This window comes from Hyla sarda, chromosome 3 (assembly GCF_029499605.1).
Source record: "Hyla sarda isolate aHylSar1 chromosome 3, aHylSar1.hap1, whole genome shotgun sequence".
NCBI classification, from domain to species: Eukaryota; Metazoa; Chordata; class Amphibia; order Anura; family Hylidae; genus Hyla; species Hyla sarda.
In genome coordinates, this window is record NC_079191.1 from 92,884,244 (window position 1) to 93,028,422 (window position 144,179).

Genomic DNA, 144,179 nt, shown 5'->3' on the forward strand with positions numbered 1-144,179 from the left:
CTACGATCTGATTCACCCTCTCAACCTGTCCATTAGACTAAGGGTGGTAGGCCGAGGAAAAATCCAGCTTAACTTGTAAGCATGAGTAGAGGGCCCACCAGAACTAAGACACGCATTGGACACCATGGTCTGAGACTATATGGGAAGGAAGTCCATGTAAACAAAAGATATGCTGAAGAAATACCTTAGCAAGCTGTGGTAAAGGTACAAAATGCGCCATCTTTGAAAATCGATCTACAACCACCCAGATGACTGTATTGCCTTGGGAAGGTGGAAGGTCGGTAATGAAGCCCATAGAAATATTTGTCCAGGGAAGCTCAGGAACTGGCAAGGGCTGAAGAAGTCCCGCTGGCTTGGAACGAGGTGTCTTGTCGCGAGCACATACTGAGCAGGACCGGACAAAATCAACGACATCCCATTTTAAGGTAGGCCACCAGTATTGCCTGGAGATGAGCTGTATGGATTTACGAATACCGGGATGGCCAGCCAGAAGAGAAGAATGTCCCCATTTCAAGACTCGAAGTTTCGTACGGGGAGATACGTAAGTCTTTCAGGGAGGCACATGCTGAAGACTTGCAGGAGCCACAGAGATGAGATGTTCAGGAGAAATAATATGCTGTGGAGGAGATTCATTGTCATGCACATCAGAGGACCTGGAAAGGGCATCGGCTCGTACATTCTTTTCTGTAGGACGGAAGTGGATATAGAAGTCGAACCTGGAGAAAAATAGCGACCACCGGGCCTGCCGTGGGTTGAGTCGATGAGTGGTCTGCAGATAGAGCAAGTTTTTGTGGTCAGAATAAATCGTAACAGGATGTACAGAGCCCTCCAGAAGGTGACGCCATTCCTCCAACACCAACTTAATGGCCAGGAGCTCACGATGGTATAGTTCTTTTCCGCAGGGGAGAAAGTTTTGGAGAAAAATCTGCAGGTTAAAGTTTTCCTCTTATCAGACTTTTGCGTTAACACTGCACCTGCATTAACTGAAGAAGCATCCACTTCCAGGATGAATGGCTTCTTAGGTTCGGGTCTAGAGAGAACAGGAGCAGATGCGAAAGCCAACTTTAACTGTTTAAATGCTTCTTCTGCCTCAGGTGTCCAGACTTTAGAGTTAGCTGTCTTCTTGGTGAGTGCAACGATGGGGGCTACCAGAGTAGAGTAGTGGGGAATGAATTGCCGATAGTAATTGGCAAAGCCGAGGAAGCGCTGAATCGCTTTCAGACCAGTGGGTTGTGGCCAGTCCAGAACTGCGGATAATTTATTGGGATCCATTTGAAGACCTTGACTGGTAACAATGTAGCCCAGAAAAGGAAGGCAAGTCTTTTCAAAGGTGCACTTCTCTAGATTTGCATAGAGGTGGTTTTCCCGGAGACGCTGTAACACTTGGCGGAGGTGGGAGCAATGAGACTGGACATTGGGCGAATAAATGAGTATGTCGTCCAGATAGACAACGACACAGGAGTACAGAAGGTCACGGAAAATATCGTTGACAAATTCCTGGAAGACTGCCGGAGCAATACAGAGTCCAAATGGCATCACAAGATATTCAAAGTGTCCGTCATGAGTATTGAACGCAGCCTTCCATTCGTCCCCTTCACGTATACAAATCAGATTATAAGCCCCACGAAGGTCCAGTTTAGAGAAAATCTTAGCTCCTCGCAGACGGTCAAACAATTCCGAGATTAAAGGAAGTGGGTAGTGATTCTTTACAGTAATTTTATTCAAACCTCGGTAGTCTATGCATGGTCGCTGAAAGGTTCTCTCTCTACTCAGTACCCCTGGTACTGGTTCTCTGTCTTTTCTGTACCCCTGGTCCTAGGTCCAATTTGGCTTAAGGCTTGTACTGGCCAGGAGAGCGTCTTGTCAGGTGTGGAAAAAATACATGCACACAAGGTGCCCTCTAAGTACACTCTGTTTTACTATTTGCCAACGTTCATATATATATATACCATGTTGCTTAATAGTTACAAGTCAGCAGAACACAAATACAGGATGTACGTGCACAACAGTTAGGAATCAGCAGTTGAGAAAACGAGAAGTACGGTACGAGCCTTGCGGTTACAAAAGGCAGAATTAAGATATATATCATACAAGATTACAGATCTGTATTATTTTATCAAGACCCTTGTATCCTTCAATCCCCTCTTAAAACCAGTTGTCACGTTAGACAACTTGGTTTTTCTTGTTTTCTATTTTCTTTTGAAAAGTCTTTATGTAGGCAGTATAGCCTTCTGCTAAGTGATGGTGAAGTAGAGGGACTTGGGTGTCTGACGAGGTGGAGAGGAGGATTTTAGTATCTGCAGCAGGTCTTGGCTTGCAGTGTTTCATACATAAGAAAATAAGTTTTATTGACACATATACTATGAGGGCAATGACAGTAATGTGTATTATGAGCTGCAGAACGCCTCCTATCCACCCTCCTATGCCAGGTAGCGGGATTCAATATTGAAAAGGTATCCCCCCACCACTTATACTTGTTGATTTCATTGTCTTTGGCATATTTGTCCCTTAATGTTTGTATGTTCTCAAGCTGGTGGTGCATCTGAATTGTTCCTGAAGTGTCTATGTAATGGCAACAAGTAGGACCTATGCAATAAGTCTTTAGGCATTTTTATTTTTATTTTTAAGTAACACTAGAAAGGTATCTGTCCTAATCTACCGCAGTAGCCCACATCTGGGTTATTCCATGTTGGTTCAGTAAGTTGGTATTCTAACGTGTCATTGCATGGTTGGTGTCCTGTTATATTATAGCAGTCTACATCTTGAGTAGCCTGAGTAAAGAGGGTGTTATTTGGCCACCTTGGGTCATGTAAGTTCCTTTCTATCTGGCTGGGTTTAAGAAGATCAGCACTTGCGGATGTCCCGTTAAAACTAACTTTTATTCCTTCTGTGGGGATCGCTCCTAGGTCTAGTATATGTGTGACCACTCGAGTTACCCAGGAACTCCCTTTGAAGACCAACATTTGGTGTGGTCCTGGGCCTGGGCTGCTTAAGTTTCCCTGCCACCATGGCTGCCCCACCCATCCTACTATAGGAATACCCACTGAGGTGTTTCAGTTCTTTGCATATGGTGTCTCGTTGTCAGCAAGCATGTCAAAACAGTCTCCCTGAAATAATTCATATGAGGGCACAGGGATAGCAAAGTAGGGCATGCTTTGGGCAGACACAGGGGCATGGGTGCATATCCAACAATCCTTCGCAGTGAGGTTTTGTGCTAACATTATATGGTGTTTCAGGAACTTATCGTTTGGGTGTCTCTCTAATTCATTCTGCAGAGTCACCGTGGGGTGAATCAAAGTCAATAAAGTCATTAATGCAAACATCATGAGACTTAGTTTCTTCAACCATCTGCCAGAACAAGGCCAGGGCATCAGCGGGTACATCTTTCGGTAGGCTTTCAAGGTCAGGGCTGTCTGCCCCCGTTATTACCTCCTTTGGGTGATGTTGGACGAGTTTGATCCGAGAGGCGTGGATCCAAGAAGGGCTGTCTTCTGTGAGAACCGCCGTCCTCGTCACGGCAACAACTGTGGTTGGGGGTCCAAAGGTGAAGTCTCCGGGCTTCTTTCCTTTCGACAGAGTCTTAACCAGGACAGTGTCGCCTTCCTGGAACTGGTGTGTTGGTTCCTGTGGGAGAGAAGGAGAATTACAGACAACTTTTTGTTCTACTCTATCAAGGGTTTGGATAAGGTCTGTGACATATTGTTCCCTTATCTGGTCGAGGTCCCCTTCTTCTGTTATAAGTGGTCGTTGGGCCCATGGAGTTGGGAAAGACCTACCCATGAGAATCTCAAAAGGGGAGAGTTTTAAAGTCTTATGGGGGGTCATTCTAATTTCTGAGAGTATGATGGGAAGGACTTGTTTCCAGTTCTCAAAGGTGCTCCCTGTGGCCTACTCCGTGGAAATGAGCAATAAAACTGGGGCACTGTGTTGGGGTATGCATGGTGTCCCCTCTTTGCAGATCAATCCTGTTACAGGATTTTTCTGCAATACCGGATAACACCAATCATAGTCCTCTTGTTTGGGAACAGAGGACTGAAGAGAGAGAAGAAGTTGTGTGTCTACGAGTGAAGGAGGTGTAAGAACTGGTAACATCAGTGAGACAGGTTGTTGTGTAGCAGCCAGTTTGGCGGTGTGGTCTGCTAGAGCATTGTCCTTTGAAATGTGATCAGTCCCATGTGTGTGTGTCCTGCAGTGAATGATGACTAATTGTGATGGTAGGGTAAGTGCATGTAAATGGTGACAGGTTTCTTAGCAAAAAGTGTACAGGCTCTTGTGTGGGCGATGAGTTCTGCAGCTTGTGCGGACTTATAGGGGATGGACTGGGCCTTGAGGACAATGTCAGGTAATTGGACAATAGCATAACTGGCATGGTAAACATTGTCATTGGGGCGGGTGCATGACCCATCTACAAAGACTTCTGGAGCATCAGGTATGGGCACTGACGAGAGGTCGGATCTGGGTGAGGCGTCAGTGTGGATGACTTGCAAGCAGTCATGTATGTCCGGCATCACATCATCATGAGAAGTGTACAAGGTAGTGTCATGTCCTAAAGTGAGGATGGTAGCTTGTTCAACAATCATAGCACAGGCAGCAAGAGCTCGCAGACATGCCGGCATCCCCTGTACGGAGACGGGCATCACCTTTGAGAAAAAAGGCACAAGGACGTAGTTTGCCTCCATGAAACTGTGTCAGCACACCCGCCATGGTTTTACAATTGTCTCGTGCATACATGTGGAAAGGCAAATTGTAATCTGGGAGACCTAGCCCTGGACTTGTCATTAAAAGCTTTGTACATTTATGAGGACCATTTGATGAGATCTGGTTTGCCTGACAGGGTTGCATCTCTATGAGCAGTCGGGAATCCACTGTCTGCAGTAGTTTATCATACCCAAGAAAGATTGCATTTCCTTCTGGGCGTGCGGGGTGACCAGGCCCGCTACAGACTGAACTCTAGACGTACTCAACTCCCTTTTCCCTTTTGGCAGAACAAAATCCAGATATTCAACCTGTTCACAACACCATCCTCAAGGCAGGCCTCCTCAGAGAAACTACACATTAACAAATCATCAACATATTGGAGGAGAACAGAACCCTGGGGGGCGTGCCATGATTTTATAAAGGCTTGGAGGACAATGCTGAACACAACTGGTGAATCAGCATACCCCTGGGGCATTGTACACCAGGTTAACTGTAGTCCCTCAAAGGAAAAAGCAAAAAGGAGTCTGGTCTCTTTGTCCACTGGGATCGAGAAGAAAGCAGTCTTCAGATCGAGGACAGAAAAATGAGTTGCCTGTGCTGGGATTGATGACAACAGTCGGGTGACATCAGGAACTATAGGGGCAATAGGCACAATTAGTCTGTTGATGGCTCTCAGGTCTGGTACAAAACAGACAGTACCATCAGGTTTGGGGACCGGATTAATTGGAGTGCAGTAGGGAGAGACAGTATGTTCTAAGACTCAAGTTTGTAGGAAATGTTTGATCATAGGGCGGATACCTTTTGATTTTTTTCCTGTGACAAGGGGTACTGTTTTTGGTAGACCGGGAGGATGTCTGGTTTGAGTCTTGTCTTGTATGGTATACAGTCAATATGTCCTACATCATGGTCTCCATGGGACCAGACAATGGGGTCTACCTCAGGTGGGACCTGGGTCGGGGACATAACAGGATAATGGTAGTACCCTGCAGGTGTGACTATGAGTATGAGGTTAGGCGTGACATGTAACCTGGACTGGGATGCAGTGATATGTAATTTGAGTTTACATATGAGGTCTCTTCTCAGGAGGTTTACAGGGCATTCAGGTATGATGCGAAAGGAATAGAAGGTTAAATGGTCACCCTCGGGGCATTGTATATACAGGTACTATGAACATACTCTATTTCAAACAGTAGACATATATATACAAACACACATATCTATATATATATGCACATACATATATATCCCCTGAAAAACAAAATTACTCCAGATCCAAAGAAGAAGAAGAGGCTGTCATGCTCCCTGTAAACCCCGCCTTACTCCTCCCAAACCTCTGTGACACCAGTCAAAGCCCCTTTGAGTCTGGCTTCTTGTCTTTCCCCAGTTCTGGTCAGTCACCATGAAACGTCTAGTATCACATGTGTTACTGACAGTGTTACTTAACATCAAGAGACATACAAGAAACATAACATGTAACAATACCGACATTTACAAATACTTAGCGTACAACACACAGGGCCCACATTCTCACCAAAGATATAAAAATAAAAGTGTACACAGCTTTCTCAAAAATTTTAAAAATAATTATCTCCAATGCGCATTGTTTATAATCCAGTAAACCATTAGCTTGATTGTAAATGCCTAAAGTAATGTTTATCAATTAAATAGTGATCACTTTTTTTAATTATTTTATCTTCTTGGCCAAATTTCTTCTCTTATTACTCCTGTAATATAATCAGACAATTAATCGCATTTCCTGATACATTTCATTTTTTTTGCATCAACCCTGTGAAGGCAAGAAATTAATGAAATATCATCAAATAGTTCAATTTAATATCACGTGAATATTTTTTTCTTTTAACACCATTTTCATTACAACACAAACAGCTTCACAGGGAAAACATTCACTGGTCATTTTCTATACACTACTGATTCTATACACCTCACACATATACAACATACTTTATATCATAAGAACCATCCTATAAACGCCATCATATGACCACATACACAGGGCTTTCCTAGCGATTTACCACATCACTCCATTCCATAGCATTGAACACTCATCTTCACTTCATTTATTCCAGCAGTGTCAGCTCTGCTCATCCTACATTCCTCACACTGCTTCACATGCTTTCTCCTTCACAAATCACCTGCTTTTCCACCAAAACTTTGAGTCTCTATTTCTGACAACAATCTCTAATCCTATCAAACAATTTACACAGCCCTGCATCATAACGCCAACATGCTGTGAACCTTTTCCAAAATTCAGTAACAGTTTCACCTAGTTTTTTTGTTTGCATGCCACAGCAATGGGCAGTGATGATTTTTGTTTGAAAACTTGGTTAAGTTCCTCTTCTAATTCTCTCCATATACGCTCTCTACCCTTCTCGAGATTACAAATGTAGTTGTTAGAGTGGGGGTCAGGTGGTATTTATCATTGGCCCCCTCCCTTGGGAATGGGCTGGAATCCTTCATGAATTCTGACCAACCAGCTATATCATCTACCCACGGATTCACTAAATCCCATCCTGTAGGGCTAACTCAGGCCACATAATCCTTACATGTTTCACCGGGAAGGGGAGGAGGATATGACTTAGATGATTTGGAACCCATGTTCAGTAATTGGTGCAAAGCCTCAATCTCTGGATTTGGCTGTATTGAACTCTGAAGGCTCCGACAATTCCTCTCAACAGATTAGGGATTCTCTGATTTAATTGCACCAATCACTGAGCATGCGTGGTATCTCTGAACAAACTGTCACTTGCTTTCACCACATCCCGGGTCAACAAGTTTCCTCTAGCCGGGAGGGTGGGGCGTCTTACAGATGTTTTGAGAACCAGCAGATTATTACTATTATTATTATTATTATAACAGTTATATGCACCTTACTCTATACATTAAAGCAATGGGTAGTATACTCACGTGTCTTCTTAAGCGTAAGGGGGAAAAAAAGGAAGTTACAAGTAAAACACTAAACAGGACTAAACAGAAATACAAGAAGTTTTTGTAAGCGTTAAGCCAAATTGAAACAAGACAACCACCCTGGATTGTCAAATTACTCTTAGTTCCTCATTTCCCCTGTTCCCTGAACAGAAGTCAAATACTGTAATACTGTGTCCCAGACACGATATGAAAGTAACTGTTATACTTACTGGAATCGAGACGGGGCCAGTGCCCCCCGGATCGACAATACCACACAAGGATATGGTTCTTACCGGTCCGGAGGATGACCCTCTCGACCCCGGACTGAGCCCCCAGCTGAAAGGTTCTCTCTCTACTCAGTACCTGTTACGCCGAGCGCTCCGGGTCCCCGCTCCTCCCCGGAGCGCTCGCTACACTCTCCTCACTGCAGCGCTCCGGTCAGATCCACTGACCCGGGGCGCTGCGATACCGCCTCCAGCCGGGATGCGATTCGCGATGCGGGTAGCGCCCGCTCGCGATGCGCACCCCGGCTCCCGTACCTGACTCGCTCCCCGTCGGTCCTGTCCCGGCGCGCGCGGCCCCGCTCCTTAGGGCGCGCGCGCGCCGGGTCTTTGCGATTTAAAGGGCCACTGCGCCGCTGATTGGCGCAGTGGTTCCAATTAGTCTGATCACCTGTGCACTTCCCTATATCACCTCACTTCCCCTGCACTTCCTTGCCGGATCTTGTTGCCATCGTGCCAGTGAAAGCGTTCCTTGTGTGTTCCTAGCCTGTGTTCCAGACCTCCTGCCGTTGCCCCTGACTACGATCCTTGCTGCCTGCCCCGACCTTCTGCTACGTCCGACCTTGCTTCTGTCTACTCCCTTGTACCGCGCCTATCTTCAGCAGCCAGAGAGGTGAGCCGTTGCTAGTGGATACGACCTGGTCACTACCGCCGCAGCAAGACCATCCCGCTTTGCGGCGGGCTCTGGTGAAAACCAGTAGTGTCTTAGAACCGGTCCACTAGCACGGTCCTCGCCATCCCTCTCTGGCACAGAGGATCCACCTCCTGCCAGCCGGCATCGTGACAGTAGATCCGGCCATGGATCCCGCTGAAGTTCCTCTGCCAGTTGTCGCTGACCTCACCACGGTGGTCGCCCAGCAGTCACAACAGATAGCGCAACAAGGCCAACAGCTGTCTCAACTGACCGTTATGCTACAGCAGTTACTACCACAGCTTCAGCAATCATCTCCTCCGCCAGCTCCTGCACCTCCTCCGCAGCGAGTGGCCGCTTCTGGTTTACGCCTATCCTTGCCGGATAAATTTGATGGGGACTCTAAGTTTTGCCGTGGCTTTCTTTCCCAATGCTCCCTGCACTTGGAGATGATGTCGGACCAGTTTCCCACTGAAAGGTCTAAGGTGGCTTTCGTAGTCAGCCTTCTGTCTGGAAAAGCCCTGTCTTGGGCCACACCGCTCTGGGACCGCAATGACCCCGTCACTGCCTCTGTACACTCCTTCTTCTCGGAAATCCGAAGTGTCTTTGAGGAACCTGCCCGAGCCTCTTCTGCTGAGACTGCCCTGTTGAACCTGGTCCAGGGTAATTCTTCCGTTGGCGAGTATGCCGTACAATTCCGTACTCTTGCTTCAGAATTATCCTGGAATAATGAGGCCCTCTGCGCGACCTTTAAAAAAGGCCTATCCAGCAACATTAAAGATGTTCTGGCCGCACGAGAAATCCCTGCTAATCTACATGAACTCATTCACCTAGCCACTCGCATTGACATGCGTTTTTCCGAAAGGCGTCAGGAGCTCCGCCAGGATATGGACTCTGTTCGCACGAGGCGTTTCTTCTCCTCGGCTCCTCTCTCCTCTGGTCCCCTGCAATCCGTTCCTGTGCCTCCCGCCGTGGAGGCTATGCAGGTCGACCGGTCTCGCCTGACACCTCAAGAGAGGTCACGACGCCGCATGGAGAACCTCTGCCTGTACTGTGCTAGTACCGAACACTTCCTGAAGGATTGTCCTATCCGTCCTCCCCGCCTGGAAAGACGTACGCTGACTCCGCACAAAGGTGAGACAGTCCTTGATGTCTACTCTGCTTCTCCACGTCTTACTGTGCCTGTGCGGATGTCTGCCTCTGCCTTCTCCTTCTCTACTATGGCCTTCTTGGACTCCGGATCTGCAGGAAATTTTATTTTGGCCTCTCTCGTCAACAGGTTCAACATCCCAGTGACCAGTCTCGCCAGACCCCTCTACATCAATTGTGTAAACAATGAAAGATTGGACTGTACCATACGTTTCCGCACGAAGCCCCTTCTAATGTGCATCGGATCTCACCACGAGAGGATTGAACTTTTGGTCCTCCCCAATTGCACTTCTGAAATTCTCCTTGGACTTCCCTGGCTTCAACTTCATTCCCCAACCCTGGATTGGTCCACTGGGGAGATCAAGAGTTGGGGGCCCTCTTGTTCCAAGGACTGCCTAAAACCGGTTCCCAGTAACCCTTGCCGTGACTCTGTGGTTCCTCCTGTAACCGGTCTCCCCAAGGCCTATATGGACTTTGCGGATGTTTTTTGCAAAAAACAAGCTGAGACTCTACCTCCTCACAGGCCTTATGATTGTCCTATCGACCTCCTCCCGGGCACTACTCCACCCCGGGGGAGAATTTATCCTCTATCCGCCCCAGAGACTCTTGCCATGTCTGAATACGTCCAGGAAAATTTAAAAAAGGGCTTTATCCGTAAATCCTCCTCTCCTGCCGGAGCCGGATTTTTCTTTGTGTCCAAAAAAGATGGCTCCCTACGTCCTTGCATTGACTACCGCGGTCTTAATAAAATCACGGTTAAGAACCGCTACCCCCTACCCCTCATCTCTGAACTCTTTGATCGCCTCCAAGGTGCCCACGTCTTTACCAAACTGGACTTAAGAGGTGCTTATAATCTCATCCGCATCAGAGAGGGGGATGAGTGGAAAACGGCATTTAACACCAGAGATGGACACTTTGAGTATCTGGTCATGCCCTTTGGCCTGTGCAACGCCCCTGCCGTCTTCCAAGACTTTGTTAATGAAATTTTTCGTGATCTTTTATACTCCTGTGTTGTTGTATATCTGGACGATATCCTGATTTTTTCTGCCAATCTAGAAGAACACCGCCAGCATGTCCGTATGGTTCTTCAGAGACTTCGTGACAATCAACTCTATGCCAAAATAGAGAAATGTCTGTTTGAATGCCAATCTCTTCCTTTCCTAGGATACTTGGTCTCTGGCCAGGGACTACAAATGGATCCAGACAAACTCTCTGCCGTCTTAGATTGGCCACGCCCCTCCGGACTCCGTCCTATTCAACGCTTTTTGGGGTTCGCCAATTATTACAGGCAATTTATTCCACATTTTTCTACCGTTGTGGCTCCTATCGTGGCTTTAACCAAAAAAAATGCCGATCCCAAGTCTTGGCCTCCTCAAGCGGAAGACGCCTTTAAACGGCTCAAGTCTGCCTTTTCTTCGGCTCCCGTGCTCTCCAGACCTGACCCTTCCAAACCCTTCCTATTGGAGGTTGATGCCTCCTCAGTGGGAGCTGGAGCTGTCCTTCTACAAAAAAATTCTTCCGGGCATGCTGTTACTTGTGGGTTTTTTTCTAGGACCTTCTCTCCGGCGGAGAGGAACTACTCCATCGGGGATCGAGAGCTTCTAGCCATTAAATTAGCACTTGAGGAATGGAGGCATCTGCTGGAGGGATCAAGATTTCCAGTTATTATTTACACCGATCACAAGAACCTCTCCTACCTCCAGTCTGCCCAACGGCTGAATCCTCGCCAGGCCAGGTGGTCTCTGTTCTTTGCCCGATTTAATTTTGAAATTCACTTTCGGCCTGCCGATAAGAACATTAGGGCCGATGCTCTCTCTCGTTCCTCGGATGCTTCTGAAGTTGAACTCTCTCCGCAACACATCATTCCTCCTGACTGCCTGATTTCCACTTCTCCAGCCTCCATCAGGCAAACTCCTCCAGGAAAGACCTTTGTTTCTCCACGCCAACGCCTCGGAATCCTCAAATGGGGTCACTCCTCCCATCTCGCAGGTCATGCGGGCATCAAGAAATCTGTGCAACTCATCTCTCGCTTCTATTGGTGGCCGACTCTGGAGACGGATGTTGTGGACTTTGTGCGAGCCTGCACTATCTGTGCCCGGGATAAGACTCCTCGCCAGAAGCCCGCTGGTTTTCTTCATCCTCTGCCTGTCCCCGAACAGCCTTGGTCTCTGATTGGTATGGATTTTATTACTGATTTACCCCCTTCCCGTGGCAACACTGTTATTTGGGTGGTCGTTGATCGATTCTCCAAAATGGCACATTTCATCCCTCTTCCTGGTCTTCCTTCAGCGCCTCAGTTGGCTAAACAATTTTTTGTACACATTTTTCGTCTTCACGGGTTGCCTACGCAGATCGTCTCGGATAGAGGCGTCCAATTCGTGTCTAAATTCTGGAGGGCTCTCTGTAAACAACTCAAGATTAAATTAAATTTTTCTTCTGCATATCATCCTCAATCCAATGGACAAGTAGAAAGAGTTAACCAGGTCTTGGGTGATTATTTACGACATTTTGTTTCCTCCCGCCAGGATGACTGGGCAGATCTTCTTCCATGGGCCAAATTCTCGTATAACTTCAGAGTCTCTGAATCTTCCTCCAAATCCCCATTTTTCGTGGTGTACGGCCGTCACCCTCTTCCCCCCCTCCCTACCCCGTTGCCCTCTGGTCTGCCCGCTGTGGATGAAATTTCTCGTGACCTTTCCATCATATGGAGAGAGACCCAAAATTCTCTCTTACAGGCTTCATCACGCATGAAGAAGTTCGCGGATAAGAAAAGAAGAGCTCCTCCCATTTTTTCCCCTGGAGACAAGGTATGGCTCTCCGCTAAATATGTCCGCTTCCGTGTCCCTAGCTACAAGTTGGGACCACGCTATCTTGGTCCTTTCAAAATTTTGTGCCAGATTAATCCTGTCTCTTACAAACTTCTTCTTCCTCCTTCTCTTCGTATTCCTAATGCCTTTCACGTTTCTCTTCTTAAACCACTCATCATCAACCGTTTCTCTCCCAAACTTGTTTCTCCCACTCCTGTTTCCGGCTCCTCGGACATCTTCTCCGTAAAGGAGATACTGGCCTCCAAGAAGGTCAGAGGGAAAACTTTTTTTTTAGTCGATTGGGAGGGTTGTGGTCCTGAAGAGAGATCCTGGGAACCTGAGGACAATATCCTAGACAAAAGTCTGCTCCTCAGGTTCTCAGGCTCTAAGAAGAGGGGGAGACCCAAGGGGGGGGGTACTGTTACGCCGAGCGCTCCGGGTCCCCGCTCCTCCCCGGAGCGCTCGCTACACTCTCCTCACTGCAGCGCTCCGGTCAGATCCACTGACCCGGGGCGCTGCGATACCGCCTCCAGCCGGGATGCGATTCGCGATGCGGGTAGCGCCCGCTCGCGATGCGCACCCCGGCTCCCGTACCTGACTCGCTCCCCGTCGGTCCTGTCCCGGCGCGCGCGGCCCCGCTCCTTAGGGCGCGCGCGCGCCGGGTCTTTGCGATTTAAAGGGCCACTGCGCCGCTGATTGGCGCAGTGGTTCCAATTAGTCTGATCACCTGTGCACTTCCCTATATCACCTCACTTCCCCTGCACCCTTGCTGCCTGCCCCGACCTTCTGCTACGTCCGACCTTGCTTCTGTCTACTCCCTTGTACCGCGCCTATCTTCAGCAGCCAGAGAGGTGAGCCGTTGCTAGTGGATACGACCTGGTCACTACCGCCGCAGCAAGACCATCCCGCTTTGCGGCGGGCTCTGGTGAAAACCAGTAGTGTCTTAGAACCGGTCCACTAGCACGGTCCTCGCCATCCCTCTCTGGCACAGAGGATCCACCTCCTGCCAGCCGGCATCGTGACAGTACCCCTGGTACTGGTTCTCTGTCTTTTCTGTACCCCTGGTACTAGGTCCAATTTGGCTTAAGGCTTGTACTGGCCAGGAGAGCATCTTGTCAGGTGTGGAAAAAATACATGCACACAAGGTGCCCTCTAAGTACGCTCTGTTTTACTATTTGCCAACGTTCATATATATGTACCATGTTGCTTAATAGTTACAAGTCAGCAGAACACAAATACAGGATGTACGTGCACAACAGTTAGGAATCAGCAGTTGAGAAAACGAGAAGTACGGTACGAGCCTTGCGGTTACAAAAGGCAGAATTAAGATATATATCATACAAGATTACAGATCTGTATTATTTTATCAAGACCCTTGTATCCTTCAGTCGCAATGACCCGTCTTTTTTCTCTACGAAGAAGAAGCCGGCTTTCACCATTGACCGTAACGATGTATAGAGGCTTTAACAGGCGGGACACCGGCAGACGATGCTTATGTACTAGGGAAGCATCAATAAAATTCCCCGCGGAGCCAGAGTCCAAAAAGGCAAGAACAGTGATGATGTCTTTGGAGGGCAAGACAAGCTGGACAGTGATATTTAAGCGTCTTTTGGGAAGTGATCCGCACTGGCGCAGTATAGGCATAGATTTTCCAGATGTCGGCGAGATCTCTCTTGCGGGGTCAGGCGAGTACGATCCACCTGCATAGCCTCCACTGTGGAAGGCAACGTAGAGGGTTGCGGTGGCTGCTGGAAGACAGGTGCCAGACAAGGGAAGCGCCGAGGTCGTGCAGACTCCCTTTCTTGGCGAAGTTCCTCTCGTCGCTCAGAGAAGCGGATATCAATCCGATATGCCAACTGTATAAGCTCATTCAGACTTGATGGCAATTCCCAGGCAGCGAGGACATCCTTGATCTGACTAGATAGCCCTCTCTTAAATGTTGCGCAGAGAGCTTCATTATTCCAGGACAACTCCGATGCCAGGGTTCAGAACCGGATGGCATACTCGCCAACTGTGGAGTTGCCCTGAGAAAGATTCAGCAGGGCTGTCTCTGCGGAGGAGGCATGAGCAGGTTCTTCGAAGACAGTGTGAAATTCCGTCAGGAATGCCTGGAGATTAGTGGTGACGACATCACTGCGATCCCACAGCTGGGTTGCCCAGGCCAAAGCCCTTCCAGACGGGAGACTGATGACGAAAGCCACCTTTGCATGTTCCGTGGAGAACTGGTCTGCCATGAGCTCAATGTGCATGGAGCACTGCGTCACAAAACCACCACAGGACTTGGGATCCCCCTCAAATTTTTCTGTTAGCAACAAACAGCGCTTGGTCCCGGAGGAGACTGCAGCAGCGGGAGGCTGTACTGGAGCTGGAGGAGGAGGCTGTGGCAGTTGCTGCTGAGCAGAAAGCAACTGCTGCATCATGGCGGCTAGCTGGTTAAGCTGTGCCTGCTGGGCCAACTGCTGAGACTGGAGCACCACGATAGGTGCAAGATCTGAGTTATCTGGCAGCGGAACCCCAGTTGGATCCATGGCCTGATCTTGCTGTTACGCACCTGTATGCGGGGCTGTCACAAACTGGATGTGGATCCTTCACCTGTGGGGCTGAGGACTCGAACCGTATCGGGGAGCGGAGTCTAAGGTGCCGCTGGTCTTCACCAGAGCCCGCCGCAAAGCAGGATGGATTTGCAGCGGCAGGCAACACACAGGTTGCTACCCCCGAAACGGCACGACCACACAGGTAACTGGGCAAGGCAAGGTACAGGAGGATGAGGCAGAGGCGTAGTCAACGTAGCAGAAGGTCAAGGCAGGCGGCAACGGTTCGGAGTCAGTAACGTAGCAGGAAGGTCGGAAACACGGGTATGGCATAAACAGGCTATGGAAACTCTTTCTCATAGGCAATAAGTACTGAAGATCCGGCAGGGGGGTGTGGGAGGTGCAAAAATTTAAAATGTGCTGTTCAGGTGCATTACTAATTATGGGCACACTGGCCCTTTAAATCTCAAAGCACCGGCGTGCGCGTCCTAAGGGGCGGGGCCGCGTGTACCGAGGCTGAGAGGAAGTAGCAGGAGCAGAGCAAGGTAATGGATGGGCCAGGACTCGATGCGAATCCCGGCCCTGCGGGGAGACGGGGATACAGAGACTCTGCGCTCCCGTCCGGAGCGCAGAGTGTAACAATAACCATAGGCTATCCTATAAAAAAGTGCAATGTGTCAAATGGAATTAACAAGAATGATTTGTCTGTAAACATGTACATTCAGCAGTAAAAACTACTCTGAGGCACTACAAAGCACACTGTGCCCAAAATAGGTAAATGATGTAATGAACATATGCCAACCAAAAAAATATATCTTTTCTTATGGGGTCGGGGCTCTGGTTGCTATCCCACATGAGTAAGATTTACTAGCCCTTATATTACTTCCTGCGCTTTCCATGCATTTGTCTTGTTTACATTTACATTTGCCCTATATCGCTGCATGGTTATCATGAGCACTTTATATGATATGTGATATGCAATATGTGCCACAAAATTTGTACATAGAAAAACGGAGCTATTCATGAGGAAAAAAATTTTTGGGGGGTTGACACATGTTCGTTATATTATTTACCTATTTTGGGCACAGTGTGCTTTGTAGTGCCTCAGTGTATTTTTCACTGCTGAATGTACATGTTTACAGACAAATTATTCTTGTTAATTTTATTTGACACATTCCACTTGTTTATAGGATAGCCTGTGGTTATCATGATCTAGCAAACCCTTTGTAAAGCCCCATATCTTTGTATTGGCTGACCATCACAACACTTCTCCAATTACATAATATATGTTTTTTAATAAATAAGTGTCCCCTGGGCCCCCGACACCTGTCCCATTATGTATATATATATATTTTCTGCCATGTGTTATACTGTAAAATGTATATGAGTGTTATTGCTTTAAGAAATGTTAACATGTGATCACCAGTTGTCATGTGAGTTGTCAAGTGAGTGTAACCCCGTGAGGTATCAGTGACCATGTGACCTAAGGGTGACCTATTGGACCCCTCCTAGTCTCCCCTAAAAGGAAAAAGGAGCATGGAGGAGGGGAGGGTGTTGGAAAAGGAGCATGGAGGAGGACAGGGGGGGGGGGGGGGGGGTGTTGGAAAAAGGAGTATGGAGGAGGACAGGGGGGTGGAAAAAAGGAGCATGGAGGAGGACGGGGGGTTAGAAAAGGGGCATGAAGCACCGTTCATTTACGGCATGGCTATGAAGTTAGTGCAGGAACTCCTGCCCTCACTTCATAGTAGTTGCGCATAGCGACATCCTCTGACCTCAGAAGCCAGTGTTTTCCAACCATGGTGCCTCCAGCTGTTGTAAAACTACAACTCTCAGCATGCCTGGACAGCCAAATGCTGTCTGGGCATGCTGGGAGTTGTAGTTTTGCAACAGCTGGAGGTGCCATGGTTATAAAACACTGGCTTACAGTTAATATCTTAAAGGAGTACTCCAGGATACATAAATTTTCATTCAGACTGCTGGCAGTAAAATAATAAATATACATACCTGCTGTCGCTCCCCTGATGCCTCCAGAAGACCGGCCTCCGCCACGATCCTTCTCCTGGTTGCCGGTGGTTGGTGAGGCATACTGACATTCACTGGCCGCAGCTAAGTCCTTCCTCGGCCAGTGATAGGCTGAGCAGCAGTGTGACTCACCGACCACCGGCAACCAGGAAAAGGATCGCGGCGGAGGCCGCTCCCCTGGTGCGTATATATATTTATTATTTTACTGACGGCAGTCTGAATGAAAATTTTTGCATCTTGGAGTACTCCTTTAAAGGCTGTGATAGCCGTCACGCCCCCTCCCATAGGCTTGCATTGAGGGGCGGAGCGTGACGTCACACGGGGGCGGAGGCGTGACGTCACACGCCACCGGCCCGGTGGTCCCCTGTAATCAGTCCCGGAGCGAACAAGCTCCGGGGACTGATTACAAACGGGGTGCCATGTGCATGATCCCGGGGGTCCCCAGCGGCGGGACTCCCGCGATCAGGCATCTTATCCCCTATCCTTTGGATAGGGGAAAAGATGTGTAAGCACCAGAGAACCCCTTTAACCCCTTAAGGACGCAGGACGTAAATGTACGTCCTGGTGCGGTGGTACTTAACGCACCAGGACGTACATTTACGTCCTAAGCATAACCGCGGGCATCGGAGCGATGCCCGTGTCATGCGCGGCTGATCCCGGCTGCTGATCGCAGCCGGGGACCCGCCGGCAATGGCCGACGCCCGCGATCTCACGGGCGTCTGCCATTAACCCCTCAGGTGCCGGGATCAATACAGATCCCGGCATCTGCGGCAGTGCGCGATTTGAATGAATGATCGGATCGCTGCTGCGGGGATCCGATCATTCATAACGCCGCACGGAGTTCCCCTCTCCTTCCTCCGTCCGGCTCCCGGAGTCTCCTGCTCTGGTCTGTGATCGAGCAGACCAGAGCAGGAGATGACCGATAATACTGATCTGTTCTATGTCCTATAAATAGAACAGATCAGTATTAGCAATCATGGTATTGCTATGAATAGTCCCCTATGGGGACTATTCAAGTGTAAAAAAAAATGTAAAAAAATGTAAAAGTAAAAGTAAAAAAAAAGTGAAAAATCCCCTCCCCCAATAAAAAAGTAAAACGTCCGTTTTTTCCTATTTTACCCCCAAAAAGCGTAAATTTTTTTTATAGACATATTTGGTATTGCCGCGTGCGTAAATGTCCGAACTATTAAAATAAAATGTTAATGATCCCGTACGGTTAACGGCGTGAACGAAAAAAAAAAAGTCCAAAATTCCTACTTTTTTAATACATTTTATTAAAAAAAATTATAAAAAATGTATTAAAAGTTTTTTATATGCAAATGTGGTATCAAAAAAAAGTACAGATCATGGCGCAAAAAATTAGCCCCCATACAGCCGCTTATACGGAAAAATAAAAAAGTTATAGGTCATCAAAATAAAGGGATTATAAACGTACTAATTTGGTTAAAAAGTTTGTGATTTTTTTTAAGCGCAACAATAATATAAAAGTATGTAATAATGGATATCATTTTAATCGTATTGACCCTCAGAATAAAGAACACATGTCATTTTTACCATAAATTTTACGGCGTGAAAACGAAACCTTCCAAAATTAGCAAAATTGCGTTTTTCGCTTTAATTTTCCCACAAAAATAGTGTTTTTTGGTTGCACCATACATTTTATGATATAATGAGTTATGTCATTACAAAGGACAACTCGTCGCGCAAAAAACAAGCCCTCATACTAGTCTGTGGATGAAAATATAAAAGAGTTATGATTTTTAGAAGGCGAGGAGCAAAAAATGAAAACGTAAAAATTTTATTGTCTGAGTCCTTAAGGCCAAAATGGGCTGAGTCCTTAAGGGGTTAAGTTAGAGAAAAACATTATATATTGTGCAAACTTCTCATCATAAATCAGATTAACATTAGGGTAGGGTTACATGTCTGCGGATCCACCGATGACTTGACTCTATAGAGTGCCTCCTGCTGTTTTCCCCCCTGTATGCTGCTCACAACAGCAATCTGCCACTAACAAGCAGCCACACAGGGACCTGCGAGGCACCGTGGGCACATGCAGTGTACTCTGAGACATCGTGTAATGGCAGATTGCTGCTGCAAGCAGGACATGGGGGAAAACAGCTGGAAGCACACTATAGGGTCAAGTCATTGATGGATCAGCAGAGTAACATACACTATTGATCTGTTACATGTGACCCTACCCAAAGGGTGCGTTCACGTGTGCGTATTTTTGCTGCATATTTGCTTCAGCAGATTTTGCTGATGTGTGTGCATGTATGATGTGTGTATGTACTGAATGTATGATGTATGAATGATGTGTGTGTATGTACTGTATGTATAATGTATGAATGATGTGTGTGTATGAACTGTATGAATGATGTGTGTGTATGAATGATAGATGTGTGTAAACAAGATGTATGTATGATGTGTGGAGATGTATTCTGTGGGGGGTGGATCTGGAGGCAGCGGGTGTATGTATGATATGTGCATGTATGTGTGTGTATGTATGTATTATGTATGTGTGTATATGTACTGTATGTATGAATGATGTGTGTATGTACTGTATGTGGCAGTATTATATTCAGGGGGTCCAGTAGGAGGCAGTATTATATTCAGGGGATACAGTAGGTGGCAGTATTATATTCAGGGGGTACAGTGGGTGGCAGTATTATATTCAGGGGGTACAGTAGGAGGCAGTATTATATTCACAGGGTACAGTAGGAGACAGTATTATATTCAGGGGTACAGTAGGTGGAAGTATTATATTCAGGAGGTACAGTAGGTGGCAGTATTATATTCAGGCGGTACAGTAGGAGATAGTAGTATATTCAGGGGGTACAGTAGGAGGCAGTATTATATTCAGGTGGTAAAGTAGGTGGAAGTATTATATTCAGGGGGTACAGTAGGTGGCAGTATTATATTCATGGGGTACAGTGGGTGGCAGTATTATATGCAGGGGGTACAGTGGATTGTAGTTTTATATACAGGGGATGCAGTGTGTGGAAGTATTATATTCAGGGGTACAGTAGGTGGCAATATTATATTCAGGGGGTACAGTAGGAGGCAGAATTATATTCAGGGGATACAGTGTGTGCAAGTATTATATTCAGGGGGTACAGTAGGTGGCAGTATTATATTTAGGGGTACAGTCGGTGGCAGTATTATATTCAGGGGGTACATTGTGTGGCAGTATTATATTCAGGGCGTACAGTAGGTGGCAGTATTATATTCACGGGGTACAGTAGGTGGCAGTATTATATGCAGGAGGTACAGTGGATGATAGTTTTATATTCAGGGGATACAGTATTTGGCAGTATTATATTCAGGGGGTACAGTATTTAGCAGAATTATATTGATTATTGTCTTCATACAGAGGATGAGGATCTACTGACAAAGTGAGGAGTTAATGATGTCTGGATGTCAGACTCTGCAGAGAAGATGGAGCTGGAAGAAGTCCTGACATCTGGACCAGATGAGGAAGAAAAGAAAAGACAGAGAAGACGTCACTCAGGTCACTGATATCATTTTGTATTCTCCTGACTGTCCCATCAGAGCTGGAGTCACTTGTAAGTTCCGCAGTGATGATGGGTGATGCTATACCCTAATCTGTGGCTCTTCATCTGTTGCAAAAATATAACTCCTATAATGCCTGAGGTTCTCCAGACATGATGGGAGTTACAGCTTTATAACAACTGGAGAGCAACTGGAACCAAGGTGATTGGTGGGGGTCCCAGCAGTTGGACCCCCTCCAGAAAAATGGGCTGCTTATTCTTGAATGTCTGTTTTGTATGTCTGGCCCTGCCTGTTAGTCACTTATATCGTTGTGTATTCTCCTGACTGTGTACCATCAGTGCTGTAGACACTGATATCTTTGTGTGGCTGAGTAAGGGGTCATCCAGGATTGGGGAAGCGGGTCGTCAGGTGGTAGGGGGGGGCCAAGGGCAATTTTTCACAACAAGGTGTTAATGGACAGATTTATTGATGAGGCCCTTAACAAATGGGACAAAGCCCAGCTGAGAATGTTAGCGGTCCAATACCCTAATATGTCATTCCCCACTTTCAAAAGACTGGCTATCCAAGTGATTGAGTCCAGGACTGAGTTAGAGGAAGTTTGTGCACCCCTTACACCCATCCAAGAGCCACTAGGGGGCGGAACTATACCACCTCCGTCATCTGTCCCCCATGCGTCTACTTTGCCAGTCGCTGCAGCCTCAGACTTACAGACTGGCATGACATTGAACAACTGACCAATGCTTTCAAGGAGCTGGCCATCCGGCCTGCTCCCTCTAACCGTGAACCACCCCTGCCTAAGAAACCTGCCCCTGCTCCTACCCCCTGCAATCCCAACTACCACAATCCTCCACCCAATAGACCCTCGGGGACTCAAAGACCCTTTTGCACTTACTGTAATAAGTTAGGACATTGGAAAATGCAGTGCTATGATTTAAACGGATATCCCCTGAGGTCGCAGACCTGCCCTCAGGAAAACAGTCATCAGGTCCAATCCTGGAACGCCCTAAGTCAGGACTCTCACTTTATGTCGCCTCCTGCCCCTATGTAAAAGTTATTGTAGAAGGTGTACCGTTGGAGGCGTTGATAGATACAGGGTCACAAGTGCTTCTATACCTAAAAGTGTTTTCTATCAGCATTGGTATGCTAGTTTATTGTGTGAGCCTGATGATATTAACTTCAGAGTAGTTGAGGGAAATGGGCAACCAGTCCCCAGACATGGATACTGGGAGCCAACCATTCAGTTGGGAGAGCATGTACTTAGCGGGCAGGGAGTGATTGTAACTAGTGTGACAAATAAGGGGTCCACTGAGTTTATATTGGGGATGAACATTTTGAAGAATTGTTTCACTGAAGTGTTGGATGCCTTGTATGCCTCTCTGCCTCTCTTCCCCATATGTCCCCTTCAGGCCAGCGGGCTGCGCAGCACCACTTGAAAGTTCTACAGGCGGAGCAGAAGTTTGCCATCAAGCAAGGTGAAATCTGATGAGTACAAGTTCAAGACATCAGGTCGGTGACTTTACAACCAAACACAGAGACTATCATCTGTTGTGCACGTCCTGAGTCAAGAATAGGGACTATCAGGCCATGCTGGAACCTATGCAACTAGAAGATCATCCTCTTGTCTGAGCTGCAAGAAGCCTAGTCACTGTCACCAACGGGAGAGTCCCGGTGCGGTTAGTCAACTAGTCTGATGCTGCTACTGTCTTACCCAAATACACCCCAGTAGCTCAGTTGTACCTCATAGAGTCGAAGGACATTTTGGCAGAATGTCTGGCCAATGGAACCATCTGGCCAATCACAGCTATCTCCAGGAAATATGAATAAGTGATGTGAATTCTATTCACATCACTGGCCAGCCGGAGTAGAGTGCAGAGATGCGAGCACAAGAGAAAGCTGCTCCATCTCTGCAATAGAAAGGACAATCGCATCGGGTGTCAGGAGTGACACCCGGGGCGATCTGTCTATTAGTACAGGTACTACAGCTCCCATCATGGAACAGTCTGTTCCATGCTGCGAGTAGTAGTACTACCTAAAAAATTTATAAAAAAGTGAAACACACACACTTCACTAACCACTTAGGGACCAAGGGCGTACAGGTACGCCTTCGCTCCCTGGTACTGTACACCCATGGGACGCCGGGTATCAACTGGACCAGGATGACTGCTGATATCTACTTTTTTGTTTTTTGTGTGCTGGTGATGTGTAGGAGCACCAAATTTATTAAATGGTCACAGAGCATTTGATAAATTCTGTGCAGGTCACATTTTCTGAAATTTCTCTCTTCACATACACCAAAAAGCAGTGGCTTTGCGCCTTTTCACAAAAAGGCATAATTCATAAAACCCTTCCATATCATGTGTACTGCCAAAATCAGTGGATTGCAACTCAAAATCAGCAGAAATGTGTGAATCAAAAGGCACAAAAAAGGCGCAAATAAACACTGCTTGCACCTTTTGTGCGCCTTTTCTAGACACAAAAAGCAGTCTAAAGACAATGATAAATGTCGGCCTTGATTTTTAAATTTATATGGTGCTTATGTAAAATCACAAAATAAAGAATTATTTACTATTAACAGAAATAATGTTATTGAAGAAATGATTGTTGGCAAGTATATCAGCTTTTTCCATTTTAGATGATTAGATAGATAATTTTGTTGTAGATAGAGTCACAACAGCATGAAATAAGTAATAATTGTTTCTAACATTTTTGATTTGTCTTTCTATATGACAAGAATTTCAAATAAAAATAAAAAAATTAAAAAAATAATTATGATGAATGCATTTGCTTAGATTTTTTTTTATCTGATACATTTATTTTAATAGTTACTACTACACTATAAGTAATAGTCCTTCTGGAACCAGTCCATCCTTTTGGTTCTGTATAATATCCGCTTATGAAGCTTCCACCTAAAATGAGGCTCCTTCTACTCAGTGCAGATGGGCTCTTCAGCATCCTCAGGCCTGCGGGTCATGTCGCTGGGAAGGATTTCTTCCTTGGGGAAGGGGCTGAAGAACCCTCTCTCTATACAGAGGGCTAGATGGGCTCTCATTTTGCTGTTATCATATGTACTTGATGGATTTCCATTTTCAATTAGAAGCTCAACTGCATTGGCTATTGCATATAGTCCACAGTCAAGGTTGTTTGGCTGCCGTTCCACATCCAGAAATGTCACCACTTTTAGGGGATCATGAGCAACAGAACTGTAAATCTGCTTTAGCTGCCTCTCCCCTGCATGTGAAAGTGTTCTATTAATGCTGTCAGCAATAAAGATGTTACCATCTCTGAAGCAGGATGTGAATGCGTGACAACGATCGTCATCATAATGAACTTGGACGGAAGGGCCAAACGCTGGTAGAAATCCTCGTATTGCCCCCCAACAGGATTGCAGTCCATTTGCCGCAAATTGTGTTTGGAGGATCCTCTGGGAAGCGTCTATGATGTCATCAGTTATCGGCCTTTCCTTACTCTCCAGGATTTCTCTCTGTTTTTTGGTGAGTTTCTCCGGAGATCGCCTTGGTGTAGGTATAGGCATGTTGTATGGTTGGACAGCTTCATGTTCCATTGATCTGTCCAAAATTTGGTCAGATTTGCTGGCTGGGATCTTATGGACAATTATTTCCCGAAGGTCAGCATTGTCTCTTTGAGCTTTCCTTTTATTTCTAAAAAGTAAAAACATTTGATTAAAAATATTGTTTAGTAAAAGAGGCATATGTGCCCAGTTTTATTAGCTAATAATAATTAATGTATACAGTATATTGCCAGTAACTTACCGGATACAAACAGCCACTATACAACAAGTAAAACCCCACGATAATACTGCAGTCACTGCAGCCACCACAATAATCAGTGTTTTCACATAATCTGTTGGAGAAAAACAGAGAGAAAACTTTATTTATTTATTGGTAACGTACAATGTGTGACCCATGTTCTATATGGTTTATTATTGTCTGAAATACACTGCGTATCTGAAATCTCTAATCTGTGTCACTGCATGGGGACAATACATTTTTTTTTTGGGGGGGGGGGGGATTTTGTAAAATGGGAAAGGAGGGTAAAAAATATTTTAGGGGGACAGGCTTGTTCCCATTTATTAAAACTCAGGGCATGCTGGGAGTTGTAGTTGGGTACCATATAGAGAGACACATGCCTAGGGCAACAAGCCACAACCTATGACTCTCCAGCTGTTGCAAAACTACAACTCCCAGCATTGTTGCAAAACTACAACTCCCAGCATGTCCTCACTGTCAGGGAATGCTGAGAGTTGTAGTTTTGTATCATAGAGTGACATATGTTAGGGAAGGTTGTCCTCTAGGGATTAAACCATTTGCCTATGCCTAGTCATTTTTCTAAGTATGGTCCCTGCCAGTGGGGGACTTGCACCAAAATGGGGGGATTTGCGACTCTTTTGCAAAAAGTCACAATGATAAATTCCTAACCACTGCATTTGCAGACAGATTTAACTACAGTGATTTCTCAGCCACCTGCTGAGTGATGAAAAGGTGCAAAAAAAGTTGCACACAATAATGAAAAAAGAGCTTAAAATATGGTACACAAAATGTACACCACATTTTTTGGCCAATTTCCCTTCCAGTATTTCTGTAATAAGTCTTCCCCAGTATGTTAGCTAAAGTGTTTCTGCACAGCTTCTGAGGTTTGTACATCTCCTATGTGTTTCCTGTTATCTCAATAGAATTCTTATTGCTAAAGGAGATCAAAGCAATTGGATGCTGTGCTGATGTATTACTCTCTGGTGTCAGCCAGCTAGGGGAGTGCCATATAGACATAAATATAAAATATGTATTGCAGAAGATTTATATTACATACCTTCCATCTTGCCTTCCTGTCGCCACAAAGACCTCAGGCAGTCGGTCAACATTCTATGTACAGTACCTCAACATTGTGACCTCATCACATGTCATCGTGCTAAGGAGAAGTTGACTGGATCTTACTATGGACTTTTTACATGCTTCTATATAAGGCCCTTTTACTTTTTAATGTTGAGGTGTTGTGGTCAAATCAAAAAATTCAAGATTTCCTTCTTCAATCTGCACCCAACATCCTATAATGAGAATGTGAAAGCAGAATTCTGCTGTAGAAAGGACAGAAGGGTTTTGTGTGGCCCCAGCCATACAAACCTAAGAAAACAGGTCGGGTTTACAATAGTAAATCAGGACCTTTCTATACATCTACACCATCATTTCACATTCATTTGAAAGACAGGACCCCGTTCGCTTCCATAGCCAATTATAACAAACACAGAAGGTCTTTTTCATTGACCCTCTTCGAATTGTACTCTAACAACTTCTTGATTTAGGACAGATTTTACCACCAGAAATGGGGTTTGGCCATGGACCTGAATGTGCCCCAACCCCCCCCCCCCCCCCCCCCCCCTCATATGCAAATATATTGGAAGATTGTAATTGTGAAATAACAGGAGAGGGGAAGGAGGGGCAGAGAGCACACTGTTAGTTGGAGGCAGGGGAGCTAATGCAGGGGTACATGGCTTTGCAACAGGAGGCTTTTTTGACCTGAAAAAGTAAGTGTTGCATGTGAGTTGTTTCCAAACACAGATCCCCACCAATTGCTAGATAGAAGCAGGAGCAGCACTCGGCTCAGCGCTTCACTCCCCTCAGCTCGCTGCTCTCCCAGTCTAGGTGCAGGAGTCAGGTTCTATAGTAAGTCTATGGAGCCCAGCTCCTAAAACAAAGCAGCCAAACAGCAAATAAAACACTAATCTGCGCACTTCTCATGCTTCATCTAGCAATTGGTGGAGTCTGAAAACCTAACTGATCTAGACTTTTAACACATTTAATTCTTATTTGTGTTTCCTATCTTTCTCTTCTGCCTGGATGTGTCCTCTGTATTTGTTTGTTCTATTTTTGGTTCCAGTTCACTTTTTTGTTTCCCTTTCCGTAATAGACCTCCTTCACCCGACGTTTCATCACCAGACTTCTTCCGGAGTGATGTCTTCACGGAAGAAGTCTGGTGACGAAACGTCGGGTGCAGGAGGTCTATTATGGTCATCCACTAGGCAAGTTACATACTGTTTACCTATTTAACTTTTAATGCCAGCTAGCTGCCATGTCCCTATTGCTGCATTATTCAGCATAGGGCAACTTACTAGGGTGTTTACATTTCTTTATGCACCTTATAGTCAAATGTTTACATATGCATTTAGGGTGCGTTCCCACAGGGCGTATACGCAGCGTATTTGACGCTGCGCAAAATGTATGTCAGCAGCGGGAAATACGCTGCGTATCCCTTGCTCACTATACACACAGGGCTTTCCGGCGACAGCCCTATGTGTGTAGTGAGTTTTGGAGGCGGAGCCGCGTGCCGGCGTATCTGTGACGCGCGGCCCCGCCTCCAAAACTCACTACACACATAGGGCTGCCGCCGGAAAGCCCTGTGTGTATAGTGAGCAAGGGATACGCAGCGTATTTCCCGCTGCTGACATACATTTTGCGCAGCGTCAAATACGCTACGTATACGCCCTGTGGGAACGCACCCTTACTCTGCACTTTGGCAATGATGTTGTTGCTGGACATTAATTAGACCTCCTCTATCCTCCTTTTCCATTGGTTTTTCCCTGGACATATATGCCCATTACATTGGACATATATATATATTCCCCCTTCTTGTCTCATACCTGTATTTTAATAATTTTTTAAATGTTTGTGTGCATTCATGTCAATAAAGTTTTGATACATTGATCATTATACGCTTGTTTCTCTGTATTTATATTTATTAGCGTATGATCAGTTGCCATTGGCGATTGCTGTCTTGTTTAGATTAACAGGTTTAAAATAGTACACCACTTAGATGTAGGTATGTGGTATGCACTCATGAGGGCAGAAATATGCAATATAGTACACTTAAAAAAGTACAACAGCAGCCGGTGAGTACTTTTGCCTGGACTTTCACTGTATCTAGGCCCTTAACATATTAACAGGTTTAAAATAGTACACTACTTAGATGTAGGTATATGGTATGCACTTATGAGGGCAGAAAAATGCGCTACAGTACACTTAAAAAAGTATCTGAGTACAACACCAGTCGGTGAGTACTTTTGCCTGGACTTTCACTGTGTCTAGGCCCTTGACAGATTAACAGGTACAAAACAGTACACTACTTAGATGTAGGTATGTGGTATGTACTCATAGAAAAATGCCCTACTGTACGCTTAATAAACGTACTTCAGTAAAACACCACCCAGTGATTACTTTTGGCTGTCCTATCACAGTATGTAGGCCCTTGACAGATTAACAGGCACAAAATAGTACACTACTTAGATGTACGAATGTGGTATGCACTTATGAGGGCAGAAAAATGCGGTGCAGTATGATTAAAAAACTTATTTTTGTAAAACACCAGCTGGTGATTACTTTGGCCTGGACTTTCACAGTATCTAGGCCCTTGACAGAGGAACAGGCACAAAACACTACTTAGATGTATGTATGTGGTATGCACTTATGAGGGCAAAAAATGCGGTACAGTACGCTTAAAAAAAAAAACTTGTTTTTGCAGAACACCAGCAGAACACAACAGTGCTGCAGTACAAAAAGGCTTTGTACTAAACACAAAATTTCTCTCTGTCAAAGACTATTAGGAATGGAATGCTGGGTATTATACCATCTACAGACTAGTATAACCAGCAGATGAGTACTTGTGGAACGCTGTAAAATTCTTTCTACCTCCACTGCTAAGGTTTATGAAGTTGAGGCAGCTTGTTGAAATGTATGAGGCAACACACAGCTCTCTGCCCCTCTCTGTAATACAACGCTTAAGAAAGTAAGTGGGAGGTTAATGGCTGCAGTAAAAATCCTTTTCAGCGAAAAAAAAAACACTGCTCTCTGTCCACCAGAATGCTGATGTGACTAGGATGTGAAACGCTGCTGGAATGAGCTTTTCGGTGTAACACACACAGTGATGTCCGTCCTAGCTGTCTGCAGTTTAATGAATGATATGACGAGCCACAAAATGGCTGCCGAATATATAGGGCTGTGACATCACAGGAGTGACTGGATGCTGATAGGCTGCATCCTGCATGTGATTCAGAGTCATCCAGCCTACTTTCCTTCCCGCCTTGCCTTTCTAACTTCCCAGCGTTCATTGCCCCTTGTACTGACATGTAGATACGCTATTTTAGATACCCTGAAGCCCGGACCGCAGGAAATAGGGTTTAATGAAGCAATTCGCGTGATAGAATCACGGCGATATTTGCATTCGCTGCAAATTGAATATTTCACGAAATTGATAACGAATTCGGATTCGTCAGCTTCGATTCGTTCATCTCTAGTGGTAATCATGTAACAGACACACAATCAAGATACAGTAGAGTACCTGTAGCAAAATCTAAAAAGAAAAGAAATAAAGAAACCCCATCCCCTGGTAGCCGTGACATCATCCCAGTATGAACCATAAGATGGGGACTATAGATTGGCTCCAAGGGCACATATTCCCCACTGCTCCTGCTATGGCCTACCTCCACACCCTAGAGTCTAATGGTCCTCCAACAGAGGCATAGCACCCTTGAACACTAACTAGTTTTTACAAGATGATCTTCATCTGTGCATCTGCAAAGAAACCCCTCTGCAACTCAACATTTCCAACTCAAACTAAAAACCAAACTAAGTAACACCATAGCTTAACCCTGAGCTACTCCTGAAATGAATATGAGAACTCACCCTATCAAAGAGAGTTTAAGGAGCATCAATGAGAACTGTGGACAGGGAACAAAGAAAGAAGGGGGGGGGAAGGATAGGGAAGAAAAGATCTCAGAACCTGTAGGGTTAATCTGTTCTGAGGTTTCTTTTGTTTGTTTTGGTTGCTGGGTTACGCCTAGCTTTCTGGGTTGGTCAACTGACCTTGCTGATTGCACCTGTCTAGCTGGCTATATAAACCTGCATTGTGCTTTCAGATTTTGCCAGTGAAAGTGTATCTCTAGTAACTAGCCTTTATAACCTGTATTCCTGATAATCTGGTATTTGTGACTTTTTGCTTGGCAATCTGACCCTTCTCCTGTATTTGCAAATTTGTACCTTGATATTTCCTGTTACCGACTTGGCTTGTGGACTCTGACTTATTGTGTGTGTTTGTTTACAATTATTTCTGTTAGCTTGTTTGCCTCCTGACTGTTTCCCAACCTGTGTCTGTTTTTGTAGTTCATTTTGTTGACAGTGACTTCCCTCACTTTCTCAGGAAAGCACCGGCACTGTGGTTGTTGATCTGCTGTTTAAGGCGGATAGGCAAATAGGCAGGGTCAGAGGGAGGGGGGGAGATCAGGGCTGCACTCCTTCCCTGCCCAGATGTGACAGAAGTAGTACAGGAGATAGAAGAAGAAAGAAAAACACTGCTACACACCCCAAACCATTGCTGCAGAGTAAGATATGGTCTATCAATCACCCACTCGCAGTTTCCCAAGCGTTCCCGCCAAACCTGCCTTGCAGAACCAAGAAGTAGTCATAAGCATAGTGAGCTCTTGAGGAGCATAGCCATGTTCAATAAACCGCTCCGCTCTTAGTTCTGTGTTGCGCAAGGTATCTAGACTATCTATGAATAGCAAGCCCTTTAGTGTCTATTACCTGAGTTAAAGTGGGTAACCTCTTTCTGCAACCATAGTTTCAGGAGTCACTTAACCATGGCTAGTAACATGAGATGTACACCTTTGATGGCTACTCTACTATCAGTGGTGTCCTGAGGACTCCTGGGTATGTAATGAAATATCATGCCTAGTGGACTAAAAGGAACATTAAAAGGAACATCCACCTTCCACACCTGATTGATATAGGAACCTACTTCCTTTCACAAAGATGATAGTGCCGGGCAAGATCAGAGAGCCTGAAGGAGGCCAGCCTTGTCTGGATCACACTTCGGGCAGCTTCTCAAGTAATGTGCAGGGGCATCTTTACATGATAAATTATATGCATAAGTAGCTTTATGTAGAATACAAAAATGGGTTTTCCTAACTTGTTGCAACCCAAGGACTAGTTTAGATTGAGCATCCTGCACTTCCAACTCCGTTTTCCACTGAAATACAGTTTCTCACAGAGAGTGGAAACCCACCCTTTTAAGAGTCAAATAAATGTTTGTGGATTTTGTGATGGTTGCCGTATTGGTAATTATGTGGTAGAGATTTGTCGATTCTGTCCTTTTGTATTGTTGGTAATGAGGATCTCTTCTGGTTTAATGATATATAACCAGAAAAGATATCTTTTGGTTTATATATATATATATATATATATATATATATATATAGCACAGGAGAAAATAGAGCAGCACGTCCCACAATAATATGATAGCGGTGCAAGCAGCGAGTGGAGCCTCGGTCAAGGCAAATCAGACATCTAGGAAGGATGCCGCAGCACACGAGAGGTTCAAAAGTGTAAACAGTGGTTTATTCCATGATAATATATATATATATATATATATATATATATATATATATATATATATATATATATATATATATATATTGGTGCATTTGGGTCACACACTGACTTGTTGTTCAATTTTTCCATTTGGATTGAGCCCACCACCATCTTCTCTATGTAACAAGCAGAATCATTTTGTTGATCCAGGGATTTGTCTGCTTTTCAAACTTGGAGTCAGGACGGAATTGGCACCTTACTAAGAAGGTTTTTTTTTTGTTCAGGTAGGAAAACTAATCTAAATTTTTATATCAGATTTATAGAACTTCACATAGAAATCTGATTTTTTTATTAGAAAATGTAAATTGAAGTGTGGTTTCTTTATTAGTTTATTTAGGGATGAAAAAATGTAACACTTATCATTGTAAATAACGTGGAAGCTCGTGTTATTTCTATTTCATTTTTATGTTACAAAAATCAGTCTTTTATTCTTTCTTCTTTTTTTTCCAGATTCAATTTTCCTGTCCATTTATTACATCAGAAAGAAACATTTTCATGGAACAGTTCACATTATGCTAAGTTGTGATGCAATTCTCCAAAAATTATCGACTGAAAATGTGGTGTCCCAGCACAAAAGGCTGTTCTTTGGGCTAAAGATTGCCTCGGGCATCCCTGCTTTCTATATATAAGGCCTACTGCTCCCTTGTCTGACCTGTTATAACAATGTTATGTTTAGAGATGAGCAAACTTTTGAAAAATTTGATCTGGCCGATTCACCGAATTTTCGAAAAAATTTGTTTCGGGTCGAATTTATTTGCTGCGAATCTGTATTAAAAACGGCCTACAGAGAGCCTCAATAGGGGTGTAAAACAGTTTGCTTTGTTCAAACATACATAGGGAGTGTGCTGTGTTAGTGAAATAATACTGTTATTCAGTATCACTTGCAGATTACAGGCATTGCTATTAGAATCACTGCTGCAGACCGTCGATGTGGCAGCAGGGAGACCATAAGGCGTCAAAATTGAAGAGGATAAAGAGATTTTTTCATGCCCTTTTTATTTAATTTAATTAGAATAAATTTACATTTTTTGAATACCCATTCTGATAAACATTGAGCTGGCAGTCCTCCGCCAGGCGAGATACCACCTGTTCCAGCCCCTCCCTCTCAGCGCCCCCCTGACTATGAAAGTGCGAATGTTTCATTTAATCAGTTATGGTTCATTGTTATTCGCTCCAAGCTGTTTCATTGGATTCTTGTGATAATTCCACAGGTAATATGACGACCATAGGACCTTAGTCATGAAAAGATTACATCTATTTTTTTTTTATTTAAATGTAAGATTTATATTAGATTCCAAAGTTTAATGTCCTGGTGTTTACTTTGAACTAATACTGTATGACTGCAAAACCCAATTTAACAAGTAGTCACATGGTGGCACAATGACAGAGCCTAAAGGTGGCAGCAGCATGAGGAGACCATAATCTGGCAGAATGACACAACCTGGAATTGGAATTTAAGGTAATGTCCCAGGCCCAGCAGCATGACTAAACCATATAGTTGCTGAATGACACAGCCTGGAGCAGGTGGCAGCATGAGTAAACACTAGGGCTTCACAATCCCTAAGATTAAAAGATGAATTTTAAAATTGAAATTGAAGAATTATGTTAGCTAGTGCTACCATAAACTATTTGTAGGTAATGTCCCAGGCCCAGCAGCATCAGTAAACAATATATTGGCTGAATGAAACTGCCTGGAGGTGGGGAAAGCATGAGAAGACCATATAGTGTCTGAATGGCACAGCCTAGAGTTTGTTGCAGCATGAGGAGACCATATAGTGTCTGAATGTCTGATTGGGTGACTGTTACTAGTGGGGTACCACAGGGGTCCGTCTTGGGTCCTGTTCTATTTAATATATTCATTAATGACCTTGTAGAGGGGTTGAATAGTAAAGTAGCAATCTTTGTAGATGATACTAAACTCTGTAAAGTGGTAAACACTATAGAGGACAGGGCACTGTTACAAATGGATCTGGATAGGTTGGAAATTTGGGCTGGGAAGTGGCAGATGAGGTTCAACACTGATAAATGTAAGGTAATGCACATGGGGAAGAAAAATCCGGGCTGGGATTATGTATTAAATGGGAGAACGCTTGGGACAACTGACGTGGAAAAGGACTTGGGAGTCTTAGTTAATAGTAAATTTAGCTGTAGTGTCCAGTGTCGGGCAGCTGCTGCCAAGGCAAATAAAATAATGGGGTGCCTCAATAGGGGCATAGATGCCCACAACAAGGAAATCATTTTACCGCTGCACAAATCACTAGTCAGACGACACATGGAATACTGTGTACAGTACTGGGAACCAGTGTACAAGAAAGATGTAGTGGATCTGGAGAGGGTTCAAAGATGGGCAACCAGAGTAATACGAGGAATGGGAGGACTACAGTACCCAGAAAGATTATCAGAATTAGGGTTATTTAGTTTAGAAAAAAGAAGGCTTAGGGGAGAGACCTAATAACTATGTATAAATATATCAGGGGACCATACAGTGATCTCTCCCATGATCTATTTATACCCAGGACTGTATCTATGACAAGGGGACATCCTCTATGTTTAGAGGAAAGAAGGTTTCTACACCAGCACAGATGAAGGTTCTTTACTGTAAGAGCAGTGAGACTGTGGAATTCTCTGCCTGAGGAGGTGGTCATGGGGAACTCTGTGAAAGAGTTCAAAAGGGATCTGGATGCATTTTTGGAGAGTAATAACATTACAGGTTATGGATTTTAGATCTATAGGGATAGAACGTTGATCCAGGGATTTATTCTGACTGCCACATTGGAGTAGGGAAGGAATTTTTACCTCTAGTATGAGTTTTTTTTGCCTTCCTCTGGATTAACTCAGTAGGGACTCATTAGGGATATAGGTTGAACTTGATGGACTTTGGTCTTTTTTCAACCTTATGAATTATGTTACTATGTTACATCTTCTGGCTTCAGACGTGGATAGTTGACATTGGACTTGTGTGTGTGTTTAGTCTTCCTTTGTTAGTCTGTCTGTTTCTACTGTCCCCGGACCTAGTCTGTATCACTGTAGTTTATTATTTTTGACAATTACGCCCCTCAAATAAATAGGAAGGGGCTGTCTTCGTGGTTACGGACCTGTCATTTAGGGCAGGTACGTAAGTAGGCAGGGATAGGGGAGCGGGCAAGATTAGTGTGCACTCCTTCCCTGCCAATTCCTGACACATATTTTAGTAAAACACCAGCCGTTGATTACTTTTGCCTGGACTTTCACAGTATCTAGGCCCCTGACAGATTAACAGGTACAAAATAGTACACCACTTTGATGTAGGTATGTACTTATGAGGGCAGAAAAATGCGCTACAGTACACTTAAAAAACGCATCACCAGCCGGTGATTACTTTTGGCTGTCCTTTCACAGTAAGTAGGCCCTTCACTGATTAATAGGTACAAAATAGTACATTACTTAGATGTAGGTATGTGGTATGCACTTATGAGGGCAGAAAAATCGCTACTATATGCTTCAAAAATTATTTGAGTAAAACACCTGCCGGTGATTACTTTTGGCTGTCCCTTTACAGTATGTAGGCCCTTGACAGATTATTAGGTACAAAATAGTACACCACTTAGATGTAGGATTGTGGTATGCACTTATGAGGGCAGAAAAAAATTGCCCACCACACTAGCAGTACACAACAGTGCTGCAGCACATAGTCACTGTGTACTAAACCCAAAATTGCAAAAAGACTCTCTCTCAAATATTATTAGGAATGGACTGCTGGGTATAGATTATACCGTCTACAGACTAGTATAACCAGCAGACCAGTTGTTGTGGAACAAAGACACAGATTTGTCCTAAAAAATTATTTCTCCCTCCTCTGAAAACATTTCTGCAGCTGAAGCAACACAAAGCTCTCTGCCCCTCTATGTAATACAATGCTGTTCACAGTGACTTAGTTTTTTTTTGCTGCAGTATAAATTCATTTCTGCGCAAAAACGCTGTGCTCTGTGTCCAACAGAAGGCTGAGGTGACTAGGAAGTGAAAAACTGCTGCAAAAAGCTTTTCTGTGTAACACACACACACAGCGATGTTCGTCCTATCTCTCTGCATTGTAATGAATGAAATGACCCGGAATATGGCTGCCGAATATATAGGGCTGTGACATCACAGTGGGGACTGGCTGCTGAAAGGCTGCATCCTGCATGTGATTCAGGGTTATCCCGCCCACCCGCATAACTGCCTTGCCTTCCCAGCGTTCCTTACCTCATGTCCTGACATGTGGATCTGCCATTTTAGATGCCCTGGAGCCTGGGCTGCACTAAATGGAGTTTAATGAAGTGATTCGCAGGATAGAATCGCGGCGATTTTTGCATTTGTTGCAAATCAAAATTTTCATGAATTTAGTAACAAATTCAGGTTCGTCAGCTTCGATTAGCTCATCTCTAGTACTCGGCCCTGGACATCCTATAACCTATCCAAAGGGCTCCCTGAAGCCAATGTATGAAAAAGAGGCACTACACCAATAAGGGATCCAGCCTGCTATAAAAAACTAACATATAATCCAATGTCTAAATTTAAGGTGGAGCTAATTGGTATATTGGATAGAGCATTTGAAGAAGGACTTCTGAATCAAAAACAGAGCATGCCTGGTGACAGAATACCCAACAACAGCCACTTTAAATTTACTACCTGAGGTGCATAAGCAGGCAAGTATTCCACCTGGTAGACCGATTGTTTCTGGGAACAATAGCTTATGTGAACCAGTCAATAAATGTTGGTAATCTGCCACTTCCAGCAACAGCAAAGATATTTGTCTGTAACCTTGCATCAGTGTTTTCATCACCCCGCGCCTGGCCCAGAAGAAGCTAACTCAACCTTGAACCGTGTAGGTTAACAGTGCCCTTGTGTCACAAACCTATCTATACACCCTGTATACAGCCCGTGGGCGCATTACAAAAAAATGTTGTGAAGATTTGCTCTAATCATCTGTTCCACTGTTTGTCTTAAATTCTATTATCTGTTTGTTACATTCTGAATGCTAAAAAAAAAAATGTAGGGTACATGGCATGTACCAATTTTACTATTACTTAGTCTCTGCCTGTTATCTGATAGAATGCCTTCTAGAAGAATGGCAAGAGTAAGCAAAAAGAAAAAATAATGAGCAATAATAGCTGTAATATGTGCCATGCGCCTTCTAATAACCATAACACTTTCAATTTTCCACCTGTAGACCCATATGAGGCTTGATGTTTGTGCCACTAACTGTACTTTGTAAGAATATCACTAATTTTACCAAAAAATCTACGGTCTTTTTTAATTTTTTCTTTATTCTGTAGGTCATTGTTTTTATTCCAGAGCAGAGACAATGTTTCAGGATCTGAGCTGTGGCTGGACTTAACATTGGAAACCGGCATATGATAATGTATAAATGGATCTGATAGTTTTAAACATGAAAGACTGAAGAATGAATGAAGAATGATTGATGGGTGGCTGATTAATGTACTTGATTTGTGTTATTTTCATGTTTAGTGTGTTGATTTTTAATCTAATATTTCTTTATATGGATTTTTTTTATCGTTATATATGTTAATGTTTTAATGATTCTTAAGATAAACATTTATTTCCAGGTTGTTTTATAATTTTGTAAACTTGTGTAGAAAACATTAGAAAATATGCACAATGTATTTTCATATATTGCACACATCTGTACTCCACTGAATTATTTCTATGCTTGTCATAGAGAAGAGGGGAAAGGAGGAGACCCCTGCAATATCCCTGATATTGGTCCATCTGTACTGATGGACCAATAGCAGCAATTGCCGATGCGATTGGTCCAGGGCCGGCTTCAGGGACGCTCGGCTGTGCAGCACAACCAAGCTCAGTAACTGTCACAGTGCCCGACGGCAGTAAGACAGTTAAAAAATATCAGGTACATGTATGTGGTGATGCGGGAAGTCATCTCTAATCACCACGTACATGTACCTGATTCATCGGAAATGAATGGGCTAATATATAATTGGATTAGGATGTGTAGGCCGCTAAAGGGTTAAGTATTCCATGCCTGGTTCTATTCTTCCACCAACAACCAGTGCATTCAAACAAGCGCTGAGAGCAAGGTAGGATCAACGGATGTTTATTACCCACAATGAAATGTGTTTCGTGGAGAATCAGCTTCCTCAGACATGTAGGATTAGATTGAATACAGAGGTTATATAGGGAGAATCCTTAACCCCTGAATGGGATAAACGATTAACCCTTTATAAACAACTACACAATCTGATAGATACATAATAAAAAGCAGGTCGCTCATGATAAGACGTGACTGCTACACCCAAAAAAAATAACACTAGAGAATATTCATATAAAACGAGTATACAAATTTATACCTACACAGCAAATAGAAAAATATAAAAAGATGGGAATAAAAAATCATAAAAAATTCCTTCCATTTTTATAAATACTAACAGGCATTTTATAATGTCTCATTTAATCCGTCCGGGAATAACGTGACTAGGGAAAATATCCAAAAAGCTTCTCTACTGTTTATTTTTTGTACACAATTATGGATAAAATGTGGAATGGTTTCAAGTATTGTGAGTATTAAATTATTGATACATTTATCATGCTAAGTGAATAAATGACAAGAAATGCTGTGAAGCATAAACCCGTTTTTATATTTCAAAAGGTAAACAGCAAAAGAGCTATCACAGGTTTAATGTTTTTTGATAGTGAAAGTTTTTTCTGTAAAATGAGACGAAAAGGAAGAAGTGGAATCTCCTATCATGGAACAACACATACACCAGGCACGTCCACAAGCAAACGTGCCCTGAGTACCCGCTAGTCCATCATTAACCACCTTGGGAACAGCTGATTTAAACATACTTGGTGCTATCATGTTTCTTAAATTGGGAGATCGACGGAAAGTAATCCCAGGTTGCTGGGGTATTAGATTTTTCAAGATGGGGTCATCTACGAGGATTGGCCAATATTTATTCAGAATTTTTCTGACATTACCTGCAGCACAATTATAGTCAGTTACGAAATTATATTTATAAGGATTATCATGAACAGAAGTTACAGATGCAGTAATGTTTTTTTTTCATGTGTTTCATGTGATATATTTTTAACTCTATTGTATGCATGTGTGAAAATAGATTTGGGATAACCCTTATTACGGAAGCGGTCGCAAAGAATGCCAGAATCTTTCCGGAGTTGTCTTTTTTTATGAGTAGATCTAAAAATTCGATTTCACTATCTGAATGATGTATTGTGAAGGAAAGACCCCAGTTATTAGAATTGAGGTACCAAATTGTTCAGCTAGTTGAGGGGTGCCAGACCAAGGATGAGGTTGTCTATAAAACGCCTATAGAAGGCTATATATAGACTAAATTTGGGGAACTGCAAGATATACAGGGACTCTAATCTCCCCATCACCAGATTGGTGTAACTAGGGGCAAAATGAGTCCCCATGACGCAGCCCCTCGTCTGCCTGTAAACAGTATTATTAAATTGAAATGCGTTGTGCTCTAAAATAAATTTCATGGCTTCAATTGGAAACAAACGCTGAATAGGGTCTAGTGAAGAATCATCAAGAAAAGTATAATAGATGACTTTTAAGCCTATCTGTGTGGAAATATTCGAGTATAATGCGAAAACATCTAACGTGATGAATGAAAAATAAGATGGTAAAGTAACATCATGTAATTCTCTAATGAGCTGTGTAGAGTCCTTTAAATATGAAGGTAACTGTAACACAAAAGGGTGAAGAAATAAATCAATCTATTGGGACAAATTACTAGTGAGAGAACCTACACCAGAAATAATGGGACGATCAGGGGTGTGTGATGGATTTGTGAAGTTTCGGTAAATAATAAAAAATAGGTAGTGAACAGTGTTTTACTAACAAAAAATATTTTTCTTATTTGTTTAATAGAGAAAGATCTATAGCTTTTTTTTACTTAGTATATTATATTCAGACTCATGAATAAACAAGGGATCTCGATCTAGAATCTCATAATAATTAGTGTCGGACAAAATATTCAAAGCCTCTGTTACGCCGAGCGCTCCGGGTCCCCGCTCCTCCCCGGAGCGCTCGCTACACTCTCTCCGCTGCAGCGCTCCGGTCAGATCCACTGACCCGGGGCGCTGCGATTCTGCTTCCAGCCGGGATGCGATTCGCGATGCGGGTAGCGCCCGCTCGCGATGCGCACCCCGGCTCCCGTACCTGACTCGCTCTCCCTCGGTCCTGTCCCGGCGCGCGCGGCCCCGCTCCCTAGGGCGCGCGCGCGCCGGGTCTTTGCGATTTAAAGGGCCACTGCGCCGCTGATTGGCGCAGTGATTCCAATTAGTGTCTTCACCTGTGCACTTCCCTATATCACCTCACTTCCCCTGCACTTCCCTGCCGGATCTTGTTGCCATTGTGCCAGTGAAAGCGTTCCTTGTATGTTCCTAGCCTGTGTTCCAGACCTCCTGCCGTTGCCCCTGACTACGATCCTTGCTGCCTGCCCCGACCTTCTGCTACGTCCGACCTTGCTTCTGTCTACTCCCTTGTACCGCACCTATCTTCAGCAGCCAGAGAGGTTGAGCCATTGCTAGTGGATACGACCTGGTCACTACCGCCGCAGCAAGACCATCCCGCTTTGCGGCGGGCTCTGGTGAAAACCAGTAGTGACTTAGAACCGATCCACTAGCACGGTCCACGCCAATCCCTCTCTGGCACAGAGGATCCACTACCCGCCAGCCGGCATCGTGACAGTAGATCCGGCCATGGATCCCGCTGAAGTTCCTCTGCCAGTTGTCGCTGACCTCACCACGGTGGTCGCCCAGCAGTCGCAACAGATAGCGCAACAAGGCCAACAGCTGTCTCAACTGACCGTTATGCTACAACAGTTACTACCACAGCTTCAGCAGTCATCTCCTCCGCCAGCTCCTGCACCTCCTCCGCAGCGAGTGGCCGCTCCTGGGCTACGCCTATCCTTGCCGGATAAATTTGATGGGGACTCTAAGTTTTGCCGTGGCTTTCTTTCCCAATGTTCCCTGCATCTGGAGATGATGTCGGACCTGTTTCCCACTGAAAGGTCTAAGGTGGCTTTCGTAGTCAGCCTTCTGTCCGGAAAAGCCCTGTCATGGGCCACACCGCTCTGGGACCGCAATGACCCCGTCACTGCCTCTGTACACTCCTTCTTCTCGGAAATCCGAAGTGTCTTTGAGGAACCTGCCCGAGCCTCTTCTGCTGAGACTGCCCTGTTGAACCTGGTCCAGGGTAATTCTTCCGTTGGCGAGTATGCCGTACAATTCCGTACTCTTGCTTCAGAATTGTCCTGGAATAATGAGGCCCTCTGCGCGACCTTTAAAAAAGGCCTATCCAGCAACATTAAAGATGTTCTGGCCGCACGAGAAATTCCTGCTAATCTACATGAACTTATTCACCTAGCCACTCGCATTGACATGCGTTTTTCCGAAAGGCGTCAGGAGCTCCGCCAAGATATGGACTCTGTTCGCACGAGGCGTTTCTTCTCCTCGGCTCCTCTCTCCTCTGGTCCCCTGCAATCTGTTCCTGTGCCTCCCGCCGTGGAGGCTATGCAGGTCGACCGGTCTCGCCTGACACCTCAAGAGAGGACACGACGCCGCATGGAGAACCTCTGCCTGTACTGTGCTAGTACCGAACACTTCCTGAGGGATTGTCCTATCCGTCCTCCCCGCCTGGAAAGACGTACGCTGACTCCGCACAAAGGTGAGACAGTCCTTGATGTCTACTCTGCTTCTCCACGTCTTACTGTGCCTGTGCGGATGTCTGCCTCTGCCTTCTCCTTCTCTACCGTGGCCTTCTTGGACTCTGGATCTGCAGGAAATTTTATTTTGGCCTCTCTCGTCAACAGGTTCAACATCCCAGTGACCAGTCTCGCCAGACCCCTTTACATCAATTGTGTAAACAATGAAAGATTGGACTGTACCATACGCTTCCGCACGGAGCCCCTTCTAATGAGCATCGGATCTCATCACGAGAGGATTGAACTTTTGGTCCTCCCCAATTGCACCTCGGAAATTCTCCTTGGACTTCCCTGGCTTCAACTCCATTCCCCAACCCTGGATTGGTCCACTGGGGAGATCAAGAGTTGGGGGCCCTCTTGTTCCAAGGACTGTCTAAGACCGGTTCCCAGTAACCCTTGCCGTGACTCTGTGGTTCCCTCAGTAACCGGTCTCCCTAAGGCCTATATGGACTTCGCGGATGTTTTCTGCAAAAAACAAGCTGAGACTCTACCTCCTCACAGGCCTTATGATTGCCCTATCGACCTCCTCCCGGGTACTACTCCACCCCGGGGCAGAATTTATCCTCTCTCTGCCCCAGAGACTCTTGCCATGTCTGAGTATGTCCAGGAAAATTTAAAAAAGGGCTTTATGCGTAAATCCTCCTCTCCTGCCGGAGCTGGATTTTTCTTTGTGTCCAAAAAAGATGGCTCCCTACGTCCTTGCATTGACTACCGCGGTCTTAATAAAATCACGGTTAAGAACCGCTACCCCCTACCCCTCATCTCTGAACTCTTTGATCGCCTCCAAGGTGCCCACATCTTTACTAAATTGGACTTAAGAGGCGCCTATAACCTCATCCGCATCAGAGAGGGGGATGAGTGGAAAACGGCGTTTAACACCAGAGATGGACACTTTGAGTATCTGGTCATGCCCTTTGGCCTGTGCAACGCCCCTGCTGTCTTCCAAGACTTTGTCAATGAAATTTTTCGTGATCTGCTATACTCCTGTGTTGTTGTATATCTGGACGATATCCTAATTTTCTCTGCCAATCTAGAAGAACACCGCCAGCATGTCCGTATGGTTCTTCAGAGACTTCGTGACAATCAACTCTATGCCAAAATTGAGAAATGTCTGTTTGAATGCCAATCTCTTCCTTTTCTAGGATATTTGGTCTCTGGCCAGGGACTACAAATGGATCCAGACAAACTCTCTGCCGTCTTAGATTGGCCACGCCCCTCCGGACTCCGTGCTATCCAACGCTTTTTGGGGTTCGCCAATTATTACAGGCAATTTATTCCACATTTTTCTACCGTTGTGGCTCCTATCGTGGCTTTAACCAAAAAAAATGCCGATCCCAAGTCGTGGCCTCCTCAAGCGGAAGACGCCTTTAAACGACTCAAGTCTGCCTTTTCTTCGGCTCCCGTGCTCTCCAGACCTGACCCTTCCAAACCCTTCCTATTGGAGGTTGATGCCTCCTCAGTGGGAGCTGGAGCTGTTCTTTTACAAAAAAATTCTTCCGGGCATGCTGTCACTTGTGGTTTTTTTTCTAGGACCTTCTCTCCGGCGGAGAGGAACTACTCCATCGGGGATCGAGAGCTTCTAGCCATTAAATTAGCACTTGAGGAATGGAGGCATCTGCTGGAGGGATCAAGATTTCCAGTTATTATTTACACCGACCACAAGAACCTCTCCTACCTCCAGTCTGCCCAACGGCTGAATCCTCGCCAGGCCCGGTGGTCTCTGTTCTTTGCCCGATTTAATTTTGAGATTCACTTTCGTCCTGCCGATAAGAACATTAGGGCCGATGCTCTCTCTCGTTCCTCGGATGCCTCAGAAGTTGAACTCTCTCCGCAACACATCATTCCACCTGACTGCCTGATCTCCACTTCTCCAGCCTCCATCAGGCAAACTCCTCCAGGAAAGACCTTTGTTTCTCCACGCCAACGCCTCGGAATCCTCAAATGGGGTCACTCCTCCCATCTCGCTGGTCATGTGGGCATCAAGAAATCTGTGCAACTCATCTCCCGCTTCTATTGGTGGCCGACTCTGGAGACGGATGTTGTGGACTTTGTGCGAGCCTGCACTATCTGTGCCCGGGATAAGACTCCTCGCCAGAAGCCCGCTGGTTTTCTTCATCCCCTGCCTGTCCCCGAACAGCCTTGGTCTCTGATTGGTATGGATTTTATTACTGATTTACCCCCTTCCCGTGGCAACACTGTTATTTGGGTGGTCGTTGATCGATTCTCCAAAATGGCACATTTCATCCCTCTTCCTGGTCTTCCTTCAGCGCCTCAGTTGGATAAACAATTTTTTGTACACATTTTTCGTCTTCACGGATTGCCTACGCAGATCGTCTCGGATAGAGGCGTCCAATTCGTGTCTAAATTCTGGAGGGCTCTCTGTAAACAACTCAAGATTAAATTAAATTTTTCTTCTGCATATCATCCCCAGTCCAATGGACAAGTAGAAAGAATTAACCAAGTCTTGGGTGATTATTTGCGACATTTTGTTTCCTCCCGCCAGGATGACTGGGCAGATCTCCTTCCATGGGCCGAATTCTCGTATAACTTCAGAGTCTCTGAATCTTCCTCCAAATCCCCATTTTTCGTGGTGTACGGCCGTCACCCTCTTCCCCCCCTCCCTACCCCCTTGCCCTCTGGTCTGCCCGCTGTGGATGAAATTTCTCGTGACCTTTCCATTATATGGAGAGAGACCCAAAATTCTCTCCTACAGGCTTCATCACGCATGAAGAGGTTCGCGGATAAGAAAAGAAGAGCTCCTCCCGTTTTTTCCCCTGGAGACAAGGTATGGCTCTCCGCTAAATATGTCCGCTTCCGTGTCCCTAGCTACAAGTTGGGCCCACGCTATCTTGGTCCTTTCAAAATTTTGTGTCAAATTAATCCTGTCTCTTACAAACTTCTTCTTCCTCCTTCTCTTCGTATCCCTAATGCCTTTCACGTCTCTCTTCTTAAACCACTCATCCTCAACCGTTTTTCTCCCAAATCTGTTCCTCCCACTCCTGTTTCCGGCTCCTCGGACATCTTCTCTGTCAAAGAGATCTTAGCCTCTAAAAAGGTCAGAGGGAAAACTTTTTTTCTAGTGGACTGGGAGGGTTGTGGTCCTGAAGAGAGATCCTGGGAACCTGAGGACAACATCCTAGATAAAAGTCTGCTCCTCAGGTTCTCAGGCCCTAAAAAGAGGGGGAGACCCAAGGGGGGGGGGTACTGTTACGCCGAGTGCTCCGGGTCCCCGCTCCTCCCCGGAGCGCTCGCTACACTCTCTCCGCTGCAGCGCTCCGGTCAGATCCACTGACCCGGGGCGCTGCGATTCTGCTTCCAGCCGGGATGCGATTCGCGATGCGGGTAGCGCCCGCTCGCGATGCGCACCCCGGCTCCCGTACCTGACTCGCTCTCCCTCGGTCCTGTCCCGGCGCGCGCGGCCCCGCTCCCTAGGGCGCGCGCGCGCCGGGTCTTTGCGATTTAAAGGGCCACTGCGCCGCTGATTGGCGCAGTGATTCCAATTAGTGTCTTCACCTGTGCACTTCCCTATATCACCTCACTTCCCCTGCACTTCCCTGCCGGATCTTGTTACCATTGTGCCAGTGAAAGCGTTCCTTGTATGTTCCTAGCCTGTGTTCCAGACCTCCTGCCGTTGCCCCTGACTACGATCCTTGCTGCCTGCCCCGACCTTCTGCTACGTCCGACCTTGCTTCTGTCTACTCCCTTGTACCGCGCCTATCTTCAGCAGCCAGAGAGGTTGAGCCGTTGCTAGTGGATACGACCTGGTCACTACCGCCGCAGCAAGACCATCCCGCTTTGCGGCGGGCTCTGGTGAAAACCAGTAGTGTCTTAGAACCGATCCACTAGCACGGTCCACGCCAATCCCTCTCTGGCACAGAGGATCCACTACCCGCCAGCCGGCATCGTGACAGCCTCCTTGACGTAATCATCCCTGTTGAGAATGGCAACCCCCCCTTTATTGGCGGGGCAAACAATGATATGCAGTGATTTATTGGCATTACGTTCCTTCTTCGTAAGGTTATCAGTCTACACAGGAATTCTGATGGTCCCATGTAGGCTAAACAGCTCTTTGGATACAAGAGAATAGAATGTTTCTAAGTGTGAACCCTCACAGGAAACGCTAGTTAAGAAAAAAAACATTACTGCATCTGTAACTTCTGTTCATGATAATCCTTATGAATATAATTTCATAACTGACTATAATTGTGCTGCAGGTAATGTCAGAAAAATTCTGAATAAATATTGGCCAATCCTCATAGATGACCCCATCATGAAAAATATAATACCCCTGCAACTTTGAATTACTTTCCGTTGATCTCCAAATTTAAGAAACATGATATAGCACCAAGTATGTTTAAATCAGATGTTCCTAAGGTGGCTAATGATGGAGCGGCGGCTACTCTGGGCAGGTTCGCTTCTGGACGTGCCCGGTGTATGTGCTGTTCCATGATAGGAGATCCCACTTTTTCATTTTCGTCTCATGTTACAGAAAAAACTTTCACTATCAATAATCATTACACCTGTGATAGCTCTTTTGCTGTTTACCTTTTGACCTGTCCTTGTGAACTTCAGTACATTGGCCGCACTGTTCAGACAGTATGGTCGTGTATGAACAAGCACAGGTCAAATATAAAAAACGGGTTTATACTTCACAGCATGTCTCGTCATTTATTCACTTAGCCTGATAAATATATCAATAATTTAAAACTCACAATACTTGAAACCATTCCACACTATATCCATAATCATGTACAAAAATTAAACAGTAGAGAAGCTTTTTGGATATTTTCCCTAGTCACGTTATTCCCGGACGGATTAAATGAGACATTAGAAAATGCCCGTTAGTATTTATAAAAATGGAAGGAATTTTTTATAATTTTATTCCCATATTTTTATATTTTCCATTTTCTGTGTAGGTATATATTTGTATACTGTTTTATATGAATATTCTCTAGCATTATTGCTTTTTGTGTAGCAGTCATGTCTTATCATGAGTAACCTGCTTTTTATTATGTACCGTATTTATCGGGGTATACCACGCACCGGCCTATAACACGCACCCTCATTTTACCAAGGATATTTGGGTAAAAAAAGTTTTTTACCCAAATATCCTTGGTAAAATGAAGGTGCATGTGTGTGCATGTGTATACCCCAATACACTGTTTCTGACCCCGCAGAAGCCCCCAGGAAAGGCAGAGGGAGAGAGGCCATCGCTGCCCGCTTCTGTCCCCCTGCCTTTCCTAGGGTCTAGAGCCCTGCTGCCGTCGCTTCTCTCCCCCTGGCTATCGGTGCCGCTGCCCCATTGCCTCCCCCATCCCCGGTTTTATGATTACCTGTTGCCGGGGTCGGGTCTGCGCTGCTTCTGGCTCTGTAGCGTCACTCGTCATTGCGCCTCGCAGCGCATAGCAACGATGCATAGACGCCACACCGGAGCCAGAAGCACCACGGACCGGAGCCAGAAGCAGCGCGGACCCGACCCCGGCAACAGGTAATCATAAAACCGGGGATGGGGGAGGCAATGGGGCAGCGGCGCCAATAGCCAGGGGGAGAGAAGCGGCGGCAGCAGGGCTCTAGACCCCAGGAAAGGCAGGGGGAGAGAAGTGGGCAGCGACGGCCTCTCTCCCTCTGCCTTTCCAGGGCGCTTCTGCGGGGTCAAAAAAAACGGGGGGGGGGGGGGATGGGGGAGCTAATGGGACTGCGGCGCCGGCAGTCTCTGGACCTTAGGATAGGCAGGGGCCGAGAAGCCGGCAGCGACGGCAGGTCTCTGGACCTGCAAAAGCCGCTGCAGTTCATTGATTTAAAGCGCCCGCTTTAAATCATTGAACTGCAGCGGCTTATCTGCGTATAACACGCAGATAGACTTTAGGCTAAAAATGTTAACCTAAAAAATGCGTGTTATACGCCGATAAATACGGTATCTATCAGATTGTGTGGTTGTTTGTAAAGGGTTGTTTGTAAAGGGTTTATGTTTGTAAACGGTTAATATTTTATCCCATTTATCCCATTCAGGGGTTAAGGATTCTCCCTATATAACCTCTGTATTCAGTCTAGCCCTTCTGCTCCACGGGAGGTTTCTGTCCTCCCTGACCTCGCCTTAGGACATCTGCGTTATGGTTTGACAGTTGTACCACCCCAGTCAAACTCCCCACCTGCGACTAATCCTACGTGCCTGAGGAAGCGGATTCTCTGCAAAACACATTGCATTGTGGGTAATAAGCATTCCTTGGATACTACCTTGGTCTCAGCACTTGTTTGAACCCACTGGTTGTTGGAGGATTTATCTGGTTTATGCTGAATGGTGGCGTGGAGCAGCTGCAGAGACCTGTCATTATATACTATCACCCCATTGTTGTACTTGGTTGGAGTACAACTCTCCTTGGTAAGTGCAGTTCACATTGAGCATTACCAGTATTACACCACGGAGCGCATCCTGCTGTTCATTTATCTTTTTGGTTCTATTCTTGGGAGCTCTTTTTGCAATCGTGTTTCTTTGTTTTTAATTAGCATTTTCTGGGCGGCATCAGATGTTGCACTAGATGGTATATGCTGCTTTAACTGCATTATATCCCATAGTGTTAGGCTTTTGATATAGTGGGCAACCACGAAATGCGTTAAGCTGACCATAGCTCGTTTGTATTACCTGTAATGTACCTGTTTTAATGGATGCAAGAAAGTTTTATCCAAACTATAGTTGCGCTGGACTACTTTTTCTTTTGGATATCTGCAACCACAGGACTGGTGGAAGTCCGTGCGCCTGTTGATCCCCTGCCATTCTGGTGAGCTGATTATCTTGCTTTGTATTTCCCCTCTCCATGTTGTTCCATGTTTGCCTCTGTTTGAATTATATTCAGCGACCTATGTGTTCTTAGCTTGTAGACTGTGTTATGGTTATATTTTATCCGCCCTAATGGGCTCATTTTGATTGCATTTGTTTCTATCATGTGTTTTTGTAGAGGGGGTTGACCCCTGCCATGTGTACCCTCTTGTATGTTCTTCTATAAAAGAAAATTAAGGCAAATGTATATGAAGCCCTCTTTGAGGTGCGACATTACATCTCTTCAATTAAACCTAACAGCTTTTTTTTGTAGTACATATAATACCTACTATATAAAATACAAACACTTCCAGTTTTCATTTCCATAAAATAAAGATGGTAGTGGTTTCATTGGCTAGATTTTTTATTTTTGCCCATCATATATAGTAAAACATAATCCTCCACATTAAACATTCTACAATTGGTCATGTATTTGTAAATTATTTTAAAACGTTTTAAGGGCAATACTTTCCTTTTATATCTACAATTGGAAAACGCACCCTATAAAATCCATGGTGTAGTCAGAAGGATGCAGGCAATATTTAAGACTTTTTAATGGTAGTTTCTTCTCAATCTATGGATTTGGTTAATGCAAACAAGTATCATTAGGTGATGTCATATTATTGGAAATGAATCAGAAAAGTTGCACTAGAATATGATTGTAATGTAGTCAGCAGTATCATGCTCCCTCTAACCCAGGGGTTCCTAAAACTATACTGTTTTGGGACCCATATGGGGGCAGTATGAAACCACCCACCCTACATGCCAATGTTAAATTTCCCTTTCTATGAATTCCCTAATATTAGTTTTTTTCTTGCTTTTCTGTTCAGAGGCCAATGGTGAAGCTATGGAAGCACTTCATGGCACTTCTCAACACTGTCCCACATCTAGCAGGCAAACAATAGGTTTTTTTTTGGGGGGGGGGGGGCTGGCCATGTTAACAGATCATCAAATAATCAAAGAAATAATAACATAGCACTCCACTTGCGGTGAAAAATAGAAGTAAATTTTATTCTGGCAATTCAAAATTATGTGACCTTCCTCAGACCGTAGTCGCCTTACCCCCCTACTTACCACACGGTTATCGGGTACCGTTTATTCCTTAATTTCTCTTCTCCTCTGCAGCAATCCGGTCTGAGGAAGGTCACATAATTTTGGATTGCCAGAATAAAATTTACTTTTCTTTGAGTATTGAACGGATGGGGACCCTTACTGTGCACCCCCGCTCTTGCAGAGGGTGCCGTATTCTCTATCAATAGATCATCAAATAATGTCAGATCATAACATGAAGATTAATTTATTATGCAGAAAGATTGTCAGCTGGCCTCTAAGGAGGGAAGTCATGTCAAAATATCCAATTTGTTATTTTCAAACAATTATTTATGTGCAACATTTCCTGATCTGCTCTATTACACAATATCACAACACCTAATGTAGGTCTCTTATTTGCTATGTATGATCTGGAACAACATTCAAGGTAGATTTTATTTTTCATCATCTTCTTCTTCTTCCTTCTCTTCAGGTTGCAATTCATCTTTAAGCTGGTCACGTGCAAACTCTTCAAATACCATATCGTCATCTGGCTCGCTGTGTAACATAGTAGTAAAATGACAATTAATTGACTATTCATACAATGCTCTTCATACATATGCTGTTTATTATTGACTTTAATCTAATGACTTGCCAATGATATATGACAGAAGAGAGCTGAGACTGCTACCAATTGTGAAAATGGAGGGGTCTGCAGTTCTATGCGCTCTTTGTTGGCTTTTAATTTCGTGATTTCTATATGACCAATCTATAGCAACCGCATTTTGTGACAATGGCAGTATAAGGCCATGTTTCCAAGTGAAATCCACCGGAAAAAATCAGCTTGAAAATTCTGAGCCCTATTGCTTTCAATGGGATTCTGCTGCACGGTGAGAACCTCAGAATTTCCATGGCAGAAACATTTGCCGCGGAAATCCTGATTTTGGTGTCCGCAGAAACAATGAACAGGTTCATTGCTTTTGCGGATTCCTCTCAGCCACGCCCCTTCCATTCATGTCTATGGGGTGTGGTGCGATGTAACTAGGGGGCATGGCCATGACATCACAGCCCTGGTTCTGAGGCAGCGCCCAGGGGCTGCACCAAGATCGCGGGAATCCCCAGCGGCGGGACCGCTGCGATCTTATCCCCTATCCAAAGGATAAGATGTATAAAGCCGGAATACCCCTTTAAGTCTGCATCTAGCACATGCGATTATTGCACCAAGGCTCCCACTGTTTTCAATGTATAGCTGGTTGGAGGAGCTTATACTCTTTTGCTTATAGTTTGTCTGCTAGTGGCCACAGGTATACCCAGACTTTTTAGCTGTTCCTCCAATGATCGTGACAAGAAAAGGTTTTTACCTTAACAGAAATCAATCTCAACTATAGCCTATTAAGAATTTTTAGACCAGTTCTAGATTTTAGAGATAAGAATTACAAGACAATCCCATAATGTTTTTTTTCCCTTTTCTTGATCTGGAAAAACATATTCCATTAATAAAATCATTTACTTGGAACACAAAACATCAACTCCTGGTGCAAATGCTCACCATCTTATTTTCTCACTAAAAAACATTTTTCTTACCCTTCTTTGGCTGCCATAGTTGTGAAAGCAAAAAAAAAAAAAAAAATATGTATTTAATGATAAATCAAATATAGTAAATATGGCAATATATCCTAAGGATCTAGAGTGGGCCTTCTCAGTTATCAGAGTGAAAGAACCTGGTTTGCACACACATGCCTGCACACAGCCATGAATATTTTTAAAATGCATATGACATAATAAGATAAAACCAATAAAACATGATGTTTAAGAATGTATTGGTTTTGAACTTTAAAGGGGTTGTCCAGGAAGCAGAACAAGTCCGGGATGGGGCGGTGCTTGTCCTGAATATCACGTGCAAGCAAAACCAAACACATATGCAATTTCCAATAGCTGCAGGATGTTACTGATGTCGTGGCAACATCATAGTGTATAGAAGACTAAAAAGGAATCCGCTAACAATAGAATGGAGCTAAGAGCATTGCTATACGCTCGAAATGTGTTGGATGGAGTGTAGTCTGAGTCTATGCATTGTTATGTTTTTATGCAACACATGAGTATAAAAAGAACAGGCGTTTGCTTCACACCAGAGCTGGATACTTTTCTTCTACTTGTGGCAGCATCACGAATCTACAGGACAATGCATAGTTTTGCCCACACACAATGATCAGGACAAGCACCTGCCCCATCCTGTCCTAGAACGGTAGGCAGTACAGTGACCCCTCGACCTACGATGGCCCCAACATACGATCATTTCAACATGCGATGGCCTCTCAGTGGCCATCGCATGTTGAAAGCAGCATCAACATACGATGCTTTTGTATGTCGGGGCCATCGCATAAACGGCTATCCGGCAGCGCAGACTGCTTCAGCTGCCGCCGGATAGCCGTCTACGGTGCCCCGTGAGCTCCGGTGACGATCACTTACCTGTCCTCGGGGCTCCGGCGCGTCCTCTTCGGGATCCTCTACATCGTCGGCGCTCTCCATCGATGTCATCACGTCGCTGTGCACGCCGTCCCGTCATCCAATAGGAGCGGCGTGCATAGCGATGTGATGGCGGCGACGGAGAGGGCGGTTGCCGGGGAAGCAGAGGCCTTGCCGGAGCATCGGGAACACCTCGGGGAAGCGGCGGCATCGATGGACGGCGACATCCCGGGCAGCGGTGATGAGCGGTGATGGTCCGGAGCGGAGGGGACAGGTGAGTACAACTTTCGCTAACAGTGGTCTACAACCTGCAGACCTCCAGATGTTGCAAAAATACAACACCCAGCATGCCCGGACAGCCAACGGCTGTCCGGGCATGCTGGGTGTTGTAGTTTTGCAACATCTGAAGGTCCGCAGGTTGTAGACCACTGTCCTATACTTTACATTGCACGGATCCCTCAACATACGATGGTTTCAACAAACGATGGTCCGTTTGGAATGGATTACCATCGTATGTTGAGGGACCACTGTACTTCCAAGACGACGAGTAGAAGAGGTAGGAGCGTTCATGGAAAACCCCTCAAACTTATAATTTAAGGCTTCCAACAAGGCCGTCACTTACCTCCACTGTCTGGCTTAGGATGCATAAGAATGAAAGGAAGTTCCGTAGAGACTTCACTGCAGGAAAAAAAGAAGACAGACTGAACAGTGTATCTTGTATTACAACAAACCCAAGCAGCTTAAATCACACTAAACGTGTGTCATAAGAGTTTGGTACAAAAGGGCCTGCTTTTTTTAATTCAGTAACAGCAGCATATCTGGCCAAAGGCTTTGTATGAATGGGAAAACTAACAAAAAGTAGTGTAGCTGACTTAGCAAAAGAGGTATGCCTGAGGTTACGGGTGTTAGCTACACCCAGATAGGCCAAATGATATTGGAAAAGGAAAAAATGATATATATATATAATGCAACCAGTCCTCAAATGTATACAAAGGAAAGAATATTAGGTCCAGTACGGTACAATATTATAATATTTATTAAATAAAATGCAATATATTAAATTAAACAACTGGAGTCTAGCGCAGGGCCCTTGCGCAGGCTCCAGGTACAATAGATATTGGGGGAGATTTATCAAAACCTGTGCAGAGGAAGAGTGGTGCAGTTGCCCATAGCAACCAATCAGATAGCTTCTTTCATTTTCCACAGGCCTCTAAAGAGGCCTGTGGAAAATGAAAGAAGCAATCTGATTGGTTGCTATGGGCAACTGCACCACTCTTCCTCTGCACAGGTTTTGATAAATCTCCCCATTATGAGTGTAAATGTGATATCATGCCAATATGGTCACTATAATAAATAGAATGAATAAAATATTCCCCACTTTCTATTACTGGGTATATTGAGGTAGAAAAACTGATAAAATATCATGAAAAATCAGGGGTATCATAAAATAGTCCAATATATGAATTGTGCAAAGTCAGCTACATTTGTAGATAAGTAGCGCTAAGTCAATGCTGCTGGATTAGTGTATAACAAATCCTAAGTAGGATTTCAAGTTTATAGTAAGAACCAGCTTTTGCCCGCGGCTTTGCTCGCGTCACTTTGGGGTAACATAGATCTACTTTTTACCATCCTATAGTAATGAGGCCGCTCTGGGTAAAGTCTATGGGCATCCAAACAACCCGGATTCTAACAAACATTACATCTGCTATTCAGAAACAAAAAGGGGGAACCTGCCTTCTTATATACTGTCTGAGTGCAGCGCGTGCATGTCGCATTTATAATGAGGTGGCCCGCCTTCTCGCACTGCTTATATACTATATTTTTCGGAGGATTATTATTATGTATATACAGGTACAGACAGATGTTGTTTTTATTTAAGAGTAATGGTGCAAATTTTCGAATTCAAAAATCAACCTAATCTTAATTCAAACAAACCTTGAACCACCGTTTTACCCCTTCAGGGGTGGAATTTTTGAAAACGTTAAAACACATGTTTCTTTATCTCTAATTGTTAGCCTAAAAACAAAGTTTCAGAATGATAGACTTCCATACAAAATGTCAACCTTTTTCACCCCTTTAACCCCTTCAGGACCAAGCCCATTTTGGCCTTAAGGACCAGAGCGTTTTTTGCACATCTGACCACTGTCACTTTAAACATTAATAACTCTGGAATGCTTTTAGTTATCATTCTGATTCCGAGATTGTTTTTTCGTGACATATTCTACTTTAACTTAGTGGTAAAATTTTATGGTAACTTGCATCCTTTCCTTGTGAAAAATCCTAAAATTTGATGAAAAATTTGAAAATTTTGCATTTTTCTAACTTTGAAGCTCTCTGCTTGTAAGGAAAATGTATATTACAAATAAAAAAAAATTTTATTCACATATACAATATGTCTACTTTATGTCTGCATCATAAAAGTGACGATTTTTTACTTTTGGAAGACACCAGAGGGCTTCAAAGTTCAGCAGCAATTTTCCAATTTTTCACAAAATTTTCAAACTCACTATTTTTCAGGGACCAGTTCAGGTTTGAAGTGGATTTGAAGGGTCTTCATATTAGAAATACCCCACAAAAGACCCCATTATAAAAACTGCACCCCCCAAAGTATTCAAAATGACATTCAGTCATCATTTTAACCCTTTAGGTGTTTCACAGGAATAGAAGCAAAGTGAAGGAGAAAATTCACAATCTTCATTTTTTACACTCGCATGTTCTTGTAGACCCAATTTTTGAATTTTTACAAGGGGTAAAAGGAGAAAATTTATACTTATATTTGTAGCCCAATTTCTCTTGAGTAAGCACATACCTCATATGTCTATGTAAAGTGTTCGGTGGGCGCAGTAGAGGGCTCAGAAGGGAAAGAGCGACAAGGGGATTTTGGAGAGTACGTTTTTCTGAAATGGTTTTTGGGGGGCATGTTGCATTTAGGAAGCCCCTATGGTGCCAGAACAGCAAAAAACCCTCACATGGCATACCATTTTGGAAACTAGACCCCTTGAGGAACATAACAAGGAATAAAGTGAGCCTTAATACCCCACAGGTGTTTCACGACTTTTGCATATGTAAAAAAAAAATATTTTTTTTCACTAAAATGTGTGTTTCCCCCCAAATTTCACATTTTTCCAAGGGTTAATAGCAGGAAATACCCCCCAATATTTGTAACTCCTTCTCTTCTGAGTATGGAGGTACCCCATAAGTTAACCTGAAGTGCACTATGGGCGAACTACAATGCTCAGAAGAGAAGGAGTCATATTTGGCTTTTTGAGAGCAAATTTTGCTCAGGGGGCATGTCTCATTTAGGAAGCCCCTATGGTGCCAGAACAGCAAAAAACCCTCACATGGCATACCATTTTGGAAACTAGACCCCTTGAGGAATGTAATAAGGAATAAATTGAGCCTTATTACCCCACAGGTGTTTCACGACTTTTGCATATGTAAAAAAAAAAATTCCACTAAAACGTGTGTTTCCCCCAAATTTCACATTTTTGCAAGGGTTAATAGCAGGAAATACCCCCCAATATTTGTAACCCCTTCTCTTCTGAGTATGGAGGTACCCCATAAGTTGACCTGAAGTGCACTATGGGCGAACTACAATGCTCAGAAGAGAAGGAGTCATATTTGGCTTTTTGAGAGCAAATTTTGCTCGGGGGGCATATCGCATTTAGGAAGCCCCTCTGGTGCCAGAACAGCAAAAAAAAAACCACATGGCATACCATTTTGGAAACGAGACCCCTTGAGGAACGTAACAAGGGGTACAGTGAGCATTTGCCCCCCACTGGTGTCTGATAGATCTTTGGAACAGTGGGCTGTACAAGTTTTCATTTTCACGGACCACTGTTCCAAAGATCCGTCAGACACCTGTGGGGGGTAAATTCTCACTGCACCCCTCATTACATTCCGTGAGGGGTGTAGTTTCCGAAATGGGGTCACATGTGGGGTTTTTTTTTTTTTGCGTTTGTCAAAACCGCTGTAACAATCAGCCACCTCTGTGCAAATCACATCAAATGTACATGGTGCACTCTCCCTTCTGGGCCTTGTTGTGCGCCCCCAGAGCACTTTGCGCTCACATACGGGGTATCTCTGTAGTCGGGAGAAATTGCGTTACAAATTTTGGGGGGCTTTTTTCCCTTTTACCTCTTGTGAAAATGTAAAGTATAGGGCAACATCAGCATGTTAGTGTAAAATATTAAATTTTTTTACACTAACATTCTGGTGTAGACCCCAACATTTCCTTTTCATGAAGGGTTAAAGAAGAAAAAGCCCCCCAAACCTTATAACGTAATTTCTCCCGAGTACGGCGATACCCCATATGTCGCCCTAAACTGTTGCCTTGAAATACGACAGGGCTCCAAAGTGAGAGCGCCGTGTGCATTTGAGGCCTAAATTAGGGATTTGCATAGGGGTGGACATAGGGGTATTCTACGCCAGTGATTCCCAAACAGGGTGCCTCCAGCTGTTGTAAAACTCCCAGCATGCGTGGACAGTCAACGGCTGTCCGGCAATACTGGGAGTTGTTGTTTTTCAACAGCTGGAGGCTCTGCTTTGGAAACAGTGGCGTACCGGACGTTCTTATTGGGGGAGGGGGGCTGTGTAGGGGTATGTGTATATGTAGTGTTTTTAACTTTTTATTTTATTTTGTGTTAGTGTAGTGTAGTGTAGTGTTTTTAGGGTACAGTCACATGGACGGGGGATTACAGCGAGTTTCCCAGCGCAAAATTTGCTGTATCTCAAGATGCGAGAAACCCACTGTAAAAGCCTCGCCCATGTGAATGTACCCTGTTTCTAACTCAGTGTTTCCTAACCTGTGTGCCTCCAGCTGTTGCAAAACTATAACTCTCAGCATGCACTAACAGACCATGCATGCTGGGAGTTGTGGTTTTGCAACAGCTGGTGCACCCCCCTTCCCCCCCCCTGTGAATACAGGGGGGGGGGGGGGGTGCACCAGATGTTGCAAAACCACAACTCCCAGCATGCATGGTCTGTTAGTGCATGCTGGGAGTTATAGTTTTGCAACAGCTGGAGGCACACAGGTTAGGAAACACTGAGTTAGAAACAGACAATGTTTCCCAACCAGTGTGTCTCCAGTTGTTGCAAAACTACAACTCCCAGCATGCCCAGACAGCTGAAGGGCATGCTGGGACTTGTAGTTCGGCAACATCTGAAGGGCCAGATGTTGCTGAACTAAAACTCCCAGCATGCCTGGACAGTCAGTGCATACTGGGAGTTGTAGTTTTGCAACAGCTGGAAGAGCACAGATTGGAGACCATTATACAATGGTCTCCAAACTGGGGCCCTCCAGATGTTGCAAAACTACAACTCCCAGCATGCATGGTCTGTTAGTGCATGCTGGGAATTAGTTTTGCAACAGCTGGAGGCACACAGGTTAGGAAACACTGAGTTAGAAACAATGTTTCCCAACCAGTGTGTCTCCAGTTGTTGCAAAACTACAACTCCCAGCATGCCCAGACAGCTGAAGGGCATGCTGGGAGTTGTAGTTCGGCAACATCTGAAGGGCCAGATGTTGCTGAACTAAAACTCCCAGCATGCCTGGACAGTCAGTGCATGCTGGGAGTTGTAGTTTTGCAACAGCTGGAAGAGCACAGATTGGAGACCATTATACAATGGTCTCCAAACTGGGGCCCTCCAGATGTTGCAAAACTACAACTCCCAGCATGCCCAGACAGCCAAAGGCTGTCTAGGCATGCTGGGAGTTGTAGTTTTCAGACTCCTAGAAGCAGCAGTGAAGATCTTCACTGCTGCTTCTGAGGACCATGTACTTACCTGCCGGTCCCGTCGCTGCTCCTCCACGTGGCCGGTCCCGCGCTGCTCCTCGGTCCCGCCAGGTAAGTCCGCCGGTCCCCTGATGTTCCCCTCCTATGCCGCAGGTCCCCGCAGCCATCGTCCCCCGTTCTGCCCGACTTCCAGGGGCGGGCAGTGCGGGGGATCTGAACTTTAACCCCAGATCACAGTGATTGGTCCGCAGGGACCAATCACAGTGATCGCTGACCAGGACCATCAATGGATGGTCCTGGGGGTGAAGCAGAAGTTGTCCCCTGCTGGAAACAGCGGGACTTCTGCCAGTTAACCCGTGCGATGCTGCGCATCGCCGGGTTAACTGAATGGCATATATAAACGCCGGGATGCGCGAACGCACTGCACAACCCGGCGTTTATATATGAAATTCTGCGGGAAGGGGTTAAGGGTTGAATTTAGAAAAATCCCTTTCTTATTCCTCATCTACGTCTTAAAAACAACACCTGTGAAAAAATTCAGCTTTCTAGGTCCAAGGGTTTAGGCTGGGCGTTGATGAGTCAGTGAGTCAGGCCTTCTATTTTTATATATATATATATATATATATATATATATATATATATATATATATAAATATATATATATAGATTAGTTAGGAGTAGCCGTATTAGTCCAGTGATGCAAAAAGCAAAATCATTGGTAGTTGCAGTATCTTGTAATACCTTTTTTATTGGACTAACAAGATTTTGTAGAGACAAGCTTTCGGGATTCCTCCCTTTATCAAGTCATAAGCATTTCTGAGCTCACAAGGAGAAAACACAGGTTCTATCTCACAAAACTAACCCCTGCATATTTTGTGAGATAGAACCTGTGTTTTCTCCTTGTGAGCTCAGAAATGCTTATGACTTGATAAAGGGAGGAATCCCGAAAGCTTGTCTCTACATAATCTTGTTAGTCCAATAAAAAAGGTATTACAAGATACTGCAACTACCAATGATTTAGCTTTTTATATATATATATATATACATGTATTTCCGAATTTCCAGACCGCAGCCATCTATCTTTTGGAAATCACCGCAGTTATCACATAAAGCTCCGCCATCTACATCTGCTCAGCGCATCTTCCGGCAGGCACTACCAGCAATGGGCCGGACACCAGTCCGTGTCATCCCGCATCCAACGCTAAACAGAGGAGCTCCCATATACCAAAGCAGGGTGGTGAGTGGTGCAGTGCACCGGAAATTCTTACTATAAACTTGAAATCATACTTAGGATTCTACACTAATCCAGCAGCATTGACTTAGCGCTACTTATCTACAAACTTAGCACAATTCATATATTGGACTATTTTATAATTTTTCATTATATTTTATCAGTTTTTCTACCTCAATATACCCAGAAATAGAAAGTGGGGAATATTTTATTCATTCTATTTATTATAGTGACCATATTGGCATGATATCCCATTTAAACTCATAATATCTATTGTATCTGGAGCCTGCGCAAGGGCCCTGCGCTAGACTCCAGTTGTTTAATTTAATATATTGCATTTTCTTTAACCCCTTAAGGACCGAGCGTTTTTCAGTTTTTGCACTTTTGTTTTTTCCTCCTTACCTTTTAAAAAGCATAACCCTTTCCATTTTGCACCTAAAAATCCATTTGATGGCGTATTTTTTGCGCCAACAAAATTCTACTTTGTAATGACATCAGTTTTTTTAACCAAACATCTATGGTGAAACAGAAAAAAAAAAAACATTGTGTGACAAAATGGAAGAAAAATCACCATTTTGTAACTTTTGGGGGCTTTGGTTTCTACACAGTATGTGTTTTGGTAAAAATTACCACTTTGCTTTATTCTGTAGATCCATACAATTAAAATGATACCCTACTTATATAGGTTTGATTTTGTATTACTTCTGAAAAAAATCATAACTACATGCAGGAAAATGTATACATTTAAAATTGTCCTCTTCTGACCCCTATAACTTTTTTATTTTTCCATATACGAGGTGGTATGAGGGCTCATTTTTTGCACCGTGATCTTTTATTGGTATTATGCTTGTTTTGATCAGGCTTTCTGATAATTTTTTATTCATTTTTTTATGGTAGAAAAAGTGACCAAAAATATGCTATTTTGGACTTTTTTTTTGGAATTTTTTGGCGCGTGCGCCATTGACCGTGCGGTTTAATTAACGATATATTTTTATAGTTCAGACATTTACGCATGTGGTGATACCACATATGTTTATTTTTATTTACACTGTTGTTTTTATGGGAAAAGGTTAGTGATTCAAACCTTTATTAGGGAAGGGGTTAAATCATCTTTATTGACTTTTTTTAAACTTTTTTTGCAATGCATTGATCAGTCTTATCGACGGTTGATTGCTCAAGCCTGGATTTCAGGCTTGGAGCAATCAATCGCCGATCGGAAGCACAGGAGGCAGGTAAGGCACCCTCCTGATGTGTTCTAACTGATCGGGACATCACGATTTTACCGCGATGGTCCCGATCAGCCGGGAAGCTTTCACTTTCAATTTAGACACGGGGATCAACTTTGATCGCCGCGTCTAAAGAGTTAATGCTGGACATCAGCCCGATCGGCGATGTCCGGCGTTAGCTGTGGGTCCTGGTTGCTTATTCTGTAGGTCCATACGATTAAAATGATACCCTACTTATATAGGTTTGATTTTGTCGTACTTGCATTGATCAGTGTTATCGACGGTTGATTGCTTGGATTTCAGGCTTGGAGCAATCAATCGCCGATCGGAAGCACAGGAGGCAGGTAAGGCACCCTCCTGATGTGTTCTAACTGTTCGGGACATCACGATTTTACCGTGATGGTCCCGATCAGCCGGGAAGCTTTCACTTTCAATTTAGACGCGGTGATCAACTTTGATCGCCACGTCAAAAGAGTTAATGCTGGACATCAGCACGATCGGCGATGTCCAGCATTAGCTGTGGGTCCTGGTTGCTTTATAGCAGCCGAGACCGTGCGGGTATGATGCGCACTCACCTACTGAGAGCGCATCATACCTCGGGAGCCACAGGTGGACGTTAATAAACGTCCAAATGCGGCAAGGGGTTAATAACTATAATAATATTGTACCTAATATTCTTTCCTTTGTATATCTTTGAGGACTGGTTATGCATTATAAATATATAATTTATTTCTTTGTATGAAACGGGATGAGCTACAGATAGATATAGATAGATATATGTTAGCTCAGCCTCATTCCTATGAATAAAAATAAATTGCACTTGCATTGCATTAATTACCAATTCTACAGTAACTCGGGTAAATTTGCGGAACTCAATTTGTTGGCCCTTTATGATCTATATGGTGGTAGACCCTCATTTAATGTGGTAATAAAAATAAATAGAGTACCTTGAAGTCATGTCTCCCAATAATCTGCAAATAATAAACAGAAGAAAAGAGAATTTCAATTTTTACAAAGGGTGAACTCTGGGCCAAAATCCACAAGACATCTATAACTAAGAGAACTTAATGCTTAGATAGATTTAACTGTTACGCCTAGCGCTCCGGGTCCCCGCTCCTCCCCGGAGCGCTCACGGCGCCTTTCTCCCTGCAGCTCCCCGGTCAGCGCTGACCGGGAGCGCTGCCCTGTCATGGCCGTTGGGGATGCGATTCGCACAGCGGGACGCGCCCGCTCGCGAATCGCATCCCAGGTCACTTACCCGTTCCCGTCTCCTGCGGTCATGTGCTGGCGCGCGCGGCTCCGCTCTCTAGGGCGCGCGCGCGCCAGCTCCCTGAGACTTAAAGGGCCAGTGCACCAATGATTGGTGCCTGGCCCAATTAGCTTAATTGGTTCCCATCTGTTTCCTGGCTATATCTAGTCTCCTCCCTTGCACTTCCTTGCCGGATCTTGTTGCCCTAGAGCCTAGTGAAAGCGTTTTTGTGTGTTTATACCCTGTGTACCAGAACTTTGCTATCTCCCCTGACTACGAACCTTGCCGCCTGCCCCCGACCTTCTGCTACGTCCGACTTTGCTTCTGCCTACTCCCTTGTACCTCGCCTATCTTCAGCAGCCAGAGAGGTGAGCCGTTGCTAGTGGATACGACCTGGTCACTACCGCCGCAGCAAGACCATCCCGCTTTGCGGCGGGCTCTGGTGAAAACCTGTAGTGTCTTAGAACCGGTCCACTAGCACGGTCCTCGCTATCCCTCTCTGGCACAGAGGATCCACCTCCTGCCAGCCGGCATCGTGACAGTAGATCCGGCCATGGATCCCGCTGAAGTTCCTCTGCCTGTTGTCGCCGACCTCCCCACACTGGTCGCCCAGCAAGCCCGACAGATTGCCCAACAAGATCACCAGCTGTCGTACTTGACCACCATGACTCAGCAACTCCAGTCGCAGCTACAGCAGATTCAGTCTCAGCTACAGCAGCAGCAACCATCTCCTCCGCCAGCTCCTGCACCTCTTCCGCAGCGAGTGGCCACTCCTAGCCTCCGCCTGTCTTTGCCGGACAAATTTAATGGGGACTCTAAGTTTTGCCGTGGCTTTCTTTCCCAATGTTCCCTGCATCTGGAGATGATGTCGGATCAGTTTCCTACTGAAAGGTCTAAGGTGGCTTTCGTAGTCAGCCTTCTGTCTGGAAAAGCCCTGTCATGGGCCACACCGCTCTGGGACCGTGATGACCCCGTCACTGCCTCTGTACACTCCTTCTTCTCGGAAATTCGAAGTGTCTTTGAGGAACCTGCCCGAGCCTCTTCTGCTGAGACTGCCCTGCTGAACCTGGTCCAGGGTAATTCCTCCGTTGGCGAGTACGCCATACAATTCCGTACTCTTGCTTCTGAACTTTCCTGGAATAATGAGGCTCTCTGCGCGACCTTTAAAAAAGGCCTATCCAGCAACATTAAAGATGTTCTGGCCGCACGAGAGACTCCTGCTAGCCTGCATGAACTCATTCATCTAGCCACTCGCATTGACATGCGTTTTTCTGAGAGGCATCAAGAGCTCCGCCAGGAAAAAGACTTAGATCTCTGGCCACCTCTCCCACAGTCTCCACTGCAATCTGCGCCTAGGCCTCCCGCCGAGGAGGCCATGCAAGTGGATCGGTCTCGCCTGACCCTGGAAGAGAGGAATCGCCGTAAGGAAGAGAATCTTTGTTTGTACTGTGCCAGTACTGAACATTTTCTGGTGGATTGCCCAATCCGTCCTCCACGTCTGGGAAACGCACGCTCACACTCAGCTCTCGTGGGTGTGGCGTCTCTTGATGCCAAGTCGGCTTCTCCACGTCTCACGGTACCTGTTCGGATTTCCACTTCAGCCAGCTCTCCCCTCTCAACCGTGGCCTGTCTGGACTCTGGAGCTTCTGGGAATTTTATTCGGGAGTCCTTTGTGAATAAATTCCATATTCCGGTGACCCGTCTTGTCAAGCCACTCCGCATCTCCGCGGTCAACGGAGCCAGGTTGGACTGTACCATACGTTTCCGCACGGAGCCCCTTCTTATGAGCATCGGATCTCATCACGAGAGGATTGAACTTTTGGTCCTCCCCAATTGCACCTCGGAAATTCTCCTTGGACTTCCCTGGCTTCAACTTCATTCCCCAACCCTGGATTGGTCCACTGGGGAGATCAAGAGTTGGGGGTCCTCTTGTGCCAAGAACTGTCTAAAACCGGTTCCCAGTAACCCTTGCCGTAACTCTGTGGTTCCTCCTGTATCCGGTCCCCCTAAGGTCATTAAGGACTCTGCCTGCCACAGGAAATGCCCCTCCCCCCCTCCCAGGCAAGCTTCTGTGTCCCCTCATGGCCCTCGTCCTGGTGTCACACTGCCCCGTGCCAGGTCTCGCCCTCTGCCCTCTCTCCCCATTCCTACTCCTGCGGTTCTGCCTGCCGTTGAGGAATCCCTCCTTCCTTTCCCGGTGTCCTCATCCCAGGGGAGGCAGTTACCCGATAAAGAGAAGGGGAGACCTAAGGGGGGGGGGTACTGTTACGCCTAGCGCTCCGGGTCCCCGCTCCTCCCCGGAGCGCTCACGGCGCCTTTCTCCCTGCAGCTCCCCGGTCAGCGCTGACCGGGAGCGCTGCCCTGTCATGGCCGTTGGGGATGCGATTCGCACAGCGGGACGCGCCCGCTCGCGAATCGCATCCCAGGTCACTTACCCGTTCCCGTCTCCTGCGGTCATGTGCTGGCGCGCGCGGCTCCGCTCTCTAGGGCGCGCGCGCGCCAGCTCCCTGAGACTTAAAGGGCCAGTGCACCAATGATTGGTGCCTGGCCCAATTAGCTTAATTGGTTCCCATCTGTTTCCTGGCTATATCTAGTCTCCTCCCTTGCACTTCCTTGCCGGATCTTGTTGCCCTAGAGCCTAGTGAAAGCGTTTTTGTGTGTTTATACCCTGTGTACCAGAACTTTGCTATCTCCCCTGACTACGAACCTTGCCGCCTGCCCCCGACCTTCTGCTACGTCCGACTTTGCTTCTGCCTACTCCCTTGTACCTCGCCTATCTTCAGCAGCCAGAGAGGTGAGCCGTTGCTAGTGGATACGACCTGGTCACTACCGCCGCAGCAAGACCATCCCGCTTTGCGGCGGGCTCTGGTGAAAACCTGTAGTGTCTTAGAACCGGTCCACTAGCACGGTCCTCGCTATCCCTCTCTGGCACAGAGGATCCACCTCCTGCCAGCCGGCATCGTGACATTAACTTTAATCCACATAGATTTTTCTACAGTGTAATTTTTTTTAAATCCCATTGTATTGTTTTTACTTTTGGTGCAGAAATCTGCCACTTATAAATCTTGTTATTCCACCAAGATTGTGGATGAGATGTGCACCAAAGTCTGCAGACACTCTTTCTTTAATGGGGACTGCGGTACTTAACGGAGTACTCCAGTTTACTAAAATGTATCCCAGATCTCCTACATGGCATCCCAGCTTTCTGGATGAAGAGAGCGGTGTTGACCACATCACGAAGCAGTGGTCAACACGCCTCCTCTATGCATCTCTATGGGAGAGCCAGAGATACACGAATGATGCAATGTAAGTCAGTCTGTAAGCAATGTATGGTCAGGTTAATAACACCGGACATAAAATTCAGTTAAAACTATTAAATAATGTTTTCCATTGAAGTATATGGAAAAGTGTCAGTCAGTGCTTGTTCATTATTTGTGCCTGTAAGTAAGAAATAATGGCCCATATAACAAAGTAGTACCATAAGAAAAAATAGGAAATAACATGTCATTTCTATAACTTGCTAGTTTAGAAAAATGGTTCTATTTTTTTACAGTGACAAACTATGACCGAAAATACAGTGAACATAGCCTAAAATATAAACAAAAAGTAACAAGATATATAATACAAAGACACAAATAATTAAGATATATTTAGAAAATATATGTATAGATAAATAAAAGATTTGTAAAGTCAGCCTGTGTCTTTTTGCTGTTTCCACAGTTTGATTTATGGCACACCAATTTTTTGGGTGCATTCTAAACTTTTCCCTGTGTCAAGCATTTTGAAAGTGCTTATATGTTAGCCAAAATGTGAGACTTTTTGTGCCAAAAAAAAAGATGGCTTTCGTTTTAAAAATACCAAAAGATTATAATTCTATAGGGCAGGAATGTTGCTCAGTCTCCAAAAGACCTATGGCTAAAGCCCACTGCCCCTGTAAGGTCTTTTACCATGCCCATAGCTGTCAGAAATGTGGGCATCAAATGGTTTTCCCTGATCAGCTGTCGGGATTACTTTAGGTTTGGAGGCGCCTGTGGGTGGAGCTATAGCTTCATACTTAGTGCTCATTGGCTGATCACCGGAACTTTGGCGATTTTGAAATACCAGCTTTTCTGCTGATCCACTTGTTTTCTCTCCTGACACATAACGTCAGGATGGGCTGGCTCTCGGACAGTTATTTCGGGTGTCTGTATACTGTATTTATCCCAAGAAGACAGCTCCCCTAATTATGTAGGACCTCCATTGTGGCAAACTGCACAGCGCAGAGTAGTCAGATCGTTCTGTTATGCAAACCAGCTCCTGCCATTTGGGTATGGCTCCCATCTGCTGTTGGGTATTTGGGTATTTTCAGGGTAATGTTGGGTTTTTGTTACTTCAACTCAAACTTTGGCACAAAACCAAAGACAAGTGCTGTGTGCCACAAAATAGGCAAAAAGTACCAGGAAAACTTTCATTTATTCCCATTGTGTTTTTATATATGTTACAACATGTAAACCTAACATCAAAGACTTACCCTGAGACAGTAAGTGTCACCTTAATCTTATAATCCACCAGGATTCCCATGACAGCGCGGTCAATACCTTCCTTCAGCCTATGGAAATCATACAGTACATTATGGATTACTTATCGATGTGTAGCCAGATATTAGACTAATCTAAAGTCTAATTCTACTATATAATCTCCCCTTTTCCAAGACTCTATACATATCATAGTCTTCAGTTTCTGCTAATCTGCATTGTATCACCAAGTTTATGGGGGTTGTCAAGATTCAATGGAATCTAAGTGGTCAATCTTTTTGTATATAGAGACAAGAGTGTTACAGTTGTTGGAAGAGAACTGACTCTTTTTTCTTTCTGTCCAGGACAACACTTTTAAAGGGGTTATCCGGTGAAAAATGTTTTTTAGCAATGTCGCCAGACTGGCAAGACAATAATAAAAACTTTAAAGGGGTATTCCAGGCAAAAACTTTTTTATATATATCAACTTGCTCCGGAAAGTTAAACAGATTTGTAAATTACTTCTATTAAAAAATCTTAATCCTTCCAATAGTTATTAGCTTCTGAAGTTGAGTTGCTGTTTTCTGTCTAACTGCTTTCTGATGACTCACGTCCCGGGAGCTGTCCAGCTCCTATGGGGATATTTTCTCATCATGCACAGCTCCCGGGACGTGACATCATCATTGAGCAGTTAGACAGAAAACTTCAGAAGCTAATAACTATTGGAAGGATTAAGATTTTTTAATAGAAGTAATTTACAAATCTGTTTAACTTTCCGGAGCCAGTTGATATATAAAAAAAAGTTTTTGCCTGGAATACCCCTTTAACTCACCTTCCTCTCCTCCCACCTAGGGTCCGGTTTTAGGACACTCAGCCTCTGGCCGGTCTCCACTGAAAGTCTGCTTTCCGGAGCCAGCTGGAGCTGTAGACGTCACAACACAGTGCCGCTCAGCTGATCACTGGCTGCAGAGCTGTCCCACCTCAGCCAGTGATTAGCAAGCGGCACTGTCAGTGCCTCCGACGGTAGACGCTACGCTCGTCAGCACAGACCGCAGACAAAGCACCCTGATACTGGAGCTATAAGGGAGCGGAGGAAGGCGAGTTATAATTTTTATTATTTTATTAGGAAGTCTTGGGACTTTGCTTGAAAATAGAAAAAACTAAATTTTTACTCCACTGGCCAGCATTTGGAAGTGAATGTTCCGAACACTGTTTTCGTGTTGCGGGGTCGGCCATGCCCCTCGTGATGTCAATGCCATGCCCCCTCAACGCAAGTCTATGGAAGGGGGCATGACAGCTGTCACACACCCTCCCATTGACTTGCATTTAGGGGCACGACCCTGACATCATGAGGGGTGTGGCCGACCCACACAGCGCGAAAACAGCGTTCGGAACATTTACTTCCGAATGCTGGCCAGTGGAGCATGGCAAGTGGAGTACCCCTTTATGCATGTATCCCCACTTAGTCCAAGACCATCTTTATCCTCCATAAATACTTCTGGCTTCATGGATAAAGCTTCCTTGCCCCTTCTTTCTCAAGTTTCTATGGGAATTATTGTCTGTTATTGTATTGCATCCTCAGACCCTCTCTAATTGTACTTAATTTAATTAAAAGAGCCTTATTTTTTTTTTCAGCTCATTTGTATTCCATTTGTATTCCAACTAGCATTTAATTATTTCACAGTAAATTTTATAGGGAAAAAATTGTATGCAGTTTTTTTATTTATTTTAAAACTGTTAATTATAAAACTATGACATTTATTATAATAAACTTAATTATTAGAATGTTTGTTCCGTTTTTGGTACTTCTTTTTTTATTATTTATATATGTTGAATGAAATAGTGTGGAGGTCTGAGCTATTCCATCCAGCAAACCCTAATGCATACTTCTCAAATTGAGGCCAAAATAACAAACTTTTGGCCTCCGTTGGGTAAATGGTGCTTTATGAAACCATTTAACATATGCACTGGGACCTATTCTGGCGCTTGTGTTAAACAGAGGCTGCTTGGACATCGCTTAACACAGTGTTAATCCAGTCGTACAGAAACAACATTCTCAATATGATTTCTTGACCTTTCCAATAGATTCACACACAGTGATTTTCTGCATTTTCCACAATGTTTTTCTTGTAATTTTAACAGCGTTTTCTTTTCCTCATTTAAAAAATTTACATTTACACATAAGTAATTTTTTTGTTCCAGTGTTGTTTTGTGATTTTTGTAGTTATTTTTAAATGCACAAATGTTCTGGGTATTTTTTTTAATGTTTTGTATTGTTTTTTACTATGGGATTTTTAAAACACCAGAAAAAATGTATGTGATAAATGTAACAAATAAAAGCATAAAAAAATGTGAAAAAAATGTGTATCTGGCAGCGCATGTTTTACTCCCTGGCTTTAAATCAAATTAGACTCATTCACTGCATAAGATAATAGAGTGAATTAGTGGGACACAGTGGCCAACCAGGAATTGTAGAGCGCTGCCGCACACTCAACTTGCTTATAACGTGCGATCACAGAAGGGCTCAGGACTGAGACTGAATGCGATATGAACTGTTGTCATATTTAGATGACAGTATTGTTTTAAAAAGACAAAATATGCAGGATACTGGGATTGTGGGATAGCTAACCCTTAAAGGGTTATTCCGGGCAAAGGATAGGGGATAAGATGTGTGATTGCGGGGGGGGGGGGGGGGGCATGCCGCTGGGACCCCCCTCGATCTCTGTGTAGCACCCGCATTCTATGCGGGAGCTGCGTTTCTAGTGTCGGGAAACCTCCTAGTTTCCGGGACTGGGGACGTCACGCCACGCCCCCTCCATTCATGTCTATGGGAGGGGACGTGATGGCCGTCATGCCCCCCCCCCCCCATAGACATGAATTGAGGGGGCGTGGCATGACGTCCCCAGTCCCGGAAACCCGGAGGTTTTTACGAAACTGGAGACGCAGCTCCCGCATAGAATGCGGGTGCTGCAGGGAGATCGCGGGGGGTCCCAGTGGCAGGCCCCCCGCGATCACACATCTTATCCCCTATCCTTTGCATAGGTGATAAAATGTTTTTGCCCGGAATACCCCTTTAGAGAAACTGGTTTTGAGCAGAAAATGATTTCACATGTAAATTTCCCATGTAAATTTATCTTACAGAGTGCTAGATGCCAGGTTAGTGTCCTCATGCTTCAGTTTCCCATCTAAAGCGATTTCCCGTTTTTCTCGGTTGTATGCTAGGATAGGCAGCAGGGAGAATGTGTGATTATAGGTGGCCTTAGATGGCACCTTACCCCTGGAAGAAAAGAAAAAAAGAAAATGTTTCTCCCTATATTTTGGGTGGTGGTTTGGATGATAAGCATTGTGCATAGTAAAACCATTTCTTAACAAGTGCACCAACATTCTAAATGATAGAATTTATATAATGCATCACATTAGCACAAAATAAACCAAAACAGAAGCTACCATTGAGAACTACCAATAATCTACCTCACTAGTACTATCACTTTAGGTCAGGAATACTTACTCAGACTCATCCAAAGCCACAGTTTTGGTGTAATAGTCACTAGAATACAACACCACATTAGCTACCTGTTCCACTATAGGAGAAGAAAAAATAAGTTAGTTAAAATTCTTTGAGGATGTTTTCACCCATGCCCGATGTGTCCTATTTTTTTTTGTTTGTTTTTACTTTTTGTTTGTTTTTACAAAACAGCTACACGTGAATACACCCTAATAATATGACTATTTGAATGACTATTTGTCTTTGTTACATATTTAGTAAAATTGCTGGTCCTTTATATAATTGATAATCCAAAATATTTAATACTCTAAGTTTACCTTATAAGAGTCTTGATGGATTAAAAACAAAGTATTGTATCATATTCTATGTTTTTTTATGCATTAAAGGGGTATTCCAGGGTTAAATAACGTTTAGCTATCCTGCCCATTATGAATAATTATGCTAGTTTTACATTTACTTGCTATACCGCTCTGCCGTGGATCATCTTCTTTTTCATCATTATATGGTCCCCCCAGTTTTAGAGTTTCCTTTCAGGTCCTGATGACGTTCGTCTCACAATCCTTTGCGGCTTGAGGCGGCAGCTGGTATCAGGGGGTTGGCTGTTTCTTGTATTTCCTCATGTCCCGTGATCTTGGCAATCTGCACAGTATACGCAGGGAACGCCGGCACGTCAGGACGTACAGATGGACCTCAAACATCAGCAGGGGGCTGGCTTGTGAGGAAATACAAGAGACAGCCAAGCTTCCTGACCCCAACTGCCACCACGAGCCGCAAAGGATTGTGAGACGAACATCTTCAGGACCTGAAAGGAAACGCTAGAACTGGGGGGACCATATAATGATGAAAAAGAAGACGATCCACAGCAGAGCGGTATAGCAGGTAAATGTAAAGCTAGCATAATTATTCATAATGAGCAGGATAGTTAAACGTTAGTTAACCCTGGAATACCCCTTTAAGTCTACCTGGTGTCCGATTTCCATTTCCCACACTTGGTAAATAACAATGGAACTTGCCAGTTAATGTTACAGGAAAATAAGGACACCAGAGTGGATGCCACCCCCCTGGTGGCTGCATTTTACCAGCAAACTAGACTCAAGAGAACCCTAGTGTTCCCATACGTGGGACTTTCACTAATCTGACATTTATAGTATATCCTGGAGATTTGCCATACATTCTTAGACCTGTATATATATATATATATATATATATATATATATATATATATATATATTAATATATATATTTATATAGACCTATATTTACCAACTGCTTATCGACATAATTACATCTTACCTGATGCTGATATTTTTTTAACTGTCTTCTCAGAACTATTGGTCACAGTGACAGCCACAGAAATTGGTTCTCCATGATAATACACCTGCAGGCAAAGATTACATTAAGAATGACTGAATTGCTCTTTGTTGGTTTTATTACTCTTACTGTTCATTGTAATTCGAGAAATTCGGCTGCTTAGAAAAGGAATTAAAGGAGAACTACAGGATTGAAAAATGTATCCCCTATCCTAAGGATCTCCCGTACGGGGTCCCGGCTCTCTGGTTAGAGAGGGCGTGTTGACCACCGCACAAAGCAGTGATAGGGGATAACATTTTCAATCCCGTAGTTCTCCTTTAACACCTTGGCCGGGGAATACCTAGAGAGGGACTGTTGGTGCATATGCCCTGCGGGCTGGTTGCTCTGGGGGTGCCCACAATAGACACTACCTAGGTATAAGGCTAGTCTAGGTATAAGGAAGTCTAGCTACAATCAGTATTATAAATAAACCAGACACCACAAGGAATGTGATCCTCTAAGTGGATACAGTTTTCACACTTACAGTTATGTATGCATTTACTTGTATGCTTCTCTTTACCTCTTTAGCCAGGGAGGCCGTCAGGTGCAAAGGCTTGTCTGACATAAAGAACTGCCAGGAAGTCTCTGCTCGGGGCTTGGGTCCTGGATGGTCAGGAGCATACTGGATCTTACGGATCAACAAACGTACAGAGTTTCTGCATAAAGGAAAAGACATTAGGTTATATTTCATTATTTTCTAAAAATTATTTTAAGGACATAAAATAAAAACATAAAAGGCACCTCTGTCAGTACTTTCCTGCCAGGGAAGAGCACGGCATTCCTCGCCATTTCCCGGCCGGCGGGCTCCCAGTAATATGAAATCAGATCACTGTAATTTCGTATTCCCCGCTGATAGCTGTGATCGCCCAGTCAGTGCCAGCCAATCAGGGCTCCCGGCAGGGAATATGAAGTTACAGTGCTGAGATGTTCTTTTCTTTACATCACTGGCTGGCTGGAAAGCTAAGCGGCATGCCGCTGACTTCCCTAGTTTATAAGTTATGATAACAGCTGGTCTCAGGAGCGAGACCTATTGCAACATGGAACAAACTCTGCTCCATGATGGGAGTAGTAGTACAAGCGCCCATGCAGAGTCACCGCTGCTGATTCCCGCAGACGGGGAATATGCAGAAGCTGTCCCTGGGAATGTGCAGAAGCTGGGGTAATACTAATCCCATTATGGAACAGAGTCTGTTCCCGGGCAGCTGTGGAGTAAATTTATAAAAATGGGACAGAACATGGTTTACCACAGTTTTGTGCATGGGAAAAACACAAAAACATACCAGTACAAAAACGTACACAATCGGATACATCTAGTTGTGTACGTTTTTGTATGGGTAGTCAATGAATACGGTTTGCTGTACAGTTGTATACCATTTTCAAATAGAAAGGCCGTAAATACATTACCAAGGCCTATAAATACATTACCAATTTAGCAGGCCGTTTTACAGCCTGCTAAATTGGTAATGTATTTGTAGAGAAGCTTGAGGTTTTAGTTACAATGGAAACATAAATATGTAGCATCTTACTTCTTGTGAAGCCTGTCTTCCAAATTGCTTGTAGAAAATGCTTTAATCTCAAAATCCACACCACAAGCCTAAAACATATAGACATTACAAACATTGAGAATTCACAAGACCTGTTAAATCACCGTCATGATTATAAGTGATCCAATCAATCAGGGTGGTTGCCATCCAAGGTCCCAAATGGAGGGGTAGTGTTTTGGTTGTTTGACCAGCTATAAAGAACACAGCCGACCAAGAGGATGCTGATTATTGCTACAATTTTTATTAATTATTCAGAGTTTTATTTGGTATATGGGGCATATTCAACAGAACAAAGCTCTGAATAAAAAGCAAAATAGTTGCTCAGACATATTCCTCACTATTTTTCTATGTACTATTCGATTTCTGGAACATTTACTGGGGGCTAAGAGTGTACAGATAACATGGGGGGTCCTTGAAGAGAGAGATCTCAGCCTCTCTTGGTATCATTCCCTTTGCTATTGAGTGGTGAGAACCAGTGCAGGAATTCCCTCTCTAGAGGAACTGCATGGATAGCAAACAAGTGGAGGAAAACTGGCCTAAGGTTCATGAGGGTAGCGGAGGAGGGAAAAAAACATCACGCCTTTTTGTTCTTGATTAGAAAAAACAGCCTCGTAATGGCGGCACTCTCTGTTATGTTCGCCACTGCTTTGTATATCACCTACACATGGAAAAGCAGCAGCTGCCATTTTCCCTTCTTTTCTTATCCTTTATACACACTCTATACAGGTGTGCACATTTGAGTATACCGCGCTGTGTTTCTGTGAATTCTACTATATAAAGGTCATCATTTTAGTTTTTTCTTTTCTCATAGCTACACCATTAAAGATGGGTTAACTCATTTGCCATGCTACTAACCTTGGGGCTGTCAATTCACTACTGGTGCATTGTGAATCTGTACAATTTGCCCTATTCTAATGTTAGCATGGAGACATGATCTTACATAATTTGTATGCACCGGGCTATCCGACTGCCCTGTGAATCTGCACTCTGCGGCAGAATTAGCTGGCTGTTGTCACTGCTTTGAGGCTGGCGGCCGGCAGTGCTATCTGTGTGACAGACAGGGGGACCCTTTGTGTGCTGGCGTGCCGCACAGGCCATCCCGCTGCCAGCACAGAACAGTGGCCGGCGGTGCCGCTTTAAGAGCATGGAGTCTCAGCATAATGTGACTCACGCTGCTCTGCTTCCCTGCTTGCACTGAATACGCTGGAGCCGCAACTTGCAGTCACAGCTTTTAGAGCTGTGACTGCCGCTTTAAGAGCTGTGGCCACACTGTATAGAGAAGGAGGAGGCCAGCCCCTTGTCAATCAGCACGGAGCTGAGGGAGCCCGCCACTGAGGAAGCAGTGGACGTGGATCTCCCTGTCTGCCCCTATGTTCTTATCAATAAGGTTTGTTTAAGCTGGTTTAACCCTTACATAGCATAACAGGGGCAGCCAGAGAGTAGAAAAATGTACGGTATTATTTATATGACAGGAAAAATGTCCATTCTAAACCATGTTGTTAACCTCCCCAAGCTATGTATTCCTCTGTACGTCACCAGACCCCTCTATCTATCCCTGACCCCTCTGTACTCCATCGGACCCCTCTGTACTCCACCAGACCTCTCTGTACATACCTGACCCCTCTGTCCATCCCTGAATGCTCAGTATTCTACCAGACCACTATGTCCGTCCATTACCCCTCGGTATTCCACCAGACCCCTATGTCCGTCCATTACCCCTTAGTATTCCACCAGACCCCTCTGTCCATTCCTGACCACTTTGTCCATCCCTGACCCCTCTGTACTTAACCAGACCCCTCTGTACTCCACCAGACTCCTCTGTCCATCTCTGACCCCTCTGTATTCCACCAGACCCCTCTGCCCGTCCCTGACCACTCTGTATTCTACCAGACCCCTCTGTCTGACCCTTACTCCTCTGTACTTCACCAGACCCCTCTGTACTCCACCAGACCCCTCTGTCCATCTCTGACCCCTCTTTACTCCACCAGACCCCTCTGTCCATCCCTGACTGCTCTGTATTCCAACAGACCCCTCTGTCTGTCCCTTACTCCTCTGTACTCCACCAGACCCCTCTGTACTCCACCAGACCCGTCTGACCATCCCAGACCCCTCTGTACTTCACCAGACCCCTCTGTCTATCCCTGACCCCTCTGTACTTCACCAGACCCCTCTGTACTTCACCAGACCCCTCTGTCAGTCCCTTACCTGTCTGTACTCCACCTGACCCCTCTGTCCATCCCTGACCCCTCTGTCCATCCCTGACCCCTCTGTAATTCCACAAGACCCCTCTGGCCATCCCCGCCCCCTCTGTATTCCACCAGACCCTTCTGTCCATCCCTGAACCCTCTGTACTCCAGCTGGTGGGGTCACTGTGTACATACATTACATTACTTATCCTGTACTGATCCTGAGTTATATCCTGTATTATACTCCAGAGCTGTACTCACTATTCTGCTGGTGAGGTCACTGTGTACATACATTACATTACTTATCCTGTACTGATCCTGAGTTATATCCTGTATTATACTCCAGAGGTGCAATCGCTATTCTGCTGGTGAGGTCACTGTGTACATACATTATATTACTTATCCTGTACTGATCCTGAGTTATATCCTGTATTATACTGCAGAGCTGTACTCAATATTCTGCTGGAGGAGTCACTGTGTACATTTGTCTGACCTGCCATTCCATTGAGCTCCGCTGACAGCTGCCTTTCTGAGCTGCCACTGATACAAGTAGGGTGAGAGGGCATTGAATAGAACGGAACTCTGCTGCTGTGGAATCTCCTTGCAGAATTCCAATGCAGAATTCTGCACGGAAATGTGAACATAGCCTTGATAGAAGTGTAACTTTGTTCTAGAATAGTGTGAAGCTCAGGCCACTGCTGCTATACACTGACTTCACTGACTACAACTGTATGTTAGTAATATGTATGGTGATAATATACCTCCTTCTATACTGGAATTATTGGTAATATTAATCAGTACGCAGGATTTGGTACTATTATGGTAATATGTATAGTGATAATATTCCTCCTTCTATACTGGTATTATTGGTAATATCATACTGTTACTGACCAAATCCTGTATATTCAGTCCAATATTACCAATAATGCCAGTATAGAAGGAGGAATACACCATAATACTACCAAATCCTGCATACTGACCAATATTACCAATAATTCCAGTAGAGAAGGAGGTATATTATTACCATGCATATTACTAACATACAGTTGTAGTCATTGAAGTCAGTGTATAGCAGAAGTGTCTTGAGCTTCACACCATTGTAGAACAAAGTTACACTTCTATCAAGGCTATGTTCACATGTCGAAATTTCCGTGCGCAATTCCGCATTGGAATTCTGCAAGGAGATTCCACAACAGCAGAGTTTGGTGATAATATTCCTTCTTTTATACTGTTTTTTCCTTCCTAATCCTTCTTGTGAAGGAAAATCAACAGAGGGAGCTTTTGACTTATATCCCATCCTCATATATTGTTGTCATATCACAACCCCATATCTTGTCCTCATTACCCAATCTCCTATCCCAATCTCCTATAGCGTCCCCCTATCCCGTCCTCCTATCCCGTCCTCCTATTCCATCCTCCTATCTCGACCTCCTTTCTAGACCTACCAATCTCGACCTCCTATCCCGACCTCCTATCCCGACCTCCTATGCCGACCTCCTATCCCGTCCTCCTATCCCGTCCTCCTATCCCGTCCTCCTATCCCGTCCTCCTATCCCGTCCTCCCATCCCGTCCTCCCATCCCGTCCTCCTATCCCGTCCTCCTATCCCGTCCTCCTATCCCGTCCTCCTATCCCGACCTCCTATTTCGACCTCCTATCCCATCCTCATATCCTGTCCTCATATCCCGTCCTCCTATCCTGACCTCCTATCCCGACCAACCCGTCCTCCTATCTCGACCTCCTATCCTGACCTCCTATCCCGTCCTCCCATCCCGTCCTCATATGCCGACCTGTAATATGTGTACCAGGTATTGAAATATCTCCAGCCGTACGGAAGTTATGTGGGAACATACATTTCCCATTGATTTGCATGGGACTTTAAATAAAAACCCTGACCCTCACAAATGGGGGTAGTTAAGGGTTAAATTAACTATCCAATATTTTAAGTGGACATATAAGTAACATGTGACCAAGTATTATCGAAATATCTCATGCCATTTGGAAGTTATGCAGTATCATATATTTCCCATAGACTTGTATGGGACTTTAAACAAAAACCCTGACCCTGGCAAATGGGGGTGAGTAAGGGTTTAATTACTTATCCTATGTTTGTTGTTGACATATAAGTAACATGTGTGCCATGTTAAATGTTAATATCTTTAGCCGTTTGGACGTGATGCTGGAACATACACACACACACATACACACACACACAAGTTTTATATATATATATATATATATATATATATATATATATATAGATTATTGGTAATATTGGTCTCAGGATACAGGATTTGGTCAATAACAGTATGATGGTAATATGTCTGGTGATAATATTCCACCTTGTATACTGGTTTAATTGGTAATATTGGTCTCAGAATACAGGATTTGGTCAGTAACAGTATGATAGTAATATGTATGGTGATAATATTCCTCCTTGTATACTGATATTCTTGTTAATATTAGTCTCAGTATACAGGATTTGGTCAGTAACAGTATGATGGTAATATGTATAGTAATAATATTTTTTCCTTATATAACGGTGTTATCTGGTAACTATATGGTTTATTTAGAGGTATGTGTTTTTATCATGGGAAATTGTCTTACCTTAACAGGCTAGGTTCACACAATGTATTTTCAGGCATATTTAATTATCAAAAATGCATCCACAAAATCACAGAACGATTGTGGCAGTATTTTTAACATTAATGTGCTCTAGGTAAGTCTATGGGAAAATAGTTGTTTTGCACACGTTAGTTAAAGGACAAATCTCATGTTAGAAAACGTTTCCCCTATCCTAAGGGTAGGGGATAAGTTTTACAGTAGACCGCGGGGACTCTGAAGGCTGGAGCCCCCTCCGCAACCTTATGTTTGGAGCCCCTGTGCTTTAGCACAGGAGCACATCATGACCCCTCCATATAGCACATCATGACCCCTCCATATAGGTTTTTTTTTTCATGACTTTAATGGTCGTTCTTATAACGGGGTGCAACGCCAAACAATGGGTCCCGGCGGTTCCCATTTACTATTTTTAAACGACACATGCTGTAATTTTTCTCCCCTTATTCCGTGCACTAACCGCAGTATGAAAAGGGCCAAACACGCCAGTAAAAAATATGTGCTTTTTTACATATTGCATGCACAGACATGTACTTCTCCACACACCTATGTTAAGCACATTTATAATAAAAATACAAACACAATCCTTCCACAGTTTTGCGGACCCATTTTCTTTTTTTAATGAAATACACTGTGTGACCACAGCACGTGTATATGTGTGTGTGTGTGTGTGTGTGTGTGTATGTGTATGTGTATATATATATATATATATATATATTGTGATGAGGTGGCAAGGAAAGGGTGTATTTCCTTGGCTCACCCTGAAGTATCTCTCACCTGCTTCTTAATTAATGAGGCAGGAGGGAAGGGAGGTGTGTATATAAGATGGAGAGTCAGTCTAATCTGGGCTCTTCCTAGGAGACAGCAAGTGGGCTGTAAGGGAGAGACAGAGCCTGCTGAGGAGTACACAGCCCGAGCTATGAGTGGCTCAAAGAGTGACATGAATTGTGAGTAGAAGGTTGCAGGGGACATATGTTTAAAGGGGTATTCCGCCCCTAGAAATTTTATCCCCTATCCAAAGGATAGGGGATAAGATGTCAGATCACCGCGGTGCCGCTGCTGGGGACCCCTGGGATCCCTGCTGCGGCACCGCGCTATCATTACAGCACAGAGCGAGTTCGCTCTGCACGTAATGATGGGCGGTACAGGGGCCGGAGCATCGTTACGTCATGGCTCCACCCCTCGTGATGTCACGGCCCGCCCCTTTCAATACAAGTCTATGGAAGGGGGCGTGGCGGTCGTCACGCCCCCTCCCATAGACTTGCATTAAGGGGACGGGCCGTGATGTCACGGGGGACGGAGCCATGACATCACGCTGCTCCGTCCCCCGTATCGCCCGTCATTACGCACAGAGCGAACTCTCTCTGTGCTGTAATGATAGCGCGGTGCCGCAGCGGGGATCCCGGGGGTCCCCAGCAGCGGGACCGCGGCGATCTGACATTTTATCCCCTATCCTTTGGATACGGGATAAAATGTCTGGGGGCGGAATACCCCTTTTACCGGCTGAGGGAAACTCAGCGGTTGTTAGTCAGGACAAGCTGATCTGTTTAGTCAGTGACCAGACGGTCTAGGATTTTGTTTTGTTCCTGCTTTTTTTGTTTTTTTCCCTGCAACCTGTCTAATAAAACTGGCAAGGTGCCAGATTTGCATTATAAACGTTTGTTTGCTGGTTTATTGAGAAGAAACGCATCCTGCGGCGTGGTCCAGGACGATCCCAGAGCTAATCCCCGAGGACGGTTCCTTACATTATATATATATATATATATATATATATATATATATATATGTAATGTAATTTAACTATGAATTATATTTTTCAAGCTATGTTTTTAATATTTTTACTATTACTCTGCACAGTATGCACTAGTGCACTTTATATACCAGTATGCACTATTTTCTACATGAATTTATATTTACACTTATATAGTTTTTATTTGATTTGTATTAATGATCACTTTATGAAATTGTTTGGCACTAATGATTTGTATGGGCATAAAAGCCCTCATAGGTTTGTGTATCACTATGCTTGAAAAAGGCTCCAGGAGGAGCTGAAACGTTGTAATGCTGACATGAGACATTAAATCACTTATTTTGTTGGAGTGCTGCGCCTGTATCTGGTTTTTATCTTGGATGGACTCTGAACAAGTCCTTTGGGACGCTGGCACCAATTTTTTGGTTGGACTGGATAAGTAGTGCTGCTTTATTTTGGGATTATATATATATATATATGTATATACATATATATATATATATATATATATATATATATATATATATATATATAAAAAGCAGTGCGGCACTCCAAAAAAATATTCAAAAATAAGGTGAATTTATTGTCTCACAACAGAGTAACAACGTTTCAGTTCCTCACTGGAACCATTTTCAAGCTTGAAAAAGGTTCCAGTGAGGGACTGGAACGTTGCTGCTATGTTGTGAGACAATAAATTCACCTTTTTTTAAAATACCGTATTTATCGGGGTATACCACGCACCGGCCTATAACACGCACCCTCATTTTACCAAGGATATTTGGGTAAAAAAAGTTTTTTACCCAAATATCCATGATAAAATGAGGGTGCGTGTGTGCGCGTGTATACCCCGATATACCCCCAGGAAAGGCAGGGGGAGAGAGGCCGTCGCTGCCCGCTTCTCTCCCCCTGCCTTTCCTGGGGTCTAGAGCGCTGCTGTCGGCCCTTTTCACCCCCTGGTTATCGGCGCCGCTGCCCGTTCTGTCCCCCTGACTATCGGTGCCGGCGCCGATAGCCAGGGAGAGAGAAGCGGCGCCGACAGCCAGGGGGAGAGAAGGGGCAGCGGCACCCATTGCCGGCGCCGCTGCCCCGTTGCCTCCCCCCATCCCCGGTGGCATAATTACCTGGGTCGGGTCCGCGCTGCTCCAGGCCTCCAGCGTCGTTGCTATGCACGGCGCGGCGCTCTGACGTCATGCGCCGCGCCGTTCAGCGTATAGCAATGACGCCGGGGACGCACGACGGAGGCCTGGAGCAGTGCGGACCCGACTCAGGTAATTATGCCACCGGGGATGGGGGGAGGCAACGGGGCAGCGGCGCCGCTGGCTGTCGGCGCCGCATCTCTCTCCCTGGCTATCGGCGCCTGCACCGATAGTCAGGGGGACAGAACGGGCAGCGGCGCCGATAACCAGGGGGTGAAGGGGGCCGACAGCAGCGCTCTAGACCCCCAGGAAAGGCAGGGGGAGAGAAGCGGGCAGCGACGGCCTCTCTCCCCCTGCCTTTCCTGGGGGTGTATCGGCGTATAACACGCACACAGACTTTAGGCTAAAAATTTTAGCCTAAAAAGTGCGTGTTATACGCCGATAAATACAGTATTTTTTTTGAGTGCCGCACTGCTGTTTTTCTATTTCTATTTGGACTGTGGTAAGGTCTGGAGTGCTGGCACCGGGCATTGGATACAAGGTAGTGCTGCAAGAATTTCTTTGTTGGATATCTATCTATCTATCTATATATATATTAGTTTTTTCCCCCCATTATGTACCCTATTATACCCAACTATGATTAACATTTGGCCCCTCACATTTGTGACTCCGCCTCCAAATAGCCACACCCACCCATGACTAAAATGGGCTGCTAATTCTAAAATGCCCAGGCCTATTTTTGGTCCCAGTATTGCCCTGTTTGTACTCCCTTTCTACCTTAAAGGAGTTATCCAGGAAAAAACTTTTTTTTATATATCAACTGGCTCCAGAAAGTTAAACAGATTTGTAAATTACTTCTATTAAAAAATCTTAATCCTTTCAGTACTTATGAGCTTCTGAAGTTTAGGTTGTTCTTTTCTGTCTAAATCCTCTCTGATGACATGTGTCTCGGGAAACGCCCAGTTTAGAAGAGGTTTGCTATGGGAATTTGCTTCTAAACTGGGCGTTTCCCGAGACACGTGTCATCAGAGATTACTTAGACAGAAAAGAACAACCTTAACTTCAGAAGCTCATAAGTACTGAAAGGATTAAGATTTTTTAATAGAAGTAATTTACAAATCTGTTTAACTTTCTGGAACCAGTTGATATATAAAAAAAAAATTCCCTGGAATACCCCTTTAATCTCTAGAAAGTCTATATAATATTTGCTGAAGGTTGTACGACCTGACAAGACTTGTCCTATCTCTCTATAGGTCTCTATAGATCACATGGTTTTCTTTTGCAGTATCTAACTTCTTGACTGGTCCATTCTGAGTTTATGAAAGCCGAATGAATCTACTTACCTTTCCCACATCTGATGGAGCAGGTTGAAGACACACGGAGCATGGCAAGTAATCGGGAAACTAAAAGTGAGAAAATAATAGAATAGACCAGATTAGATTCCTCTACAGTCATTTCTGAAATAAATGCGCAAGGGGTAAAAGCAGTGAGCAGGGCATAAGTTATTACCGCCATCAGAAAGGGATAGGCATTGTTCCCCAACTTTTTCATTAGTCTTTCTTGGACTTTGGTGAGAGATTTCACATCTTCCACTGGAGGATAAACCTGGGTCCTTGCAAAGTACAAATCTTTGCGAAAGGTCAATCCAATGACATCAATATCCTCCTGGCCATAGCGGAATGCACAAGTCAGAGTGACATACACTGTGAAAAGGATGGGCAAAGGGGTTTAGTACATGGGACAGACAACTAGCATCTCTAGCAAACACTGTTCACTTGTCAGCATAACGTCCCTGCAATGCTACCTTCTGGGCAGTACAGGAGGCACTGCCACCGGGGCCCTGGCTAAATAGCGCCCCCTGCTAGTTTAAAATTGGGAAAAAGATGCCACACAGCCAAAAGTAAAACATTTATAATTCTGCTAGCAGGAAAAGAACCACTTAGGAGCTCACAGCATAGAGATGTACAGTATATAGCTTACACTGAGTAGCATAAACATATATTATGGAATCAAACAAATAGTTTTTAGGGTGAAAATCATAAAATGCATGTAATCAAGTATCTGGAAAGGAATATTGGGAAATAGCACAGACAACAATATATGTTTTAAAAACATGTCAGGAGTTTTTATGGATGGACGTCCAGATGCTGAGACACTAGTAGAGCTAGCATTCAGCGACAGGAGCGTTCCGCTAAACATGGTGCCCCTGTCAATGGGGATTCTGTGCTCCATTATACTGACTATAGATACAATCAGGGAGATTTGTTAAAAACTGTGTAGAGAAAAAGTTGGCCAGTTGCCCACAGCAACCAATTTAATCACTTCTTCCATTTTCAGAGGAATTTTTAAAAATTAAAGAAGCTCCCCAGACAAGCAGAGATGTCAGCAGAGAGCACTGTTGCCAGACAGAAAAGAACAACTCAACTTCAGCAGCCGATAATTATTGGAAGGATTAAGATTTTTTAATAGAAGTCATATTCAAATCTGTTTAACTTTCTGGAGCCAGTTGATATATAAAAAAAAGTTTTTTCCTGGTATACCCCTTTAAAGATTGAAATGTTAAAACCAGTAGTACATAATGTAATGAACCACATTCTGCAAATGAATAACTGAGAATTATGAATGAATGAAGTAAATAAATAAAGTGAAAATATCTACATTGACTAGAGATTCAGAACTAAAAAGCATGCAAATGTAAGGGAATATTCAGTGGTAATAAACAAGCAATTCATTAACCATTATTAATGAACCTACCGTATTTTTCGTCCTATAGGACGCACCGGCGTATAAGACGCACCCAATTTTTAGGGGCAAAATCTAAAAAAATTAAGATTTTGAACCCAATAGTGGTCTTCAACCTGCGGACCTCCAGATGTTGCAAAACTACAACTCCCAGCATGCCCGGACAGCCGTTGGCTGTCCAGGCATGCTGGGAGTTGTAGTTTTGCAACATCTGGAGGTCCGCAGATTTAAGACCACTGCATAGGAGGTAATACTCACATGTCCCCGCCGCTCCGGACCCGTCACCGCTGCCCTGGATGTCGCTCCATCGCTGTCGCCGTGTCCCCGTCGCTCCGGAACGTCTCTGCTGCCGGCCGAGTATCCTCGCTCTCCGTCGCCGTCATCACGTTGTGACGCACGTACGCGACGACGTGATGACGAGGAAGGAGAGCGCCGGCCATACAGGGGATCCCTGAACGGAGAAGACACCGAGGAGGCAGGTAAGGTCCCTCCCGGTGTCCTGTATGCACTAACCCGGCTATTCAGTCGGGCTGTTCGGGACCGCCGCGGTGAAATCGCGGCGGTCCCGAACAGCCCGACTGAACAGCCGGGTTAGTGTCACTTTCCCTTCAGACGCGGTGGTCAGCTTTGATCGCCGCGTCTGAAGGGTTAATACAGGGCATCACCGCGATCGGTGATGTCCTGTATTAGCCGCGGATCCCGGCCGTTGGTGGCGGCAGGGACCGCCGCGAAAGGGGTGTATTCGCCGTATAAGACGCACCGACTTTTTCCCCCCAGTTTTGGGGAAGAAAAAGTGCGTCTTATACGGCGAAAAATACGGTAAGTATTCTGATGTTCTAGATCAGTGTTTCCCAACCAAGGTGCCTCGAGGTGTTGCAAAACTACAACTCCCAGCATGCCTGCACAGCAAAAGGCTGCCAAAGGCTGTCAAGGCATGCTGGGTGTTGTAGTTTTGCAACACCTGGAGGCACCCTGGTTGGGAAACACTGTTCTAGATGGCACCAAATACCCAATTAGGAAGTGAAAAATATACATAATCGACAGCCTTTCTTCCACTTGATAAAATTAGAACCTACTGGAATAAAGGGATGGGGCATCTCTGTTCAAAGCAGAAAAAAATGAACCGGCACTATATTAAATAAGATTATGGATGGAATGGATTGCACTCCAGGGTAGGGGTCATATCTAAGATTGGGAACTCAGACGAAGCTGATCCATCACTGAAACACAATGACAGTAAAAATAAAAAATAAATAAGAAATGGGAGGTATATTAACTCTCATTAATGCCTAAGGGGTGGTTGGCTCTGTAGCCTAAAAATCCATTTCCCCGCCTCTTTCATGAGGGCCTTATCTATATTTCCCTTTCTGGTACAAAGCTTCAATTGGCAGAAGCCAACAAACTGCAAGTCCTGTAATCTTCCACTGTGGGCTGCATGCATAAGCCTTGCAGATGTTAAAGGGGTACTCCGGTGAAAACCTTTTTTCTTTTAAATCAACTGGTGGCAGAAAGTTAAACATATTTGTAAATTACTTCTTTTAAAAAATCTTAATCCTTCCAGTACTTATTAGATGCTGAATGCTACAGAGGAAATTCCTTTCTTTTTGGAACACTGATGACATCACGAGCACAGTGCTCTCTGCTGACATCTCTGTCCATTTTAGCAACCATGCATAGCAGATGTATGCTAAGGGCAGCATGGTGGCTCAGTGGTTAGCACTGCTACCTTGCAGTGCTGGGGACTTGGGTTCAAATCCCACTAAGGACAACAATAAATAAAGCGTTATTATTATTATTATAATAACGTAGCAGAGAGAACTGTGGTCGTGATGTCATCAGAGAGCATTCCAAAAAGAAAAGAATTTCCTCTGTAGTATTCAGCAGCTAATAAGTACAGGAAGGATTAAGATTTTTTAATAGAAGTAATTTACAAATATGTTTAACTTTCTGCCACCAGTTGATTTAAAAGAAAAAAGGTTTTCACCGGAGTACCCCTTTAAGACATCATACAGAGAAATCCCTGTGTGGTCTTGCACACATAGGGCATGTACATTTGGCAATATAAACAATGTTCTGGGTACTGCAGTTAATAAACTGTCGTATCTGGTACTTTCGCCGGTCCACAGGATTCACCAATACTTTAATTTTTGGTACAAACTGGCAAAACCTGCAGTGACCACAGGGATATGATCCAATTGTCTTGTTGGTTAACCAGGTTCTCTTGCCTACCTTCGATGATAAGTGACCAATTGTACCAATTGATCTCTCAAGCTGGGTCCTTTAAGGAAAGTCAGTCTAGGTCTTGTCCTGATGACTGGTAACAGGTCCTGAACCCTAGACAATGGATGCCAATGTCTTTGCATGATTGCCATTACCTTATCGGTGTAACCGTTATACGTGCCAACTCATTGTTTTGGAGTCTGTTTAAAATCCGAGATTGGGCTAAAAGCTCCCTTCACTCACTGTTCTGGGCTCAGTGAAAGGCCTTCTTAAGACAACTACAGGGACAGCCTCGATGCCGGAATCTATGATATAAATGATCACTCTCATGCAAGAATCTGGTAGTCATATTGCTTATGTAATAAGTTAGGTGATTGTCTGTAATCCGAGGCCACTACTGACAAGGCCATTAGGGGTGATTATAAATACCCCCCTTGTCCATTGCCAACATAGCCTCTTGAGAACACCGTTTTAATGGCGAATCATGATGAGGAGGGCATGACAGACACATTTTAAAGTAACTCTGTAATAGAGCTTAAAGGAGTACTCCACTGAAAAACATTTTCTTTTTAATCAACTGGTGCCAGAAAGTTAAACAGATTTGTAAATTACTTCTATTAAGAACTCCCAATCCTTCCAGTACTAATCAGCTGCAGTATAATACACAGGAAGTTCTTTTCTTTTTTAATTTCCTTTCTGCCTGACCACAAGTGCTATCTGCTGACACCTCTGTCCATGTCAGGAACTGTCCAAAGCAGGAGCAAATCCCCATAGCAAACCTCTTTTGCTCTGGACAGTTCCTAACATGGACAGAGGTGTCAGCAGAGAGCACCTTTGGTCAGGCAGAAAGGAAATTCAAAAAGAAAAGAACTTCCTGTGTATTATACAGCAGCTGATAAGTACTGGAAGGATTGGGATTTTTTAATAGAAGTAATTTGCAAATCTTGTAGAATAACAAGGATCGTCAGCTCACCCGATTTTCTGCACGGCAAGAAGACCTCCAATTCAGGAAAAAAAATGTATGTTGCTTATCCAGGAGGTTTTATCGTTTGTATTTTTAGACGCCATGTCGAAGTTTTATATGGATTACGAATAAAGGCGAAGTTTAATATACCGCTGGCTCCTGAACTTTTTTTCCTAATTTGCAAATCTGTTTAACTTTCTGGCACCAGCTGATTTAAAAGAAAATGGATTCCAGTGGAGTACCCCTTTAAGCGGTATACTGCAGTGCCGTTCACCTTTTCATTACAGGGAGCATACCCTGAATAGTACACGTGACAATTGTTACACATCTCTATTACAGTACAAAGTTTTTAATTTATCTTTTGTTGGGGGGGTTTATTGATACAATGGAATAACAGTTACAATTTAGGGGAAGATATTTAGGGGTGTTTTTCCCACCGTGCCACGACCCTGGGGTTTGGTTTATTACAGAACAGGACGGAGCATAATGACAATGTGAACCTAGCTTTAGCTTCTACTTAGGTGTCACCACTTACCTTTCTTGCCCTTAAGAAGGTCAGGGTCAACTAAAACCACTCCATCTGAGGGAAACAAAAAGAGGAAATCATCCAAATCAGTAGAGACATAACACCATTATTAATCTATGTATCCTGCCTAGGATGCTGCAGGTCAATACTATCGTCTACGGTGAACATTCTCCAATGTCCTGATCTTTGTCCACACCTATTCCCCTGCTTACCTACTGGATCCACAGATTCCACGTGATCAACGTAATCTCTTTTGCCCAGGTATACACTCACCTGTGGGAGAAAATAAGACAATGAGTTTCCCGTTTGTGAATTCCATATACATACATTTCACATATACTTCTATTTTTGGCTTTGTTTCTACTAATAAACGAATATCAGGTCAGGGAAATTGAGGAAGCATGCAGCCTATCTACAGTCCATGTCTGCTGCAACAAACGCAGAATACAGACTGCTGCAAAGGCAGCCAGTATAAAGAGTCCGATAAGACAAGGGTTGATGAAGTCACTGTCATGAAGGAAAGATTTCGAGTAGGTTATATGTATACCTTAACAATTTTCAAAATGGTCTATAAAAAAGGGAATTTGCTATAAGGAGTCTTAAAATTGCTCACGCTCGCATCATTTTATAGGGCAATATATTGATATACATTTATACACGGTATGAGGCAGCACAAAAGAATATATGCCTAGCAAGTTTATGCTACAGGCTTATAGTTTATTATGTGTATATACCATTATATAATTCCATTGCTTTGTAGATATACTGTAAAGGGGTACACTCCTGCCCCAGCGAGCGGCGGGGGTCATGACGCCATGACCACGTCCCTCATGACATCATGCCACGCCCCTTCAATGCAAGTCTATGGGAAGGGGCGTGGCGGCAGCCACGCCCCTTCCATAGACTTGCATTGAGGGGGCATGACATGAAACCCCAAGGGGCGTGGTCATGGCATCACGACCCCTGCCAGCTGCGGGACCCCACGATCAGACATCTTATCCCTTATCCTTTGGATAGGGTATAAGGTGTCTAGGGGCGGAGTAGCCCTTTAAGAAAGTACAAGACAAAACAAGACAATGAATAGGCACATAGAGAGGACTACTGACCGCTTTGTCACGGGAGGTTTTCTTGTAGATGACATGTCTGGATTTCTTATCACTCATTTTGCTGGGTGTTTGTTATAGGCCTGTTGATATAGACAGATAAGACTTTAAATATTAGATCATTTTATGTTTGTATTTTCTTTGTCTCACAGAAAACTTAAGCCTGTGTATATGTAAATTAAAGGGGTTATCCAGGAATCAAAAAATAGAGAGGATTACTTTCAAAAACCCCTCCCTGACTGTCTCCAGGTTGGGTGGGGTTTTACAACTTGGCTCTATTCACTTCAATGGTACAGAGCTGCAGAACCACACCCAACCTGGAGACAGACAGTGAGTGGTTTTTGAAAGTAATCATCTCTGTTTTTTTTATTCCTAGATAACCCCTTTAATGACTGTATATTTAAAGAAACAAAATCAACAAAAGTGACCACTCTGTAATCAAACATAACAATGAAAGCATTTTATTAATTTATTTTCCATTGGTTACAGTTAGAGATGAGCGAAGGTACAGTACTTCTCTTCTGCACGAACCTTGGGGCTTGGCGGTTGCTGACTTTAGCCTGCATAAATTAGTTCAGTTTTCAGGTGCTCTGGTGGGCTGGAAAAGGTGGATACAGTCCTATGAGAGTCTCCTAGGACTGTATCCACCTTTTCCAACCCAGTGGAGCACCTGAAACCTGAACTAATTTATGCAGGCTAAAGTCAGCAACCGCCGAGCCCCGAGGTTAGTGCAGAATCTAAGTACTGTAACTTCGCTCATCTCTAGTTACAGTACCAACATATTTTGCAGTGAGGTACACAGATCACCATCACTCACATCATTCCCTGTCCCCAGCGGGGATCATTATGTAATTTTATTACTTCAGACACTCTGGGGCAAAGTCATGGTAAGCCCATTAGACAATTAGCATGGTTTTGGATACAACTTACCCTTAAGGACAATATTTGGGTATAAAGCTAGCCATACTTCCCTCTAAACATGCACTCTTGTTTTTATTTTGGCAAATAAAAAACCCAGACTGGCACATCACGTTCTGATCTGGCATAAGACTAGCGGGGGTCTAGCTCTCCCAGATTTCCTTGCCTACTATCTAGCCGTGATTCTCAATAGGGTCCTTGACTGCTTTCATCACCGCTGTGACAAACAGTGGCTCCAATTTGAGACAGCGATCCCTGATGTGGCTCCCCCGCTACTCTTCTTCCGTTTCTACCGTGCCTCATGACCTTCCCCCATTTTAGCCTCCATAGCCTGAGCCTTGGCCACTTACATGAAGCACTCTACCCCCTTTCGCCCTGAAGGGCCACTGACACCCTTATTTGGCAATCCTGCCTTCCCACCCGCCTGCTCTTCCAGCTCATTCTTAAACTTCCCTAGAGACTCGGGAGTGACCTTTCTCGATATAGTGACCTCGTCATCATTACGACCACTTTCAGATCTCCCCGACTCCTCTACATTCCTTTCAATACTTGCAACTTTGCCACTTTTACACCACAAACGTGCAAACATTGCGACTACATAGACCGTTTACCAAGTTTGAACACTTATGCACTCTGCGGGAAGCGGTACCACACGGTATTAGTGTACTCTATCCCCTTGTGCTTGTCATGTACACAGCTAAACCACTCCCGTACAGACAGGGTTGGGAAAACGAACTGGGACGTCTAATCTCTGACGCGGACTGGGATGTAGCTCTGACCCGGTGCCACCGTACCTCCATCTCGTGCAAAGCCCAGGAGACTAATTATAAAGTCTTGACAAGATGGTACAGGGTCCCAATGCTCCTGGCTAAGTTCTACCCCGGGGTTCCTGCAATGTGTTGGAGGTGCGGGACTGCTAGTGGCTCGATGCTCCATACCTGGCTGTCATGTCCCTTACTTGCCAGCTTCTGGAGACATGTTCAAGACATAATATTCTGTATGACGTCCATTAATTTACCACATACACCTGAAACCTTGCTCCCCTTCATATTGCCGCTGCGTTTGTCGTGGGTTACGGCCAGACTAATTTCTTTCCTCCTCCTGGTGGCTAGAATAGTGATCCCTCATCTGTGGAAGTCTTCGCCCCCCCCCACCACTATCTCTCATCCTGGCTACAGGAAGTGGGACACCTTAACGGGATGGAGGAGCTACTAGTGAACTCCCCTAGTCAACTGTCCAGATTAGAGATGAGCGAACTTAGTAAATTTGATTCGTCACAAACTTCTTGGCTCGGCAGTTGATCACTTATCCTGCATAAATTAGTTCAGCTTTCAGGTGCTCCGGTGGGCTGGAAAAGGTGGATACATTCCTAGGAAAGAGTCTTCTAGGACTGTATCCACCTTTTTCAGCCCACGGGAGCACCTGAAAGCTGAACTCATTTATGCAGGAAAAGTCATCAACTGCCGAGCCGAGAAGTTCGTGACGAATCGAATTTACTGTAAGTTCGCTCATCTCTAGTCCAGATATATCGCAGTCTGGAGTCCCTGAACCTCATTCCTTGCCTCCACAGATTATGCATCCTTGCACTTGGCCAATTGATACCTGAGTGCAGCTCCACAGCGGGGTAAGTCCGTTTCCTCATTCCTTCATCTCGCCTTGTCCTCTCTTCACCTCCCTACTGCTTCCTGCTCCTGTCCCTTTCTCTTCCATCTCTCTGTTTCTTCTACTGGCTGACTTTAGCTTTTGTTTCATTTTTTAAGTTAATGACGCATAATACGAATACGAAGGTCGCGTTTATTGCTTCCTCACTTGTTCTCATAACTTTGAACCAAGCACTCACATGACTAGGACCTGAGGTGCCTTACTCTTCTCACTAGACCTTGTTTTGTCCCGTGACTGTTGCCAGCTTGCTGATGCAGACCATTGTAGTGCCCTAATGCCTACCATTCAGTACCTGTTACATGTGTCTTTTCTCTTTGTATTTTGTTGAAATTTTTTTATAAAAAGGTTACTTTGAAAAAATAAAAACCATGCACTCTCGGGTCAGCCAGCTGCGCATTTACAGTATATGTCAAAAAACAATCGGGTGTGATGAAATACAACATGCCCAGTCTTTATCTGACGGAATAACTGCTATTGGGGGAAGACTGGGAGGCCCTATATGCATTAAATCATGCAGAATCCTGCTAATATTATTCTTTGGCATCCTCCATATTCTGGAACTTGTTACCCCAACCTTTCAGATTCTCACCCACCTTTAAAAGCAACCTGAGAACCCATCTCTTTACAAAAACCTACAATCCCTGCTACCACAACACCACCACGTATCTCAAATACTCTCTTTTTGCCCCTTCCCATGTACATTGTAAGCCATCAGGGTCAATGCCATCTCTGCCTCTAGTCCAGTGGTCTCCAGCAAAACTACAACTCCCAGCTGGCCCTGACAGTTTCGAGACTATAACTGAATTATCTGTCACTCATTTAGGTCATGTTGACTGCACTTGTTCTGGTATTATATTTAAAGGGGTACTCCACTGCCCCAGCATTCGGAACATTTTGTTCCGAATGCTGGGTGTGGGCTGCAGGGGTCGTGACGTTACGGCCACGCCCCGTTACATCACACCACGCCCCCTCAATGCAGGTCTATGGGTGGCAGCCATCATGCCCTCTCCCATAGACTTCCATTGAGGGGCAAGGCCGTGACTTCACGACCCCCGCAGCCCGCACCCAGCATTCAGAACAAAATGTTTTGAATGCTGGGGCAGTGGAGTACCCCTTTAAAGAGGACAAGTGGTCATTTCTAAAGCATTTTTCTATCTATGTATAGATTGCTTGGGGGGGGGGGGTCGATCTGCCATCCCTGAACTCTTCCTCCCTTACTATACTGTGCAGTGTGCAAGCATGTGTCATGGGAGAGCACACAGCCCTGTATCCAATCACTACCTGTGGCTTTTTTTCTCCTCTCTTTGTACCTACCTGCAACTAGAGCCTTGCAAGCACAAAGCATAATCCTATACTTGGGTACCCTTGCACCTTAAGTCTGTACCAGAGCCACTGCAAAATGGGACAGGTCAGCCCCGAGCCAAAAAGACGACCTCTAGTGGTGGCCATGATATGGTAATGTTTTAATGAGAAAAAAAAAGTGCAGATTTGGTAAATGAAGTAGATTACAAAGATGATTTCTGAGCTATATTCTACTACATATTAAGAGTTTTGCATTGTGACAGGGCCCATTTAAGGATTTGTATTAAAAGAATACGTTAATAATTGTAAACAATTAAAATTGATCAACAAACTAAACATTTGGTCACATGTTTCCTACATCTCAGAAAGAACATACTTTGTCTCGAACATTTTCTCTAACAAACTGTAAAGCATTCTCTGTAGATTGCATAACCAGGTGCTTCTAAATCACACCATTCTTGTGCCATTTTTTTTATTCCAGAAACCATTAGATTGGACTTGTTATTAGATATAATATTCAATAAAAGAAAATTTTTATTTTAAAGGCCCTTTTAAAATTGTTAAAACGACATTAAAGAATGTATAAAAATGAGTCCACATGAGCAGTAGGTATACCTTGTTTAAACAATACAATATATTCCTGTATATATCGCATCGTATACAATGGAAACCAGGAGGTCATATGATACATGATAGACATCTTATGTAAAATCATGGTCTACCATGATGGGTTGGTTACCTGATATGTATTTTGCCGGTTGTTTTAAGGCACCTTTCTTCATTTCCTCTTTCGCTGCTGTTTACTTTTGCTGTATACTATGCATCACAATTTCTTTGAGGGTTGGTCATTTTGTGAACCTTTTGCACTTGCTGCTGTGATATATTTTGGAAGGTATCATATGATCTACTTGTTTGCCCTGTATTTGTATATGATGTGATACATGCAGGAATGCACTGTAAGATTTACACAAAGTATTCTCACCATTTATGTGTGGACTTCATTTTATACAATCTTGAATCTTTAATATCCTTTTAATACATTTTAAATATAATTTATTTGGTTTATTTAGCCCTGCATTTCTTTATTTCTCTGGTACTCGGTTGCCTGAACTTTCCCTATACACTAGGAATTTCCCTATCCACTAGGAATTCTTTGATAAGTGTTATTATATTAACCAATATAAACCATTATCATAACATTCCTTTGCATAAAAAAAACAAATTGGATCAATGATATAGCTTCAAAGAGATAATAAAACTATGAAAAATAAAATTAAAGGGGTACTCCGGTGCTTAGACATCTTATCCCCTATCCAAAGGATAGGGGATAAGATGCCTGATCGCAGGAGTCCTGCCGCTGGGGACCCAGGATCTTGCATGCGGCACCCCGTTTGTAATCAGTCCCCGGAGCGTGTTCGCTCCGTGTCTGATTACTGTCGATCATTGGGCCGGCGGTGTGTGACATCACACCTCTGCCCCCGTGTGACCTCACGCTCCGCCCCTCAATGCAAGTCTATGGGAGGGGGCGTGACAGCTATCATGCCGCCTCCCGTAGGCTTGCATTGAGGGGCGGAGCGTGACGTCACACGGGGGCGTAGGCATGACGTCACACGCCGTCGGCCCTGTGGTTTGCCGGGAATCAGACCCGGAGCGAACACGCTCCGGGGACTGATTACAAACGGGGTGCCGCATGCATGATCCCGGGGGTCCCCAGTGGCGGGATTCCCGCGATCAGGCATCTTATCCCCTATCCTTTGGATAGGGGATAAGATGTCTAAGCACCGGAGTACCCCTTTAAAGATATATTTTAGGCTAGTCTCTGAGTTGTATTCAGTAAAACTTTAGGAGGTCCAAGCTTTGCAGCCATAAGAAGAATACTAAAATGTCTCATCACTGCCATTGGATACCATAGATACCAGCTTTAGTCGGGTCAGCCTGGTTCCAGATAAGTATTTCAATTCTAAGATATTTGATGAAAAAATACAGTATATGATCCTAAATTCATATGAATTGAAAAACCATAATTATTTCATCCTGCAGAAATTGTCAGAAAAAACATTTCAATAGGAGGTGTTAAGCAAATATCCAATTATTTATCAATTATTTGAATAGATAAAATAGCATTGTATTTAATAAGCATATATTTGTATAAAATAAAAGAACCAGTCCCTGTCCCTTTTTTTTCCACACAAGCATAATATGGAGGGACTTTTGTCTCCTGAACTGACAGCTATCAGATTGCGTCTTTAGACTTGGGATTTGCGCAGAAGTTTTAACAATCTTTATTGCATGGACCTGTAATGAAGCACCAATAGCTTGCTATTGAAAAAAAATACTTGATGTATAAAATCAGAGGTATTCTTTCCTAGAAGCAATATGGCTCATAAAGACAGTATATAGCGTCACAAAAAAATTAATTGCCCTCATTAACAGCTCATAGATGTAACCCAAGATACCCTTGAACTAGAAAAGGTATAAAGGCATGCAAGTAAGCTAATATGGCGCATGGAATGAGAGAAACAGGCGCTCCATAGAGTAGTAACGTAAGAACCCGTGGTAAAATAATTATTATACAAATGACTTGCTCGCCCTGGGTGGTTGTGCAAATTCATACACAACAATGATGTAAGCGTAGGATAATAGTAGATCGACTGCTGCCCTCCGGTAGATATTTGCAGTGTAGAATAAGGCTTCAAAGGAACCCGGCTCAATCGGCGCTGAACGACCACAACAGGTGAACAGTTAAAAGGAATTTATTTGACCAGAATGCAACGCGTTTCGCTGCGCATGCGCAGCGAAACGCGTTGCATTCTGGTTAAATAAATTCCTTTAACCGTTCACCTGTTGTGGTCGTTCAACGCCGATTGAGCCGGGTTCCTTTGAAGCCTTATCCTACACTTCAAATATGGGGCATGGGGCATAGTTATGAAGAACTATTTAAATAATTAAATTTGTTTAGTCTTAAGAAAAGTCGTTTAATGAACAACTGAAGTATATAAATAGCAAGTAAAACTCCCTGGAGAAAAAAAGTCTACCTCAGGAACTGATCACAGCAAAAACATCAGGGTTTCACAACAGGCTAAGACAAGAACAAAATATCATGAATGAATATGTAAAAATATGGAAGCACATCCTATTCCGTTCATCCACCCGTACCCCTTCACTTGCTCCACCTTCTCCTCTGCCTTGGTTGGACTTGATGGACATGTGTCTTTTTTGCAACCATACTATGTAACTATGACTTAAGCCTTTAACATATATGAACCCATTAGATTATCTACACTAAACTGATGCAAATACTAGAAAGGGAAAGGAAAGGGAATAGTGGTCAATAGTAGTCAATATGACAAAAAAGATAGCAACGCTTTAACATGTAACGTAGTATGCAAGTAATCAAATGAGGAACAGAAATTAACATTCCGCCTATACAGTAAAACTATTGACAAAGTCATAATACGGAAGTCATGAGTAGTATAAGTTACAACTGAACTATACAGTGTCTGGCCATTCAGAGGTAGATCAATACCATCAGCTTTATCTTCTTTAAAGCAGTCATTCCACATAAAATACCATAAGATCATACCATACTTTGAATTATTGTTAGTATTCTAATAAAAAATCTTGTATTTGTGTAAACAATATTTTAGACATGCTGTGTATAGAATCCCCTTTCATTAAGTGGTGCATTAAACCAGAAATACCAAGCCATTCCTTTCTAGTAGTGTATCTGTGCCAGCCAACCTGATAAGGCAGATAAGAATGCACTTCAGATCAATTACTATGACAAAAAAGTTATGTAAACTCACTAAGCAAAACTAAAACAAGGACAAAATTAATACAAATAAAACGTCAGCTTTAGTGGACTAACACAGAAAATTAAAGAAAAAGTAAGACAGTAGTAATGGTCTAGTAGAACTATATGTTACAAGCATTTACGGCCTGCATTAGTAATCAAAACCAACATAAGATGTCTCTTACTATGAAGACAGGTACAAGGTCAGCAGATAAAGCTCTGAGGTCCAGCAGAACGCAGAAATTTACTCTCAGCCACAGGTTTCAGCAGCTGAATTTGTAGCAGCAGTAGGAGGGTAGGGAGGAGAAATCCCATTAATCCCTAGTGGACTGTGTGAAAGAAGCAGGATTAGGAGATGAGCCAGAAGTATCTGTGTCAGCACCAAGGAGCATTAACACGAGGCTCTAGGACACAGGATGGGGGATACTGTGGCATGGTCATTGGTGGCCAATACATGTATCTTCCATACCCATCGCAGGTGAGCATGGAGGTCAAAACAAAACCTTGTGTTGAGGTGTCTTAATATTCATGGACATTTGACTCCACCATTTGACTCATCAGTTAAGTCAGCACAGAGCAGAACCAGTACGTCTTCAGACATTACTTATATTACTTCTCAGCTTTAATTCTTAAAAGGGCACTGCCATTAAAACTAATTTTTGCTATTGCACTCCATATGGTAAATAAAAAATCTTTCTAATGTGCTTTGTTTAAAAAAATAAAAAAAGTTTTCTGTTTTATTTGTGTTTAAAAAAGATGCTGCTAGGTGTCTCCCTACTTGTCCAGAGCACATTTCCCCCCATCTGATGCACAGACTTTGGACTCCTGCCTGGCAGAAGTCCAAAATCAGTGTGTGTGTGTGTGTGTGTGTGTGTGTGTGTGTGTGTGTGTGTGTGCGTGCGTGCAGCCTTAGCCAATCATGGCTCATCTCACACTGAACTGCTCTGGGCTGTGTGTAGCAGAGTGAGGGAGGAAGTTCTCCCCCTGTAGGGCTTCTGATGATGTCACACCTGCTAGGGAACGCCCCTTCCCAGTCTGTGAATCTGACTGAGACAGAATGGAGAATACAGAGCAATATCCAGGTAGAAAATAAAAAATAAAGGCAAGGGGTGGTTTATCATGATGGGGCAGTGAATTGGGGGGGATTATAACATTTAACAAGATCATGACAGGTACTTTTTAACTCTTTTCTTTCTCCATCAGGAATCTGCATTTCACTCCCCTTCTATGCCAGAGACTTATATAAGAATGTCCCAGCAGTTCAAAATAATACTAATAAGTATTAAGACCCTTTCACTTTTTTACATTTTATAATGCAGCCTTGTGCTAAAATAACAATAAATTAAAGTGCCCCTCACTCCATCATTCTGACCTCAATACCCCATAATGACAAAGTGTAATAAATTATAAAAGATCCCTGACATTCTGACCCTTTACTCAGTACTTAGATGAAGCACCTTTAAGCAGTGATTGCAGTCTCCAGTCTGTTTTGGGGATGATGCCACAAAGTTTGTTTGCCTGGATTGGGGAATTTTCTGCCATTCTTTTCTGCAGATCCTCTTAAGCTTTGTCAGGTTGGACAGCTATCTTCAGGTTTCTGCAGAGATGTTAAATTGGCTGTGTGCTTAGAGTCAATGAGGGAGAGTTATCAAAAACCTGCGCAGAAGAAAGTTGACCAGTTGCCCATAGCAACCAATCAGATAGCTTCTTTCATTTTTAAAGAGGCCTCTTTTCCTGAAATTTCTTTCCTTCAAGATCATCCATGCCCTGGAAGATGTTCGGTCTCCCTCAAGCAGGGAGAAAAGTGCACTGCTGTGTTGGCATGCTGCCCAGAAGTTGAGTGTCACGGAGTGAGGGTAGGTGATAAAAGGGATCTGCTGGGATGGCATCTTTAATTATACTGTCCCTAGTGGTCTAGGGTATAGAAGGGGTTAATGTAAGTATCCCTGGTGAAGGGCAGTGGAATTGTTACTCTTTTATAGCAGGGGATCCACTGGTTTTTCCCTCTCCAGGTTTCAGTGTGGCCCTGGTTGTATCTTTGTGCACTGATAATACAGATGAATGCAGGGAGGGAATAGAAAGGACTTTATACCTGTAACTGAATGACTACATAGTTCTCTCTATGATCAGGCACAGCATCCATTAAGGGAGTCAGTGTTAATGTGGTGAGGGGGGCCTTGGCTTTGGTGCCCAGCTACAGCTGTAACTCCTGGAAGATAAACCCTTGAAAGTTTACAACAATATTTTTTTTTTTTATTGCTCTAGCATCATACGGTCCCCGCTTTGATAGCTTAAAGGGGTACTCCAGTGGAAAACATTTTTTTTCAAATCAACCGCTGCCAAAAAGTTTAAAAGATTTGTAAATGACTTTAATCCTTCCAGTACTTATCAGCTGCTGTATACTACAGAGGAAGTTGTATAGTTCTTTTTTGCCTGACCACAGTGCTCTCTGCTGACACCTCTTTCCATGTCAGGAACTGTCCAGAGCAGGAGCAAATCCCCATAGCAAACTTATCCTGCTCTGGACAGTTCTTGATATGGACAGAGGTGTCAGCAGAGAGCGCTGTGGTCAGACAGAAAGGAAATTCAAAAAGAAAAAAACTTCCTGGGGAGCATACAGCAGCTGATAAGTCCTGGAAGGATTAGGATTTTTAAATAGAAGTGATTTACAAATCTGTTTAAACTTCTAGCACCAGTTGATTTAAAACAAAAAAAAAATTCCACCATAGTACCCATTTTAAATATAAATATAGCTTGCCCAACAAGGAGTTTTTCAAATTCCTACAAGTCAGAGATTGCTTACGCACACGTAATTTCGACAACTGTTCTTCTGTTTCTAAACCGAGAGGCATTTCCTTCTAAAACACAATATTGAACAACAAAAAGATGTTCTCTGATTCGCTCTACTAAGAACAATAGTCAGTAGATCTCCAAGTAAACATTCCTCCGCCCAACCCCCCCCGCCCCCGCCCCCCCATCAGTGGATGGTATGTTTTTACTTAAATTATTTTAACACTTCTAAGGCTTTAATTATTCTGTAGTGCAAAACGCCAGGAAGCCATCACCAAGACATTTCTTAGGTGGTGCTTCATCCCTTCTTGGCTTCACAGGATCTATCCAACCAGGGCCAGCACTACCATAAGGCAGCTTACGCAGCTGCCTTAAGTGGTGGGGTGAGCACAGAAGAGTTAATGTCTATATAACTCACAGTTACCAGACACTGGAAGCAGACTACAATTCCCCATGTAAGTTCACTGATCATGTTATTGTTTTCTTCCCAGTGGAGAAATTATTAGCTTTACAATCTCATACTCTTCCAAAGTTTCTAAGATCCTGGGAAGCCTGGATTACTAGAAAGTACTGCCAAAATTAACCCCCACTATACCAGAATACACCAGTAGATGCCCACACACTGCAAGGTGTCCTAAATTACTATTAGTTGTTTTCTGTGGAAAACCTAACTTCCGAAAAAAAACATTGAATAACCTCCATGTGTACTATGTTTTAGATTTACTGTTCTACTGCCAATTTTTTAAAGCTTACCTTATCTTACCTTTCTTTTTGCTCACATAGTGGGCATTTCCCAGCAGGCATGACATCACTGAAGCCTGCTGGGGGACCACTTCCGCCCTCACATGGTTGCAGTGCTGTGATGAATAGAAGACCTCAGACTCTGTGCATGTTTAAGTCTGTGTTGCTATCAGTGAGGCTCTCCTGAAGCTTTCTGTGGAGCTCTGAGTTTGGTCTCCGGCCAGGCCAGGAGGAGACCAAACTCACTATATTAATTGTGGCAGGGAACGTTTTTCTATTACATTTTAAACATATTTATGTTGATAATTTTAAAAGCAAGTGAATGGGAAAGTGTCTGCTAATTACACAAGGAACACTATACTAAAAGTTTAATTTGGTGACAGGTACTCTTTAAGGTATTTTTTCAGTTTATTTAACTGCTTGTCATGTTTATCTTGATGTATCTTTGTTTGGCATTGTTCATGTGTCTTTTGGAAAATTGCTAAAGTAGATTTACCATAAGACACCTGAAAAAACGCCAGTGCAATTTCCTGTGTCTGGCTTTTTCCTGGCGTTTTTTCATTTGTGTGGAAATTGCATTTTTGGCCCCTTTGGCGTTTTTTTTTTGGTAACCAAAATTTGTTGGGTACCAAAAAAAAAAAAAAAGGATGCAGTAGTGATGGAAAAAAATGTATTTAACGAAATTTATATTTTTTATACCGAATTTTTTTTAATTTTTTAATAAAGTGTGTGTGTGTTTAACTTTTTTTTCTCTATTTTTTGACATTTTTTAGGTAGTACTACTACTCCCAGCATGGAACAGACTGTTCCATGATGGGAGTAGTAGTACCTGTACTCATAGACATATCGCCCGATGCGATTGTCCATTATATAGCAGAGATGCGAAGCAGCTCTATACAGCGCTTGCACACATATCTGCACTATACTCTGGCCAGTGATGTGAATAGAACATCACTTATTCATATTTCATCAGAGTGGGGATTGGCCGGATGGTTGCAGCCAATCACAGCTCTCAGAGGGAAATATGAATGAGTGATGTTTCTGACTAGAGTATAGTGTATAGTGCAGAGATGCGAGCGCTGTATAGAGCATCTCCACATCTCTGCAATAGATAGGACGATCACAGCGCGGATGTCAGTAGGATGTTGGGAGCTGTAGTACCTGCAGTTAAGGAAAGATCACAGTGAATGTCTCTCCTGACACCCACTGTGATCCTTCTGTATAATGTATAGATGCGGCCGGCCGCTCTTCTATGGTCTCCTGCACTGCCATATATATATACATCTATTCATATTTCCTGCAGAGAGCTGTGATTGGCTGGAACCATCTAGCCAATCACAGCTCTCTGAGGGAAATACGAATAGGGGTATATATACGGCAGTGCAGGGGACCATAGAAGAGCGGCCGGACGCATCTATAAATTATGCAGAAGGATCGCAACGGACCAGGGGCGATCTGTCAATTAGTACAGTTTCTACTACTCCCATCATGGAACAGTGTGTGTTCCATGCTGGGAGTAATAGTAGCACCTAAAAAATAAAGAATAAACACACACTACATTTTTATTATTCTTGGCTATATTTTTAGTGCCCTGCCCGTCGCCACATAAATTGATCCTCGTTTAAAAATAAATAAAAATTTTGTTATAAAAAAGATACATTTCGTTAAATACAAATTTTTCCATCACTACTGCTTTTTTTTTTTTTTTAATGGTACCCTACGAAATTTTATTAAAAAAGGTATCTCCATCACTTTTTTGGATCGCTAAAGTCCAAAAGAGAATAAAAAGCGCCTGAAAAAACGCCAAAGTTAAAACCCACATAGTGTTTTTCTTGGTGTTTTTTTTTTTTTACTCCCATAGACTTCTATGGGACAAACACGCCACGATTTCCGGGGAAAAAATGCCAGTGGCTCAACATGCTGCAATTTTGGAAAACCACCAAGGAGCTGAAAAATGCCAAAAGAGAGTGAAAAAACGTCAAAAGGATTTAAAAAAACGCCAAAGTGGCATAATATTTTTGTGATTTCTCATTGATTTACAGCTAACATCTGGCCGCAGCGTTTTTTGGCCGAAAAAACGTCATGCGGCAGAATTGGCGTTTTTCTTGCCGTTCCCCCCCCCCCCCCCAAAAAAAAAGTAGAAACTTAGCCTCAGGTGTTTGCAATGTTTTCCATCAGGTATACTGTATAACGGTGTCATATAAATGAACATACTTAAGTCTTAACTTCTTTACTTAAAAAAAAGAGGCGGAGAGGGGAGGAAAAATAATAAACTGCTGCAGCAAAGGGACACATGGATCCGGATTATAAATAAATCACTGCACCAATATTTACAATGGCACTACATATACAGTATACATTTCCTATCATTTCATTTCTATTGCTCCTATGCAGACAATACATCTCCATGGTACAGGTTACCAACAAAGCCTTTCCAGTCTAATACTGCAGTCATATTTCCTTCCATGTGTCCCCCTACTTTATGTTTACACACGTCTAGTAGGTTAGTAAGCATCGTATACCGTATTTTTCGCCGTATAAGACGCACTTTTTCTTCCCCAAAACTGGGGAGAAAAAGTCGGTGCGTCTTATACGGCGAATACACCCCTATCGCGGCGGTCCCTGCGGCCATCAACGGCCGGGACCCGCGGCTAATACAGGACATCACCGATCGCGGTTTTGCCCTGTATTAACCCTTCAGACGCGGCGATCAAAGCTGACCGCCGCGTCTGAGGGGAAAGTGACACTAACCCGGCTGTTCAGTCGGGCTGTTCGGGACCACCGCGATCTCACCGCGGCGGTCCTGAATAGCCGGGTTAGTGCTTACAGGACACCGGGGGGGACCTTACCTTCCTCCTCGGTGTCTTCTCCGTTCAGGGATCCCCTGTATGGCCGGCGCTCTCCTTCCTCGTCGCGTACGTGCGCAACGACGTGATGGCGGCGACGGAGAGTGAGGATACCCGGCAGCAGAGACGTTCCGGAGCGACGGGGACACGGCGACAGCGATGGAGCGACATCCAGGGCAGCGTTGACGGGTCCGGAGCGGCGGGGACACGTGAGTATTACCTCCTATGCAGTGGTCTTCAATCTGCGGACCTCCAGATGTTGCAAAACTACAACTCCCAGCATGCCCGGACAGCCAACGGCTGTCCGGGCATGCTGGGAGTTGTAGTTTTGCAACATCTGGAGGTCCGCAGGTTGAAAACCACTATTGGGTTTAAAATCTTTATTTTTTTAGATTTTGCCCCTAAAAATTGGGTGCGTCTTATACGCCGGTGCGTCCTATAGGACGAAAAATACGGTAATTGGCAGGAGGAGTATGACTGCAGAAGTACATTGTACAGTCTTTCTTTGTTGGCTGTTATCATGGAGAAACATTGGTCTGTATAGAAGATAAAGAAATAAAACTATAGGAAATGTTAATATCTTACAACAGACTTGTTTTATTTCTCATTTTAAATGCATTTAAATCAAAAGTGGTTGCCAAGGTAGAAATAGCCTTATATATACACAACTAAAGTGAACAGTATACGGAATTGCCAGAAGTCCCATAGACTTGCATTGCAAGTCTATGGGACATCTGTAAATTCTATAGAGCACAAGCGTTAGTGGCCAAGAACGGTGAGATGGGATATGCTGATTCCTGCTTCCATTAAAGGGGTACTCCCGTGGAAAACTTTTTTTTTTAAATCAACTGGTGCGAGAAAGTTAAACAGATTTGTAAATCACTTCTATTAAAAAATCTTAATCCTTCCAGTACTTTTTTGGGGCTGTATACTAAAGAGAAATCCAAAAAAGAAATGCATTTCCTCTGATGTCATGACCACAGTGCTCTCTGCTGACCTATGCTGTCCATTTTAGGAACTGTCCAGAGCAACATATGTTTTCTATGGGGAATTTCTCCTACTCTGGACAGTTCCTAAAATGGACAGCAGAGGTCAGCAGAGAGCACTGTGGTCATGACATCAGAGGAAATGCATTTCTTTTTTGGATTTCCCTTTAGTATACAGCCCCTAAAAAGTACTGGAAGGATTAAGATTTTTTAATAGAAGTAATTTACAAATCTGTTTAACTTTCTGGCACCAGTTGATTTAAAAAAAAAAAAAAGTTTTCCACGTGAGTACCCCTTTAAGCAAAGGCAGCTATATTAGAAATATAGGCTAATACAACTGGTATCGCTTGAACAGGACCACGGTTTGGGTAGGTGACACCTCATCATTATCCGGTTCATACGCACTATAACCCTGTGAATTGGCTTTAGTGCGGGAGTACTGGCTGGAAATTTCTCTTACCTGTTACCAAAGTCAATGTGTAGCCCCAGCCTTAACAGTACACGTTTGTATACTTTTAGAGAATAGCTTTTGTAATTGACTTATGTAGGTTTTCGATTTTATTAGGTTAGTTTCACTCCACATTTGTGCTGTATGTTTGCTGTACGCATCAGGTAATCTCCCTTTGTATATGGTATACCTAGCCATAGACCCCCCCTCTTATGGGTGCGATTGTGGCTTTAGTATGAGTGGCTCTCATCAGGGGTTTCCATTTATTCAGTTTTCAGAATAACAATGCCAAATATATGTCATATATAAAAAAAAATAATGGTCCTAGCTCAGCAAATACATGTTCTCATAGCCAAATAATTAAGTTAGCTACACTATTCAGCAACATCACATGGGGATGTCCAGAGGAAAACTTGCTGAGTTGCCCATAGAAACCAATCAGATCACTTCTTTCATTTTGCAGAGGCCTTTTCAAAAATGAAAGAAGCGATCCGATTGGTTGCTATGGGCAACTTTTCCTTTGGACCAGTTTTGATAAATCTGCCCCAGTGTCCAGATATAAAGTAGTGCATGTATGGTTATTTCTTACCATTGTCCAGTCTCTGTGTGCTTTCTTTTTTCCCATTGTATCTTTCTATGTTGATCTATAAAGGGCCAGATATTATCTCCCAAGAGTGTACAGTGAAACCTCGCAAAATGATCACCTCTTTGAGCTTAACACTTTCTTATCCAGACCAGATTTCATGTGACGGATTTTCAGACCACCATACATTATACACATTTTCATTGAGAAGACCACCACCACATAAGACCACTTTTCAATACAACTTTGGATGGTCTTCTGAAAGAGGTTTCACTGTATACTGGTGTTCAGTAGCTGGGTACTTACCTTCGCTTCATGATACTTGGGATAGCTGTGAATTTCTTCCTGCTATAGGAAATCAGGGCAGATGCTGTCAAGCTATCCCTATGGTTACTGTTTGAGCTCTGCCGTATGGTGACACATGTAATAGGTAGGATGCCAATATAACAAAGTAGAGCCCACCTGGGTATATGAAATGTTCAAACAAGAGCTACGATTATTTCACTTTGAGATTTGCTCATAAAGCTGGATTATATATATTATACTGTTTATAATGGTGCTTTACGTTAACTTTTATCAATCATCTTACAAACGATTTGTAAATCTTCATTGACCCTAGCACACCTGACCTTATAGCCAGCTTTAGTCATGGACCTACATATAATCTTCCCATAATCCTTGTGATTAAGTAAGGATAGAGTCAGGCACACATGTAAGACATATACTTGAGCCTTCAGTAACCTGTCAGGAGGGAGATCCTACGCCCAGCTCTTTATTTACCAACTACAGATGAGAGAATCCATTCTCAACAAATAGAATTAGCTCCAAATCCAAAACTATTTGTTTTAGGCGAATCATATGGTGCCCTATGAAGATCTCTTTGGGTACAGTGAAAAGTGCATACAGCAGCAGGGATTCCTGCATGTGATAGGAGTCCTTTACACTTTGGAATCCAAATAGAAAAAATTGTGGTAAATTTTTGGGAGATTCACTCACTTCTGTACCTCCTTGTACCCTACCATTTGGTTTATGGATGTAGAATATGTTTTATGATCCGTCACTAGAGTAGAGGAGAGTTAAACCATAGGAGTTCTTTAGTAGGATGTTTTCTATTGTTAATGTTTCTCTATGAAGATATAGTAAACAGATGGAATGTGCTGGCTAATATCAGTGAACAGCAGATTGAGGGTTTAACAAACTAATTGTTTACATATTAGTAGAGATTAGAAAAGAGATGTTAACACCATTCAGTTAGAACATTAAAGGGGTACTCCGGTGGAATGCAAATTATTTATATAAGTCAACTGGTGCCGGAAAGTTAAACAGATATGTAAATTATATTATAGAAAAGATTGTGTGTGTCGGCGCACAAATTAAGGGTAAAGAAAGATTCCACTTACAGGAGGAAGAACTTGAATAGATGATGAATGGAAATCAATCTGAATAGTGGCGGTGAGGCCGCTTACAATGGTGTGCTGATTCTCCTCCGTGCTGATCCCATATAAGAGCAATGCTAGCACGGAGGAGAATCAGCACACCATTGTAAGCGGCCTCACCGCCACTATTCAGATTGATTTCCATTTATCATCTATTCAAGTTCTTCCTCCTGCAAGTGGAATCTTTCTTTACCCTTAATTTGTGCACCGACACACACACAATCTTTTCTATAATATAGCTTACATATTTTTTTGTGGGACTAGCCAGGACCCACAAGTGTGTGTCTAGGCAGCCTTAGTTGGGTTACCATTTTTGCGCTAAGTATTTATTCCTAATTTATAGATACGGTATGTAAATTACTTCTATTTAAAAATCTTTATCCTTCCAGTACTTATCAGCTGCTGTATGCTCCACAGGATGTTGTATTTCTTTCTGGAATACTTTTTAGTCCAACCAGTGCTCTCTGCTGACACCTCTGTCCATGTCAGGAACTGGCCAAAGTAGAAGCAAATCCCCATAGCAAACCGCTCCTGCTCTGGACGGTTCCTGACATGGACAGAGGTGTCAGCAGAGAGCACTGTGGTCAGACAAAAAAGAAATTCAAAAAGAAAAGAACTTCTGGTGGAGCATAGGGCAGCTGGCTGAACAGATTTGTAAATTACTATGTAAACATCTTAGTCCTTCCAGTACTTAACTTTTTGGCACCAGCTGATATAAAAAAAATATAAAAAATTTCCACTGGTGTACCGCTTTACAACTTATTGTTCTACAAGTGCAACGTGCATCACCAAAACAGCTTCCACCAATTGGGGCATGGAGTCCATAAGGTATCCTATGGTATCTGGCACCAAGATATTAGCAGCAGCTTTTCTAAAGGGTTATCTAGAACAGATTGTGTTCAACCCCTTGAATTTTGTCAACCATTTTTGGAGTGTGGCAGGGTGCATTAGGCCACTGTCATTAGAGTCTACCATTGCCGTAAACTGGAGGACCTGTGTCTACATCAGTAGGTGGTACATGTCAAAGTAAAATCCATATGAATGTCAGGACCCAAGGGTTTGCAGTAAATCATAGTCAATGAATCATGTAGGTGGGAGAGTCAGGGCCCTTGTTCTGCAAATAAAACATGTTGGGGGCTGGAGAACCCTTCTAAAGCTTAAATAGAGTGCTTTATAATTTATTACCTCTCTAATTCAGCTTTCTAAGCACGTTATATATCTAAAGTTTCAGTCAAAATAGGTCTCACTTCCACAGAGTTTGCATTTTACTGCCTGTTAAAGCTCAGTCTTTCTCTCGTGACAAAGACGCCAAGACCAAACACAGGAAAAGGGGTCAAGCTCAGTTAGTGCTATGTGCAGGAGAGAGCCTAGACTGTGAATACTAGTTGAGCCTGTCTGCCTCTTTCAGAGGGTATATGTTGTACTCCAGAGGGTCCACACAGTGCCTGAAAGGTAAAGGCTTCCCTTTGTTTCTTTGACCACCCCTACAGGTTTGTGCAGCTGTCTCCGATGTAGCCTATCAGCATCAGTAGTAGTTGTTTACTGCTTCGTCCAGGGCTGCTTTTCTGATGTAACCTTTTCCATGCTGTAATGCCCTTTTCCCCTACAATAAGCTTGTCTTCAGCAGCAGCTTGCCACTTAAATCAGAGCTGCATATAATGTAACCCCTGCACTGCTGTGACTCAATTTTTATTACTGCTCACTAATAATCTTGTAAAGCCAGTGCATCAATAACCACTCCCCCTGATGCCATTTATAGTAGTGTACTGTCATTCATTACCGAAGCACAGTGCCACCCTGATTAGTACAGTGCACTGGCACCAGCACTGTCATGACACATAGCACTGATGTGTAGTTGCTGTTCTGTGATTGCCAAAAGACCTCACACAGGGACTTTTACCTTACTTCTCAGGCCAAACAGTCCAGCTCTGGCCTTACCCTCTCAAATGGAGAGAATAAGAATTAGCTGTGCACCATGGAGGGGGATCTCAGGGGCTCATTGAGAGCACTAAAATTACCGTGTAACCATTCTGGAAGATTAATCTAAGAAAACCGTGCAGGTTTATAAAAAGAACTTTAGAAACAACAGGTAAGCTTTAAATTGAACTCAATAAAATATGATGCAGTTAGCTCATAGCCTCCTCAAGTGGCTGCTACAGGTATTCAGCACTGCTTCTAGAGAGAAAACGTCTGTACATATGGCTTGTGATGGAGTATGCCATGTTTCTTCTCTGACCAGTTCATATGGACTCAAACTAAAAAAAGAACAAAAAAAGCCTCTAAAAGAAATCGGTATCATTCAATGGTATAGTAAGGATCCATATATACAGTGGGGCAAAAAAGTATTTAGTCAGCCACCAATTGTACAAGTTCTCCCACTTAAAAAAAAATGAGCGAGGCCTGTAATTATCATCATAGGTATACCTCAACTATCAGAGACATAATGAGAAAAAAATCCATAAAATCACATAAATTTCTAAAGAATTTATTTGCACATTATGGTGGAAAATAAGTATTTGGTCACCTACAAACAAGCAAGATTTCTGGCTCTCACAGACCTGTAACAGCTTCTCCTCTGTCCTCAACTTGTTGTTACCTGTATCAACCCCTTAATGATGCAGGACGTAAATGTACGTCCTGGTGAGATGGTACTTAACGCAACAGGAAGTACATTTATGTCCTATACATAACCGCGAGCATCGGAGTGATGCTTGGGTCATGCGCGGCAGGTTCCGGCTGCTGATAGCGATCGCGCAGATGTCCGCCATTAACCCCTCAGATGCAGTGATCAATACAGATCACGGCATCTGCAGCGCTGCAGTCACTAAAATGGATGATTGGGTCGCCCGCAGCACTCCGATCATCCAGAACAGCAGACGGAGGTCCCCTCACCTGCCTCTGCTGCCTTCCACGGGTCTTCTACTCTGGTCTCAAATCGAACATACCAGAGCAGAAGATGACCAATTACACTGATCAGTGCTATGTCCTATGCATAGCACAGAACAGTATTAGCAATCAAATGATTGCTATAAATAGTCCCCTATGGGGACTATTAAAGTGTAAAAATAAAAATAAAAGTAAAAAAAATTTGAAAAATCTCCTCCCCCAATAAAAATGTAAATTGTCAGTTTTTCCCCATTTTACCCTAAAAAAGTGTAAAAAAAATATTTTTTTATAAACATATTTGGTATCACCGTGTGCATAAATATCCAAACTATTAAAATATAATGTTAATTATCCTGTATGTTGAAGGGCGTAAATGTAAAAAAAAAAAAAAATCCAAAATTGCTGCTTTTTTTTTTTATAACCTTTTATTCTGAATAACGTTGATAAAAAAATTTAAAAAAAAAAGTTTTTCATATGCAAATGTAGTATAAAAAAAGAAAAAGTACAGAAATAGGGTGCAAAAAATTTTGCCCTCGTACCACTGCTTACACAGAAAAATGAAAAAGTTATAGGTCGATTTTGACTCCTTAAGGATCAATACAAGTAAACCTGTGCTCCCCTGAAAGACCAGGCCTGTTTTTTTTAAATGAAAGTAAAATACATCATGTACATCGCAAGGTTGTGGACCATGTCGCCCGCTCCCCTGCTTAATAACTTCTGATCGGATCGGGTCTCAGAAGTGAGACCCGATGCGATCAATCCCTCAGCCCATGTACTACTACCCCCATCATGGAACAGAGTATGTTCCATGATGGGGGTGGTAGTACAAGCACTAATGTAGCCTCCCCAGCCGCCGGCAGACTCCTGCAGCCAGGAACTACTACTCCCACCATGGAAACAAGTCTGTTCCATAGTCTGTAGGTGGCTGATTTAAAAAAAAAAAAATCGGTTAAAAAAACGGTTCAAAACGGATACCCATTTGATCAGTCGTTTCTATCTGTTTTTTTAAATCCCTTTTTTTTTTAAATAAACGGAACGGGGGCAAACGACCGTGTGAACGCACCCTTAAAGTAAGCCGATATCATATGTAGTTTTTTTTTACAATGCCAAAAATCATGAATTTTTTTTTTTTATTTTGATTTTTTGCTTTTTTAACACTAATAGGTTGCATATATTTATACTTACTGACCAAATAGTTTATGAAACTTATACTGTCTGATGTCTATCTTGACAGCATTTTTTTGTTTTTAATTAACATTTAAAATTTATTAGAAGCCTAACAATTTCTGTGAAATTTAGAAAATCTGAAAAGTAAATTTTTTTATGTGCTATGCAAGGTTTGCAGAAATTTGAAGGTGGTAGAACATAGGAACAACCCCCAAATGACCTAATTTTAACCCCTTAAGGACCCAGCCAATTTTCACTGTAGGACCTGGCCATTTTTTGCACATCTGACCACTATCACTTCCTCTTAAAGGGGTACTCCGCCCCTGGCATCTTATCCCCTATCCAAAGGATAGGGGATAAGATGTTAGATCGCCGCGGTCTCGCTGCTGGGGACCCCGGGGATCGCCGATGTGGCACCCCACCATCATTACTGCACAGAGTGAGCTCTGTGCGTAATGACGGGCGATACAGGGGCCGGAGCAGCGTGACGTCATGGCTTCGCCCCTCATGACATCACGGCCCGTCCCCTTAAAGCAAGTCTATGGCAGGGGGCGTGACGACCGCCACGCCCCCTCCCATAGACTTGTATTGACGGGGGCGGGCCGTGATGTCATGAGGGGCGGAGCCGTGACATAACGATGCTCCGGCCCCTGTATTGCCCGTCATTACGTGCAGAGCGATGTCGCTCTGCGCAGTAATGATAGCGGGGTGCCGCAGCAGCGATCCCCGGGGTCCCCAGCAGCGGGACCCTGGCGATCTGACATCTTATCCTCTATCCTTTGGATAGGGGATAAGATGTCTAGGGGCGGAGCACCCCTTTAAGGACTCAGGGCATACCTGTACGCCCTGAGCCCGGTCCCGGTGTGAAAAATGGGGTCACGCCGTGATCCCACATCACACCGGGTCGGTCCCGGCTGCTAATGATAGCCGGGATCCTGGGCTAACAGCGTGCGGCACCGATCGTTGTGCCGCGCGCTGTTAACCCTTCAGAAGCGGCGATCAAAGTTGACCGCCGCGTCTAAAAACGAAAATAAACGCTTCCCGGCAGCTCAGTTGGGCTGATCGGGACATCGCGATAAAATCGCAATGTTCGGATCAGCTGGGACACAGGCCGAGGTCTCCTTACCTGACTCTGCGGCGTCCGATCGTTGATTGATTGCTCCAAGCCTGAGCTACATGCTTGAGCAATCAAGCCCCTATCTGACTGATCTGTGCAAAGCTATGGCTTTGCAGGGATCAGCATAGGAGATCAGTGTGTCCAGTGCTATGGGAACTATAGCACTGCAAAAAAAAAAGTGAAAAAAAAAAAAGTGAAAAAAAAAAAAGTGAAAAAAAAAAAAGTGAACAAAAGGCCATTTAAGCCCTTCCCTAATAAAAGTTTGAATCACCCCCCTTTTCCCATAAAAAAAAAACTGTATAAATAAAAACAAACATATGTGGTATCACCACGTGTGAAAATGTCCAAACTATAAAATGATATCATTAATTAAACAGCACGGTCAATGGCGTACGCGCAAAAAAATTCCAAAGTCCAAAATAGCGTATTTTTGGTCACTTTTTATATCATAAAAACATGAATAAAAAGCGATCAAAAAGTCCGATCAACACAAAAATGGTACCGATAAAAACTTCACAACACGGCGCAAAAAAATAGCCCCAATACCAGCCCGTACACGGAAAAATAAAAAGTTAAAGGGGTCAGAAGATGACAATTTTAAACGTATAAATTTTCCTGCATGTAGTTATGATTTTTTTTTTCAGAAGTGCGACAAAATAAAACCTATATAAGTAGGGTATCATTTTAACCATATGGACCTACAGAATAAAGATAAGGTGTAATTTTGACCAAAAAATGCACTGCGTATAAACGGAAGCCCCCAAAAGTTACAAAATGAAATTTTTTCTTCAATTTTGTCGCACAATGATTTTTTTTTCCATTTAGCCGTGGATTTTTGGGTAAAATGACTTATGTCACTGCAAAGGAGAATTGGTGGCGCAAAAAATAAGCCATCATATGGATTTTCATGTGCAAAATTGAAAGCGTTATGATTTTTAGAAGGTGATGAGGAAAAAATGAAAATGCAAAAACGGAAAAACGCTTCCTTAAGGGGTTAAGCATTAATAACTATGGGATGCTTTTACCTTTCATTCTAATTCCGAGACTGATTTTTCATGACATATTCTACTTTATATTAGTGGTAAAATTTTGTCGATACTTGCATCATTTCTTGGTGAAAAATTCAGATGAAAAAATTGAAAATGTAGCATTTTTTTTAACTTTAACTATAAACTCTGCTTATAAGGAAAATGGATATTCCAAATAAATTATATATTGATTCACATATACAATATGTCTATGTTGGCATCATAAAGTTGACATGTTTTTACTTTTGGAAGACAGAGAACTTCAAAGTTCAGCAGCAATTTTCCAATTTTTCACAACATTTTCAAAATCAAAATTTTTCAGGGACCAGTTGACTTTTGAAGTGGATTTGAAGGGCCTTCCTATTAGAAATACCCCATAAATAACCCCAATATAAAAACTGCACCCCTCAAAGTAATCAAAATGACATTCAAAAGGTTTGTTAACCCTTTAGATGTTTCACAGGAATAGCAGCAAATTGAAGGAGAAAATTTAAAATCTTCATTTTTTACACTCGCATGTTCTTGTAGACCCAGTTTTTGAATTTTTACAAGGGGTAAAAGGAGAGAAATCTTCCTAAAATTTGTAACCCAATTTCTCTCGAGTACAGAAATATAAGTGTATGTCAAGTGCTCTGTGGGTGCACTAGAGGGCTCAGAAGGGAAGGAGCGATAGTGGGATTTTGGAGAGTGAGTTTTTCTGAATAGTTTTTGGTGGGCATGTCGCATTTAGGAAGCCCCTATGGTGCCAGAACAGCAAAAACAAACCCACATGGCATACTATTTTGGAAACTACACCCCTCAAGGAACATAACAAGGGGGACAGTGAGCCTTAACACCCCACAGGTGACCCGCATCACCGGAACAGCCGCAAATCGCATGTGTGAATTCACATGCGATTTGCGGCGATCGCCGATATGGGGGGGGTCGGATCAGACCCCCCCCCCTGGCCATTTGCACAGGATGCCTGCTGAATGATTTCAGCAGGTATCCCAGTCCGATCCCCACCCGGCGGGGACGGAAATTGCAAATGACATACATGTACTTCATGGGTCCTTAAGACCCAGGGTGTCATGATGTAATGTTACATCATGGGTCCTGTAGGGGTTAAAAACTAGACCCCTCAAGGTATTCTCTAGGGGGTACAGTGAGTATTTTAACACCATAGTTTTTTGGCAGGAATTATTACAAAGTCAGTGTTAAAAATTCAAAATTTGCTTTTTTTTTTTTTTTTTTTTACAAATTCATAATTTGTGGGGCATATTTTTTGTACATCACTTCTGATATTGCAAGAAATGCACCCTATATTTTATTAAGCTGCTCGGCTTGTGTTTGGAAATACTCCTGCCTAGGCCATATTTGGTTCCTGGGCCGCGTGGTAGGACCCAGAAGGAGAGGAGCGCCATTTGGCTTTCAGGGCATCATTTTAGGCTGAATGGATTGTAGGCTGCACTTCATGCCTGCAAAGGGTTTTAGCTGTCAGAACCGTACAGAACCCCCACAAGTGACCCCATTTTGGAAACTACACCCCCTAAAGTATTCATCTAGACCAAAAGTGAGTATTTTAAGTCCTTTTTGTGTGGCTGGAATGGATACAAAATCAGTGGAAAAATGTATATTTTCTTTTTTTTCCCCACAAATGCATTATTTGTGGGACATATTTTTTGTACATTGCATCTGAAAGGTAGAAACTGCGCCCCATATTTTATTACGCTAGACCATATTTGGTTGTATGGCCACATGGTGGGACCCAAAAGGAGAGGAGCACCATTTGGCTTTCAGGATATCATTATACAAATTATAGGCCACACTTCATCTTGCAAAGCATTCTAGCTGTCAGAACAATACCACACACCCAGATGTGACCCCATTTTCGAAACTACACCCCCTAAAGTATTCACTTAGGGCAAAAGCGAGTACGTTGAGCCCTTATTGTATGGCTAGAATTATTTCAAAGTCAGAGGAAAAAATAGCACTTGGCTTTTTTTTCCCACAAATTCTTTATTTGTGAGACATCATTTTGGTAAGTCGCTTTTGAAATGGAGGAAATACGCCCCATATTTTACCACCCGGTTCGTCCCGGGCTGGGCAGTACCCCTACTTAGGCCATATCTGGTTGCCTGACCGCCTGGTAGGACAAAGAAGGAGAGGAGCCCCCTTTGGCTTTCAGGGCATCATTATATGAATAGTCCCTATTCATACTGCATTTCTACAGTATAGGTGTAAAAAGGGATGCCAATGTATACTGTACCGTCTCATTCAGAAAATGAATGGAGCTGCTACAGTATACGTCAGCAAAACTCTTTTTGACGTGATGTTGACGGATACCTCCAATACTGCGAAAACGCAGTATGAACGGGACGCAGTGTAGGGTCACATAGAGCACATCCGCAGCATATTTCACACCGCGGATGCCCCCCAGCAGTCACAAGGGCGAGATCACTGCTGTGGCTGGGTAGCTCAGTGTGTCCGCTCATGACTGGTGGGAAATCAGCCGCTATGAGTGGACACACAAAGCTACCAAGCCGCAGAAGGGAGCTCATTATTGTGACTGTTGGCGGGCATCCGCAGCATGTAATATGCTGCGGATGTGCGATATGTGATCCTACACATTATACATTTTTATTTTTCATTATATTTATTTAATAAATGTATTTTTATTTTATTTTTTTTACACTTTTTAGACTTTTTTTTTTTTATACTTATTGTTTTTATACACTTTGTATTCCAAAGCATTGCAGATATATGCTGCCTGCTAGTTTTACACTAGCAGGCAGCATATCAGGACGTGCCTCTGGCAATAACCAGGGCAGACCTGGGGGTCCTTGTAAAGACTCCCGGCTGCCCAGCTAACCAGCAGCACCCCGCGATCTTTGCGGGGTGCTACAGGAGAGACACAGAGGGAGCCCCCTCCTTCTGTCAAAACTCCTTACAGCTCGAGGTCGCTTCGGACCGCGGCTGTAAGGGTTAAACTGCCGGGACCGAAGTTTTCTTCGGTCCCGGCAGTGCGGCAGGTCCCCGCACGCCGGAGATAACACACAGCACCCCGCGATCACGCTGCGGGGTGCTGCAGGGGTGACAGAGGGAGCTCCCTCCCTCTGTCATAACACTTACAGCCAATGGTCACTTCCGACCACGGCTGTAAGGGTTAAACTGCCAGGACCAAAGAAAACTTCGGTCCCGGCTGTGTGTTACAGCAGAGTCCCTGCCGTAATCTCGTGGGTGTGGAACGTGCATCTATGGTCCTTAAGGGGTTAAACGCACTTATTTGGTTAAAAAGTTAGCAATTTTTTTTTTAAGCTGTATTATAATAAAAAAGTATGTAATCATGGGTATCATTTTAATCGTACTGACCCACAGAATAAAGAAAACAGCTCTGTTTTACCGTAAAGTGTAAAGCATGAAAACGAAACCTTCCAAAATTAGCTAAATTGCGTTTTTCTTAGCAATTTCCCCACACATAGTATTTTTTTGGTTGCGCCATCAATTTTATGGTAAAATGAGTGATGTCATTACAAAGGACAACTTGTCACGCAAAAAACAAGCCCTCATACTAGTCTGTGGATGAAAATATAAGAGTTATGATTTTATAAGGCAAGGAGGAAAAACGAAAACGTCAAAATAAAATTGTCCTTAACCCCTTAACGACGCAGGACGTATATTTACGTCCTGCGCCGGCTCCCGCGATATGAAGCGGGATCGGGCCGCGATCCCACATCATATCGCGTCGGTCCCGGCGCTCATCAACGGCCGGGACCTGCGGCTAATACCACACATCGCCGATCGCAGCGATGTGCGGTATTAACCCTTTAGAAGCGGCGGTCAAAGCTGACCGCCGCTTCTAAAGTGAAAGTGACCCGGCTGCTCAGTCGGGCTGTTCGGGACCGCCGAGGTGAAATCGCGGCGTCCCGAACAGCTTGCAGGACACCGGGAGGGCCCCTACCTGCCTCCTCGGTGTCCGATCAGCGAATGACTGCTCCGTGCCTGAGATCCAGGCAGGAGCAGTCAAGCGCTGATAACACTGATCACAGGCGTGTTAATACACGCCTGTGATCTGTGTAAAAGATCAGTGTGTGCAGTGTTATAGGTCCCTATGGGACCTATAACACTGCAAAAAAAAGTTTTAAAAAAAGTGTTAATAAAGGTAATTTAACCCCTTCCCTAATAAAAGTTTGAATCACCCCCCTTTTCCCATAAAAAAAATAAAACAGTGAAAAAAAATAAAATAAATAAACATGTGGTATCGCCGCGTGCGTAAATGTCCGAACTATAAAAATATATCATTAATTAAACCGCACGGTCAATGGCGTACGCGCAAAAAAATTCCAAAATCAAAAAAAGCGCATTTTTGGTCACTTTTTATACCATTAAAAAATGAATAAAAAGTGATCAAAAAGTCCGATCAAAACAAAAATCATACCGCTAAAAACTTCAGATCACGGCGCAAAAAATGAGTCCTCATACCGTCCTATACGTGGAAAAATAAAAAAAAGTTATAGGGGTCAGAAGATGACATTTTTAAACGTATAAATTTTCCTGAATGTAGTTATGATTTTTTCCAGAAGTGCGACAAAATCAAACCTATATAAGTAGGGTATCATTTTAACCGTATGGACCTACAGAATAATGATAAGGTGTAATTTTTATCGAAATATGCACTGCGTAGAAACGGAAGCCCCCAAAATTTACAAAATGGCGTTTTTTTTCGATTGACGCACAATGATTTTTTTTTCCGTTTCGACGTGCATTTTTGGGTAAAATGACTAATGTCACTGCAAAGTAGAATTGGCGACGCAAAAAATAAGCCATAATATGGATTTTTAGGTGGAAAATTGAAAGGGTTATGATTTTTAAAAGGTAAGGAGGAAAAAACGAAAGTGCAAAAATGGAAAAACCCTGAGTCCTTAAGGGGTTAAGGCCCAAATGTGCTGAGTTAATGGCACCTGTTTGAACTTTTTATCAGTATAAAAGACATCTGTCCACAACCTCAGTCAGTCCCACTCTAAACTCCACTATGGCCAAGACCAAAGAGCTGTCGAAGGACACCAGAAACAAAATTTTAGACCTGCACCAGGCTGAGAAGACTGAATCTGCACTAGGCAAGCAGCTTGGTCTGAAGAAATCAACTGTGGGAGCAATTATGAGAAAATGGAAGACCTAAAAGACCACTGATAATCTCCCTCGATCTGGGGCTCCATGCAAGATCTCACCCCATGGTGTCAAAATGATCACAAGAACGGTGAGTAAAAATCCCAGAATCACACAGGGTGGACCAAGTGAATGACCTGCAGAGAGCTGGGACCAAAGTAACAAAGGCTACCATCAGTAACACACTACGCCGCCAGGGCCTCAAATCATGCAGTGCCAGAAGTGTCCCCCTGCTTAAGCAAGTACATGTCAGGGCCCATCTGAAGTTTGCTAGAGAGCATTTGGATGATCCAGAAGAGGATTGGGAGAATGTCATATGGTCAGATGAAACCAAAGAAGAATATTTTTTGGTAAAAACTCAACTCGTCGTATTTGGAGGAGAAAGAATGCTGAGTTGCATCCAAAGAACACCATACCTACTGTGAAGCATGAGGGTGGAAACATGCTTTGGAGCAGTTTTTCAGCAAAGGGACCAGAACAACTCATCTGTGTAAAAGGAAAGAATGAATGGGGCCATGTATATTGAGATTTTGAGTGAAAACCTTCCATCAGCAAGTGCATTGAAAATGAAACGTGGCTGGGTCTTTCAGCATGTCAGCAAACACACCATCTGCACAACAAAGGAGTGGCTTCGTAAGAAGCATTTCAAGGTCCTGGAGTGGCCCAGCAAGTCTCCAGATCTCAACCCCATAAAAAACCTTTGGAGGCAGTTTAAAGTCAGTGTTGCCCAGTGACAGGCCCATAACATCACTCCTCTAGAGGTGATCTGCATGGAGGAATGGACCAAAATACCAGCAACAGTGTGTGAAAACCTTGAAGACTTACAGAGAACGTTTGACCTCTGTCATTGCCAACAAAGGCAATATAAAAAAGTATTTAAAGTATTGAGGTATACCTATCATGAAATTACAGGCCTATCATCTTTTTAAGTGGGAGAACTTGCACAATTGGTGGCTGACTAAACACTTTTTTGCCCAACTGTATATGCTGTGATAAAGTGGCAAGGAAAGGGTGCATTTCCTTGACCTACTTTAAAGAATCCCTCACATGGGGCCTAAGTAATCAGGCAGCAGACAGGGGCTGTGTTCAAAAGGAAGAGGCTCAGTCTGATCTGGGCTCTCCCTGGGAAACAGCAGGTCGCTGTAAGGGGGAGACACGGGCCCTGTTGGAAGCACACAGCCGGAGCTGTGAGTGACCCAAGTGACAGTGTGAACTGTGAGTAATCAGGTTGCAGGAGGAACATGTTAACTGTGTGAAGGTAGCTCACCAGTTACTAGACAGGGCATGCTGAGAGTTGTAGTCAGCGACCAGACGGTCTAGGATTTTATTTCATCCCTGTTTTGTTTTTACCTGCAACCTGTGTAAATAAAGCTGGCGAGGTGCCAGACTTGTATCCTGAACTGTTGTCTGCTGAGTTATTGAAAGGAAACGTGTCCTGTGGCAGTGACCAGGACGATCCCAGAGCTATCCCAAAAGGAGCGTTCCTTACAATGCATAAGCCCCAATCTTAGACATGCCTAACCTTTAAAAGTGCCAAATGAAGACGTAGAGTTCAGTTATGTGACAGAAAATAAAGTTTATTTACAAGGTTGGTTGTGTACACCAAAAGACCAGAATAAATAAATAAAAACACGAGCGGTATGGCACAGGGGACCTGAACACCATGGACTAAAGCAGTGGTCTCAAACTGTGGCCCTCCAGATGTTGCAAAACTTGAACTCCCAGCATGACCGGACAGCTGTTGGCTGTCTGGGCATGCTGGGAGTGGAAGTTTTGAAACATCTGGAGGGCCACAGTTTGACACCACTGGACTTAAGTTATGCAGAATTATGGCTTATTTCTACTAGTCAGAAGCAAGCACTAGAAATGAGCGAAGTTACAGTGATTCGATTCGTCACAAACTTCTTGGATCGGCGGTTGCTGACTTTAGCCTGCATAAATGAGTTCAGCTTTCAGGTGCTCCGGTGAGCTGGAAAAGGTGGATACAGTCCTACGAGAGAGTCTCCAGCCCACCGGAGCACCTGAAAGCTGAACTAATTTATGCAGGCTAAAGTAAGCAACCGCCGGGCTGAGAAGTTCGTGACGAATCAAATCACTGTAACTTCGCTCATCTCTAGCAAGCACCATCAATACAAACTCTGAATGTTATGTGAAACAACGTACAATGTAGTGGTACAATACAATACACAATTATCTAGTAAACAGATATGCCCTAGCTGTGTACAGCCATTCTGTATAGCGGAACTGACGCTTAGGTTTTTTTTAAGCAATGCTACAGTGCAGTTTATGTAAGAGAGTAGAAAAGCATTAAAAAAAGAAAAAAAAAAACTTTTACAGAAAATAAAATAAAATTAAATCGCAAAGTCAACCATTTAAAAAAGGACATAAATTTGTCTTAAGCGTGAAGAGGGCTGTTTCACAATAGCACACAATACAGGAGCTGTATGTATATTATTAGATGGATATGATCCCAACCCTCTTGGCTTCTGCATGATTCCATAATATTGCTATAGTGAAAACCATCATACAAATCTATGGAAACATTTTAGACATCAAACTAGAGTCCAGTTTAAATGGGTGACTGGGCTATTTTATCTCACCCAAAATTCATAAAAATAGCAGCTTGAATGAGAAGTCTTTATTCTCTGCCTTTGTATGATAACAGTAGGCTTAAATATCTACATAAATGTCAAATACAACAAAGTGCATTGAATAAAAGATCCCTGAATAGATAGCAGGTGCAAATTATATATATATATTTCTTTCAGGAAGGCGGTTACCAAATTAATATGACAGCAATATGCCTTATTATTGATCTCCACTATTGCAATGTTTAAGAATCCCAAAACCCCCTATATTGTTTAAAGGATACCTAAAAAGATGTTGCTGACCAAGGCTCAAAAGCACTTGCAAAGCGAAGACTGGAGACTAGGGATAGACCGATTATCGGTTTGGCCGATATTGTCGGCCGATATTCACGATAATCACGCCCAGAGACCGCCGCTGCCCCATTGCCTCCCCCATCCCCGGTTTCATAATTACCTGTTCCTGGGGCCCACGCTACTTCTGGCTCCTGCGGCATCCTGTGTTACGCTGTGCACTGCGCAATGACGAGTGACGTCCTCAACGCGAAATCACCGTCAGTGCACAGTGACAGCTCAGGAGGACGTCGCCGGAGCCAGAAGCAGCGAGAACAGTGCGGTGGTGGGCGGTCGCAGTGATAGGATTAAGGAGGACCCCAGGACAGGCAGGGGGAGAGAAGCGGGTGGCGGGAGTCTCTGGCACCGCAAAAGCCGCTGCAGTTCATTGATTTCAAGCGCCCGCTTTAGATCAATGATCTAAAGCGGTGTCGCCGGGGGGGAGGGGGGATATATAGCCGATAACTTATACCGGAATATCGGTATAAGTTATCGGCCCTAACCTTCACAGAGTATCGGTATCGGCCCTAAAAAAAATCGATATCGGTCGATCCCTACTGGAGACATGGGTGGTTCCGCTGCTTGGGCAACATTATACAACCAGATAAAAATGTTTTAGAACAGTGCTTGGTAGGAAAGGCCTATAGGTCTCCATTTTTAAAGCGTTTAAAGATCTTCTGAGCATCACCGACGACTATGAAATCACAAACAAGGGGCCGATCCAGGCCATTAGGCAAGTAAAGCACTTAAGACATAACTTTGCATCACATGGACAATAGTAAAACATTAAAACCTGGATAACCTCTTTAACAGATCATTATCAGCTCTCTCCCGTGTAGCTGTAATGCCCTGTCACACTCTCTGAACTGAAGAACTCCCTTCTTGCTCCCCCCTCCCCTCCTGTCTGCGAGGTCCAGCCTATTTTTGTGAAGAGATGAGCTTAATAGATTATAGGGCAGCAGGAAGCCTTTTTCAGTCACAGTAATTTCAGTCAGAAAAGGCTCACTGCTGTCTTATCTTAAAAAAGGGTTCCTGCTGCCTTATAATGTAATGTGCAGTCATATGAGCTCCCCTCTTCACATCAATGGTCTAGTCCTGAGCAGAAAGGAGGGAAAGGAGCTTTCAGAGAGCATTGCAGGAGATTATAGATACAAGCCAGACAGCTAAGCTGATAATGAAAGATCTGTGCACTTTGGCTTAAGCCAATATATTAGTAAGTTGCTTTATTATACTTTTTGACACCATATACAGGTTGTTTCTTTCGCAGGACAACCTCTTTGAAAGTGCACTCAAAATGGGCTGAAGAATTAACCAGCAAACTAAAATGGGATTTAAATCCACAATACTAAAAATACTGGTAAAAGTGCCTTATTGCTGAAGCAACTTCGTAAGGTCTATGGGAATCTCCAATGTCATACAGACATACAGTATATTTTTGTCATGTCAGAGTTTGTGTTATATTATATATTAGAAACATGCTTTTAGGGTAGAATATCTCCATAATACACCGCAGTGCTTAAAGGGGTTATCCAGGAAATTTTTTATATATCTATCTATCTATCTATCTATCTATCTATCTATATATATATATCTATATCTACTGGCTCCAGAAAGTTAAACAGATTTGTAAATTACTTCTATTAAAAAATCTTAATCCTTTCAGTACTTATGAGCTTCTGAAGTTAAGGTTGTTCTTTTCTGTCTAAGTGCTCTCTGATGACACTTGTCTCGGGAACCACCCAGTTTTGAAGCAAATCCCCATAGCAAACCTCTTCTAAACTGGGTGGCTCCTGAGAGACGTGTCATCAGAGAGCACTTAGACAGAAAAGAACAACCTTAACTTCAGAAGCTCATAAGTACTGAAAGGATTAAGATTGTTTTAATAGAAGTAATTTACAAATCTGTTTAACTTTCTGGAGCCAGTTGATTTATAAAAAATAAAAAATAAATAAAAAAAGTTTTTTACTGGATAACCCCTTTAAGCACATTATTGCAGCACTCAGAGCAGCTAGAGCTTTGTACTCTGTAGTACGGAGGCGCAGGGTAGGGGTGTGTGGATACGATTTTAAATTTCATTTAAAAAATTAAAGCAATTCTGAAGCCAAGTGTCTATGTATTCCTATGGAAAAAGTGCAAGGCAAGTTAAAAAGAAACAAGCTTACAATGAATAGAGTAGCACAGTCATGCACACAGCACTGTGCACAATGCACTGCTCTGTGTACGAGCCAATGACTGGAAGGCATTTGAAAGGAAGTAGATTAGAGTGCTGGTGGCTGCGATTGTGGAATGCCTATAACTATATATCCCTCTTATTGTAATAATGGTTGCAAAAAGTGCTAAAGTGGATATGCCCTGAATATATGAACATAGCTAATGGCAGTGTTTCCCAACCAGGGTGCCTCCAGATGTTGCAAAACTACAACTCCCAGCATGCCCTGTCCAGGCTTGTTAAGAGTTGTAGTTTTGCAACAGCTGGAGGCACCCTGGTTGGGAAACGCTGGTCTAGGAAGAGGTTCCAGAGCTTTCTAAAAACCCTAGTTTTCTCTTCTCATGAAAAATAATGAAAATAAAATTATTTATGCATAATATTATATAATATACATATAAATATGACGTGTAGAAGAATGTGAAATAAGCGGCACTCACCACGTCCAGGCTAGCGACAAGCTTCTTTATTGCTTAAGGTGCAGTTAGGACATACAGGTGCAGGGAGACAGGAACGCCGGATAATCCGGTTGACTGGTCACAGCCGTATCGTGCTTCCGCACTTCATCATACCATCTCGTCCACTGAGAGCTCTCCAGGTAAATACCCGTGAGGCTCCACCCGTGGGCGGTTATTTCTGCAATTACATGTAAGTGCGAGTGCAAAAATACAAAACATTTAAAAAACTTTTAAAAACAGAAATTAACCAGTATTCGCAACACTGTGGCAGTAGTAGAGTTAAAGAAATATACTTAAATCAAGTTTGTCGTTTGAACTAGCAACTTACGTCTGTCAGAACCGTCTGTACTATCAATTATCTCAATACCAAAGAATTTTAGTGATTTTGGATCTCCTGTGTGAGTATTAAGTACATGATCGATCACTCTTGGTGACCCCTTTTTTGGTTTTAAGGACTATAAAATGTTTCCGAAATCTGTGGTGCATTGGTCTGGTAGTGCTGCCGATGTAAAATCGGCCGCAATCGCACACAAGACCATACACCACAAACTTCGTCTTACAACAAAAATCCCTAAATTTAATCTCTATACCTCCAATTCTGACAATTTTATTGCAGATCAAAGAGGGGCACCATTTGCACGACCCGTACTTATAATTTCCCTTAGGACCACTAGATTTTAACCAGTTCGGGTCTTGTTTGTTCAAGGAGAATTTGCTTTTGGCAAGTATATCCCCCCAGATTCTTTGCACGTTTAATTGTGACTAGGGGCATTTCTTTACTATAATTGGACAGAACAGAATCTTTTTGAATTAAATACCAGTGCTTGGATATGGCCTTTTTTATTGCTGTGATCATGGAGCTGAATTTAAAAGAGAAAGAAGCGATCTGGCCTCTCTTCTCAAGCCAGATCCACACAGAAAAGCATTTCTATTTTGGCTTGATGCCCTTTTAAAAGCTCTGTCCAAAACTGGTTTCGGGTAGCCCATGTCTTCTTGTGCTTGGGACTTAAAGCTCTCTTCAGAGCTATTAATCCATTTTAGGCTGGGTTCACACTATGTTTTGCCCATAGGGAATGGCTGATTTAGTGTGTTCTGGGTAGTAACTTGAGTAATGTAGTAAGGAATTACCTGCTGTTACTTTTCTGAATCGGGATGTGGATAGTCCCCCCTCATTTAGGGTGACCAACACATCTAGGAATTAAAGTTGAATGGGACTAGTTTTAAAAGGTAAAACTAAGATTCATGTCATTAACTTTATTGAGAAACTGGACGAAATTTTTCAAAGTCATCTTCGGTACTGGACCACATAATGAAGACATCGTCCACAAAGCGGACGTATCCCCTTATGTGGCCCCAAAAATGGATTAATTTCCGAGAAGACAAATGTCTTCTCAAAACAGGCTACAAACAGATTGGCGAGAGTGCTAAAACGTATTAATAGCTCTAAGGAGAGCTTTAAGTCCCAAGCACAAGAACTACCTGCTAGGTTGGAAGACAGGGGCTACCCGAAACCAGTTTTGGACAGAGCTTTTAAAAGGGCATCAAGCCAAAATAGAAATGCTTTGCTGTGTGGATCTGGATTGAGAAGAGAGGCCAGATTGCTTCTTTTTTTAAATTCAGCTCCATGAGCACAGCAATAAAAAAGGCCATATCCAAGCACTGGTATTTAATTCAAAAAGATTCTGTTCTGTCCAATTATGGTAAAGAAATGCCCCTAGTCACATTTAAACGTGCTAAGAATCTGGGGGATGTACTTACCAAAAGCAAATTCTCCTTGAACAAACAAGACCCGAACTGGTTAAAATCTAGTGGTCCTAAGGGAAATTATAAGTGCGGGTCGTGCAAATGGCGCCCCTCTTTGATCTGCGATAAAATTGTCAGAATTGGAGGTATAGAGATTAAATGTAGGGATTTTTGTGGTTGTAAGACAAAGTTTGTGGTGTATGGTCTGGTGTGCAATTGCGGCCGATTTTACATCAGCAGCACTACCAGACCAATGCATCACAGATTTCGGGAACATTTATATTCCTTAAAATCAAAAAAGGGGTCACCAAGAGTGATCGATCATGTACTTAATACTCACACAGGAGATCCAAAATCACTAAAATTCTTTGGTATTGAGAGAATTGATAGTACAGACGGTTCTGACAGACGCAAGTTGCTAGTTCAAGCCGAGGCCGGTGGATAATGCGTATGAACGCCCAAGGGGACCTCGGCTTGAACGACAAACTTGATTTAAGTATATTTCTTTAACTCTACTACTGCCAGTGTGTTGCGAATCCTGGTTAATTTCTGTTTTTAAAAGTTTTTAAATGTTTTGTATTTTTGCACTCGCACTTACATGTAATTGCAGAAATGACCGCCCACGGGTGGAGCCTCACGGGTATTTACCTGGAGAGCTCTCAGTGGACGAGATGGTCTGATGAAGTGCGGAAGCACGATACGGCTGTGCCTAGTCAACCGGATTATCCGGCGTTCCTGTCTCCCTGCACCTGTATGTCCTAACTGCACCTTAAGCAATAAAGAAGCTTGTCGCTAGCCTGGACGTGGTGAGTGCCGCTTATTTCACATTCTTCTACACGTCTGATCTATGACTCGGTCCCAGCTGAGCACCCCACCAGCAGTGTTGCTTGCACACACCTGACTTACCAAGAGTGATTGTTTGGCTAAACGGCTGGCAGTGCTGAACGCCGTTTCTTTTTGCAAGCAACTACATATAAATATATATAAGGGGAAAGTATTCTCCTTAGGGAGGAGCACTGCTTCCGGTGTAGAACGGAGATTCAAAATGGCCATTAGCACTCCGCAGGCTTTCTGGCTAAGGAATATGCAAAGCAGCTCATCACACCACCTTCTCAGGTAGAATGCCCTAAGGTCAGCTCTGGCTAAAGTTACGAAGTGTCAGAAACCGATTGGGATTCATGCCAAGCCAGAATTTTCCCCAGAAGGGAAGAAGACCCATCTGCTCCTTAGGGAGGAGCACCACTTCTGGTGTAGACTAGGCACTAATAGTGTGAAACTTGTCAAAGTTTTTACCTCATGTCTGTACCTAAGTATATTTTGTTCAATAAAGCAAAGGCATTTGGATTGCACTGCCCTAGTGCTGGACTTACTTTCTATATTTGCTTCTAGATTCACATGTCATTTAATACAGAAACATCAATTCTGCATATAATTCTATGTAAATTTCTATTTCTATTTTTTTTTATTTTATTTAAAATCACTGACATTTGATGCAGAATTCTGCAGGACCTAAAGTGAAAGACAGAGAAACTACCATTCAGAACACAAAGTGCTGGGGGGTATATATATATATATATTTTTTTTCAAGTATTTTATTTTGGGCTGCTCATCTAGAACTCCCTCCAGCCCTCATCCCAACACAACACTTCAGGGAAGATTAAAGGGGTACTCCGCTGTTCAGCATTTGGAACAAACTGTTCTGAACACTGGAGCCGGCAGCTTGTGACATCATAGCCCCACCGCCTCAATGCAAGTCTATGGAAGGGGACGTGACGGACTTTTAACTATCCTGCCCATTATGAAGAATTATGCTAGTTCTACATTTACTTGCTATACTGCTCTGCCGTGGACCGTCTTCTTTTTATGGTCCCCCCAGGTCTAGCGTTTCCGTTTAGGTATGTATGATGTTCATCTCAAAATCCTGAGCTGCTCGTGGCGGCAGCTGGTATCAGGGCTATTTCTTGTATTTCCTCACAAGCCAGCCCCCTGATGACGTTTGCGGTCCATCTGTACATCCTGACGTGCTGGCATACCGTGATCTCGGCAATCTGCAGGAACGCAGAATGCGGGAACGCAGGAAACGCCGGCACGTCAGGACGTATAGATTGACCGCAAATGTCATCAGGGGGCTGGCTTGTGAGGAAATACAAGAAATAGCCAAGTCCCGATACCAACTGCCGACTCGAGCCGCAGAGGATTGTGAGACGAACTTCATCCATACTTAAACAGAAACACTGGACCTGGGGGGACCATATAAAGAAGAAAAAGACAATCCACAGCAGAGCGGTATAGCAGGTAAATTTAGAACTAGCATTATTCTTCATAATGGGCAGGAAAGTTAAAAGTTAGTTAATCACGAAATACCCCTTTAACAGTAAGATACAGTTGACAGATTCCCTTGAAATCTAAACGGAAATCTATAAATCACAAACCTGTTCCAATAGTGTGTTAAAAGAAAATATCAAAAACAGCACATTATAGTATGTGCAAATTAAAGGGGTGCTCCGGGGAAGAAAAATAAAAAATGCCCAAAAGCCACCACAATACCTGTTCTGTGTCCCCTGTAGTTATCCTTGTGATATTGCCAGCTCCTGTGGCCCCTGTTGTCTCCTGAATATTTGTTTTCCTTGCTTGCTGTTTACAGCCAGACTACAACTTCCAGCAGTCAGTGCGGCGCTGTGTAATGGCTGCCAGCTAATTGCTCTTACTATCTGTGTGCATGCTGTGTTGTTGTAAACACAGTCAGCAGCATACATTGTACATGTCTTCTCTTTTAAAACTATTAATCCCTCAGAAATAAATCATGCTATGCTCTGAATGGCAATGTCAGTGATTAGATCTACACAGGAGTCAAGTCCTGGGGAAAAAAGTGCAGGAACTCACCCAAGATTTCCACTCAAGGGCTGGTCCTGCAGAACTCCTGCTAATGGGAATGGTGTTCCTGCTGTGGAAAAAGTGCAGGAACTCAGTTCCCTTGCGTTCCTGCAGGACTTGAGCCCTGGATCTACAGCAGACATAGGGCAGCATTGTGACTAAAAATCTTCCCAGGAGATGCTGGGCTTCTCTGCCTGCAAGATCCTCACACAGGGAGGGGAGGTATGGCTGTGAAGCCAGACCCCTAGACAAGACAGAAATCACATGTTGTTTGTCTTCCAGGAGGATGGGGGCTAGTCTCAGTGAGAGCTTTGCACAAAGACAAGGTGGATCTCATAATGACATCTTTCTCTTACTCCCTGCAAGTGTGTGACAGCTGAAACAGGGAAACTGCTCTATATAACAAATGAATGATATTTAGACAAATAAATAGGTTGGTGAGAGGGAAAGGATGGCCTATGGGTTTAGTTCCCCAGAGTACCCATTTAAACCCCCTGCCACATTTTGAGTATAGAAGAGCAACAAAGACATTCACAATGTGAAAGGAATCTCCTATGAATTCTGTAACAGTTGTCGCTATAGACTTTAGATATCGGCCAGGTGAGCATTTCTGATGCCTGTTGGGAGTTGTGAGGCCCCCATACATATTGGATGCTTGTCCAGCCCTTCTGAAATGAGAAGGTTCGGCCTACATTTATCTGATTTATAAGGGCAACGTTACTATTTCCAAAAAAAACAAAAAGCTTCTGCAGAAATAAACTGAAAGTCGAATATCTTCCTAAACAAACCAGTCCCATTAAATATTTGCCAAGCTGGAATCTGACTGGGTCATATGAGCTGCGTCTTTTTTTGCACCTTTCATAAACATTGCCCACAGGGTGATTTCAATGAAGGATGGAGAGGGGTTAAAATTCCAGATATATTATAATATATATTATACAGGTTTTCATTGAACAGTCTTTTTAAATCTTTACACAGAAGGAGTCCTCAATTATGTCACTTTAAAGCGCTTATTATTTCCTTCATTTCACAGCGATGAGAGCCCCCTACTGGGCTCAGTGCACAATCTCATGGTCTGCCCATTATATATATATATACATATTCAACAATATTTCAGTGTAAAGTCCAAATCTGTGCAACTGTCCCCTGCTGCCCGCACACCAAACAGCCAAGAGCAGTGAAGGCTTTGTCTTTGGGTGAAAAAGCACTCAAAAGTCAGACCATAATACTCCTTTGCTTCCTTTGTCCACACTAACTACGTAGGCACCAGAAGGAGACCAGGCAACAGCATTTATAGAGGAGCTGTAAGAGAGAAAAGACTTATCAGTTACATGCAATCTATGCAATAGTGGCAAGATGCTCACATGTGAAAATCAATGTGTGAATAGAAAAAGTGTATGCACACATTTTTCCAGTCTTACCTATGTTGCCTGCTAAGAATCTTTTCCACTTTCCCGGTCATCACATTCCAAAAATATAGTGACCCCTCTGCTGACCCGGCTGACACATATTTACCATCAGGGCTAAAAAGAAATAATAATAATATATGTTATGCCAGTGTATAGGCTGAATATTCATCTACTAGAAAAAGCAAGCTCCTGGCCAAATTCCTCCTACAGAGTGAGTCCCATTAAAGGGACACCCAAAAATAGATTTTTTACGCTTACCATAAAAACTCTCTTTCTCGGAGGATCCATTGGGGGACACAGAGACTGTGGTATAGGCTGTCACTAGGAGGTTGACACTAGGCAACAAAAGAAAGTCTGCCCCTACTGGCAGGATATACCCTGTCTACAGACTCTGAGCTAATCAGTTTAGACCCAAAAGCAATAGGGAAGGACCGACAGGGAACTGTCCAAAGGACAAAAAAATAACCAGAACTAAACCCCGGACAGACAACTGAACCAAAGATACCAGAACAAATGGGTGGATGCTGTGTCCCCCAATGGAAAAAGATTTTACAGTAAGCATTAAAAAAAGTCTACTTTTCTCGGTCAGCTCCATTGGGGGACATACCAAAGCAGTCCCTGGGGTGGGAAAGAAACCAAGCAACTCAGGAGGAAGGCTGGGCGACAGCCGCCTGCAACACTTTGAGACCCAAGCCGGCGTCAGCGGACACAAAAGTGTGCACCTGGTAAAATTTTGTAAAAGTGTGCAAGGATGACCAGGTGGCCGCCTTACAGACTTGTAAGGCCGAGGCCCTATTGCGAAAAGCCAAAGGAGGCCCTGAGGGATCAAGTGGAATGAGATGAGACCCGGAAAGGCAGAGTCTTCCCTTTGCAGTGGTAGGCTTTCGAGATGGCAGAACGGATCCACCAGGAAACGGTCGCCTTAGAAGCAGGAAGTCCCTTACGATGACCCTCCGGAAGCACAAAGAAAGTCACACTGACGAAAGGATGAAGTGACCGAAAGGTAGGTCTGAACAGCCCGAACCACGTCAAGACAGTAAAGTAAACACTCCCTGGGATGGGAAGGAGCAGGGCAGAAGGACGGAAGGACAATATCCTCATTTTAGGGGAAAAGAGGAGACCACCTTAGGCAAAAAGGAGGGGATCGGTCAGAAAACTACTTTGTCCTGGTGCAGGACCAAATAAAATAGGGGGAACGGCAGGAGAGAGACACTAGGTCTGAAACCCTCCGGATGGAAGTGACCGCAATGAGAAAGGCCACTTTCCAGGAAAGGACACGACTAGGAATGTCCTGGAGAGGTTCAAAGGGAGCAGCTTGTATGGCACTGAGCACCAGATTCAGATCCCACAGGGGAGTAGGGGTGGGAGGGAGGGATCTGTACCGCAGAGCCACCTGAGCTATACCTTGCAGAAAAGTGCGAATGTGAGGATCAGTCGCCAGGGGGCGCTGAAAGAGAATGGAGAGAGCAGACACCTGACCCTTAAGGGAACTGAGAGCTAAGCGTTGCTCCAGTCCAGACTGTAAAAAGGAAAGGCGGCACAGGAGAGAGAAGACAACTGGAGAGAATGATTGAGATTCACACCAGGGGAAGGAAGATCGCAAAGTACGGTGATAAATCTTTGCAGAGGAGGGCTTACGAGCCCTGATCATGTCCGGATCATGTGGGAGAGAACCCTCTGGCCCTCAGAACCGCGGTTTCAACCGGCACGCCGTCAAATGCAGCGTCAGTAAATTGGGGTGGCAAAGGGGACCCTGAGAGAGCAGGTCGGGATGCACTGGGAGACTAGGCGAACAACGTCTGCGTACCACGCTCGTCTGGACCAGTCCGGAGGCACAAGAATGGCAGAGATGCCCTCCGCTTTGAGCTTCCTCAGGACCCTGGGAAGGAGAGGAAGAGATAGGGGAGGACGGAGTTCGACCAGGGAATCACTAAGACATCCACGGTCAGAGCCAGAGGGCCGCGGGACTTTGCGACAAAGTGAGAAACTCTCTGGTTGTGGCGAGACGCAAAAAGGTCTGTCTGGTGTCCCCCAGAGGTTGCAGATTTCCACAGACACCACCGGATGAAGAGAGACCACTCGCCGGGGGTCGCCAGAGGAGTGGCTGAGGAAGTCTGCCTCCCAATCGTCCACTCCCGGAATGTGAATCGCCGAGATGGAGGTAACTCTGAGTTCCGCCCAGAGCAGGATCCTGGAGAGCTCGGACATTGCTGCGAATGCCACCCTGGCGGTTGACATACACCACAGCAGTGAAGTTGTCTGACTGGACACGAACAGGACGGTTCTGGAGAAGTCGCTCCCAATGGAGGAGGCAAAGGTAAATTGCCCGGAGTTCCAGAATGTCGATGGAGAGAAGAGCTTCTGGAACTGCCGGATCCGGAAGGCTCCCCCCAACCGCTGAGACTGGCGTCTGTCGTGATGACCTGCCACGAGAGACTGGAGCCACCACCGGAGGGACTGGCGAATCCTGGGGAGGGAGGGGAAGAAGAATCCTGCGATCGAGGGAAAGCGGAGACTTGTCCCACCGGGACAGAATGGCCAGCTAAAGAGGGCGATAATGAAACTGGGCGAAGGGAACAGCTTCTATGGTCGCCACCATCTGACACAGGACTTCCATGCAGAATTGAATGCAAACTGAAACAGGACGACGGAGAAGGCGAACACCTGCTGATAAAGAGCGGCGCTTGTCCAGTGGAAGCCGGACCCGGGCAGCCGCCATGTCAAACTGGAGTCCAAAAAAGATCAGAGACTGGGTGGCAGTCAGGTTTCACTTTCCCTGGTTTATTACCCAGCCGAAATGAGACAAGGTCTGAAAAGTGAGGAGGAGACTACACAAACACACCCCGGGCTCGAAGGATGGCGATAACCGCCACCAGAACCTTGGAGAGTAGGAGGCGGTTGAGGAGCTTCAGATACAAGATAGGGCAGACGAAGCCCCCTTTTTTTGGGGTCGACAAAGATTTGAGTAGAAGCCTGAAAGCACTCCCTAGGAGGAACTGGGACGATCACTTCCTGAGCGAGAAGGGTCTGAAGTGCGACCCAAAAAGCCGCCGTCAAGGAAGGAGAACGACGAGGTCGAGAACGAAAAAAGCGGTCCCATGGAAAGGAAGCAAACTTGATCCAATAGCCATCGGAAATTACATCTCGGACCCAAGTGTCCTGCACCTGAGCCAGCCAAACGTCCCGGACCAGGGTCAAACGACCTTCCACCCGAAAAGAAGTCCTGGGTGGGGTCGTCCCTTCAGGCAGAGGGAGGTTTACGGGTGCCCGACTTGGCTGCAAAGCGGCCTGAACAATCTGATTTCAAGGAAGGGCGTGCCTTGAAGGAAGGGACCTTCCTATCCTGTGAGGGCACCAGTCTGGCTGCCCGACCTGAGCCAAAAGACCGAAAGGACCGAAAGGAAGTTGACTTCTGGCAAGAATTGTTATGGCGGGACTTGTTCTGCAGCAGTAAGGCGCTCTTACCTCCATTAGCCTCAGATAATTTCGTCCAGCCGTTTTCCGAAGAGCCGAGTCCCGAAGAAAGTAAGTTCCGTGAGAGACTTCTTAGAAGCAGCATCAGCGTCCCAAGCCTTCAGCCATATGGAGCGACGACTTGCCACCAGGTTACCTGTGGCAAAAGCCAAACAGCGGAAGGACAGCAAGGAAGCAGAGCCCAAGTAGTCTCCAGCATTGGGAAGTCGGAGTGCAAGATCCGCCAAAACTTCCAAAGGGGTCCCAGACAAAATGCCCTGGCGGAGCTGAGAAGCCCAAATAGAAAGGGATTTGGACACCAAAGCAGAAGTGAAGGCAGGAAGCAAGGATGAACCCGCCGCCTTAAAGGTGAACTTGGCCAGATTCTCAATCCTCTTGTCCGCCGGATCCTTAAAGAAGGCCGCATCCGCCAATGGTAGAGTAGTCGATTTTGACAGACGGGAAACCGGAGGATCCACAGCAGGCGGTGTCGAGCATTTAGCAAAAGGTCCCTGGCAAAGAGAAACTGCGCCTGAACCTTCTTAGTCCCTTGGAAGCGTTTGCCTGGATGCTTTCATGCCGCTTCCAGCAAGGCTTCAAATTTTGCATGAAAGCTGAATACCTCAGGATAGCAGCGGGAGCAATGGATGGAAACTTATTGAGCTGGGTCTAAAGTTCTGGGGTCCTCTAGGTGAAAGGTGTCTCTGATGGCTGAAACCAAACTGTCCACCATGTCAGACACACTGGTTTGGTCCTCTGGATCAAAGGCAGAACCTGACACCTCATCTCACCCAGTCTTGGAGAAAAATTAAAAACGTACCTACCGAAGTCTTCAGCCAGCTATTAAACACCTGCTTCATGCCGGGCTGAAACAGCGAGACGAGCAAGTAAGTTAGGGGGACCTGGACCCAAGGTACAACCCCAGGTGCTGGCCGGTGGCAAGAAGGGGTTGACCGTGCAAAACTCAATGCCTATGCCTCTTCATCGCATATGGGGAAACAGTAAGCGCTATTGCTCCTGGACCCCCACCTAAAAATGGGAGATAAAAAATGAGAAAAAAAAAACTGAACACTTCCCTGAGAACTAAAAAATAAAAAAGTAAAAGACCAGGTCTGGAAAACTCCAGACCTGTGTCTGCCTCCTACGGACACTAAGCTAAAACTGATTAGCTTTGACTCTGTAGGCAGGGTATATCCTGCCAGGAGGGGTCGACTTTCTTTTGTTGCCTAGGGTCAGCCTCCTAGTGGCAGCAGCAAATACCACAGTCTCTGTGTCCCCCAATGGAGCTGACCGAGAAATATTGTATTGTGTATGTGGGCACTTCAGAGTATTGGGCAGGCTAGATAGGCCAGTGTTTATTGAATACTGTCAATAGTCCTATGATAATACAAAAACATTTATCAATATAGGTTAGAACAATACATTAAAATAACCCACCCTTAAATGGGCACTCTCATTAAAAAAATGTTGCTATTGCACTCCTTATGGTAAATAAAAAATATTTCTAATATACTTTGTTTAAAAAAAAAATGTTTATGTTTTATTTGTGCTTAAAAAGGCTAAAGAGCACATTTTCCCCCCCATCTCATACACAGACTTTGGACCAAAGCCCAAACACAGGAAGTGCAGCCTGGAGTGCTGAAGGGGGGGGTCCAACCAACAGCATATGGCAGTTAAGTGTGAGGAGCTATGATTGGATGAGGCAGGGCACACACCACTCAGCACTCCAGGCTGCACTTTGTGTTTGGACTTCGGTCCAAGGTCTGTGTATGAGATGGGGGAAAATGTGCTCTTGAGCTTTTTTTAAGCACAAATAAAACATAGAAAACTTCATTTTTTTTTTTATTATTAGAAATATTGTTTATTTACCATGAGAAGTGCAATAGCAAAAATTTGTTTTAATGAGAGTTACCCTTTATATATATATATATATATATATATATATATATATATATATATATATATATATATAAAAAAAATTTAGGAGTAATATTTTACGTATGGGGAATTGTTCTTCATATTATGAAATGTTTAGGTGGTAGTTAAAGGAGAACTCCAGAATATAAAAATTGTCCCCCATACTGCCGGCAGTAAAAAAAAAAATATAAAGATGTACATACCTTCCTCCGCTCCCCCGGGGCCTCCGGTAACCGTCTCCAGTCTCCGCCGTGATCCTCTTCCTGGTTGCCGGTGGTCATAGAGTCATACTGCGCTCAGCCAATCACCGGCCGCAGTGAAGTCCAGACTCTGCCAGCGATAGGCTGAGCAGCAGTGAGAGAATGCTTCAGGACACAAAATCCTTCACTGCTGCCGGGACAAAAAACGTCACACTGCCGCTCAGCCTATTACCGGCCGAGTCGGGACTTCACTGCGGCCGGTGATTGGCTGAGTGCAGTATAACTCGCCGACCACCAGCAACCAGGAAGAGGATCGCGGCGGAGACCAGGGCCGGTTACCGGAGGCAGGGATGTACATCTTTATTTTTTTTACTGCTGGCAGTATTGGGGACAATTTTTATATTCTGAGTTCTCCTTGAACTATGGATTCTAGTGGTTTTAGGATGTATGCACATTATTTGGAGCTTTTCACATAATTTTTATTATGTTATATTGTAGTAATCACTCTGATACACTATTAAGATCCTTATGAATTATTGTGTAAAGTAGAATTATTTATTGCATGTAATTATGTCACTATTTAATTTAAAGGAGTACTTTAGTGGAAAATATCAGAAGGATAGGGGGTAAGTTATAGCTCACAGGGGGGTCCGACCGCTGGGATCCCCCATGATCTCCTGTATGGGTACCCGGTAGTCCGCAGGAAGGGGATGTGTCAGTCCCCAGCATGATGCGATGGCCAACATGGCCCCCCCTCCCCCATAGAGATGCAGGGATAGAACGCTCCCTTCCTGCAGACTGCTGGGGCCCAGTACAGGAGATCGCAGGGGTCCAAGCAGTCGGACCCCCCGCGATCTATAACTTATCCCATATACTTCGCTAAAGTAATCCTTTAATATTTGGGTGAATTTTGTACTTCATTAATTCATTCTCACTATTTATTCTTCATATTTATTGTTGGAGGTGTTTCTAGTATAGTGTGTTCCTAATATAATATATATTAGTCTATTTCTGTATTATCTTATTGATTTACTCCATTAGTTAGAACATAAATTCCTGCCCATACATAGGCCCTCATTTACTATTGCAAACAAACAAAAAAACCAGAATTGGAAAAAACAAACAAACAAAAAAAAAAAAAAAAAAAACTAACTCTCCATTTTACTAAGAAAGCCTGAAAAAGGGGCGTGGACATCAGGAAAAGGGGGTGTGCTAACCTAAAAGGGGCGTGTTCCCGACATTTTCACAAAAGCCCAACATATTTACTAAGGTTTCCACAGAAAATGCAGTGGATTTGAGCTGAGGAAAACCAGACAGATCAGAGCATGTGTAAAAAAAGCAAAATGTAGGGAAAGTGGAAAATGTAGGGAAACAAAATTGTAGGGAATTAAAACCCACAAAGAAACCTACACTCCACTCTTAGTAAATCAGGGCCATAGAGAATAATCATTACCATCAGGCATCATTATGTAGGGGGTCCCTCTGATGGTAGAAGATATTATTGCACATAGCATAGACACTGCTATGTGTGCGCATGCGTCCAACAAGAGCGCTGAACGGAGGTTTCAGCTGGCTGTCAATATGGGCGGATACACATAACCGATTGTGATGTGGGGAATGCCAAGATGCTGCCCGGAATCATTCATGGTAAGCACTTTACTACACAAGGAGGAGGTTTGAGGAAAAATTTTACATTTTCTGTTCCTCCATAACTGTTCTTTTCTGAAACACTTACCTAAAAATGGCTCTTGTCCAATCAGATCCACACTTAAAACCTTGAGCACTAAAGGAAAAAAATTAAAATTTTGTAAGAAAATAGATTTTTCGCATATGACAACTTCAATATTTTCTCACAATTGAAAAAAATGGCACATGAGACCGATAAATTAGGTAGATAATAGGTATTCATATTTGTATTAAACTGTAAAGAGATAGATAGATCTCTCCTTAGGGTACGTTCACACATACAGTATCCTGATATTTCATGCGCAGGATTTGAAGCTGCAAGTTTCAATGTACTCTAAATGACTGAACATAGCATCAAATCTGCAGCTTCAAATCCGGTGCATCAAATACAGGATAATGTATGTGTGAATACACCCTTAATATAATTTTACTTGCTTCCTTGCAGTTCAGCCTCCTGTCAGCATCTCATCAGGTATAATATAAAATGTAAGATTTGATCCTGCTTCCTGTATGTTATGTTCTCAGTAGAGATGAGCGAACTTACAGTAAATTCGATTCGTCACAAACTTCTCGGCTCGGCAGTTGATGACTTATCCTGCATAAATTAGTTCAGCTTTCAGGTGCTCCGGTGGGCTGGAAAAGGTGGATACAGTCCTAGGAGCCCATTGGAGCACCTGAAAGCTGAACTAATTTATGGAGGATAAGTCATCAACTGCCGAGCCGAGAAGTTTGTGACGAATCGAATTTACTGTAAGTTCGCTCATCTCTAGTTCTCAGTCCTATGATGCTTCAAGCACAAACCCCTAGAGCAGTGGTCTTCAACCTGCGGACCTCCAGATGTTGCAAAACTACAACTCCCAGCATGCCCAGACAGCCGTTGGCTGTCCGGGCATGCTGGGAGTTGTAGTTTTGCAACATCTGGAGGTCCGCAGGTTGAAGACCACTGCCCTAGAGTCTGTATCATGGGCAGCTAAAGGCAGGAGCCCCACACTGCTTTGGGGACAATATATTCTCATATAAGCTACTTAATAAGTTAAGAGATCATAAGTATACAGTCAGAGAGGCTGTATTGTCTTCTTCATAAGGACGTGTTTAAAATTTGGCTAAAATTTGTGTTCATTTTGATATAGAACCCATGTCAATTTTAGCATCCAAATCAGCAAGGTGAAAAAAGGGACATCATGTTGCTGCATGGATTCTCCACTTGAAATCAATGGGAGGTTAAAAATCTGCATCAAAATACATATGAATTTCAGATACAGATTCAACTATGATTTTGAGGCAGAACCTCTAATAATTAAAGGGGTATTCCAGGCAAAAAAAATTTTTTTTTTTATATATCAACTGGCTCCGGAAAGTTAAAACAGATTTGTAAATTACTTCTATTAAAAAATCTTAATCCTTCCAATAGTTACTAGCTTCTGAAGTTTTCTGTCTAACTGCTCAATGATGATGTCACATCCCGGGAGCTGTGCATGATGGGAGAATATCCCCATAGGAGCTGGACAGCTCCCGGGACGTGAGTCATCAGAAAGCAGTTCGACAGAAAACAGCCACTCAACTTCAGAAGCTAATAACTATTGGAAGGATTAAGATTTTTTTTTATAGAAGTAATTTACAAATCTGTTTAACTTTCCGGAGCCAGTTGATATATAAAATAAGTTTTGGCCTGGAATACCCCTTTAAATAAATAATAAAAAAAGATGAAGATAACGACACATGAAGTTCCTTATGAAACTTTAGACTTGGTGGAGGTTCCCTTTAACTACAAACTAAGCATATTACAAAAAAAAATAGTAAAAAGTGCATTTTATCACATAGAAGCACTCAAATGTTTCTCAGCAGAAAAAGCCAATGGTGGGACTCCAACTTACCCAAAAGTCTGTCGCACTGCATTGGCACGTAGATCTATAATCTTGATCATGTCGTCTCGGGAACAACTGAGCAGTTCTGTCCTGTCGGGGTTCAAATCTAAAGCGGTGATCCTACCTTGGAGCTCCAGCTCCCGTACTATACACTCTGTCCTGAAGTGTGAAAACAAGAGTCAATCAAAATCCTATTTAATCATCTCTCTCTAAATAACTTTATATGGGCACAGTCAGATCCAAAAACTTTTTATATGTTGTTACTGATGAAAATCAACCCCTTAAAGGAGTACTCCGGTGCACACTTTTTTCATGTTATCCCGTCCGGGCTGCAAAATAAAAGAAAACGCACTCTCTCTTACCTGCCAACGAGCCCCTGGAGCTCCGGTACACTCCGGTACAGGTGTTCGGTCCCCGGGCTGTATTCTTCTTACTTCTTGTTAGCCCGGCACATGACACAGAGCTTCAGCCTATCACCGGCCGCAGCTATATCCCGCCTCGGCCAGTGATAGGCTGAAGCTCCGTGTGACGTGCCGGGCTAACCGGAAGAAGAATACAGCCCGGGGACCGAACACATGTACCGGAGCTCCAGGGGCTCGTTGGCAGGTAAGAGAAAGTGTGTTTTCTTTTATTTTGCAGCCCGGACGGGATAACATGAAAAAAGTGCCGGAGTACTCCTTTAAGAGTTTTTCAGTTTTTGCACTTTCATTTTTTTCCTCATAACCTTCTAAAAATCATAATGCTTTAAATTTTGCACGCACAGACTCATATGAGGGCTTATTTTTTGCACTACCCATTGTACTTTGTAATTAAATCAATCATTTCCCCACAAAATTTCTGACGAACCCAGAAAAAAAATATTTGTGGGGCAAAATTAAAAAACGCTATTTTGTAACTTTTGGGGGCTTCAGATTCTACGCAGTGCACTTCTCTGTAAAAATGACACCTTATATTTATTCTGTATGTCCATACGGTTACAATGATACCCAATTTATACAGGTATTCTTTATTTTACTACTTTAAAAAAAATTATAACCAAATGCACTAAAATTAGCATGTTTTAAATTGTCCTCTTCTGACCCCTATAACTTTTTTATTTTTCCGTATACGGGGTGGTATGAGGGTTCACTTTTTGCACTGTGATCTGAAGTTATTATTGGTACCATGATTGTTTTGATTGGACTTTTTGATCACTTTTTATACATTTTTTTCAGGGTATACAAAGTGACCAAATACGCAATTTTGGACTTTGAACGTGCGTTTTAATTAACCTTACATTTTTATAGTTCAGAGATTTACGCACGCAACGATACCACGTTTATTTTTATTATATGGAATTTGGGAAAAGAGGGGTGATTTAAACTTTTAATAAGGAAGGGGTTAATGTGTGTCTAACTCCTTAACAACGCAGGACGTATATTTACTTTCTGTACCGCCTCCCGCGATAGAACGCAGAGTCTCGCGGTGACCCCGCATCATATGGCGGCTAATACCGGACATCACCGATCGCAGTGATGCCCAGTATTAACCTTTCAGACATGGCGATCAAAGTTGATCGCCACCTCTGAAGTGAAAGTGAAACCTTCCTGGCAGCGCAGTCGTGCTGTTCGGGACCGCCGCGGTGAAATCACGCCATCCTGAACAGCTTGCAGGACACGAAGAGGATACCTGCCTACTCGCTGTCCGATCACCGAATGACTGCTCCAGGCAAAAATACACTGCGTAGAAACGGAAGCACCCAAAAGTTACAAAATGGCATTTTGTTTTCAATTTTGTCGCACAATTTTTATTTCTTTGTTTCGCCATAGATTTTCTTGAAAAATGACTGATGTCATTACAAAGTAGAATTGGTGGTGCAAAAAAAAGGAGATTTTTTGTACTCACCGTAAAATCTTTCTTGTAGCCTTCATTGGGGGAGACCTATACTGATGGGTATATGCTCTTGCCACTAGGAGGCACTGACACTAAGAAAAAAAGTCTGCTCCTCCCCGGCAGGATATACCCGCCCACTGGAAGTGAGGTAATCAGTTCTGTCACAAAGCCGTAGGAGAAGCCAACAAAGAAATATGTCCGAACAACCCTAAAAGAATTGCGGATAAACAAAAAAAATAAATAAATAAATAAATAAAATAATAATAACAACCGGAAAATCCGGACAAAAAAATTAGGAAATGGGTGGGTGCGGTGTCCCCCAATGAAGGCTATGAGAAAAGAGATTTTACAGAGAGTACAAAAAAAAAATTTTCTTTTCTCGGTTGCTCTTCATTGGCGGATACCTATACTGATGGGACATACCAAATCAGTCCCCTAGGGTGGGAAGAACAACCACTAGCGAAAGGGGATCAGTCTCGAGACTGAACCCACTCATCCGTAAGGCCTGCGGTCCATGGAGATTGACTCGGACGCCAAAAGGAAGGGACCGTGCTTCGCAGAGACTCTAAACCTAGATCAAAAGGTCAACTAGGAAGCCAGATGGGCCATCCTGGAAGGAAGTAGGAAAACAACTCCAAGGAACACAGAACCAGAGAGGGCCAGCCTGGCTGGAAAACAAAAATGGAAAAGGGCACAACAAGAGAGCCCCATCCAGAGTCAACCGAACATGGGGTAAAAATACCAGGACGAGCAGTGGACGCCTGGACAGAAGGTAACCAGCTCAAGAGAGGCTTGGTCCAGAAGATCGATGGACTGAACATCTGCAGACCCACGAGCCCCCAGGAAGTGAAATAACTTGACTGGTGTAATCTGGCGATGCCTTCCATCTTGAGCAAACATGGACCCCGATGGAGGAGACTGAAGGTTATTACAGCAAAAAAAGGAGCAAAACCTCCAGAGAAGGGGCATTCCGGGACAACGGAACGATAGGCCCGGAAACTGGAGGTTCCTGGGTCAACTGGAAGACTGACCCGGAAGAATAAATGGCCAAAAAAGGAGCGGAAGATCCTGAAATGGAGGAGCATCCAGGAACACAAGAGCGGCCGACGTGGTAAAAAGGATGTTCCTGATTCTCCTGGAAGACTTGCATCTGAAGGGTAAGGAAACCCAACGTCTGCGAAACGCTCCGGGTGACAAACTTCCGTGTCGAGACAAGAAGAAGTGCGACACAGAGAGACCACCCCACAAATGGGAATGTGGAGAAGTCTGGGCAGGATCGCTACACATGCCAGAGACCTCAACCATCACTAAGGCCCAAGACTTAGGAGGGTTGACCTAGAAAGGAAGGCATACCAGAATAGTGTCCAAGACAAGGAGACCAACCAGTCCTGGGCCCCAGCGGACCAAAGCACACTGAAGCAACAAAAAAGGTCAGGACGGGAACGGAGGTGGAAACAAAAGGGAACCCGTCTGGGACACCCGGGCTCTGAAAACAGGAAGGTTATTACATAAGACCGTGGTGTCTGTGTAGCGCAACTGACACCGTCAAGGGAAGTAGGAACACACCCTACCAGGGAGAGTGTGCCGAGGGGAAGGAGAGCAATGGCAGTACCCAAATCACAGATGGTGCCATACATGATTGAATAAACCCCCCCTACAGAGGAGTGCCATGGCTGCATGAACAGCAGTAGATAACTAAGAAACAGGAAGAGAGCCAGGCTGCAATAGTGAGCAGTAAGCACGACAGGCTGACAGTGCAAAGCTCTTCCGAATGCTTTCAGCAAAAAACAAGGGCCCAGCCAGATACCCCACCAATATATTGGGAAGAGAGAGATGGCTCCATCTTGGCAGTAGAAAGCGCCCAGCGAAATAATCCCCCTAGTGGAGGGGAAAACAGGGGTGGTCGGGATGAAACTCAGGCACTGACCATTCCAAACCCCCTGATTTCCATACCCCCATAGAAGGGAAATTGTCAAGGGCGCCAGGCACTGTAGTAGCAAGGGAATGCCACCCTACAGCAACGGGACAAAGTACTGGGTGGACATAGCCCCCAGGAACTCAGAGAACATATTGCAGAGCCAAGTTGTGTCCCCAGAGGGATCGGAATCCTGGACACTAGATGGTCAAGATGCAAAGACCTGACTACAAATGCAAGAAAGAAGCACATACACACCCAGAAACCAACAGCATTGAGAGAAACACCCCAACGGGGTGAAAATCTTGGGCCCGATGGGTGCCAATGGAGCCAGTCTGGTCGTGTGTAAGGCAACAGAGAAGGCGCCTGAGCCAACCTGCACAGGAATCCAGGAAGATACCTGGAGGCATAGGGGGAGCGCTGAACTGATGACGCCCCACCAGGCCCCATGCCAGAACAGAGGCGTTCAACCGTCGCAGACCTGTAGACACCAAACTATAGGAAGGCCCGAGGCACATCCCACCGACAGAAGGAAGGTGGGTACTACACGTGCAGAGGGGCACGTACATGGAGATCTCACGATAGTGGTGGGGTATCAAGGCAAACACGAAAGAAACCGCAGACATCCAAAAGTCCGGCAGCATGGAAGACTGGCCCCTAGCAGCCAATGTGGAACTCTTAGAAAGGGGAGAGCGTGTTGCTGTGAAAGGCCAAGGAACCTGTAGGAAACGTCCACATCCCATGTCCTAATGGTGCCACACACCAGAACTGTTTCCGCAGATGCAAGAGATGAAGGAGGTATGTGGGACATGAAACAAGCAGACACAGTCTGATTGCTATAACAGGAGCAATGAACCCACAAAGACACTGTGTGGAACTACACATGGAAAGAAAGTCACTGGGCTGCAGTCGCAGGAGTGGCAGGAAAGGGAGAGGTGATCTGTTGGATTAGAAACCATGTAGACACAGTCTGGCTATATGGCATAGGGACCATTCAGAGCCACACATTGAAAGCGGCCACCAGCCCTCAGCTATGAGAGCGGCAAGCATATAGAGATGGACCTGGTAAAGCAGAGTCTGGGGAGCTCCAGGCCTGTGTCTTGCCTCCTACTGACACTAGCTAAAACGGATTACCTCACTTCCAGTGGGCGGGTATATCCTGCCATGGAGCTGACTTTTTTTTGCCTAGTGTCAGCACCTCCTAGTGGCAAGAGCATATATAAGCCATCATATGGATTTTAGGAGAAAAATTTAAAGGGTTATAATTTTTGAAAGGTAAGGAGGAAAAAACGAAAATGCAAAAACTGTCCTTAAAGGGGTTAAACAGTATATTCTTCATACAGATCAATGTGGTCCATAGAACCACATTGATCTGTGTGCTCTGCGCTCGATTGATAAAGCCTGATCCTGCCAGGCTTTATCATTCACAGCGCAGCAGCCAACACAGCAGCAGAGGTAAGCCCTCTGGGATACCTCAGGAGTGGGGGGGGCAGGTGGGACCACCAGGAAGCAGTTAAAGGTACCCTTTAGAAGCCGCTGTCAGCTTTGACAGCAGCGATCTAAAGGGTCAATAGCCGGCCTCGGTGATTGCCATATGTCTGCTATTAGCGCTGGCCCTCAGCTAGAAGAATCAGCTGGGGGCCGGCCGGTATGACCCGCCATACCCGTTAACGACACAAGGACGTATATACACACGTCCTTGGACGTTAACCAGTTAAAAACCTTTTGTAATATGGTTGTCTACATTTTTTTTTGAGTATTATATATAGAAAAAGACTCCAAAAAAATCCCACCACTAGGGTCCCCATACCCACTGGGACACCAACCAGTACTGCAGCAGCATCAGGCTGGTCCATAAATCACGGACAAGAGATGAGTCATGGACGAGGCTGCATGAGCAGACACACCAATCGCCTCCCATCACCACAAATTCTTCCCCTGAGAGGATTTCTAACACTTTGAGCTAATGAAAAGAGGCCTTTTTATAATAAATATAGGTGATACATGCATAACCATTAGATATATATGATCAGGATAAGCTACTAAGATTTTGTGGGATATGACAGGTACGCTTTAACTCTTTTCCTGCTGAATACATTAGGAAACACAGACACAATGGGTACAGGCTTCTGCCAATAGAAGGTAACCCTAAGCACTAGGAAAAAAAAAATGTGCTAGCTCCTATATTCCTCCTGCAGGCAGTGAGCTAAGCCAGTCTGTATGCAAGCAGTAGAAGAAGGAAAATGACACAAGAACTGAGAAGAATTTTTTTTTAGTAAAACAAGAGTACCAAAGTCTATCCAATGGTCGAAAAATCAGAAAAACATGGGCAGGAGCTATGTCCCCCAATAAACTTAGCAAAAAAAAAAATAAATAAATAAATAAAAGGATTTAGCAGTGAGTACTCATTGCATGTGTCATTGGAGAATACAAGCACAAATGGGATGTCCTAAAGCAGTCTCCAGGGGTGAGAACCACAAGAGAACGTGCTTAAGTGTCTCCTCTTAGTGGCACCAGCCTATACCCTTTGTGAATGTGTCCCCCAATGTCACGTGATTTATGATTAGGGTGAGCAGTAAATGCACCAAAGAAACACACAAATAAAGACTCACAGAATAGGAGATAGAAGGGGGCATGAATTTTCTACTTGGATTTTAGGGTGTCCAGTGTATTTGCAGCAAATTTTGCACTTTCCAATGCAAAACATGAAAACTGTATCAAAGCCAAAATTTGAATTACCTGCCTAAACTCATCCGAAGGGTATGATCACACCATGGAATTGCACTTGGGAATCCACTGTATGAGCCTTAACATTGGTGTGAATGGACCTTCTGCTGACCCATTCACGCTGCAGAATTTCCGCAGCAGAAAACACTAAGATTGGTAAGACTGCATTGTCATCAATGGTGATGGCACAGATCGTTGCAGTACTAGCACCAAAGGATTTCGCGGCGGGCACTCGTAATTCTGTGCAGAGATTCCGTAGTGTGAACATAGCTTTAGAGTTTACTATATAGAGGACCTTGAAAGTTTACAATACAATTAACAGAAAAATCAAGTTATTATTAAGAACACTCCAAAGACGACATAGCCCTTTTGCCCTAACATCCTACATACCTTATATCCCAAAAACGGATCTTTTTGTCGAAGTGCCCACTCATCACACACTGTTCAGTACAGGCAATATCATTGCAGCTGGAACCAGCAAATACCGTCTTGATACCTGGAGTCAAAGAAAAAAAAAATAATGTAGTTGCAGAGAGTAGGAACTGAGTACAGAAACCACATTTATTTCAAAATGCTAAATTCTTTTTGGTCTGCTGAAGAACCTCTAATTCACTATTAATGTATTTACTCTTTAACCCCTTAATAATGCAATAATTTTTCATTTATTTTTAAAACATTTTTTTTATTTTTTTTAAATCCCTTACTTTCAATTTTCCATTTACAAACCCGTACTTTTTCGTGGCATCACTCATTTCACCACCATCTACAGTGAAGCATCCCAAATTTTTTTGTTATATATATTATCTATCTCCATCTCCCCCCTCCCCCTCTATATTAAATTAAAACAATTTTGCTCATTTGGGGGGGGGGGGTATTAGTTTTTACACAAAGCACTTTACAGTTAAAATGACAAGTTATCTTTATTCTTGAGGTCCATACGATTACTATAATACCCAATTTATATAGTTTTTGTTTTTCTACTTTAAAAAATTAAAACCTTTTTGAAGTGACCAAGAATCTTAAATTCTGGACTTAGGTTGTTTTTTCACGTGCAGTGTTAGTAAAAATTTTTTATATATTTTTCCGCATGTGGTGATGCCAAATAGATTTATGCTTGTATACATTATTTAAAGAAAATGGGAAAGGGGGGGGGGGGGTGATTTAAACTTTCATTAGAGGAGTGTTTGTCTCCTATGGGGACTAAAAAAAAATTATGTAATAAAAGTGAACAAATACCTGCAATAATGTAAGCCGATCAGGACTAAAGAACCGGCAACAGTGTTTTATAGAGGGGTCATAGCAGAAACCCGCGCCAAAGCTAGTCCCCCATCCCCCCCAAGGATGTACTCATACGTCCTGGGGAGGGAATGCGTTAAAACAAAAAACATTCATTAACATAAAGGAATTACTTACACACTTTGTTCCGTAAATCCCAGAGTTTCAGTGTACGATCATGACTTCCTGACACAATTCGAGCATTGTCCAATAA

General features: G+C 43.8%; 3 protein-coding genes and 2 long non-coding RNA genes across 10 annotated transcripts in view; 1 reads left to right on the forward strand and 4 right to left on the reverse strand.

Annotated features, from left to right (window-relative positions):
* Positions 1-23,360: 23,360 nt before the first annotated feature.
* Positions 23,361-24,532, reverse strand: LOC130360599 (uncharacterized). The gene is made up of 2 exons (XM_056563142.1): positions 24,325-24,532; positions 23,361-24,213 (listed from the first exon to the last, which is right to left on the reverse strand). Exon 2 carries the CDS (start codon positions 24,114-24,116, stop codon positions 23,478-23,480), a length of 639 nt encoding a protein of 212 aa, XP_056419117.1. The 5' UTR covers positions 24,117-24,213; positions 24,325-24,532; the 3' UTR covers positions 23,361-23,477.
* A 23,308-nt stretch (positions 24,533-47,840) lies between these two features.
* Positions 47,841-103,077, reverse strand: SAG (S-antigen visual arrestin). 6 transcript variants are annotated; one of them, XM_056564607.1, is made up of 15 exons: positions 102,975-103,077; positions 86,603-86,682; positions 85,709-85,769; positions 85,506-85,550; positions 80,554-80,747; positions 80,388-80,447; positions 71,337-71,404; positions 70,331-70,466; positions 69,754-69,838; positions 68,464-68,536; positions 68,095-68,232; positions 64,973-65,050; positions 60,161-60,184; positions 51,644-51,699; positions 47,841-49,113 (listed from the first exon to the last, which is right to left on the reverse strand). In XM_056564607.1, the coding sequence occupies exons 2-15, from the start codon at positions 86,657-86,659 to the stop codon at positions 48,872-48,874; spliced, it is 1,317 nt and encodes a 438-aa protein (XP_056420582.1). In that variant the 5' UTR covers positions 86,660-86,682; positions 102,975-103,077; the 3' UTR covers positions 47,841-48,871. The 6 variants fall into 6 exon arrangements, with proteins under 6 accessions (XP_056420582.1, XP_056420585.1, XP_056420586.1 ...); XM_056564610.1 differs by lacking the exon at positions 102,975-103,077 and adding an exon at positions 102,675-102,743; XM_056564611.1 differs by lacking the exon at positions 102,975-103,077 and adding an exon at positions 102,276-102,472.
* On the forward strand, positions 69,127-81,846 carry LOC130361520 (uncharacterized). Its single transcript, XR_008891039.1, has 3 exons — positions 69,127-69,339; positions 80,330-80,453; positions 81,382-81,846. It is a non-coding gene; the product is annotated as an uncharacterized LOC130361520 (long non-coding RNA).
* Positions 103,078-117,003: 13,926 nt separating the features above from the next.
* LOC130360600 (uncharacterized) lies at positions 117,004-119,997 on the reverse strand. The gene is made up of 2 exons (XR_008890723.1): positions 117,260-119,997; positions 117,004-117,142 (listed from the first exon to the last, which is right to left on the reverse strand). It is a non-coding gene; the product is annotated as an uncharacterized LOC130360600 (long non-coding RNA).
* Positions 119,998-125,075: 5,078 nt separating this feature from the next.
* ATG16L1 (autophagy related 16 like 1) overlaps positions 125,076-144,179 on the reverse strand; it is a gene marked incomplete in the record, with an annotated part of 37,119 nt that continues 18,015 nt past the window's right edge. The window contains 6 exon segments of the mRNA XM_056564612.1: positions 125,076-126,948; positions 127,068-127,169; positions 134,361-134,408; positions 136,186-136,335; positions 143,081-143,186; positions 144,104-144,179. The exon segment at positions 144,104-144,179 is cut by the window's right edge and continues 45 nt beyond it. Of these exon segments, the coding sequence (XP_056420587.1) occupies positions 126,855-126,948; positions 127,068-127,169; positions 134,361-134,408; positions 136,186-136,335; positions 143,081-143,186; positions 144,104-144,179 (576 nt within the window).

Excerpts from the sequence above, each read along its gene's own strand:
- LOC130360599 (XM_056563142.1), bottom strand. The coding sequence starts at position 24,116 with ATGGAACATGAAGCTGTCCAACCATACAACATGCCTATACCTACACCA.
- SAG (XM_056564607.1), bottom strand. The coding sequence starts at position 86,659 with ATGAGTGATAAGAAATCCAGACATGTCATCTACAAGAAAACCTCCCGT. Across the intron at positions 80,748-85,505 it reads CCTTCTTAAGGGCAAGAAAG|TGTATGTCACTCTGACTTGT; the intron begins GTAAGTGGTGAC and ends TCCTTTTCACAG. Across the intron at positions 68,233-68,463 it reads GTGGCTTTGGATGAGTCTGA|GGGTAAGGTGCCATCTAAGG; the intron begins GTAAGTATTCCT and ends CTTTTCTTCCAG.